This window comes from Myotis daubentonii, chromosome 11 (genome assembly GCF_963259705.1).
Source record: "Myotis daubentonii chromosome 11, mMyoDau2.1, whole genome shotgun sequence".
NCBI lineage: Eukaryota > Metazoa > Chordata > Mammalia > Chiroptera > Vespertilionidae > Myotis > Myotis daubentonii.
This window is the reverse complement of record NC_081850.1, coordinates 64,803,765-64,923,312: the sequence shown is the minus strand read 5'-3', so window position 1 is coordinate 64,923,312 and position 119,548 is coordinate 64,803,765. Positions and strand designations below refer to the sequence as shown.

General features: G+C 39.5%; 2 protein-coding genes across 7 annotated transcripts in view; one reads left to right on the top strand and one right to left on the bottom strand.

The window, feature by feature from the left end:
* INIP (INTS3 and NABP interacting protein) overlaps positions 1 to 9,376 on the top strand; it is a 14,918-nt gene extending 5,542 nt beyond the window's left edge. For 2 of the 3 annotated variants that reach the window (XM_059657671.1, XM_059657669.1), the window contains 3 exons: positions 2,285 to 2,387; positions 5,201 to 5,291; positions 6,669 to 9,376. In XM_059657671.1, the coding sequence (XP_059513654.1) occupies positions 2,350 to 2,387; positions 5,201 to 5,291; positions 6,669 to 6,764 (225 nt within the window). In that variant the 5' untranslated portion in view covers positions 2,285 to 2,349 and the 3' untranslated portion in view covers positions 6,765 to 9,376. Of the gene's footprint in view, positions 1 to 1,881; positions 1,957 to 2,284; positions 2,388 to 5,200; positions 5,292 to 6,668 lie in introns of all 3 variants that reach the window. The other variant, XM_059657670.1, reaches the window with a different exon arrangement.
* Positions 9,377 to 25,314: 15,938 nt separating this feature from the next.
* Positions 25,315 to 115,138, bottom strand: KIAA1958 (KIAA1958 ortholog). Of its 4 annotated transcripts, XM_059657668.1 has the most exons (5): positions 114,884 to 115,138; positions 76,577 to 77,771; positions 51,904 to 51,987; positions 33,407 to 33,579; positions 25,315 to 26,394 (listed from the first exon to the last, which is right to left on the bottom strand). In XM_059657668.1, the coding sequence occupies exons 2-5, from the start codon at positions 77,745 to 77,747 to the stop codon at positions 25,588 to 25,590; spliced, it is 2,235 nt and encodes a 744-aa protein (XP_059513651.1). In that variant the 5' UTR covers positions 77,748 to 77,771; positions 114,884 to 115,138; the 3' UTR covers positions 25,315 to 25,587. The 4 variants fall into 4 exon arrangements, with proteins under 4 accessions (XP_059513651.1, XP_059513650.1, XP_059513648.1 ...); XM_059657667.1 differs by lacking the exon at positions 51,904 to 51,987; XM_059657665.1 differs by lacking the exons at positions 25,315 to 26,394; positions 33,407 to 33,579 and having other exon boundaries at positions 50,412 to 51,987.
* Between the last annotated feature and the right edge of the window lie 4,410 nt (positions 115,139 to 119,548).

The window sequence follows — 119,548 nt, the reverse complement described above, 5'->3', positions numbered from 1 at the left end:
TTTTTAAAAAAATGTTTTTGTTGATTTGAGAGAGAGAAACATTGATCAGTTGCCTCCTGCATGGTCCCCATCAGGGATTAAGCCTGAAACCGGGGCATGTGCCCTGAGCTGGCAGCCTCTTGGTGCAGGGACGATGCTCAACCAGCTGAGCCACACCGGCTAGGCCCAGTTTTCTTTCCCATTGAAAGCATTCTTCACTTTACAAAGAACTCACTTTTGGATCCCTTTAAATAACACATTCCAGTATATACCTATCCGTCCATAAATATCTTACTTTAATTTATATTACATGACTTTTAGGGAAGTTTCTAGTGTATGAAATCAATAATACTCATTTTCTGAATTTCCCATCGAATATATTATCAGATCATTTATACACATTTGTTTATTTGGATAACAGGCCAACCATGAGGTAGTAAATAGATTGACAATAACATAGCCTTCCTTAGTGGACTAAGAACACTGACAATCAAAGAAACTATATTAATTTAGAAATTATATATTAATTTTGAGCCTATAGTTACTAATTTTCACACCTGATTTCCATAGTAACAAGGAGTTAACTCTAGCATCCTGTGCTCTGATTGTCAAACATGTATGAATTTTTTTAAGGAGGTTATTCCTTCTTAACCAAGCCAAGAAAGACAGGTGGTTTTTATGAGAAGTTGGTGAATTATATACGGTTGTTGTTTTTGTAAGTAAAAAATGGTCAGATACAGGCAATTGAATAAATTTAACTTAATACATAAATTAAAAGTTTTCTTACTATATTTATGTAATATTCCCAGTTGTATAAAGATGAGTTGCTATTTATGGTTTGTGATGGCCAGTCTTATTAGAGGTCTAAATTTGTAAGAAGTTACTTAACCGTTAAAAATACTTTTTTGTGGCCTTTATTTCTATAGCACCTTCTTCTAATTTTTTTTTTTTAATATATTCCATTGATTTTCTACAGAAAGGAAGGGCGAGAGATAGAGAGTTAGAAACATTGATGAGAGAGAAACATCAATCAGCTGCCTTCTGCACATCTCCTACTGGGGATGTGCCCGCAACCGAGGTACATGCCCTTGACCGGAATCGAACCCGGGACCCTTCAGTCCGCAGGCCAACGCTCTATCCACTGAGCCAAACCGGTTTCGGCATAGCACCTTCTTTTTAAACCCCTTTGGCAGATTGCCTTGGCAATCAGTTGCTTTGGTATTAGTTGAAGTAAAGGTCTAAAGCTGTGGTTTGTAAACTACAGTAGTTCCCTCTTATTCATGAGGGGAATATTCCAAGACCCCCTGGATACCAGTAACCTCAGATAGTACTGCGCCCTATGTATAGTATGTTTTTCCTATACATAATACCTATGAGAAAGTTTACTTTAAAAATTAGGCCTAGTAACAAATTAACAACCATAATAAAATAGAATAGTTATAACCATACACTGTAATAAAAGTTATGTGGATGTGGTCTCTCTCAAAATATCTTACTGTACTGCACGTGCAGCACGGATACACTGGACAAAGGGATGATTCACATCCCAGGCGGGATGGAGTGGGATGGCACGAGATTTAACTGAAAATGCTGCAAACTCAGTGTATATATTTTGTATGTACATGTTGGAATTGAATTCAGGTTTTTAAAACATAGTTTGTTACTGCTTCTGGGCCAAGATCTTCTGGAAGATCAAGCCCATCGTTAAGTATCGATAAAGAACATACTCTTGTGTACCCTGTCAGTTATGCTCCATTTCTTTCTCAGAATTGCTTTCTAATCAGCTGCAATTCTTTTACTTATTCCTTGAAAGATTGTGTGTCATTTCTGAATGAAAGCAGTTGAGAAAAAGAAACATTGTTTTGATCTAAGTATGTCTAATGCTTTATTCTTCCATGAAAGAGACTTTCATAAAGAGGCCTAAAAGTGAGAACTAAGAAAATCTCCACTCCCAGAGATTGACTGCGCAGGATAGAGGTTAGTCCTTGCAGTATCGGGGCCTCAGAGATTTTGTTAAAAAACAAATGTTGTTATCCATACCTTGGTGATTAAAATTCCTTAGAATTGAGTCTTAAAAGTCCTTGGTCAGCATTATGCTTTGCATATATCCATGTATTAAGCTGTTATAGTTGCTGGGAAATAGCAGTCGGGAAACGGTAACCATCTAAAGAGACTACTTATTAGTGAGTTCATTATCATGTTAGAGAAGAGAATTTTGCTGCCTGGGTTTCAGGATGGCCTAAAATAGCTCTAAAATGTTTTTTATTTCTCTCTTTCTTCTCCCAACCTTCTTCTTTTTTTTTAGGTTTTCAAAACAAAAATAGAGTTGCAATCTTGGCAGAATTGGACAAAGAGAAAAGAAAATTACTAATGCAGAACCAATCTTCAACAAATCATCCTGGAGCTAGGTACCAAAGAATAATGTGTTTTTTAAGTTCAGTGATATAAAAAATATCTTGGACAAAATAATTCAAGTGGATTGGCAATGGTTTGTTTCTTTAATATTGGAATTTACATTATATTTTGTTCCCTAGCTAAATTTGAAAAAATTAGACTATTTAATTGATTCTATTTTAAATATTTTAATTCTAATTAGAATATTTAATTTTCACTACAGCCTGCTTTTATGAAAAGATAAGGGTTTTGTATGAGTTTTGTTTGTAACTTATTATTCCAGTGTCCCACTTTTTAAAAAATATATTTTTACTGATTTTAGAGAGGAAGGGAAAGGGAGAGAGAGATAGAAACATCAATGATGAGAGAGAATCATTGAATAGCTGCCCCCTGCATGTCCCACACTGGGGATCAAGCCTGCAACCCAGGCATGTGCCCCACCTGGGAATTGAACCGTGACCTCCTGGCTCATGGGTAGACGCTCAACCACTGAGCTATGCTGGTTGGGCTCCAGTGTCCCACTTTTTTAAGCATTCTTCAAAGTAGGTAAATTTAGATAGCTTACTGCCCTTTATTCAGTTCGTGCCATCTTAAATCTCTTCCCTCAGATCTATTATCCCATCCAGCCACTACCCTAACTGTCCCATCTTTTCCAGCCAGACCTCTTATAGAGTTGTTTATACTCATCTCTGCTTTCTTACTTATTTACACCCCAACCCACTACCAGGTGTCTCCTTCCCACTCCCTAGAATAGGTTTGAGCCTAATTCACTTGCAACCACCTTGTGGCTAAAGCTGCTAGACCAACCTTTTCTAGTTAGAGACCTTACATTATTTGATCACTCTCTCCTTCTTAAAAATACTCATTCTTTGGCTTCCATTCACCCAGTGTTATACTATCTTGCTTTCTTCTGCAGACATTTCTCCACTGCCTGTCTCTTGAATGCTGATGTTCCTCAGGGTTCTGTTCTAGGCCCAGTTTCTCAGTCTACATCTTTTCACCGGACAGTTGCATCCACTTACACAACCTGTTAATTACGTGGGGGTAACTTTTACACATTTGCATTTTTAGCCTAGTCCTTTCTCCCCAGCTCCAGGCTGCCTCCTGAACATCTCCACTGTGATGTCCTCCAGGCATTTTAAACTAGTAGTCACCAAACTGAACTCATCTTCCCTTCCTTTAACTAACTACTTAATATTCTTGTGTGTGTGTGTGTGAGTGTGCTTGTGTGTTTGTGTGTTTTGTTCCAGTGAGAGGTACAGATCTACTAGTTATCAAAGTCAGAAATTCGAATTTTAATTGTTTATCATTTAATTACTGTCTCCAAGCATTTACCATTCTCTTATGTTTACACTTTGAAATGTATTTCAAATCTGTCCACTTTTCATTGCCCTGGTCCTGGCACTGTCATTTCTTTCCTCATTACTATAACTGCTTTGTCACTGGATTTCCTGTAGTCTCAAATACATTTGTCAGTCATGTCGGTTAGGATATTTTAATCTGGAAATAGCAAAAAACCAACAGTTTCCATACACATTAGGGTACATGTTAATCAGGAATGTGAAGATAAGGTGGTTCAGAGCAGTTTAATGGTGGCACAACTCTGTCAGCAGTGATCCAGCTTTCTTTCATCTTTCCTTTCTGCCTTTCTCCATGAGTCCGCAGCTCCTTTATGGTCAAAATATGACTGCGATATCCTAGGCCTCACCTCTGCACCAAGCCACCTGGAGAGGCAAAGGCCAGGAGGTTCCTACCCTATGTTCCTTTTGTAAAAGTGAGAACTATAGTCTCAGGAGCCTCAACAGACTACCCATCAAATCTAGTTGCTCAAAATGGTGTACCTTTCTCTTGCCTAAGCCAGAAACCAGCAAAGGGGATGGCATTGTCGTACACCAGAGTTCTCCCCTGAGGGATGAGCCTGGCCTGCCCCGAAGCATGAAGTCAGTGATAATTGAACTAAGTTCAGTTCCATTAGCAAGAAGAGAACAGCTGTTGAGGTGACCGGCACTGTCTCCCATAGCAGTGGTCTTTCTGAACTGCCAGGTGGCGCTTCTGATCCTGTCGCTCCTCTGCTCATGGCATTCCTTGGAAGTCTCCCTTTACCGCTAGGATAAGGTCTACATTTCTTAAGTTCTTTCACAAAGCTCTTCATATCCTGGCACCTACCTTCCCCTCCAGCCTCATTTTTTGCCAACCCTCTTCACCCTTCCCCAACCCCAACCTCTAGTCCTACTAAACCAGCTGTGGGCAAACTACGGCCCGTTTGAAATGAATAAAACTAAAAAAAAGAAGACCGTACCCTTTTATGTAATGATGTTTACTTTGAATTTATATTAGTTCACACAAACACTCCATCCATGCTTTTGTTCCCTGTCCAGTTTAAGAACCCATTGTGGCCCTCGAGTCAAAAAGTTTGCCCACCCCTGTACTAAACTGAGTTCTCCAAACATGTCAAGCTCTTCTGCCCTGGGCCCTTTTGCATGCCATACCTTCTGCTCGAAACATTCAGGTCTTCAATTTTCATCATAAATGTAACTTACAGTAGACTGGAATTCCTCAAATCCGTTTGAAAGTAGGGGACCATAGCCCTAACCGGTTTGGCTCAGTGAAAGTAGGGGACCATAAATCATCAATAGAAAGGACATAACTTGAAGCCCCAGTAAATAACAGGCTTTCTTCGTGTATATTAATGTAGACAGTGGGAGAAGGAAAAACATATTTTGGAAGGTCTTTTTTTATCCCAACATATTATATAATGAAAAAATGTGATTCAGAAGGAAGGAAGCCTGTATGTGAAACAGCCACCTAACTAAGATTCCTGTTTCAGCATCGCACTTTCGAGACCCTCTCTTAATAAGGATTTCCGGGACCACGCTGAGCAGCAGCATATTGCCGCCCAGCAGAAGGCAGCGTTGCAGGTGAGCAAAGTGTAACTGCCATTCTTGTCTCACTGGGGATTCCTGGGTCTTAGAAGCCAGCACAATTCCTGTTTTGTATTTCAGTGGAGCAATAGCAATAAAAATGTTCCACACGTAATTGCAGTGGTTTGCTGATGTTCAATTGTGCCCAGAGGATTTGAAGGACCAAAACAGAAGTAATGAAACTATCTTTTATGGTGTCGACTCGGTCATGATTGATTCTGTGCTGTACCTGGCAAGGGATTGCTTGCACACGAGAGTTTAGGGTATTTGGATGGACAGAATGATCTTAAAAGCTGAACTGGCTAGTTTAACAGTACATATATATTTTTTCAAATTAGACCCTTTGATGGTCTTACTGGTTTATTATTGTTGTGTGAATTCTTTTTGTAATGTCTGCATGGCTGTTTTAAGCATCGTCTTACCATAGGAATGTGATAATCCATCAGTTTAAAAATATATTTTCTTCATAGTAATAAACAGTTTCAGTACTATTCTGATCTTGGATAATTTAAGATTCCCAGAGACATCATTATCTGTGCTTTTAAACCTCAGAATTTCAGAATTGGAAGGGACATTAGAGATCATCTCACTTTTTGTTGTTGTTGTTGTTAATCCTCACCTGAGGATATTTTTCCATTGATTGTTAGAGAGCGGAAGGGAAGGAGAGAGACAGAGAGAGAGAAACATCAATGTGAGGGAGACACATCGATTGGTTGCCTCCCACACGTGCCCTGACCGGGACCGGGGATCAAGCCTGCAACTGAGGTTTGTGCCTTTGACTGGAATCGAACCCAGGACCCTTCAGTCCACAGGCCATAGTGCTCTATCGACTGAGCTAAACAGGCGAAGGGGAGATAATCTCACTTTAGATGACCTAAAAACAGTCCTTTCTTTAGTGACAGAGGAAGTCACTGGTGGTTTTCTGTTATTTATATTCCAGCATTCATCTGCCTTTTCCCCCTTCTTCCAACTACTGCCCTTCTTTCTCAAGTTCCTGCTCTGTTGATCAAAAGCAGAGTACTTTGGGACCATTGTTGCTAGTTTCCCTCCATTTCAAGGAACAAAGTATATCATTTGTGTTTTTGACTCATTTATTGACTGAAAAGAATCATTGGGGAGAAAGTATGTATGATAGATGAGTACCTGGTGCAACTTGTTAATATGAATTCTTTTTTATTGCCCATCTCCTGGGTATTTTAACAAAATTAGCACAGGCACTGATTGTTAAAATAAATTTGGTCTCAAAAATAAAAACAAAGAAAAAGAAAAAAATTTGATCTCAAGCACTCTGAAAAGATAATTAATTTTAATGCCTTGGCTGAAGAATTATGACTCTTAATAGCTTACTTGCCTTTTTTTAAAACTCTTTCCCAGCATGCACATGCCCATTCATCTGGATACTTCATAACTCAAGACTCCGCATTTGGGAATCTTATTCTTCCTGTTTTACCTCGCCTGGACCCAGAATGAAGAAATTATTTGTAATGACATTGACTTTTTAATATCAAATGCCAAAGCTACTATCGTTCAGTGCTATACAAGCTGTGACTTTCAGAATCGGTGAACTTAATACTTTTTACTTCCTTAAAAGAAAGGTATGTGTAAGTGAAAGCAAAAAAAAAAAAAGAAAAAAGGTAACCAGGATGATGAGAGCTTTGGAAGCTGTATTATCTAAGGACTGATTATGCTACTGTGACTGTAACTTATTTGTAATGCAGTTTGATTTTAAGGCTAAATCAGACTCTGAATTAGATGGTCACATAAACTCACTCCCCACCCTTAAGCCCCCAAATAGTTGGACTGAGTACATCATGTCCACAAGAGACTTATAAAAGCCATTTATAGTACTTTAAAGAAATGAGGGTGCTTTTTAAAATGTGAACCAAAAGGTTTAAATAAGTTACATTCATATTTGCTGTGCATAGAATTGGTATCAGTGTACCTTTTGAGTTTATAGTCAACATGTCATCCTGAAATATTCTTTAACTCATAACTGTTCCTTATTTTCAGTTTTAAAAGAAAACCCAAGACTAAGTTTCTAAATGAAACATCATTTATAAACCTATGCCACTATAAATTAGGTGACAAAATACTATTAAAAATAAATATATGAAATGTGGTGGTTTTAAATTTTATACATGCTCTTAGTGTTACTACAATGGTGTACCTGCATGGTTTTATTGTTCGTTTTTGTTCTAATTAGAAACGTGTGCAAGCTGGGCCCCTTTTTAATTCCTTTAAGAAGTTGGGTTAAGCAGTTTGTCAATATGACACATCCTTAACAGAATCTGGAGTGCTTGTTTAAATATGCAGTCCCTACAGCCTTACCCTAGTCCTATAGAATCAGAAATCTCTTAATTCAAAATAAAGTCTGAAAACCATGGGTTGGAGAATTCAGTTTTCATGATACATGTTTATAAATTCATAGATCTGTAGGTCTCTGAAACTTAAAGATCATTTAGCTACAATCTACATTTTTTTTTTACTTCTAGTACTATTCAATTTATTTTATACTATATCACAGGTACAGTATTTTATATACTGCTTATAACTGACCTCATCTTGGCCTTGAGTCCCCATCCTCTCTAGTGGTAGGATAAAATTTAAACTTAAATTTCCAGTTTGGGTCAGTATTTAATCAAAGTTCATCTCCCTTTTCAAAAGGTTTCTTCTTCTTCCCTAGACATTTGCACCAACCACATAGCCCCATCTTGCCCAAACTAATTAAAGCAGAAGTGGACAAAAGAATTGGCTGTGCCATTTAGATGCTTTCTCGTGAAAATTTGAATTGATTTTCTTCATTTGGGTGAGTTGGCAGCTGTCCCCATTGTAATGGTCACCATTGCGGCAAAGGTGCCCTGACTCCTGCTGCTGAGCTCCCTGGGGGCTCGGGCTCCTGTCCTGCCTCAGGTCTCACCAGCTTCCTTTAATGGTCCTCACTTTTTTGAGTGTGACTAAGTTTCTGTTCTTTGTGAACACGACCTACATCCATGGTTCTAAATCTATCTACTTGATACTAGGGAGATAGAAAATTTGGATTGTAGTTTTTATACTATCAAAGCCTCTACCTAAGGTGTGACTTTTATAACTTAGGTCAGAGATCTTTTTTCCAGTGATATCTTTTCTAGTGTCCTACCCTTTTAAATAGATGTTGCCTAAATCATGCACTCCTGGCTAGTAAACACTTTCTCCCCTGCTCCTTTAAATCATTTTCAAATTCAACTCAATTCCATAGGCATTGATTAAAATCTACTCTATAAAACCCTGTGCTTCGTGGAGGGGGGCGGGTATGATGAGTGACACCTGCTCTTAAAGAGTTCCCAGTGGCAGAGCCTACTCTGGCGCAGCAGTAATGCTAACGGAAGTCGGAATGCAGTGAGTCGCGCGGGAGAGCATCCTGGAGCCTGCAGCAGTCTAGATAGGCCGAGAAGTACTGGCGTGATTTTACCTGGCAAGGAAGGGAAGAGCTGCTCCAGGTCAAGATTTCATAATCAGAGAAGCAGGAACTAAGGCACTTGCGAGGACGACAGGACGTGGGAAAGGGCAGCAGTGGACTCCGTCAGAAGCCCTGAGATAGTTTCATTATTGCTTCCCTTGGATTATGGGTGAATTGGCCTAACTCGCTTTATCTCTCTTTACATGTCACTCCATCTGCAATATAGGAAGAGAACACACTTTGTCTACTTCATTAGAGTGACAGAATGTAGTAATAGGAGGTTTTGTTCCTTGAATCTTGTTTCTATGTGTTTGTGTATGTGTCTTACTTATGGTGTTTATTTTATGTTCCATCAGTAGATAAGATCTCTGAAGACAAGAATTTTTGTTTCCCTCCCTCTTTGTTTACTACTGTATTCTGCTTAGAATAGCATTTGGTATACAGTAGATGGTCAGTACCTGCTTGTTGAAGAAAGGGAGAAAGGAAGGAAGGACTATATATGACCTGGGTGGTGATGTAAAGGGTATTGTTTTTTTTTACTGTGTGTCAAGGTAATAAAGTTTTGAAAGCCACTGCTACATAATACAGATGATAGTGCTTTGTATGATTCTGGAATAAAAACTGAAATGATACAGTTTCAAAGGCACATATTTTTTCCTGGACAATCTATAAGCGGTCTTAAGTTGTCTCAGTTCTTTGCTCTTAGTCATCTACTTAGCATTTATTCTTCCTTTGCCCCTACACCCTTCCCAGTACAGCCAACGTGCTTCAGGGGAAGCTGACCGCCCAGCAACAGGAGTGGGCCTTACGTGCTCCCGACCAGTCAGGGAATTCATTCCCTTTTGCTGGTCAGCACGTGGTATTTCACAGACCGCAGGAACTGGTTCAGCATTGCACGTGTTACCCACATTCAACCCAAATGAGACTCCAGGAGAGGATTATTGGGTTTATGGAAAAGACATGTTCTCACATTTCTGAGAATACTACCCAAAAGGTTTCTCTCTAGATGTGTAAAGGCAGTGCATGTATATACCTACGCTGCCCCGTTTACCATGGGGTTACGTGCCAATAAACTCATCATAAGTTGAAAAATAAAACTCATCATAAGTTGAAAAATCTAAGTAGAAAATGCATTTAACACAGCTAACCTACCAAATAGCATACCTTAGCCCAGCCTACCTTTAACATGCTCAGCCCACAACATCTAAAACACGCTGGCAATACAGTGCACTGCAGGGTATTGTTTCTTTGCCCTCGTGATCGTGTGCCTGACTGGAGCTGACTCCCATGACCGCCATGCTGCAAGGAAGCCCAAGCTAAGCATGTGGAGAGGCCATACGGTGGAGCACTGAGGTGCCAGACATGTGAGTGAAGCCACTTTGGACCTTCCTTCTCAGCCCAGCCACCAGCTGAATGCAGCCAAGCGAGTGACCCCAATTGATGCCATCTAGAGCAGGATTGCCCAGCTGAGCAGAATTTCCACCGAATTGTAAGAAATAATAAATTGTTGGTGTTTTAAACCTCTACATTTTGGAGTAGTTCATGATGCAGCAAAATATAATAACACTCTTGATCTCCAAACTCCCATATGTATTGTCAACATGACCTCTCTACTTGGAAGTCTAATGGGCATCCATGTCCAAAATCCGACTCTTGATCTCTCACCTTCCCAGCATGTTTTTTGCCCAGCATTTCCCACCCAGTAAAAGGCTACTTGCACAGCTGTAAACATGGCAGTCATTCTAGACGCCTTTCTCACACTCCTCTTTCAGTCTAGCAGCTCCATAATCCCACGAAATCTAACCAATTCCTCTGCTATCATTTTGCTCCAAGCCACCATCATATCATTGACCTAGACTACTGCAATAGCCTAACTGGTCTTCCTTTTCCACATTTGTCCCTGCCCTTCAAAATTGAGAATATTCAGTACAGCAGCCAGAGTGATACTTTAAGAATGTGAGACACATGGCCCTGGTTGGTGTGGCTCAGTTGGTTGAGCGCCATCCCATGCACCAAGAGGTTACCAGTTTGATTCCTGGTCAGGGGCACGTGCCTGGGTTGCTGGCTTGATCCCCAGTAGGGGGTGAGCAGGAGGTAGCTGATCAATGATTCTCTCGCATCATTGATGTTTCTCTCTCTCTCCCTCTCCCTTCCTCTCTGAAATCAATAAAAAGATTAAAAAAAAAAAAAAAAGAGGAATTTAGCTGCGACCCGTTCACATGCTTCTCCAGCAGTCTTTTGGAACTCTTCTCAGGCCACAGCTGTTACTACCATCGGGACTCTCCGGGAGATTCAGAGCCTCACAATGTAGCAACTACAGTGAAGCTGGCAGCCATAGTTCTGTTAAGAAAACAGGGGTGTGTGCCAGCCCCTCATGCTCATTACGGAGCTATTAATTCAAGTTCTCTTAGGAAAGCATCCAACAGTGAAAATACAGGCTCTGAGCAGCCACAAGCAGGAGCTCAGCCCTCCAACCAGGGAGAGACAGACCTTTAGAGAACTGAGTTCTCCCAGTTTAGCCACTTTGTGAGACAGATGCCAAGCTGCCCCCTTTGATCTGCTAGGCTCCTTGGGAATGGAGAGGGCCTGCAGGGGACAGTGGTCAGCCCGTAGGCTGTTCAACATTGCTAACTTCTGAGACTGCAGAATCCAAGAGGACTAGCTGTTCCTTCGAGAAGGAGCTCCCATGTACAGCATACCAGAAGAGAGCTAAAAGAATAAGACTTACAAAAGGAGGGGGTCGTGGTAGAGGAGCAAGTGGAAGGAAAAGGGCATCCCAGGCAGAGAGGGCGGGGGTGGTGTAATAGTAGGAGCCAGCAATCTACGTGGAGGGTTTGGAGCATTATTAGAGAGCCATTAAAGAGGAAGTATTAGAGTGAGGCTGTACTTAGATTTTCCTAGGAAGCAGTGGAGGGTGGGCTGCTGGAGGCAAGGCGGCCACTCGGGTTGCTGTTAAGTGATTGTAGGGCAAAATGATATGGAGCTGATCAAGTTGGTGGCAGAAGATTCAAGGATATGAAGGTAGGTAGAATTATCAGATAATGGAAGCTGATTAGGAAGGATGGAAGGGGGACAGGGGGATGGAGGTGGGAGGTCCTAGAATAACTGTCAGGTTTCTGGCTTCAGCAACAACGTGGATACAGGTGCCATTTCCTTAGGAAGAAATAAGGGGTGTGGACATGGGGTTGAAGAGTCTTTCTCAACTGGGGTTGCACTAGAGAAGTAAGCCCTAATGCCATAAGGCCTCCATTGTTTGGAACAATTAACACCTCTCCCCTGCACCTAGAATGGTATTAGTAGTTATGTCCTAGGGAGAATTGAGGAAAATGGGCACTTGTGTCATTCTCTGCATTGTGTGATTCAGGCAAAGAACCCCAGTGGAGAAAGGTTACATGTAGGTGTACCTATGCTAAGGCCATGGGAGGGGGTGAAACTGCCTTGAGAAAATGTATACAATTGAACCTATAAATGAGAGAATCAAGAGATGAGGAGCCTGAGAAAGAGAATCTAGAGATGCAATGGGAAAACTAGGAGTCAGGGACTACCTTACATTCTCATGGAAGCCGAGGAGATCATTTTAAAAAAGAGAATGGGTTAATGCTGTTTCCCTGTGGTTATTGTGCTCCTGGGGATGCTAGAGGTGATTACTGGAGCAACCCTTTTTAATGTTAATAGTTACATATATCTATTTATTGCAAGTAATATAGCAACTGTACAGTAATATAAACAATCACAGCTAACAGTTATTTGTGGACAGTTACTTTTTGTCAGCCATTGTTCTACATGCTTTATATGTATTGACTAGGGGCCCGGTGCACGAAATTCGTGCACTGGGTGTGTGTGTGGGGGGGGGGAGTGTCCCTCAGCCCAGCCTGCCCCCTCTCACATACTGGGAGCCCTCAGGCGTTGACCCCCATCACCCTCCAATCGCAGGATCGGCCCCTTGCCCAGGCCTGACGCCTCTGGCCTAGGCGTCCGGCTCGGGCAGCGGGGACCCGCAGCTGCAGCGGCCCCGCAATCGTGGGCTTCGCTTTAGGCCCAGGCAAGGGACCCCTAGCTCCTGGGACTGCCAGCTTCGACCATGCCCAGCTCCCATCGCTGGCTCCACCCCTACTTCCTGCTATCACTGGCCAGGGCGGCAAAGGCACCTGATTCTCTGATCATGGCTGGGGGGCAGGGCAAAGGCGGACATGTGGACATGGGGTTGAAGAGTCTTTCTCAACTGGGGTTGCCCTGCCCCCCAGCTCTTAGCTCCCCCCTGGGTTTCCGATCACTGTCAGTGGCAGGGGGCTTCTTCCTGCTTTCCTTTTTGCCTCCCTGCATTGTGCCTACATATGCAAATTAACCGCCATCTTGTTGGCAGTTAACCGCCAATCTTAGTTGGCAGTTAATTTGCATATAGCCCTGATTAGCCAATGAAAAGGGTAGCTCATACGCCAATTACCATTTTTCTCTTTTATTAGTGTTGATATCTTACCTAATCCTCACACACAGCCCTACAAGGTAGACACTGTTACCCCCATTCAATGATGAAGAAATCGAGGTACAGAGAGATCAAATAATTGCCCAAGGTCATAGAACTAGTAAGAGGCAGAGCTGGAATTTGAACCCAAGTGGTTTGTTTCAAGGAATCCTGCTTTTTTTTTTTAAGTATTTATTTTTTGCTCAAATTTAAGTTAAAAAAAGAATAAATTTAAAGAATAGGAGAAGTAGACTCAGATTTCACAAAAATTGTGGAGGAGACATAGGAATGACTGACAGTTGGGAAAGAATGCCCTGGCTGGAGAGTTCCACTGAGAAATAATGAGAGCAGAGACATACATGCTAGTGGGGTATCCATAGTCTACACATGCCTGAGAAGGTAGGGCAACAGGAAACATCTGGATCATACTCTTCCCTGCCTAGGGGAAGGCTAAACTGCATCCTTTGAAATCTGGGCCCCTATCATAGGGACAGACAACAGCAGCAAATACTGTCCTAATGATGAACCAGCAAAATGTATTTGTTATGGGGGGTGGGGCGGGATTGGATTCTTTACTCATGTCCTCACTGGGTTCTTTAAATTTGACCAAACTCTTCAACATTATTACCATCCTTAATTGTATTAGAAAAGTGCTAAATTACCCTCCATGATTGCATTTTGAACATTTCAACAGCTGAGCACATTGTAAATACTCCAGCAGGAATTTTTATTTCTCATCCTCATTTCTTTGGGATCCCGTGAGAAATACGAGACTCTTGTTTATTGCTGAAATATATCTTGTTTAGTGTCTTTCATGACCGTCCCTGGTGTGTTCCCAGCAAAACTGGTCATAAAAATGCTCCAAAGTAAAGGAAGAAATAAAACAGGGAAACTGAAAGAAAGAAAAGGAAAAGGAAATTTATTGGGGAGGAAGATGGGTGCGCCTTCTGGGGCTCCAGGTCTTAATCCGGGCGAGGGCAAGAAAACAGAGATGGAATAGGTTGAAACCACCCGAAAAGTACTGGTCATGAGAGACCCCCTCAAGCACTTGGAAATGATGGCTGGACACCTCGGTGAGAGTGGGCGAGCACCAGGCATTTACCCTACAGCATCCCTGGCTGGAGATCGCCTGGAGGTCCTCTCCTTTCGAGGTTTTGGTAGCACACAGTTTCTATAGCAACTTCTCGTGGAAAATATTTGTCCTCAAGGCCTACAAGGCTGTGTGCAAGCCCAGGCCCTCAGACCTCCTGGCTCAGAGCTCCAGTCTTCACAGTGCTTTGGGCAGTACTGGGTCACAGCTCAACCTGTATGTTGTAAATCCACCCCAAAGATTTCCACAGATCTACTTTCGGAATTAAAGGGAGAGAACAAAATGTGTTCCCATCTGGTAGGTACAAACGAAGTCATGTTAACAGTAAGAATTCAGATTTCACTAGTTCTTGCCATGACTGCTACAACCCAGCATTCTCACCTGAGAATCTACCTTTGGTTTTATCTGGGGGGGGTCTCATCTGTGTTTGTCAGGGTCAATAACCTCAGGTCCTCCCTTTCAGCTTGAAGATTCTTGTGATCTATGAGACTGGTGAGGAGGGTTATGGAATCTTTACTATGGGAGCGTGTGTGTGTGTGTGTGTGTATTTTTAAATTCTGCCTCAGAAAATTTCAAACATATGCAAAAGAACAGAGACTAGTATAACAAACTCCCACGTACCCACTGAATTGCTTTAACAGTTATCTACTCAATACCAATTTGTATCTACATCTACAGCTGCACTACTCTACCCCACTGGATTATTTTGAAGCAAATTCCTAAATATTTTAGAATATATCTTAGAAAGACATGTTCTAAAAACATGTCTTAAAAAATCTAGTGCAAAAGTTTTTAAATCTGGCTGTATGTATATAAGATGTTTCATGCATATATGCATTTTCCTGAAAAATTGGTCCGTAGCTTTCATCAACTTTTTAACTGGTTCGGGAGTCTAAAAGTTCTAAAAATTATTGCTCTAAGTAGAACAATGAGAAGAGAGGAGTCAATTTGCCTGAAGGTCAATAATTGTCAATAAAATTGTCACCACCATTATCATTCGGAAGTATTTCTCAGAAATTTCTTCGGAATGTTTTAGCTGTTGTAAATATAGAGCAGTACACGACTACTTTAAAAGCTCTTAGGATTAATCTACTCTGCAAAAGCGGAAAAGAATAATTTAGAGAGCAGGAAAACACGAATTAGAGTCATGTACACAATGGTCCATATACAATCAGTAAGCGAGTTTTCCAAATGGGCTCTCAGCTTGCCCAGTGAATACATCCAAGTCAGAAACCTGGAGGGAGAGTCAGTCAGAACTACTTCACCAAGAGCATTAGCTCAGAAACATTAAGAATACGGGGCACGGCTGGTGTTGCTCAGTGGTTAGCATCAATCCATGCACCAAGAGGCCAGTGGTTCGATTTCCCCATCAGGGCACATGCCAGAGTTTGCGGGACCGATTCCCAGCAGGGGGCGTGCAGGAGGCAGCCAACTGATGTTGAAGCATCGATGTTTCCATCTCCCTCTCTTCCCCTCCCTCTAAAAATCAATTTAAAAACACATTAAAAGGAAGAATTACGGGTATAGAACTGCTCAAGATGTCCTAACAGTTTGCAAATTACAAAGGAAAACACTGCTTCTAGGAATGTGATACTAAAATAATAAACACTCAGAAACCATACATACTGCTGATTAAGTTAAAATAACTAGGTCATTTTAATAAAACAGACATAAAATATACATTAACATTTTTTTTATTTTCAAAAATCTGAGTTAAACAGTCAAGCTGTAATGTACATAAACCGAACCAAACAATAACAACAACGTAAAAAACCCCAGAACCTTGCAAATTGTTAATGGACTCAACTAGACTATCAACTACTAGAAGCTGGATTAGAGGAACAAGAAAATCCCTTCCAACTCTGACACTGTGACAGGAAACAGACGCTACATGTGCTTCCCGGCTCGTGTGCTCCCAGGTCCACATGCGTGCGTGTGCATATGCGGCCTCACTGGGGGAAGAAAGAAAAAGTTGAAAATGGTACAATAAAATCATTCAAGTGACTGACCATTTCCTGTATCATTGAAAATGATGTTCCAGTGTGAAGAAATTACGGGTACCCTCCTCTACATTAAACACACACACACACACACACACACACCCCCCACAAAACATATCCAGAACAGTGCAAACGGTAGGACAGTTTTGTTGCTATCATGTGGAATATACAGCCACATGGGAAATATTAAATACAAGCAGTGTTTTTTCTCTGTAACTAAAACGAACAGACTTCTGTCAGTCACAGCCAGGCGGGGGAGACCTTGGGGAAGGTTCCATTTGGACTCTGTCCAGAAGAGATTCTCTCCATCCGGAGGAGTCTGCTGCACCATGCAAATGCACAGCCGCCGCTAACTCCTCTATGGCTAGACGGAGAGCACACAGGCTGGTGGTGCTGAAAATTTTAATTTAGGATTTAAATTGGCAAGTCCACTTGGGGCACAGATAAAACCTTTATTCTGACGGGAAGGATCTGAGCATTAAGGCCAATAATAATAAGACAGAGTGGACATTTCTCTGTGTTTTCGAGCCCTTCCAGTGCAAGCCCATGAAAAACAAAACAAAACAACCCAACTTCGGTTCCAACACTAACATTGTGGACCCCGGAAGTAATTAATTGGGTATGTCGTTGTTAGTTTTTGCTGAATTTAAACACAGTTCCATAAATCTTCAAGTACAGTAGAATTATTGCAGGGGATCACTTTGTGAATATGTAAATGTCCAGCCACTATGCTGTACACCTGAAACTAATATAAAATAATACTGAATGCCAACTGTAAATTGGAAAAAAAATTAAATTAAAAACAAAAACAACAAGAAGATCATTCAAGTACAGCTATGGAGAGCACCTCGCTCCCCCAGGCCAGCTTCCTGCTGTTGAAACTAAGCTTTGCTTGCATTTGTACTCTAAAACAAGTATGGTTTTGCCGAAAGCTGAGCTCTTTTGAAAGCAGATATATAGTCTGCAATTTTCTAATTTTGCACTTGTCGGCTGAGTTTCAGAAGAGTGGAGAAGCATGTGGGGTGGCCGTGGCCTCAGCCAGCTCCAGTCTAGGCCGTCAGACCCAAAGCAAACGTGGGGACGCCTTGCGTTTTCTCACTGGGAAGGAAGGGACCCTCCCAGGATAGAGGGTTTTAAATAGCAGTGGGGAAAACTGAGCAATTTAAATTCTGTTTGTAAAAGATGCGTCTGAATTTGCTATTGATACCAGAGTGATCATACATGGCCTCAGTAATAAAAATGAAGAAACACCAGGCTGATATATTGCTATTTTTAGGTACCTTTCCTTGTATTAGTTTAGCCTATTCATGTGAGGACCTGGGCACTTGTAGATATGTGGCTTCTAGCCACATTATCTATTCAACAGCATACATAGCCTTCTTTTAGCCGGTAATGATCTGACGTGTAATGCCCCAGGGTCCCTTGAAATGATAATATATGTATATATATTAACCAAGCTTTGTAGGTTTCAGTGTAATTTACCTTTAAAGAATAGTATTATATTGATGGTTTATATCCTGAATGCCTGTCATAACTAAAAATACTTTCTGTATCTTAACATATAAAATGTGTATCAAATTCCAAAGTCACAACTTTCCCCTTCAAAGTCCCCTATTATTTCCAGGCATTTGGTGCTATAGAGTAGAAGTCTGAAGCCAAAATGCTCTTTTGTTTTCTGATAGGCAAATTGTTACTTTCTGACTGGATGAGTGCAAGCGTTTTCATTCCCCATCCTTGGTAGTTTAAAATTATTGCCATGAGGTGCTTGCGTAGTGGTCTCATTCACTTTGCTTTTTGGGGTTTTTTTTGGCCTGGAATGCAGTTAGTCCTTTCAATCCACACACACAACTTTTCATTCTGTTCAGGAAAGATTTTATTTTTATGGTTGATGTTATTTCTTCTCAATATAGTCTTTCCCCCAGGAAAAGCAAGTATCAGTAATGTCAGCTAATGTTCTGTCTTCTCAATCCGGTTCCTTTCCCCCGGATTTTCGTCTTTCATTGCTTTGGAAGAACATTAGAAAGAAAATCTCCAGTTTGTCCTTCATAGTATTGAGTTTTGTGTGTTTTCTTTAAGCACCAGTATTATTGTCTGCTTCCAATGTAGATTTTAATGTTTTTAGCTTCCTTACAACCCTTTCTAATCAATTTTCTTTTTCATGTTATTTTATTGCCTTTTTCTCTGAACCCACTCCCATTTCAAGAGAACTATTGCTGCACTGAAGCAATTCTTCTGTTCTTTCAATTATGATAAAAAAGAAATATAACATGTTCGTTTCTTGCAGACCACTTTCATTTTCAAATGTTCTGAAAGCTATTCATTTCCCTTGTTTCACATTTTTAAAAATATGCATTTTGCCTTTTTTCTCTATATTCATCTTTAAATGTGGTCCTTTCTTCCCAGACCCAGTGTTTCTTGGTTACACCATCTGTCCACTTGAGAGTTTGTCAAACCCTGTTTTCTAATACAGAGACTGATGGTAAGGTCATGTGCAGATTCCCAAGTCCGGTTCCTAGTTCAGCACTTGACCAGGAACATCCTTTTTCTTCTGATTACCAGGCTTTCTGCCTCTTTGATCTACCAGCATACATGAAGAAATCACAATATTTGCATGTTCTGCTACCTATCGTTTCTGCTCTCACCTACAGGGTGTTTATCTGAGAATGCACTACACCTCTAACAGGTCCTCACTGCCTTCTGCTCATATTTCAGCTCTAAGATGTGGAGTCTTTGACTGAATGAAGAGGAGGTAGGGTGGAGAGGATAGAGAACCTTTTTGATTGTGCTTCCGGATTCCAGAATTGAGATTTGGCCTCCCCCTGGGTCTTGATGAGTGATTTTCTGGGAAGGCAGAAGCTCACTGGGGGCTCTAACAGCCTGATGTCCTTCTGACAGATGCAGTTCCTTTCATTAACTTTTAAAAAATCCAAATCTTGGCGGTTCTCTCTATGGAGCATAGCTGTACCCCTACTCCCAGGCGCCTTTCTCCTAAGTAATAAGGGCCCCCTCTTTTTGCCTCTGTAACTTGTTTTCTGAGCCCACTTCTTCTACAGCTCACTTCTACCTCTGTGACTTTCTAAATAAACTTTCTCTTATAGTTTGAATTTTAAAAAATCCAAATCTTCCCAGCTATGGTATAAAGGAAGAGAGTTCTGGATTGACTTTCTAGTTCTCATTCTACCACTTATTGTCTTGCTGACCCTGGATGGGCCCTTAAATAGCTCTGGGCTTTCATTTCTTTCCTAGTAAAATGAGGGAATTTGACTACACAATCTCAGAGTTACCTATATTCTACATGTCCTGATAAAGGTAAAAATAAAAACCAAATGACTAACTATGTATTTTGCTATGAGGGTGCCTTAATCTCAAAGATTATAAAAATCCTCTGACACCAATATTAAAAAGAAGAAACTTGAGCATATAATTGTGACATAGGTTAGGAAGACCTTTACACCTAAGCAGTGATACAAGGGTCAAAACAGGTGGTTTGTAAATTATGTGACTTTTCTTAGAATAAGTTGGCATAACCACCTGCACTTCTATGTAGATAAAGGGTAAAGAAGTATCTGTTGGATAAAGACAAGGTTCTCAGTAGGTAGGAAATGTTATTCTCCTTCATAATGCTTTCCAGGAACTACTGAATTGTACCATGTGACCAACTGATTAGTAAGACGGTACATATAAGGTGTGACATGGTATGGCTTAATAAAATATTTCTCAAACAAATACAAATTGTGTTTAGTTTTTTTAAAAGCTCTGTGATACATGGACTTCTGTGGGCCTGAAGAAGGTGTTTTGTCCCGTGGATTGAGCACTGGATTTGGAGTCAGAAGACCTGGGTTCAAACTTAAGTTCTCCAGCTTATTAACCTATGACGCTTTGGGAAATTTACTTCACTTCTCTAAGCCTTGGTTTCTCAATAAGTAAAATGGGGATCATTAGACCTACCTTGCATAGCACATGTGAGAATTAAATGAGAATGTGAGGCAGCTGTAAGAGAGCATCGTGTGGGTCAAATCTGAACCTTCTAGAAACTCTTTTGAACAAATGGCAGTATTAACTGTAGTTAAATACAAAGGAATCCAATCAGTTCTACTGATCTTAAAATACTTAGGAGCCCATTCTCTTCTCAGTGGGGGAAAGGGACCCAACTAGTTGCTATTAATAGTAATGGAAGCACTAATACGATGACCCATAATCCAGTGACCCTTTTTTTGGTTTTAATCAATATATCCTGGAATTCTTAACTCCCATATGAGCTGCATTTGATAAATAATAAAGCACTTTAATTGAGCATAAAAATCTGATTCTGATCAACAGCGAAACATGTGGAACTTCTCTGGATTCCTTGGACAGTAAGAACTAGAAGTTCTCAAAATCATCATAACAGGCAAACTTTGCCAGAAGGATGGGTAGCCTCCCTCAAAGGAATTGTGGGAAATCCTGTGATGTCAGAATATATAAATGCAGAGTATATAATCTCCAGAGATAAATTAGCTTATCATCCCAAAACCTCCTCTCCCCTAAGAAAGGGAGCTTGGCCTCAGGTCACCACCAACTTCTCCCTCTGCTCATGTTTTTGCTAAGGTGGTTATTCGATATGGGAAAATACAACAAAGATTTTTTACCTAAGATCACGGCCTAAACAGGTGAATGTTTCTCTTTTCATATAGAGCATTAGAAATCCACCCCAAAAGCAAAAGCATTTAAAGGCATTATGAATTTGAAACTTTTTTGTGTGTTTTGCTACTCCTCCCCCAAGGATAATTTTCCATTGATCTTTTTTAGACAGAGTGGGAGAGAAAGGGAAAGACAGAGAGAAACATCAACGTGAGAGAAACACATCGATGGGTTGCCTCCTGACCAGGGCCTGGGCTGGGGAGGTATGTACCCTTGACCAGAATCGAACCCGGGACCCTTCAGCCCACAGGCTGATACTCTATCCACTGAACCAAACCGGCTAGGGCTGCCTTTGAAACTTTTAATGTATTCTTCTGTTTAGGGATGTATGTTAACAGCTGTTAAATATGAATGGGCCTCAACTTAGACTAAATGGCAGCTCGTATGAAGAAAATGAGGTAGCCCTAACCGGTCTGGCTCAGTAGATAGAGCGTCAGCCTGCGGACTCAAGGGTCCCGGGTTCGATTCCGGTCAAGGGCATGTACCTTGGTTGCAGGCACGTCCCCAGTAGGGAGTGTGCAGGAGGCAGCTGATCGATTTTTCTGGCTCTCTATCCCTCTCCCTTCCTCTCTGTGAAAAATCAATAAAAAATATTTTTAAAAAAAGAAAATGAGGTAATTCTTCTTGGAGGTCTTCATTTTTGCATTTATTGATGCCTAAAGTTAACTGGTTACCAGCTCGAAACCTTTTAGCAATCCAGATTTCAATAAAAGCACAGTGATGCATGCTGGATAAGCATAATAAACATTGCTTACTTTATTTAAGTAGTAGCATGTGGTCAGTGTTAGCCTAAACCGAAAAACAATCAACAGTCTGCTGCCTAAAGATCGCAAAACAATTTTAGACATTGTGAAACATGAAAATTCAAGAAAACTGTTATTCCTAAAGAAAGCATTCCAGTCTAGTGAGAAGCACTCACTTAGAGATTCACTCTATGGCCTGGAGGAATTAGGAGTTTTGCTTCCTAGTGTTGCCCCTTCCTACTGATACGGTTTTGCAGGACTGCAGAAGGGGAACATTATTCACTTTGGGGATGATCCACTCCCATGAGCCGAGGAGAGAGAGACCAGCACTCGCCAAGTGAGTAGTGAAGGGGCTTCCAGTCTAGTCATCTTCCTACTACAAGAGGCTCCCGCTCCTCCGAGGGGATTCTTTTGTCCAGACCCTCCCTAAGAGCACGCTGAGGGAGTGGAGTGGTGCGTGATGCTTTTAATAAGGCTGAATCAAATCAAGATCAAGGTAACAATGTCCCCCATTTCTTCAAACACCATGTAGTCACTCAGGGAGAGGAGCACAGCCTATGCATAATCCAAGCCAGGCGGGAAAATGCCACATGACCAAGGCGACTGCTTCTTTCACAACTTTGGTTAACTTTGCAAACACACTAAACATGGAAAATCTGTCTTATAAAAAGCCTCTTAACATTTCTCCATTCTTCGCTTATTTTTGCTCATTATCTGAGGTATCAGGGCATGGCTGTGTTGGAGGTAGAATTGATGGGCATAAATGTGACCAGACTATAAGGCCTGGTTGCTTCTTCAAGTTCAACGGTTTGAAGGAGAGAATCTCCACAATGGAATAAATAAGCGGCGCAATGCAGATCAGTTGAATAATATTAATAGTTATTACTATTACCAAAAGCTGTAACTAAAATAGCTAATATTTATTGCATGCTTACCATGTGCCTAGTGCTGTGCTAAACGCTTTCTATTTCATTGAATCATACCCTTCAAGCTGACGCCCTATCATCTCTGGCGGTATAAACTTCCCAGGGGAGACCTGATGGATTCTGGGAGGAGGTGCCGAGTAAGCAGGGCTCACTTTGGAGCAGATGCAGAGGTGCTGAGGGCGAGAGCTCACCCAAGGGACTCCATCGGTCTCTTGTAACACCCACAGCACCACCATCCCTGACGCAGAGCCAGAGGCAACTGGTATCTAGGTGAACGTGCAAATTCCTGATATTCATTCCCACTTTTGAGCAACAACAAACATACAAACAAAAACAACTAAAGACAAGGAGGGTGGGGGGACACTCTTAACTTCCCCCACTTCCTTCCCTTGGGATTCCCCTTGTTGCCGGCTCAGGGGTAGAGCAGAAAATCACGGCGTCCCCGGTGGGTATGGTGTAGAGCGGGCTGGAAAGAGAACCACTGCCTTAGAACGAGCCACCCTGCCCCCTTCAGGGCCTCCGAGGACGGGCCCAGTCATGTAGATGGATAGGTGCTTTACCATTTTAGGTTTACCAAGTGTGTGTGTGCATACAAACAGTCACATCTCCACACAGTTACAAAGTAGACAAAGGACCCGGTACAATGGGTGGCACAGAACAGCACTTGATAAATGTGTTTTCTTTCTCACTCCTACTCCCCAAGGAGGCACATCATAACATAAACGGCATTCAAGATGCTCAGACAGTTCTTTCATTCCATCAGCTATCACTGACGATTCCACCTCCTGATTTTTTTTTTAAAATTATAATCACTCACTTCAGAACTCGGGGATTTACACGACATCAAATGGGTAATAAGTAACAAATATGAGGCAGAGATGGTTATTCAGCTGATGAAAAGCCACTGTCAACAGAAAGATTTCAACCTCTGGGTCAGTTATTGCTACTTCTGGGAATGTCAAATCTGACGAGATCCCAGGGATTCTAATGGCAATTTCTTCTTGAATCTATTTAAAATACAAATGGAGGTTTTATTTAATTAGGCTGCAGGCTCTGACCAATAATTCACACGGGTTCTATTTCTGTTTAAGTGCAGAACTGACAAGAAAAAAAAATGACCATCTGCTTTCCACAAACAAAATATCCTTTGGGTGCTTAGCAAGCGACAGGAAACTGTACCTAATGCTTTGTGTCTCTTTTTAATCAAAACCCTAAAATCACTATAGGAAACCATACTAGAACGGTATGCACTACCACGTCATAACACTGAGTTTTAAATGTTACCTGCTATTCAGATACAGATGGAGACATACCAAAATGAAACTACATTCAGGAAAGAGCAACTAGTTTTAACAACATTACAAATGTGCAGGAACTGAAGAGGGAACAACGTTAACCGTTAAGGCAGCATTGGTTGAGTCTTCTCTGGGAACGGAAGCATTACATATTTCAGAGACCAGTGAATGTTTTTTGAAAACAATTAATTAAAATAAATAATAAAATAATATTTTGAAAAAGAAATAGGGCTGGTTTTAGGACTCCTGCTATTCCAACTTATACTGGAATTTTAATTTTGAATTAGAAAGCATACACAAGGAATACAATGGTACAAAGCTGTAGCAGTCTTACATCAGATACAAAATAAAGACCCCAGGAAATTATTATTATTAATTAGCACTCTTTGGGCTCCTTTTCTACTTCTCATTCGGAGTAGTTGTTAGAAAATTCTGCTGATGTTTCCATCACAAGGAGTCAGGTTGGATTTTACCTGAGTGAAATGGTTTTAAACTAAAAATCTATCCTCATGCTTGGATTTTTACAACTCGGTCCTTACTGCTGGGTTTGCTTACCTGGTCGGCTGCCTATAGCACTATGTCCCCAACACTGGTGCCAACCTAAAATGATGATACCTACTGTGGCTGAAAAAGTCATACGTTGACCAAAATATATCAAAGCACAACACATTTCCCAATCTGTTCCCTTTGCAGCTCGTTTGGTTGGGTTTTCCTGGCTCAGCCTCAACATTACCTTTAGTTCTTTTACAGATCCAGTGCTATGTGCTGACAGAACAACGGTGTGACACAAAGAACAGATTAAAGGGGGGGGGAAAACAACTCTAAAAAATATTCAAGTGAAAAGAGCTTTCACGTGGTGCTGAGAAATAGGACATAGGCACTTCAGCTTCAGGAGGTTTTCACATTTTGATCACAGATTGCTTTTCCAAGCCACTTCTTTTACTACTGGCATAATAATATGGTACACACTGTCTAGTTTACTGGAAACCTTGCTTCCACAAGCAGCTTCTGGCGCATTCATCTTTTTCCACGAAACTGTCTTCGCCGATGCAAAGGGAAACTCCTCCCAGTGCTGAGAGCAAGGCCGAGTGCGTCTCCACCACCTTCCACCGAGCAAGGCTGCTTAATCTGCAGAACTCGGTTATCCATCAACACAATATAAAGAGGAGTGTCAAGTGCAATTTTTCTTCTGGAAATAGTGAATGTCTGCCTCTCTTTCTGGTTCTTTTTGTGAGTGTAATTCAACAAAGCATACATAGTCTTCAAAACATTCTAAAGCTAATAGGCTACTGGGATTTTTTGGGGGAAAAATCACTGAAGTCGTCTTCTTCTTCTTCTTCTTCTTCTTCTTCTTCTTCTTCTTCTTCTTCTTCTTCTTCCTCTTCTTTTTTTTAGAAAATCTGTGCTAAAAAGGCACTAGAAAAAATGAACGTCCTTGTTCCTGTGTATGTAGCAATTACACATTGTATTAGATTCCATAATTTAACAAAGGTGACACACATTTGGATGAAACATCCTAAGTATTCAGAATCATCTACTTTCAGTTAAAAAAAAAATCCAAAGTCAAAGAAACAGCAGATCACACTGACAGAGGCCAGTCCGGCCATGAGGTCACGGTCATCCCCGGCTGCCTCATGGCAGTGGCCGGACCCAGGGCAGGCTCACTGGCAGCAGCTGTGGGAGCCAAGCCTCCTGGAGACCTGAGTAAATGAGACGAAGGTGAAGTTCTCACAGTTTTCCAGCTTGACCTTCTTGGCTAAGTTTGGGACAATTCCCCGAAGAGACCGAAGTCCCATCCTCTGCTCCTCATACCACACACTGCCCATGTCGACAGCCTCCTTCCTGGCGGTAAGGTAGAAAGGGGACTTGGCCTCCATCTGGGTGGGAGGCCGGTGGATGTACATGTACTTGTAGAGCAGGCAGTAAGGACACTGTTTGTGCCCCCTGGAATGCTCGTGGTAGATCTTCCCGTGACATATTCGAGTGGAAGCACTCCGACTCTCCCGCTTGACACTATCCGTCCGGGCAAAATAGGGCTGGTTTTGTGGGTCTTTGAGCAGCTCGATGTCGCCGTACATCAGATCTGCATGCTCCTGCAGTGTCCGCATATTCAGGTATTGGCTGTTGTACTTGACCACAGTGGACAGGAGAGTGATAGGGCTGTCATCCCCTAGGCACCCCGCCTGCCACATCTCCTCCTCGTCGGAGAGGGAGAAGTAGATGATATTGCGAGAACGGGCCCCTGACATCCCTGCCTTACTCAGGACCCACAGCTTCTCCTTGAGTTTCTTGGTGGAAGAACTGAAGGTGCTGCTGGTGATGGAAAAGCCCACACCTGCATTCTTCAGGATGCGGTCCAGGCCCCGGCGGATGGCATGGAGCGAGGTGGCCAGGAAGTCCGAGCCGTCACTCTTCTTAACGGTGACGTAAAAGTTCTCAAGCAGCTCGTTCAACTTCACTGCAGGGATCTCAAATGAGACAAACACGGAGGTTACACATTTGAGGACACCCAAAGAGCCAGACCCCTCCTTCCTGCTCCTACTCCTCACCAGGGGCGGTACTGTAGACAAGACCTCTAAAGAATTGATGCATGACATAGTGGAAAGAACAGTGAACTTCAAGCTGAAAGATCTAGGTTCCATACTTGGCTCCACTTTACCTCTTTAAACCTCAGTGTTCCAAGCTGTAAAATGGGACATGATGATCAACACCTTCTCAAAGAATTACTACAATGCTTAAAGCAGTGGACTCGAAAGGGTTTATAAACAGTAATGAACACACACACATGATATCGTTACTATTGGCCTTTATAACTTTCACTATTCCTCTCTGGAAAGCCCTTTCTTCTCTTTTCTAGCAAATCCTTTCCTTCCCTCCCCTTCAATAAAATTCAACCATCCAGGGTGGGTGGGTGGGAAGAGATCAACCAAAGAACCGGTATGCGTATATGCATAACCCATGGACACAGACAATAGAGGGATGGAGGCCTGGGGTGGGGGCAGACTACAGGGGTCAATGGTAGAAAAAGGGACACATGTAATACTTTCAACAATAAAGATTTAAAACCCCCACAAACTTCTCTTTAATAGAAGCACTGGAGATTTAATAATTCATTTTTACAATAAAAGAAACATGTTAATATTGTTTTTTTAAAAAATGCAACCATCCTCTCTAAAGAATTGCTGAACTAAACTTGTCAAACTCTGAATCATTCCAACATTAATTTCCTTGATATCTGCACATAATATTTGGTACTGCTGGCCCTAAACATGGTGCTGTAGGGAGAGATGACTCATATGACCAGTTAATAATCCTTGAATTGTCACTTGAATTTATCAGGATAAGTTTGCAAGTGTCTCTGGATCAATGATCCACAGGGTTTCGATATCAATATTTGTTCCACTGATAAGAAAAATGGATTTGGTTTACATCTGATGACTTCAGGTATTCGCAAGAGATCAACTTTCATTATCAGTAGAAAAGGAAAAAACCCAAGGGAAGGTTTCTGATTGGCCCACTCTGGATCCAAACAACTGACCAAAAAATGGGCCACAGTACTAACATGATGGCTTCTGCAATAACCATGGGAATTATAGGAGAGAAATGGCTCCTAAATAAGAAGTTTGAGCAGAAAATCTTATTTATTACCTTCTCACTTAACAAAACAAATTCTGATAGCTTCCTGTTGCCCTTAGGATAAATTCCAAACTGTTGACCTTGTCTGCAAGTCTTCACAATCTGGCTCCACTCTGTGGTAGATTATCTGTAAAAATAGCCACAATAACTCGCCCCCTCCCTATTCCTATACCCCTTGGCAACGTGACTTTGCTGTTCCTCCCAGCAAGAGGTAGAATCTATTTTCCCGCCCTTGGAACCTGGGCTGGCTGTGACTTTTCTGGTCAATAAAATGTAACATGTGACGATGTGTGAATTTTAAGCCTAGGCCTTGAGAGATTCCGCTTTCATCTGCGTTTGTCCTACAGGTTCTTACACGTTCTGCTTTCATCATCTTAGTATGATGCTGCCTTGTGAGAAAGCCCTGTTAGACCATGAGAACATGTGAAGTGGAGACAAGCTGTCTGTCTTCTAATATCAGATGACTGCACCCACATGTGTACCCCAACTGAACCCACCAGAAGAACCACCCAGCTGAGCACAACCTGTAGAATCATGAGCAAGTAAAACGAGTGTTGTGTCATACCACTAAGTTTTGGGGTGGTTTGTTATGTGGCGATAGGTAGGTGGTACACACCGTATCTCTCCAGCCTTTGTGTTCTCTTTGTGTTCTATTTCTAGCCTCCCTGAACTTGGTGTCATTGATAGGAACCACAACGCCCTTTCCTGCATCTATTTCTTTGCACATGCTATCTCCTCTACCTAGAATGCATTTTCTACTAACGTTCTCTATTTGGGAAAATTTCAATGCATTATTTCAGATCTAGCTCAAATTCTGCTGTCTAGATAAAGGCTTCTCCAGCTTCCCTAAGCAAAGTTACTCTCTCACCTGGGATCCCACAGCAGTTAAATTTTATTATGGCTCTCTCCATATTGCACAAACTTTTATCTATTTATATGTCTATGTCTCAAAGTGGACTGAAAGTCCACTGCATCTTATACATGACTGGGTCTTCATTACCTACTGGAAGGCCTGAATGATATCACTGATGCCCAATGGACATGGGTTAAATCAATGAATTAACCTTGGAGTCAGGAGAACCAAGGTGACTTATCATGCAGAACATTTTTCTGACTTACACAGAATACCACAAGTTTCTTTCTTTTTTTAACTCTTTATTGATTAGATATGTGTCCTTATGCCCCATTGCCCCACCCCCCGCTCATGCCCTCGCCCCTTAGTGTCGGTGTCCATTGGTTATGCTTATATGCATGCATACAAGTCCTTTGAATACCACAAGTTTCAAAGTAAAATCACAGCAAAAGCAATTCTTGAAGAATTGTCAAATCACAAAATTTATATTATTGGCACACAAGAAACCATTCATTCTGGCCTGTGTTGGCTGCCTCCTTAGTTTTCTTGGACTGAGTTTTGGTTGGGAATCATTCTGCCAGATTACCAAGGTCTTCAATTTTTTATAAAGACATTGCAAGAACCACTGTGAACAAATTTACTATCTCAAAAAATTCACCCTGGATTATAAATTTGGCTCCCTTGATGTAAAAATGAAAAACAAAAAGAGTTCAGTCATGGGGCTGATGACTTCAGATGGTAAAGAACAAAAGAAGAAGAAAAAAACCCCACAAAAACCTGACATGTTAGGCAAATTCCAAAATTCTGGAACTACACAGCAAACCTTGAAACTTGACAGAGTTATAAGACAAGTAAAAAGCAAGAGTTACTTTTAGGAGAATGCCTCAAACTTCCCTTTGTGATAATCTTGTCTAGGGGGATGAAGTGGAGAAATGCCTATGAACTACATCACTCCAATGGTAAACAAAATGACTTTGCTTTTGCAGTTACCAAATTTTACTTAATTCAGAAAGATAGGTACTGAGCTTCAAAGTGCTCTATTTTCTGAGTGAGTTTAAGGAATATAGAAATCAATGACATAGTAACCTTGAGGAAGATGGATCAATGAGGATTGGGTCACACCTGTATTAAAAAAATACTAAAATACTCAGAGTAGATCAAAGAATGATCATAGAATGAGAATGACAGTGTATACTCTACTTATATAGATGATATTTTGAAGTCTCATTAGATTCCTTGCTTTCTTTCTTAAACAAATTTGAGGCTCATCAGCTGCCAAATCATGACCAAGAGGTGTTACCTACTTTGTCTTCTGCCAGTTACATCTATCTTTAAAGACACATCTAGACTAAAAGTATCTTGCATTGAGACCAAGAAAGTGAGATTAAAGAATATGGGCCAGGATGCCTCAGTTCTTTCTTTTAAATAATTATTGGATAAATTCTCTAAGATATTGACCTCTTTCTTAAGCATTTATTATTAAAAATATTTCAGTGACCCGTGTGAGTAGATTACAGAGGATTGAAATACATCTTCTTCTTCACCCATATTCTAGATAACACAGGGGAAATGAAGAAATACTAGTACCTAAAGAAGTGATGGTAGGTGCACTCTACTCAGCATTTTCATCACCTGGGATGCATATGTTATCTAAGCCATGGAGGGTATGGAGAAATGAAACTCTTTCCATGGACTCCTGCATGGAAATAGAAAGTGTCCCAGAAATAGACAGCTGTCTTCATAGCACTTCACTGACCTCTGGTCTAGAAAAGGTTAAGGTAAGTGAGGATGAAGAACCAAAAATGGGGGTCTCTGAGAACAGGTGAATTTAAAGGTGAAAGTTACATTTTATTTATTTTTTTAATTGTCATAATACACATATATATGTATTATGTATATGTTTTCAATCTTAAACATTTACAAGTGTAAAATTCAGTGGCATTAAGTACACTGACAATGTTGTATAACCGTCACCACTATTCATTTCCAGACCTTTTTTTTAATCATTACAAATAGAAATTGTACTCATTAAACAATAATCCCACTTTTCCTCCTCCCTCCAGCCCCGGGTAATCGCCATTCTACTTTCTGTCTCTATGAACTTACCTATTCCAGGTGCCTTACATAAATGGAATCATATATATCTGTCCTTTTGTGTCTGGCTTATTTCACTTAGCATAATGTTTTCAAGGTTCACCCACACTGTAGCATGTATCAGTACTTCATTCCTTTTTATTGCTAAATAAAATTCCATTGTATGGCTATGCCACATTTTGTTTATTCATTCATCTGACTTTTGGGTTGTTTCTACATTTTGGCTATTGTAAATAATGCTATAATGAATATTCATGTACAAGTTTTTGTATAATCTATGTTTTCCATATTTGGGGTATTTGCCTAGGAGTGGAATTGCTGGGTGACAGAGTAACTATATATTTAACTTTTGGGGAACTTCAAGACTGTTTCCAAAGAGGCTGCATTATTTTACATTCCCACCAGAAGTGTGTAAGGATTCAGTTTCTCTATATCCTCATCAACACGTTAGCTTCTGTTGCACCTTTTTAAAATTCCAGTCCTTCCTTCCTACTGGATGTGAAGTGGAATCTCATGTACTTTTGATTTGCATTGATCTCCCTGATGCCTAATGAAGCTGAGCATCTTTTCATGTGTTTCCTGGCCGTTTGCTTATCTTCTTTATAAAAACTGTTCAATGCCCTTGTCTGCTAACTCTAAAATCCGTGTCTGTATTTTGGTTGTTTCAGGCAGGAGGATAAATCTGGCTCTCCAAATTGGCCAGAAGTGGAAGATAGAACTGATTTCTCTCCTGGGCATGGGTCACATGTTCCCACTTCTTCCTATGAGTGGTAATATTTGATTGGATGCTAGAAATTGTTGAATTCTGGGTTTGTCATACTTTTCAATGGATGTTGGGACTTCTTTCTAGTATCCTCATGTCCTTGGCCTCCCTGGACCCTGATCCCTGTCTCCCCTCAACTCAACAAGATTTATTCCCAAGCTCTGCTTGGGTTCCCCTCCCTTCATTGCAGCTCAGAAACTGCCTCCAGGCAGAAAGCCTGAGACCTGGTAGCACTCATCTCATTTGTTACCTTTCTCTTAGGGATCAAGTCCTGTGCTACCTGTCACGTCTGAAAAGGGTTGTTTCATACACTGGGCCCAGTTTTCTAATTGTTACGGCAGGAGGATAAATCTAGATCTCTTCATTCCCTTCTGATTGCAGTGGAAATTTCAATTTATTTTCAAATCTGCTCATTTTGATTAGTTTGTTATTGCTTGTACATTTTTATACAGTATTTATTTTTGATCCACAGTTGGGAATCCACACATGCAGATTTCAACTCTGCAGGGGTCGGCACCCATAACCCCAATGTTGTTCAAGGGCCAACTGTAATTCTCTTCATTTCTATAAACATTTCATCCATTCTTAGCCTTTAATCTATTATCTAAAATCCTGGATATCTAAATCTATTGTTTGTTTTCCTTAAGTGGCTTGTGATTTTTTTTTTTAATGAGCACATATTTTGTTGGTTTTAATCTGTAAAAAACCTGAGCATCTACTTTGAAGGAACATTTCCCTTCAAAGATTATTACCATATAACTCTGTGAGGAGCCAGGGTATGCTACTCACCTAGAACTTCTCAAGCCCCTTTCAAGGTCCTTTCTTCAATCAAGGATTCTTCAGTTCACCTACCTGTCTCTTCTCTTCCTTAATAATGTTGTCAACATATGCCCTCAGGTACAGCCCTGCCTTTCAGATGTGCTTACTGCTCACTGCTCCACTCTCAGCTGTCCTTTCTGTTGGCCCTGTGATGGTGCCCTATTTTTCTGCAGGTACAGCACGAAGGCCCCCTGCTGTGTCTAGTGCACCGTGCTGTCAGAAGCAGAAACCTGGGTTTCCTATTCATCTCTTGTTGGTGCCCTACATCAGCGGCCACCAACCTTTCGGACTTCACGGACCACCAGTGGTCCGCGGACCACCGGTTGGCGACCGCTGCCCTACATCACCCAAACTTGGGGATGTCACCTGCCCTTGAACTTCAATTATAACCTCTACCTGCAAGACCTTTAAATCTATCCTTCTGGATTTAACATTTCCCCCATGTTGGAAATCCCAGATTCCCAACTGCTTATTGGACATGTCCATCTGGACATCTGTCTGATGTACACTAAATAGATCCAAATAAAAATACAACATCTTTGTCTTCTGTCTCTACCTGTCCAAGGATTTTTCCTTCCAGTCACAAACCCCAAACATTTCAAGTTGGAAGAGATTTTCAGAACTCATTTTACCTTTGGGGAAAAGAAAATGAGGACCAAAGATATTAACTACATTTTTGTTCATTTCCAATTAATTTCTCTAAGATTGCGCTTTCGTTATGTTTCTTCCCACTCAAAAACCTTCAATGGTTTCCCTTTTGCCTAAACCTTGACACTTAAGACTCTTATGGTGAGAGCCTTCTCCCTATTACAAAAGTCCCTTCCCCACTGCCCCTGCAATAATCCTTCAAATAAAATCTCTCCTTTCAAACAAAAGCAAAACAAAACTTCAGTGATTTCCCAACAGTCACAAGATTGTAGCTAGGGTTATCAAAATCTAGTTTTATAGACCATCATTTCCATGTATGAAGCCTCCAGATCTTACTCAGAAGACATCTGTCTTTATCCAATTCTATTGAAATTCTACGTCTCTACCATTAATACAGCTTAACGATCAATGCTTTTGCTAGTGTCACCATGTTGAAATTAATTTATTTAACTGATTTGGGGGGGGGCAATTCTGATCTATAAATTCATAGAACACTTACTAAATTCTGCTTTGTACTGCAGACATGTTTCTTTCTATTTTATGTTCTTTCAAAGTTTCTCCAGGCAGAAAGCATCTGTTTTGTGCTCCCCACCATGCTCAGCACAGTGCCTGGCACGTGGAAGCTCAGTGAAGTTGACTGAAAGAAGTAAGTTCAAGAGTTCCTTACCTTGGTGATGTCCGTGTGATCTTTGAGCCCATTGGTCATGCACCAGTAGCGCCACACATTCAGGGCATACCGCGTGGCTTTGGTAGTGTTTGGGCTTACTGCACTGGTACACAGATCATTCAAGTCATCGTTAATATTAAATACAGGAAATTTGTTGAGCTTAGTAGAATATGCTAGAAACAGAAAAAAATGGAAGGTATTAAAATAATGTGCCATTCCCTTCTTTAGAAAATTATATCTTGGGATCATGCTAAATAACAGAATACTCCTAAGAGATAACACTTTCAAAATATCAAATTTCTATCAAGTATACATATATTAGGATAAGTATAATAGAGAACAATATTTCTAGCATGAAATCAATGCAATAACCTTGCATTTAATCCCAACAATTATGTTATACACACTAATTGATGCACGAATGCAGGCATTCCAATAGAAAAAAGGGGGGGGGGAGAATGAATGCAGAGAAACAAGAATGTTCTATCTAAAAATTTCACTGGAAAAACAGCACTTCTATTAATAACAACAGCAAAAAGAAGACAAGTTCCTCTCTCCTTACCCTCAGCATATGAAGAGCTGTCATTTCCCTGTGATATATAGTCTCAAATGTCTTATGTGCCATCCTGGGCAGCCTTGAATTAAATGGTGTCAGCATATTTCTTTAATTCTTCTCACAAATTAATAAAGAGAGAGATATCTGAACCCTGACTCCACAACTCATCAGCTAGCTTGGAATCAGAATTCAAGGGCAAGGGAGAGAAATATTAGGGGAAAGTAGAGGGATACACTGGAAAAGCTCACATGGTTTCAGAAAAAGGTAGCAGATCTTAAATTGTAATCGCCAGATTACTTCAGATGAAAACTGGTTTTCTTCCATGTATCCACCTAAGTATTGGTTGCCAAAGAGATAAGTCCATAACCATTAGTGGGCCCTTCCTCATACTCTGTGATCTACTAAAACCAGGATTAAACTGTTCAAATCGTGACCTTTGGCTAAAAACAAACAAACAAACAAAGGTAGGCCACCTCAAAGTAAAAACAATGCCAACTAGTACTTTATATCTAATGGTTCTCTTTCTCTAGAATGTTTCTATATTCAAACAAGGAACTAAAGGCTCAGAAATAGCAAAATGAAGTTAATTCAGTTAGCAAGGTGATCTGCAAATTGGCTTACTTTGCCTAACTTGCCTCAACTTTCACGGCTCCCACTGAGGCATCTGCCTACACCCAGGACACTCACACCACACCTTCCCCACACTTAGCTTGCGACATCTCCCATGATCTTTGTACCAAACAAAAGTGGTCTTTTTTTCATTTCCAATTCAAGCTCACTTCTACGTAATCCTTCCCCACACTACTGAACTTCCTTATTCTCTCCTTCAGTATGTCTCACATTGGCTTTATTCCAGTGCTAGAAAAGCTATCAGTAGCAGCTGAGTCATGTAGGTATATTTCTCTCATCATCCGTATAAACCGAGATAACTTGTATTTTCTGGGACTCACTTGATATTAATGAAAGGATTCTAGTATAAAATGTATTATTGTAATATCTAGCACTAACTCAATGTTTACTAGATGCCAAGAGTTATGTAAATTATCTGTAAGCTCTAAGCAACCCTAATGCTATACCTATGTTACAAATAAGGAAATGAAACCTCATACACTTAATAGCTTCATACATCACTCATACAATATTTACTGAGATACACTCTCTGGGCCAGGCCCTGTGCTGTCCCAAGTCATGGAGTTAGCAAGTGAGAGTCGGGGTTTGGACCTGGTTCCCGCTGACTCCATGCTCTGGAATCAGATACTCCGGGGATAAAGCTCTCAGTGAAGAATGCAATTTAAATATTAGCCATGCATAAAAAGTATATGCTGCCCCCCGCCCCCCCCCCCGCATTTACTCAGATTCACCTTCAGCAAGAAAAACGAAGTCTGATTTATTTGGACAAACACTATGTAGATTTTTTAAAAACAACAAAAAATGGCATTCTTTGCAACACAGCCCAGTCCCCATCACTTCATTACAGTGTAAGTATAGAAGAGACACTGCAAGATAGGATAATACATTGAATTATTATGTTACGTGATGACGTGATCTTAATTTCATTTTAATCACAGAACAGACTGTACACTGAAAATGGAAACCTCTGTTCCTATGAAGTTTTGCCAATTGCCCATAATATTCTGTATTGGGAAAGGATCCCATTCAGCATCGTATATTGTGTTTAGTTATGTCTTGTTTCTCGGTCTTTCATTGGAACTTTTGCCATCTGCAACAGCATGGATGGACCTGGAGAGCATTATGCTAAGCGAAATAAGCCAGTCGGAGAAAGATAAATATCACATGATCTCATTCATATGTGAGGTATAATGATCAACACAATTTGATGAACGAAAATAGATCCAGAGACTAAGAAACACTGATCAGTGTCCAACCTCAGAGAGAAGGTGGGGGCGGGGGGTGGGGAAGGTAAGAGATCAACCAAAGGACTTGTATGCATGCACTGGCATAACCAATGGACACAGACACTGGGGCGGTGGGGGCTTGTCCTGCGTGGTGGGAGTGGTGGTGGTGGGGTCAATTGGGGAAAAAGGAGATATATGTAACACTTTAAATAATAAAAAAAGGAAAATGAAAATAATACAGGGAGGCCTTGCCCTGAAAGATATAAATATGTACTATAACACTGCAATAATTTAAAGTGTAAATTCTGGTAAAAAAATAAATCAATGCTACATAAGAGAGTCCAGGAAAGTTGTGTAAATAGGCAAATTGAGTATATAATAAAGGCTCCAGTTGAAATTGCTGGGAAAAGGGTGGACTCTTCAGTAGGTGCTTTGAGATAATCAGCTATTAAGTCAGAAAAAACAAAAGCAAATTTAGATTCCTATTTCATACCACAAGTAACACATTTCCAAATAGATAATTTTTTCAAAAAGCTATTTCCATAAGGAAGACAATTTTCATGATTTTGGGTATAAGGAAAGCCATTCTCAGTATGACACAGGCTAGAGATATAAAAAACAGATTAATAAATCAGATGACATAAAAATCCAAAAGTTCTGCCTTGAATACATCTCAAAAGATAATAACCAGACTCAGAGATAATACTTATAACACATAAAGTGGCAAAGTATATATGAAAAGCACCTACAAATCAATTAAAAAAAGACAACTCAAGAAAATGGGCCCAGGATATGAGAAGCAACTATTCACAGAAGAAATACAAATAACAAAAAGCACTAGTAATAATCAGATATTATAATCAAAATAAGATGCATTTATCAGACTGGGAAAACTACAAAAGGTCCATTTCTTAATGTTGAGTAGGCTATGGGGGAACTTGCAGTAGTATAGAAAAAATTTGGAAGGATACACATCACATTGGTTAATATCTCTCTGTGGGACTTCTAAGTTTTACAATATGAATATATATATTACTTTTTGCAAGTTATAAAAATCACTAGGACTTTGGAAATATACACGTAGAAAAAATAAAATGATCTTTTTAATGAAATAAATAAAATGTTCTTTTTAATAAAAGAGGAATTCCTCTTTTAGAAATTTATCCTAAAGGCATAATCAGAAATATGTATAAAAAGATATGCTCCCTGGTGTTCTTTAGGCATATTTATAAAAGTGAAAACTGGAAGCAAATTCAATTCAAAAAAAGCATTATAAAATAGATTTTGGTACAACTATGCAATGGAAAACTATGTAGCTATATAATAATCACATTTTCAAAGGCTAAAGATCTTTTACAATGGTACAAAGCAGTAAACACAGTTTGACTACAATTTTAATCTTCACCCGAGGATATGTTTTTCATTGATTCTAGAGAGAGGGGCAGGGAGAGGGAGAAACATCTATGTGGGAGAAACACTGATCAGTTGCCTCCGGTACGCATCCCAACCGGGGATAGAACCCTCAACCTGGATATGTGCCCTGTCGGTGAATAGAACCAGCAACCCTTTGGTGTGTGGGATGACACTATAATCAATTGAGCCATACTGGCCATGGCAACCACAATTTTTGAAAGTATAATTGACCCTTGAACAACATGGGTTTGAACTGGGTGGATCCACAAATAAATGGATTATCTTCAATAAATACATATAGTGTGGTAAATGCACTTTCTCTTCTTTATGATTTCCAAACAGCTTCTTTTCTGTAGCTTAGTTTCTTGTAAGAACACAGTATACATACATACACGTTACATACAAAATATATGTTAATTGACTGTTTATGTTATCAGTAGATTAACAGTAGGCTAGTAGTAGTTAAATTTTGAGGGGAATCAAAAGCTATATGCAGATTTTCAACTGCATGGAGGGTCAACACTCCTAACCTCTTCATTGTTCAAAGGTCAAGGGGCATTCATGCTTTAAAAGTTCTGAAATAAAACACCAGAGTGTTAAAAGTTGTTATTTATGGGTAATAAGATTCCTGTGACTTTAATTTCCTATTTTATTATATTTATTATTTGCTGAATTATTCACAATATTTACTTATTGCCTTAACATTTTAAAAACATTATAAATTTTAATTAAAAATACTTAAACCCCCCCACAATAGTTTGGTCTTAAAATATTTGCCACCAAATTCAATGAGATAACCAACATTTTCAGGTTATATATTTTAACCAACATTAAGTATGCTCCACATATTAGCCATTTTAGTCACTTGAAATCTTAGAAAAGATTATTCTAAATAAATAAATTTAAAATAAATAAAACTTCAAAATAGAAAACATTTCCTGACTTGTAGGTTAAATATTACTGAACTTGAATTCTAATATTCTTCCCCTATCAGAGAAATAAAATTTGTCACATTTTAAATGTATTACTTGTTTCTTAAAGTACTAGGAAAACATTAAAAATTAAATTACAACTATTTATAAGTATTTTTTTATTGTCTAAAGTTTTACATATGTCTCCTTTCTCCCCAATTGACTCCCTCCCTCCCACCCAGCCATTCCCACCCCAGGCAAGCCTCCACTGCCCCAGTGTCTGTGTCCATTGGTTACGCATGCATATAAGTCCTTTGGTTGCTCTCCAACCTCCCTCCCTGCCATTTGTCTCTGGATCTATTCTTGTTCATCAAATTATGTTGATCATTATATCCCACAGATGAGTGAGATCATGTGATATTTTCTCCGACTGGCTTATTTCGCTTAGCATAATGCTCTCCAGATCCATCCATGCTGTTGCAAATGGCAAAAGTTCCTTCTTTTTTATAGCGGCGTAGTATTCCACTGTGTAGATGTACCACAGTTTTCTAATCCATTCATCTGCTGATGGGCACTTAGGTTGTTTCCAAATCTTAGCTGTTGTAAATTGTGCTGCTATGAACATAGGGGTGCATATATCCTTTCTGATTGGTGTTTCTGGTTTCTTAGGATATAGTCCTAGAAGTGGGATTACTGGGTCAAATGGGAGTTCCATTTTTAATTTGAGAAAACTCATACTATCTTCCACAATGGCTGCACCAGTCTGCATTCCCACCAGCAGTGCACGACGGTTCCTTTTTCTCCACATCCTTGCCAGCACTTGTTGTTTGTTGATGATAGCCATTCTGACAGGTGTGAGATGGTATCTAATTGTTGTTTTGATTTGCATCTCTCAGATGATTAGTGACTTTGAGCATGTTTTCATGTCTCTAAGCCTTCTGTATGTCCTCTTTCAAAAAGTATCTATTTAGGTCCTCTGCCCATTTTTTGATTGGATCATTTATCTTCCTTTTGTTAAGTTGTATGAGTTCTCTGTAAATTTTGGAGATTAAACCTTTATCTGAAATATCATTGGCCAATATGTTCTCCCATGCAGTGGCTTGTTTTGTTGATGGTTTCTTTTGGTGTGCAGAAACTTATTTTGATGTAGTCCCATTTGTTTATTTTCTCGTTAGTCTCCATTGTCCTAGGAGCTGTGTCAGTAAAGATATTGCTATGACATGTCTACTATTTTGCTGTCTACGGAGACTTGTAGGATTTTTATGGTTTCTCGTCTTACATTTAAGTCCTTTAGCCATTATGAGTTTGTTTTTGTGTATAGTGTAAGTTGGTGATCTATAAAGTAATTTTAACATCATTAAAAATACTATCACACAAAAGAACAGTCATTTCTATTTGTAATATTCAGCTTTCTGAGTAAAGACTTTGGTGGATTATTCATATATATGAAAGAACTACACTTGCATTTCTGTGGAAACATTCTATTTTCTGGCCTTTTAATATTCTTTTCTCAATTAAATAATTTTAGTGACACAATCAAGAAGTCTGAAGTTAACAGTTATGATAATTTTGAATAACCATTCCTATTCTGTTCAAAGAACATTGTCAAATGCGCTAAATGCAACAAACAGCATATACAGAATTCTATCTGACCAAAGATTTTTCCTAAAGATGAGGAAGTCTGGAAGCTGACATCTACTTAGCTTGGTGTAACTCTGCACAGTTGGCTGACAAAGATCCACAGATAGAAAGAGAGAGTGAGTTTGAGTAGAACCTTTTGCTCCAAAACAGGATTTGGGGGACTGGGGTTCCGGGAAGCATATGGTTAATTCAGTTGCAGATGACTTCCTGAAGTGTCTTCCCTAACCCATGGGCTGTTTCCAAGCACTCGCATATGGAAATGCTTCTCCTTCCACAATTCTCCCTCCTCAGTGGTTAGAAACACTTGACATGGAATACTTGGCTTAGTGTGCACAGACTATCTGAGCTAATGCATAGTGACCAGGACAATTTTGTTTTTCATAATATGGTTTAAGTTGTTTTTAAACGGTTATAGCTACAAAAGTCAGCCAGCATTGGGAAAAAAAAAAAAACATTAAATGAATAAAGACTAGTCATCCCCAAATACAGACAAAATACTATGATTAAAAACATGCTCTCGTTATAGAGACATTAGCTGATTTTATTGGATTGTTTTTCTTATTTCCATAAGTTTAGGCTGTACCGACAAATACTGAAAACAACAGAATATTACACTATTACATTAGAGGCAAACATTATACACACAATGGAATAAGCCACTGGGACATAAAACTAGAATTTTATTTAGCACGCAAGTACACAGACAAATATGAAGCAAAAACAGTGAGCTGATAAAGATGAAAACATCTTAGTGTAAAAGATCAGTGAGCAGCAAAATAAAAATGAAACCAAGAGTATACACTTATTAACAAAAAAGTTCTATCATATTACAAATGCCAACTGGCAGAATATTAACCACGAGTATCACAGTCACACATTTTAACATATTAACAGAAATTTCTCTCCATTTCAATTCACCTTTCTCCTCTTTCTTTCACGAATTATAACTGTAGCAGCTTAAGAAGATAATTTTTAAATATTAGAGTAGGCACACATGTGCCTACTTTTTTTTCATGTCATATCTGTTAAAAGCCAAGTGGCCAGAAAATATATAAAAAATGATAATCTATCAAATAGGGCAGAAAGTAAATGCATCTTCTAAGAATAGATCTATTGTTCATAAAAATTTCCAAGTATTAATTGTGTGGTTGTATTTCTAAACAGATGCCTGGTATTAAATTATACTAAATTGATGTCTACCTTTATTCCAATTAACTTCTAAGGGGTAGAGTGAAAGGAATCTTAAAATCATTCTTGTAATTTGTAAGCAAGATGGAAGACCTTATTTAAGTTGAATACAGCATTCATTCTACTAAACCACCAAAGTTCATCATCTCAACAGAGAAATGAGTCATATACAGTGATTCTGCTGAATCCAAAATGCTTCCCGTCATTCTCTCACCAGGTGTCAGCCTACAGGGTTAGAGTTACATTTTCAGATGATAAATGAAAGAGGGACAAGATATTGCTCACCATGGGGCAAATCTATGTCCAACGTTAGCAGTAAAAAAAGTTTAATCATGTGGAAACATAGCCCCATACATTAGAAACTTAATAAATATGTATGTATTATTTGATTTAAAATTTGCCCTAGGCATAAGGGCCTCAGGACAGACATACAAAATGTACAGAAGACCCAAAGGGGGTAAATAAATCCAAGAGCAGGATTCAAATAAATGTGCCCACTGCTATCTACCCTTAATCGTCAGGATATATCATGCCATAATCTTTGGTGTCCAAAATATAAAAGGAAATCTAAGAACAAAGGTCTTGCCTGAAAATCCCCAATGCAGAAATCAAGGAACTTCTTTAGGGCCGAATCTAGAATTTAGAATATGCAGGATTGAATTTCCTTTTATTGCTTTTACTACCTCCCTTGAAGGGCAAATGTTTAAAGCATATTCTGGAGAAAAGGCTCACTATTAAAATCTACCTTTCTTTTCCTTTAAGCAAATAATTCGTTGTTAAATTCTCAGAATTTAAATCAGCAATTTCAGCGGCAATGTTTCCAAATACAGCATTGGCTGTCACCAAGTATCTGACAATCATACAGAAAGCCTCTGTACAGTTCAGGGGATTACCCCTTTAGTAAAGGAATCTTGTAATAAGCCATTGAGCAGACATAATGACACGCTGCACTGACAGGAATTTTGGCAAGCTGGTGTGAGAAGGGTCTTAAGGAACTAGCCTTCTTTCCTTACTAACATTTTACGACAGTTTCCCTTCCATTTTAAGAGTATAAATGTATGAAGAAGTACAATGATATTTCCTTGACTTTCAATAAGTAGTATAGTAGAAATAAACCATTTGCAGTATTTTCCTTTTTACTGTCAGTTTTTATGGAATTGCTGATAGAAAATGGAACTATTAGGAACCAACCAACGACAAGTGGGCACGAATGTGAGGCAACAATTATGTCAAAAGGTCCATGCAAATGCTGATTATAAAAGTTAATATTTGGGAACTCTGATGTTTCCATGGTCACTCACAAATAAAATTGAAAAACAAATATTCTCCTTAAATGCAATTCAAACAATAAGCTATGATACCCAACAAAAATAATGTATACACCTTAGAGTCCTCAGTTATTACATTGTTCAACCAAAAAAATCCAGATCAAGAGAAACTGTCATCCTAATGATTGTCAATAGAATACTGTCAATCTGCTGGATTTCTCTGTAAGGGACTCAAGTATCAGAAAGAAAAAGAAAAGATTTAAGTTGGGGGTGGGGGAGTACTGAAAAAGTTGAGAATTCTCGCTTTCTCTTTTTGCAAACATTTCCCTTTCAAAGAGTCGGGAACACTGTGGAAGAAAAGCTGACCTGGAATTACACACACAAAACATTCTGAAGTTGGCCCCACTTGACAACTACAATATATCCTTCTGTAGAGGCCACTAAGTGCTGGCTCAAAATATTAAACAGTTAAGTACGTACTTTCACAAGTCACACACACAATGTCGACTGGCACAGCCTGTTAGCACAGTTTTTCAGATTAACTACAATAAGTGATAGCAGCAATGGTTAACAATTCCACATAAACACCACAAACACACATGTGAAAGAGCACCCTACTACAACATGCAAAATCTCAACAAAGACGGCACTGAATATTACACAATGCATAGAAATTGTAACTGTTTTTTGGCAAGATTTTTTTTGTAACAAATATTTTATAAAACAAAAATTATTTTGTTATAAACGCTATTTAAAAAAGTTGTAATATAATGGATTATAGTTATAAAAGTTCAGTTTGATAAAGTTACTCTGAGTGGATTAATACTAAAATGGACCTACCTACTACTTCATCCAGTATAAATAATCATTATAAATTAATCCTAGTGGAAGTATACTAAGGTATTTGATTTATAAAATATAAGAATTATAGAAAGTAAACAGGCATAAAAATCATTTAAATACAGTATGCACAATTACTGTTCAGATTCTATATTGCTGATGTCTTCTTAATTCTACTAACCACAAATAAATAAATTATGCCAAACATTTTCAGAGCTCTTTGAAATGAATGTATAATGGTAAAAAATGCTAATTCCAGTGTAATACAAAGAACATTAGAACTCTAGCAAAATTCAACATTGCATTCAAAAGACAAAAATTTCATTGTACTTTTTAACATCCCAAAATTTCATCTTTTTTCTACAACTATGATTTAGTAAATATTAGTAAAATAAAAATTTGTAAAATGTTTTTTTTAATTTATGCTTGAATTTCCTTTTTGAAGAGTAAGCAGGTTAATATGAGAATTTACAAATACTTTGTATTTTCTACATCTTCCTGCTGTAAAGTTTCTTTCACAATTCCCATTCCCCCTCTTCCTACCTCTAAATAAATTCTAATTATGTTGATTAGAAACATTCTAATTATGTTGATAGAAATTTGATCATTTTGATTGAAGATATGTCCCAAACTTTCAAGATGATTTTTTAAACTTTTCATAGACTAAAAAAGGATATAGCAGACTGCCTTCCAAATCAGTAATATCGATGCTATATAGTTGGATATTCAAATGAATACCAAGTTTTTAAAAAAGTTACTTTTTAGTTTATAATTGTTATAGATTATAATCATTATAGAAGTCTTGTTACTAAATTATCATGTTTCCCCTCCATAAATGAAAGCTAATTATAAATGGGGTAGGCTAAGAGATGTTCGTTAAAAATACCAAGGCAAGTGATTACATTTAGAGATTATCCCATCAAATTTCAAAAGAAGTGGCTAAAATCAAGATATAATACTACACAACGAAAAGCAAAAATACACATGCAAAAAAAAAAAAAAAGCCTATTTGAAAACTGGCAGTTTGAAGGTACTTCTAATATAAATTTGTAGTTTTGAAAACAAGGATGTCCTTTCTTAACTCAGCGAAAATGTAGGGTTGTTTTTCTTCCCTAAACTCTATTTATGAACTGGAAGTCAGGATGCTTGGGTTCCCTTGGGTTCCAGTTGTGGCTCTGATTCTAACCAGGTGTGTGCACCTGGCATTCTGCTAACGGCTCTAGGGCTGTCTCCTTCTTCTGTAAAAGAAGAGGACTGGATTAATTTAGATGTTTCTAATACTCTGGCCTAATTAATTTTCTGATCAACGTACTACTCTGACTAATCAATACTCTTGAGTGTAATTCAACTAGGTCATGGTTTACATAAAAACTCAATTTACATGTATTAAAATGCAACCTTTTAAAAAATAATCAGGTCTTTTCCTCAGCTTTGGCAGACCCAATTGGTCAATTTACAAGTAGGATGGACCATAAGACATTTTTATTATCTTTCTTTTCTCTGTTTAGAAAAGTGAAATCAGAGTTGCTGGCAGTTGACCAATATCATCCCCTTTTCTGTTTTTATATTGTTAGAAATACACCGACAGGATGACATGAGCAGTGTATTTCTTCATCCCAGTTATATTCTATGGCAAGGATCTCTTAAAATCATACTAAGTTTCATCACTTTACAGAAGCTACACATCCGTATCCTCTCAGTCAGATCCCAGTGGGGAGAAGCAATGTTTGAATACCATGAATTAAGAAAAAACACACAACTGAGGATGTCCCTGCAAGTGGTGTTTCCAAATAGTAACTGTCTGTATCACACCATATGGTGAATGTGCACAGAGATGTCTTGCATATTTAAAAATGCATTAAAATAATTAAGAACTGGTTAATTCTTTAGCATTCATAACAATTATTTTTCATGATTGAACACTTTAAAAATATTTTACTGCAATAAATTATCATGCACTCCCCATGATATCTCCCCTAGGCCTGGAAAATTATTTCCTTTATTACATGATAGGGAGTTTTTATTTATAGATGATAAGTAGTATAGCTTTTATTTTGGCTAGAAAAATAAAGAAAACCAGTCAGAAAAAGGCTGATTAAAATCAATTAACATATATTGTCTCTAATATATTAAACTGTAGAGATAGTCAAACTAGAAAAGACTGTTTAAAATCAATTAATATATATTGTCTCTAGTATATTAAACTGTGGAGATAGTCAACCTAGAAAAAAATATGAATGGTTTCACAATCTCTAATTCTGAGAAACAAGATAGTATTTCCCCCCCCCCCCCAAAGCTTTGTTTTATAAACAATCGTGATTGATTAAAAAACAAAAAATAAGAAAAACAAAACATTTTACTGAGTATTTTTAATTTTCTGTCACCAAATTTATAGGCGAGACCAAACTCCCTGGCAGACTGGCAACCAATGTTCAATATCTTGAGGATGGCAATATCACTTTTGGGCTTAAGAGAGGTGCTCTTTATGTCTAGAACCTCCCCACTCCTCGTCTGAATTATAAGGAACTCTCTTGAAGTTGGGTTTCTGGTTTATTTGAGAAAAAAAACAAATAGTCACTTTTAAAGATGCAGTTACTTGTGCACGTACACACCCATCTCCATGACAAAGTTAAGTGTTCTATAGAGAGTGGCACCAATTTTTGCTCTCTACTTATGGCCAGGGCAAACAAACTCTGTTGAATGTCCAACCTCACACAAACTCCAGCGATGGGGCCTAAGCCATGTGCTACACACATGCCACGTGATGGCACTGTCCTCAACCATTCGGAGTTGAGTGAATATTGATGGCCTTATCATACAGAAACTTCATGTATAATTTATCGCTTCAGAGGGTCTACAGAAGCACAGCAAATCACTGTGCGAAGAAGCAGCTACAGCAGAAAAGGATTTTGTTTCAGATCCTGATGGTCTTAAGTATTCACTGTAACATGGGCAAACAGCTTGACTTCTCTCATTTCCTCATTCGGAGGCATGATACCTAGCCTCACAGGACCATTGTGAAAATTAAGCGGACCAACTTACATTTTAAGAACTTAATCAATGGTAGTCATTGACAACAATCTACAATACTTCCCTATACATGTGTGCACCTATGTAAACGGCTTGGCCTTCTTATTGATTTTAAAACAGGCTCTATGGAAGATTCTCCAAAAAATACTCAAAGCAACATTATGTCTTTTATAGCAAATCAACATATTCAATGGCTAAATAACATGAGTACAAAGTTTGGGAAGCTATGCAAAACAGTACTGGCATAGAGTTTGTATTTTTAAATTTTTGTTGGCTCTCAAAAATGAAATGACACTTTTATTACAGTATCTTTTATGAATTCTTTGAGAGCAGGGACTACTTATACATCTTCGTACCTCTGTGTCTAGATATTAGGTGCTCAAATTTTTGTTGATAGGACTGTAAATTTTCATCTCAGTGAGGTCATCTGATTTAATGGCATTTGAAATCTCAGCTTCAGGACGCAGACAAGTTAATGCTAACCATGATCTAACTGAAACACCAGAGAACCAATCTATGCTAGAAATTTTGCATATTATTCCTTTGTAGATCAGGAAGTGATTTAACATAGGGAAAGGTGAATTAACATAGGGAAAGTTTAAATTGGAAAAAAACAATATAACAAATAGTTTAAATAGCTGAAGTGTATTTATGAATCACATTCAGACCAGCCATACTAACCAAGAATCTTAAGGATAAGCTCTGTTGGATAAACATCCTGAATACTGTTAACGTCTTCAAATGTTATGGCTTCTAAAAAAATTGCTACAGCCCTGACCGATGTGGCTCAGTTGGTTGGAGCACCATCCTGTGCATCAGAAGGTCTTGGGTTCGATTCCCGGTGGGGGAACATACCCAGGTTGCAGGTTCAATCCCCTATCGGGGCATGTACAGAAGGGGACAGATCAATGTTTCTTTCTCAAATCAATGTCCCTCCCTCGCTGAGATTTATAATTTAAAAAAACAACAAAACTGCTACCATCTATTGTTTTTAATAGCCCGTCACTCACATGAATATAGAAAATTGAATTAGGCAGCTATGTCATCCAAACTGACAGGTGGGCTTGGCATATTTGTTAGAATCACGTGAGGAGGACTAGAAAATTTCTTACATGACATTACACTGACCTTAAAATGTATACGTTACAAACAAAGTTTTAGTGTTTTTATATGAACCATGGGATCACCTGCAAAGGCAGCATGCTCTATTGTAGTGAATACCTGCCGGACAGTTGCACTTTTGCTAAAGCACATAAATGATTTTGGCTGAAATGTCACAGTATGGATATAATTTTTTTTTTTTAAGTAACAGTAACAATAAAAACGGCACCTGGCAGTGTTATGTCCTCAGTATTATTTATACGAAAGCATAAAATGTAGAGGTAGTTGCAGATAATTTTTCACAATTTAACTCAGATTATGATGTGGATTTATGACTCGTATTCAGACCAGCCCTATAACCAAGATACTAATTCGGCTCTATGTCTACTAAGCCGTTCTTCTGAAAACAGTCTTCTAAATCTGCCACAATATTCCTATTTGGTTTCAGTTATCAAAGCAAAAATAAATTTAAAAAAACAAACTGACATTCTCCATTTAACTGTGTTCTAAATGCAAACACAATAGGATTAAACAGGAGAAAGGTTTTAATATTAATACCTCAATCAACACAAACAGAAATCTGAAATTTCCTAGTTCTGTTTTCTCAGTGCATACTGACCACCCCTTCTTCTCATGACAAACTTACTTTGCTGTCTAAAACAGATCAAGAATTTTTTTAAAAATATGTCAATGCAAAAATAAGATGTGCAATCACATTTTAACTGTTCTTTACAGAAAGCATTTCCTTAAATATGAGAAGCACCCTATGTAAAAATATCCATATTTTTTAAAAAGCTATTTTACAGTAGGCTGTCCTGTTGTATGTGTGGACCAGTTATAAATTAACTGTTTTTGTAAAGGGAACTGGGAGAAAGAGACCCACGGTTCAAAATGAACAGAAGAGGAGGGACTAGGGGACGGAGCATGCCACCGGGAAGGGTAATTCAGCACCCTTGGAGGCTGGGAAGACACTGTCCCCACATCTGACTCAAATCACTGGAAACTATGAGTTGGAACTAAGAAAGGTAAATAGAAAAACTCTGGCGTCAGATGACAGACAGTACCATTTCCTTAGCTATAATCTAACTGATTTGACTTGATCGTAACATAAAATGAAGCTAACTCACCTACCTTTCAAAGTTGTTGCAAGGATTAAGATAATAAACATACAAATAAATACGTATATGTTGAAAGGTCTGAGGAAATATTTACCAAAAATGTTAACAGTGATTATTTCTGGCTAGCAGACATACAGATATATATAAAATGCATATCTGTATTTCCTAACTTTCATACAATGAGTAACTATTTCTTGTGTAACTGATGCACACAAGTCACTCAGCACAGTGCTGGCACACATATTGGATTAAAATCGGTGCCTATCAGCATTATTAATACAAAAAATAAAGCAAGGTATCATCTGCCCTTCCTTCTTGTTTTTGGATGCCTCTCTACGGAGGAAAAGAAGTTGATTTCTGCCACACAAAGTCCATGACAGACTTCCCACTCCTGAGTCCATGGAAAGGTCACAGATTAGAGGAATGGATGGATCTTTATGTGCTTGTGACTTAGTGCTGGAAAGAGCTGCCCAGCAATGGGAAAGCTCAGCAAAGCAAATCAAAACAAAATTTGTCCTGGTCATATAATAAATTAATGCATAAAATACCAGCTATCTTCCCAGCTAACTGAATTTAGGAGGTTGCCTCAAAGAACAAACATTCCCAGATCCAACAAAGCAATTAAGATTTGCATTTTTTTTGTTATTAATTATATAGGATAGAAACCTAGTTCAACTTTATTGTCTGAATGGATTTTATTTTTGAAGTACCTAAACTAATTATTCACCATAGGCTTCAAGACTTGAAAATAAAGATCTTGGAAAAACTACCACAAAGAGCTGTTTAACCAAAATTATTATTATTATAATTGCAGGATACTGCAGATAAATACATTTGTATCTACTGTAGAAGAAATTTTGCACATTTTCAAGAATGCTTTGAATTCCGCTAAATCTGCTACCTAAAACGAGTGTCGATATTCCTTTGATCTCAGCTACAGAGTCCAATAATCCCCTAGGGAAAAGATAGTGAAGTTAATGCTTATAAATAAATAATTCAAGAGGGATTTGAGCTTTGAAGAGAATGAGGTTTTTTTTTGTTGTCTTAACTAGTGCTTCTAGATCTTCAGTAAGACTTTCCTACTCTCTACCTTCTCTTTATGCTTGATATAAAATATAATGCTTGGGAACATTTTCAAAGCTTCGGTAGTTTTAAATTGCTTATAAATCTGATCATCAAATTTCATTTACAGTAATTTCCTAGGGAACAAAAGAATTCCATCCAGGTTTAAGCATAATAGTAAAAATGAGCCATGTAACAGTCTATTTTGCTGCAATATGGGACTTTGCATATTATTTTAAAGTTATATATGTTCCAAAAAGAATGGCACCTTTATTCTCTCCTTCTACTTCCCTTGCCCCCCAAAGGAAAGAACTGTTAGCTAAGCTTCTAAGTTTTCATACATTGCAAAAAAAACGAGGCACAGAAACTAAAATTCTAATTAAGCAAAAAATATATATATATATATCTACACTAATAAAAGAGAAAAATGGTAATTGGCGTACGACGATACCCTTTTCATTGGCTAATCAGGGCTATATGCAAATTAACTACCAACTAAGATTGGCAGTTAACTGCCAACAAGATGGCGGTTAATTTGCATATGTAGGCACAATGCAGGGAGGCAAAAGGGAAAGCAGGAAGAAGCCCCCTGCCACTGACAGTGATCGGAAACCCAGGGGGGAGCTAAGAGCTGGGGGGCAGGGCAAAGGCGGCCCCATGATCGGAGAATCAGGTGCCTTTGCCACCCTGGTCAGTGATAGCAGGAAGTAGGGGTGGAGCCAGCGATGGGAGCTGGGCACGGTCGAAGCTGGCAGTCCCGGGAGCTAGGGGTCCCTTGCCTGGGCCTAAAGCGAAGCCCACGATCGTGAGGCCGCTGCAGCTGTGGGTCCCCGCTGCCCGGGCCGGACGCCTAGGCCAGAGGCGTCAGGCCTGGGCAAGGGGCCGATCCTGTGATTGGAGGGTGATGGGGGTCAATGCCTGAGGGCTCCCAGTATGTGAGAGGGGGCAGGCTGGGCTGAGGGATACTCCCCCCCACACACACCCAGTGCACGAATTTCGTGCACCGGGCCCCTAGTATATATATAATTTAATGTTGAGTTTATTATCAACACTTTCATATTCTGGATCTGACTGAATGCAATTTTGTGTAAGCAGTAAAGTTAGTGTTATCTCCTCCTGATTAATAGAGAATATTAAAAATTAAATAAATAAAGTCATTTATTAAGGAGACTAACAATGAGCCGTGAGGTGAGGAGGAAAAGCAGGAGTTGAGGACACAAGCGTCTAAGGATGACTCTGTTTCCTTTTTGACAGTTTTTTTGAAAAACGTAATCCCTTCTCTACTTTGTGTTGCCTGAGAGCCACTATGGTTTTATAAAATTCTGTAACAGTAATTACATGTAATCACCCACAGGGACATTTGTTTGAAGCCTATAAATACTATGTTCGTAATACTAAACTATCTCCCTTGCTTATTTGTAAAAAGAAAAATATATTATATATTCTTATAAAGTTAACACTGAGGGCAGAGGAAAAGGAACGAGAAGCAGTGTAGAGTCACAGTTTCTCCGAACACAGTAACCACACCGGGGTCTGGCTCAGGCCGCCTGGTCAAGCAGTGTCTGAGGAAGAGTCATAGGAGGCAGAGACGATGAAGTTGCTGCTGTTGGGGTGCCCGGCCACCGACTGGGCGGCCTGCTGGCTCAGACTGTTACAGATCAGCACCAGCTGGTTGCTCTGGGCCTCGGACAAGGTGCTGCAGCTCTGATACACACTGAAGTTGGTTTTCCTACCGGGGATGTTGCCCTTCTCGCACATGGTCTTCACCATCTTGGCCAGCTTGTTCTTGCCGAGCGCCTGGCAGTTGTACCAATGCAGAGCCGCCAAGTTCACGACCGGCTTGATGGACAAGTAGAAAGGGGCATCCTCGTAGCGCATGGCTGGCGGCCGCCGCTGGGCATACTCCTTGTAGTCCTGGATGGGGCACGTCTGCGGGGCGTGCTGGGTGGCATACACACGGGAGTCCGTCCCCCCTCTCTTGGTTTTGGCATTCAGGTCGCCGGTGTCTTGACCCATCCACTCTAAGTATTCCAGCCCCGTTTCTGTGACCCGGAGCCGGATATCACCCCACTTCAAGGTAGATCCATGGAAGCCTGTGCAATGCCCAAAAGCCTTTGTGTTGTTGAGCCAGACGAGGTTGAGCAGGCCCTCGGGGTTGTAGCGGCTTAGCAGTCCCCTTTTCCGCAGGATGAGCTCATCGGCAAAGGTGAGCTTCATGGACTTGTGTGGCTTATTTCCCTTTCCTTTGCAGCGGAGTTCAATCTGCTTCTGCTTCAGGGCCTCCTGGGAACGCTTGAATTCCTTATCCCTGGTGATACTGTAGCCATACCTGTGCTCTTTTAGGTACCGTTCGAGTCCACACTGGTAATTGGCCAAGCTGTTGGGTTCGTATTCGGACCCATCCTTCTGCCTGGCATCTACAAAGAAAGAGGCAAGGTAGGCATCCAGCTCCTTGCAAGGGATGACATAGATCTCTCTTGTTTCCGAAGGGTACTTGGAGATGAGGAACTCGCGGAAATTGCGGAGCGCAGTCTGCGTGCTCCGGATGGTTTTCTCATTCTGCTCTCTGCTGAGCTCAGCTGCTCTTTCATCCTGGTCTGCAACAAATTGGGGAGGGGAGGGATAGAGAGGGTGTTGATGAGTTCAGACAATGCACTTTCTACTCTGAAATAAAGTTTCCTTTTATAATGAAAAGGGAAAGAAGGGATCAATTTTACAGAGGTCACTGATAAATGTGACTTATATACCTGTTGCATTGTAATAGCCAAGTGTTATATTCACAAGTGATGTACCAGACAAAAGTATGGCCCTTTGCAATCAAAATGAGCATCTTGTATCATTAGCACATAGTTTAGTGCGTGAAGGTTTGTGGAAAGAGTGAGATCAGAGGCTGCCTTTGTTTTAGGAAACATGTGAGACATTTAGGAGAACTTGAATTGGTAAGGTTGCTCAGCGAAAGGAAATCTTTGTAATCACCACATACAACAGTAAAAATAAATTTTCTAATAAATAAAATTTTATTCATAAAACACACTCCTTTTTGTGTTACTGTACACATTTATAAACGATCATGTTATTTTAAAATGACAGTCCTAAGGTATAATTGCCAAAATCCTCATAACTTTATAAAATGAATTAAAATTCACTAAACTAGCAAATTAGACTTTATTTTATAGGCACATTTTTGAGATCACATTTCCAAAATTCAAATATACAAAGTATATTTTATGCTTCATTGGACTAAACTTTCAGTTATGCTAATTCCATTTGAAATTGTTTCTATATCAACAGTAAAGATGTGTATAAAAACGTGTCTCTTTCCATCAAAAAGATGGAAGCCACAGGCTACATGGAACCTTTATCACGCTGGCTTCCTTTACTGTTTACATGTAAAGCCAAAGAGGCCAGCACATCTGTTTATTTTGGCCGCCTTGTTCAAATATCGATCACAGCGGTCTTCAAACTTCAAATAAAGGCTTTCTAAGAAATAAACATTCACAGAAAACTTTGGGGAATAAAAGATCCAGCTCCTCAACTTTCCCATGGAATCTTTTCTAAAACGTATGTGTCTGAAATGAAGGCTGAGTTTGCACATGTTGCTATCTCAAATCTACCATGGTACATACACTGGGGCGTAAAAGACTTTGCGAGGCCAAACACAATTTATAAATTGGTGATTAAGTTCGTAATGTTTCTTGTCCTCTGTCTTATCCATATCCTAAATAGGTGAAATATACCACGAGAAACAGGGTGATTGGGCCTAAATTGTGTTCTGAATTCAGGACTTTTGAAAGGGGCTATTTATAGGCCAGTGAGGTTGATTCTTTTAATCCTATGAGATACTGATCCTATTTGCGGTCAATCTCATCTTCATTTTATATAATATTCAATATTTTCTACCTCCTTTTTACAAAAATACTCGAATTAAAACTAACATTGAAAACCTTAGGGTGTCCATTTAAGAATGAGTGGGTGGTATTCAGTTTCTCAAAGTTCTTTTCAAGGGTATGCGAATAAAATAAAATAATTTTTTAAAAATATATTTTATTGATTTCTTAGAGAGGAAGGGAGAGGGATAGAGAGTTAGAAACATTGATGAGAGAGAAACATCGATCAGCTGCCTCCTGCACACCCACTACTGGGGATATGCCCGCAACCACGGTACATGCCCTTGACTGAAATCGAACCTGGGACCCTTCCGTCCGTAGGCCAATGCTCTATCCACTGAGCCAAACCGGTTAGGGCCGAATAAAAGAATTTAAGTCTGTTGAACTTAAGCATCATTAGTTGGTATCCTCTAAGTAGAAGGGATGAGTGACCTTGGTTCTTTGAATGAGTGATCACTTATTTCTTGCTGTACCATACACAAGAACCTTAATATTTATTAAATCTTACTCTAGGCTTTTCAAAAGGAGAAGCCATCCATAAAATCTAGTATAGGTATCCCCCCTTTTTGAAAGTCTGCATGATGCCACTTCACTTCTGCGGAAGACCTAGCACCTGTTTTTTGCTAATGAAATCTGAAGAGGATTTTCACTGTTGCAAAAGTAGCATTCAGTGTTGGTTTTGCAATGAGCTGTTACAGAAGCAGCACAAACTCTGAACAGCTAGCGTAATCCCACCAAGCTTCTTCCCTGGGAACTATACTCAGCATCTCAGCATCCAGCTGCCACAGCACTGAACTGTGTCTGAGCATCTGCGCTATGTTTCTCGATTGATTTTGTGCATCCTTTAGCAAGATGTGTCCTAAGGTATAAGAAAGGCCAAGAGAGCTTGTCGGGTTGAAATGATGAGCATGAAACTGGGCACAAGTTAAGATCTTCAATCATGGTGAATGAAATAAGGACATATAAGTCAATGGTAAGTGTTTATTCACTCTACGCCATTTTGGTTTAAGACAATTTTTATTGGAATGCTCTATGGGAGAAATATGCACAGTGAAATGGGTCTGAAAAAACCCAAGGGTCTGTGACTTGAAGGGGGGCCGCAGGAGGAGCCCCAGCACTGGCTCAGGAACTCTTATGGAGACCCTGGGTAAGGTTTTTACAGACCAACTTCCTGTACTTATTTACATAGTCTTCATGGCCCATTAATCTAATTATTATCTCCCTTGTTAGGAGATGGGATGGGAAAACATAATTAGAGCAGTATCTTGTCTTCTCACTTAATTTGAGATTTAGGTTACATTTTTTTTTGATTTATGTTAGATTTAAATTCAGATCCATTTGCTTCTATTGCTATAGCACTCAACAGAAAATAAACTCAGCTATCACACTCCTTTTATGATTTTATGAAAGTAATACATCTGAAGCAATAAAACACATTTCTCGATGTTTAACTTATTTATTATTTTCATTTAAGAGTATTTGGTATTCTCACTAGCTAGAGAAAACAAATGATATTCAAATTCTCCTTATAAATCACTAAATGATAAATCCATCAGCTTACTAAATAAAAATATATTTTAAATTTGGAAAGTAAAAGAAAAGGTAAAAAGAAATCTGGTGAGTAGATTTACATTTATGAAGCTGCAGCTGGAATGAATATTTAATCCACATGTGTGGGTACCCACGGTGCCCCCTAGCATTTCAAGACCAGTGGGGTGTAGTCAAAGGTAAGTCCCTGATGGTTCTGAAGATTCCATCATAACTAGACGAGATGACTATTACACATAAAACTAATTTTAAAAAGACCATACATGGCTGTATAATTAGGAATAGAGTTTGTGGCTCTAGTCTAGATCATATAGGAATTCAGAAAGAAAAAAGATTGAAGTCAAATAGAGCTTGAGCGAGGTATTAAAGGATGGGTACCGTTTGGCTAATTAGGATAGGAAGGTAGGGCATTCCAGGAAGAAACTGCATGAGCAAAGGGAAAGAGATGAGAAGGAATCTGGCTTATGCTTATGAGGACTGTAAAACCTCTATCCTGGTTTGGGGATGGGAGAAGGGTTGGAGCGGGGAATAAAGCTAGACCAGTAGGATGACCACACGGAGAGTTGTACATAGTCATTATAAATATAACACCAGAAAGAGGAGACTGGATATTTTAAGTGCAAAGAACCTCTAAATGCCATGAAAAAGCTGATTTTGGGGAGAGAAAAATCAATACCCCAATTTTCTACCTTCGACATTCTTTATTCCCCTTATTTTGTTATTTTCTTCCACATACCTACTGCCATATGACATACTTTACATGTTTACTTGATAACCTGCTTAGCATATGTCTCTCCCGAGTGGGCTGTGAGCTCCGTAGGAGCCAGGACTACACAGCTTTATTCAAGGTCTGGAAAAGCACTCGAGAATGTAGCATTCATTAAAAATGTGTCGACTGAATTAACACAGAAGCTGACAGGAAAGTTACTGGGATAACTCTGTGTGTGTAATTACACAATTCACTTTAGACCATTTAGAAAGGATTAAACAACAATCAGTGGCATAAAATTAAACTTTGGGACTCACAAGCATGAGCTCAGTCACTTTGTTAAGGCTCTTCAGAGAGTTGCCTTGGTCAGGGCAGGTGATGTGGACATCTGTAGTAACGGTACAGAATGGCTTATGAGGCCCCTGGAAGCTTTTCGCTGGGCTAATTCTCCAGCAAATAAAGACTTATCAGCCATCGCACAAATTGCTCCAAGACAGTATCTTTATCTCACTCTTAGGACGAGGAAAAAAATAATAATACTTTAATAAAAGTCCATACTAGAATTAATATATCCATAAAATCAAGTGTACCTCCCTCCCCTCAATCCTGACCTCCACTTTAAAAAGAGATTATACTGCCTGGCTGGTGTGGCTCAGTGGCTGAGCACTGACCCATGAACAAGGAGGTCAGGGTTTGATTCTTGGTCGGGGCACATGCTGGACAGTGGGCTCCATCCTCAGTGGGGGGCCTGCAGGAGGCAGCCGATCAATGATTCTCATCAGCATTGATGTGTCTCTCTATCCTTCTCCCTTCCTCTCTCTGAAATCAATGAAAATATTTTTTAAACTATTCAAACAATAAATAAATAAAAACAGATTATACTGACATTATGGTGTCACCTATTAGGTACTTAACTTCTTCCATACATATATTCATTTGAAAGATGTTTTCTTATGACTCTTTCTAGGTTCAAAGAAAATAATCTTGGTATTAAAAAACACACACACAACAACCCTGGTTGGTCATCTCAGGAAATAGGCCAACTTCAATTTTATTTGTCTGGGGTTACAAGAATCGTATTTGCCAACATTCTTATTTCATTTTTTAGAACAGCAATAGTTCCTAACCTCTACAATTTATTAAAAAAATAATGAGCTAGATTTACTTTAAAAGTGAAAAACGAATTTATATATAAACCTTATAACTACCATAAAATACATTTTAAAATCAGTGTCTTCTTTCTCCTTTAAACACACAACTCCTTGCACATTCTTATGTTTTCTCCTAAACTTTAAAACACAGGCTAGCTTTCTAGGATTGTTAAGGTCGCTAATTGAAGCCAGACTTGCATGCTATTATAGCTATCTGACCAGCAAATTATTTTTATGCTCGATTAATCTTTTCCAACAGTGGGCATAAAACACATTTCCTACATCAACATTCAGGAGCATGAAAATGCAGAACAATAGTACCAGTTAGTGCAGTATGATTCTTGATAGTGCTTTTCACTGAAGCAGAAATCACTTAAACAAACATTAGTCATCTGCTCATTTCTCCTGGTTGTATGTTATGTGACTCTACAGCATCTGGAAAATTTTCTCCTTAATAGAAATTTAGCTATCAAATACAGCACAAAAATTACCAATAATATTAAACAAATAAAGAATAGGGGAACAACCACCACCACCACCCTTCTCTGCCCTGGCTGGTGTGGCTCAGTTGGTTGGGCTTCATCGTAGGCACCAAAAGGTTGCCGGTTGGATTCCTAGTCAGGGCACATGCCTGGATTGTGGGTTCAATCCCCGTGTAGGGGACATGCAGGAGGCAGCCAATTAATGTTTCCCAAGCTCGCTCTCTTTTAAAAAAATCAATTAAAAATAAACCCTTCTACTCCCCATGCATATTCAGTTACCTCTATTTATGAACTGAATTGCCGGGAGCCGGTCCATCCTTGCTGTTTCAAGGGACCTGGCATATATGGCATACTGTTCTTAATATGTTTGCTCCCCTTAGCGCTGTGTGTTTTAACCAAGGTCACCTCTCCGAGAAAGGTTGAATCCCCAGGTAGGGATTTTCCCCTGAAGTTAGGGAGGGAATAAAACCTCTTAACTAAGTGCCAGGCGGGTAATTAATCAATTTAACTACAAACAATCATGCTTAAGCTACATAATCTTTACTCCCTGGAATGGAGATAAGAAACGCCCTAACCTTTGTAATAGAAATTGACAGGATTAGAATCAACTGGTATAAATACAGATGCAACAAGACAACAACAGACAGAATTCAGAACACAGAACCTACACAGAACGTTCTCTAGAGACAGAAGAACTTTGCTGGAGAGAACATGGCAAAAGATCCTGGACAGAAACTGGCCTCAGAACCTAGAGACAGAACCTAGCAAGAGAACATGGCAAAAGATCCTGGACTGATCCTAACCAGAACTTGGAGATCCGAGGCAGAACCTCTCTGGAGACCCGGGCTAGAGATCCTGGCTAGGCTGCTGATCAACTGAACGCTGTCTCCGTGTCATTCCTTCTTCGCCGACTCCGTCCACACCTTTGGGAACCCCTGGACCCGCTGGGGCTGGACCCCAGCACTGAATCAGGTCAAGGAGCTGTGTTAGAAGGTGGAGCAAGATACTGCATGGGTAAAGGAGACTAGATACTGGACCTTGCAGATCCTCACAAGGAATTAATTTATGGCCTAGGGCAGTGATGGCGAACCTATGACACGCAAACTCATTTTTTTGGTTGATTTTTCTTTGTTAAATGGCATTTAAATATATAAAATAAATATCAAAAATATAAGTCTTTGTTTTACTATGGTTGCAAATATCAAAAAATGTTTATATGTGACACAGCACCAGAGTTAAATTAGGGTTTTTCAAAATGCTGACACGCCGAGCTCAAAAGGTTCGCCATCACTGGCCTACAGGGTGCAGAAAGGAATCTGCTTTTTTTTTTTAGTTGATTTCAGAGAGAGAAGAGTCTGCATTTTAAAAAACACACAACTGATTTCAGCCTAGCTGCCCTAGCAGGTTTGGCTCAGTGGATATAGCGTCGGCCTGAGGACCAAAGGGTTCCGGGTTCGATTCCGGTCAAGGGCACATACCTAGGTTACAGGCTCCTCTCTGGCCCGGGCCCTGGTCTGGGCTCATGCAGGAGGCAACCAATCAATGTGTCTCTCTCACATCAATATTACTCTCTGTCTTTCCCTCTTTCTAAAAATCAATGGAAAAATATCCTTGGGTGAGGATTAAAAAGAAAAGAAAAAAACTGATTTCAGAGAGGAGAGAGTCAGACCGATACATCCATCAGCTGCCTCCCGCACATGCTCAGATGGGGGATAGAATCCGAAACCTAGGTATGTGCCCTGACAAGGAATCGAACCCACCACCTTTTTTCGTGTATGGGACACAACAATGCTCCTACCAACCGAACCACACCTGCCAGGGCAGGAGTTTGCATTTTTAACAAGTTCTCAGAGGATTCTAATGTAGGTGTGGTCCAACAGTGTCGCACCTCCCCCTCCCCCTAGAATGCCTGGAAAACGACTCCTTCAAATAAGCCTCAGCCCCAGCGTCTGTTACAGCACTTGCCATCCCGAGGGAACAGCAGATTTTCTGATCTGAAAAAAATGTTTCCCCTGGCAGGACCGTTGCTTCATAAATAAATAAATAATAAGTGCTTAAGTGATTTCTGCTTCAGTGACAAATACTATAAAAAAATCATACTGGACTAAGTGGTATTATTATTTGACAAAATAACAAATGACTTAAACAATTACTTCCCTCGGAGACCCACCGGATTCGTACAATTGTTTTTGCAACTTTTCTGAAATTACTAAATTCAACACTGTTTCCCTAATTGCCAAAAACAGTTTTTCAAATCTAATCTTACTTGGTCCCTTTCAGGGTATTTGACATAGGTAGTATAGCAAATGGTTAATGGCTCTAGCTTTGCCAGGAAGAATGCAGTTCAAATCCCAGCTCTGCTGCTTAGCCAGCTATGTGAATCTGTATGAGTTTTTTAACTTATGCCTCAGTTTCTTCAACTGTAAAATGGGTATATGAAGTAATAATTGTACTCATAAGCATTGTATGAGTATGGCATAAGATGGCATAAGGAAAGCAAATCACGTAGCTCAGCATTGGGCACAAAAAGCATCTAGTTCAACTCTTTAAACATCCCACTGCTTAGAAATATGTTCCAGCTAGGCCAGTGTAGCTCAGTGGTTGAGCAATGGCCCATGAACCAGGAGGTCATGGTTCAGTTCCTAGTCAGGGCATATGGGTTTGATCTCCAGTGTAGGGCGTGCAGGAGGCAGCCGATCAATGATTCTCTCTCATCATTGATGTTTCTCTCTCTCTCTCTCTGAAATAAATTTAAATATATGTAAAGAAATGTGTTTCAACCCAGGAAACCAAAGTCTTTCCACTTCAACTGAGTTCTTCCTCTATTGATGCTTTAATGTGTAGCAAATATATACTAAGTCTTCCAATCTATAGAAGTCATCAATGTTAGGCATATCCTGCCACAGACATATATAAACAGCTGGAGTTAATATCTGTATCTAAAACAACTGTCAGGAGACCTTCCATTCCACATGACCTAGAATCCTGTGATTGGACAAGCTTACTGTGTCACTATAAGAAGAGACATGATGTGACTATATGAATTCAGTACGGGACTAAATAAGGGTAAAATCATGCAATTCCCTCCTCTAAGAATGCTGTGTTTTTTAAATTAAGTTAAGAAAAGGAGGGTTTCTCCCCAATTGCACCCTCTCCTCAAAAAAGAGCTGAAGCATCTCAGGTGGGGCTTAATGAGCCTTGTGGTCAATTCTACCAGCCAGGGACAGCTGTAGCCTAGCCCACAATTTGCACAGTGGTTCTCAACCTTGGCTGCACATTAGAATCACCTGGGAATCTTTTTAAAATCCTGATTTCTGGGCCCCATTCTCCGGAAATTCCGTTTCTTTGTTATTAATGTTGTGGCCCCACCCCATAACAAAGAAACAGAATTTCCGGAGGATGAGGCCCAGAAATCAGGATTTTAAAAAGATTCCCAGGTGATTCTAATGTGCAGCCAAGGTTGAGAACCACTGGAAAAGGAAAGAATTCAAACAGGCTTCACACATAAAGGAGATGCTTCATTCAGTGACAACTAAAAAGACACAAAAAGGCAAAAAGGAGGCCAGATGACAGGAGTGAATAAAAGCTAGATGAAGCTCCTTAAATCTCAAACTTAATTTCAAGTCATAGAAAAGAAATTAAGCATTCCAAAGGCAAAAAGAATAGAACAAGAGAGTAAATATTGTACTCCATTAATCACAATAAGAAGCACTTTCATCTTGGCCAAAATGTATTTTAAATCAACTTTCGATGTGGCTGCATTTTCAGGCTTAGCGGCATGAAACCCACATGACTGTAATTAATGTAATAAATCATGCTGTGGAATTTTCTACACAATCTGACAGTACTCATTGACACACTGCTTATTGGAGACTGTAGAGAGGTTTCTCCCCCACTTTATTATACAGCCAGAGACACTGAATCAAAAGTACCTTCTAGTATGTCTGAAATATCTGCTGCTGATATAATACATAAAATACATAGAGAACTGCTGCCATCAGACTTTGATATACAAAAACCTCACATACAATTTCCAAAAAGAAACTTGGTTTTTAATTCTCGCTTTTCTGCTTAGGGCAGTTATTTAAGATACATGGATTCATTACAGATGTGACATTTACACTTTCCAGTTTCAGTCATGAGGCCATAGAATTACACACATGGCTCACTTTTCAAGTTAATTCTATGATGATTCCATTACTATATAGCACAGGATGCTGTTAAACAGGCATTATTTCATCGGCCTATATGTGTTCTTTCATTGTTTTCCAACATCTAGACCCTTTCAGCAAAATTTTATTGAATAGTAAATCATTTTCAAAAGTAAAAATTAATTTTAAAGAAGTAAAAATTAGCCCTTGTACAGTTCAGGAATTCAGCAATAACCACATTTCACCTCAGTGAGTTTACATATCTTTAACTATGCTTTGCATAAATATCTTCTAATTTAGAAATGTCTGAAGTTTTAATAAACAGATGGTTGAAGGGTAACTATTCACAAGAGGAATATATATATTTCCCCTGATAAATAATTGTATTCATTTTATCATAAAGTACATGTTTATTATAAAAATTTTCCCCAAATAAAGGTATAAAGAAGAAAGCAAAACTGCCTAAAAATCCATCATCCATAGATAGCCTTTGGCTACATTTTGCTGTATAAATGATTTAAAATTTTATTTTAAAATATGACTCTTTAATCACCACAAGTCTAGTCTATTCCATCTTAACTATACACTTCAGTTTTGGGAATTTTTTTTCTTCTTCAAATTTGCTTTGTCTTATGTCCAAGAGGAAAATTATTGGTAACACAGTAATGCCTGGCTAAGTTACTATTTCTGACATATTCCTTTTGATCATCTAAAATTATAGATTTTAAGACTTGAATAAGAACTTGGCATTGGATTTACTATCTATTGGCGACACAGAAGTTCCTTTCTTAGCTACTGACAATTCCCTATGTCCACTCTTGCTCCCATTCAAACTGTTCTCCACACAGCAGCCTGAGTTTTCCCAAACGAAGCAGAGGAAATGAGTTATCCTTTTCTTTCTACGAAGATTCCTATTTGCATAGTTGTTTCGACGTTCAACAGAAATAGATTCAGCACATCAGCTTGGCAGACACTGTTTTAGGCACATCTGTACAAGTCTCCGCAACTGTTAAACACTTTCATTCTCTCCTTGGGGAGACAATTAGTCAATAAAAGCAGGTGGAGACTGGGACTAGAAAAGGAAGAATAAAAACTGTAAGTTTGGGCAATGACGTTTTTGGAGAAATAAAGAAAGTTGAGGGACTTTTAAGCGCTAGCCGGGAGGACGCTGAAACGTGTAAGACAGCGTCACCATAGCAAGTGAGCCAATTGGTTAAGGCTTGAACTTGGAAACCAGACTGCCTGGGTCAGAGTCTCAGCTCTCCCACGCTCTCACTGTGTGACCTCCAGCAAGGTCAACCATCTGAGCTATAGTTCTGTACCTGTAAAATGGAGCTAATTATAGTCCTAACTTCACAGAGTTGTGGGAACTCAGTTCCATAAGTAATTAAGTGAAATAATAAGCACTCTGCAAATATTGACTATTTTATTGCTGTTTGGCATGAAGCAATCAAAGAGCGCCAGCAGCATAGGACCTGGCCTGCTGAAGAGGAGTTTGGAAGTAAAATAATCATCAGCCTTTGTTAGCAGTTCATCAGTATGTCAGTCAGAACTGAGCATCTGAGAAGCACTTTTCATGAGTTTGCCAAAATTCTACGGCTTCTATGACAGAACAAACTCAAGCACAGTACATGAATTTAAGAGATGAAATGCTCTACCACAACAGCAATAGCTATAACAAACTTTCAATAAGAAACCATTTCGTCCCTTAAATTAAATTCGATGTACACAACTGCACATCTTAATTAGCGAGGATCAAAATGTGAAGGCATCTTTTACTGAAAATGCATAGTATGGTAAAAAACACAAAGGAATTCTTAATCAACTTGAAACAAAAGATGTATGGCACATAAAGCAAAGAAAAGCAGATAACATAAAAATGGAAATGCACAAAACTCTAATAAATTACCTCCTTCTTTTCTCAGTTAGGCTATTAATATTCATTAAATTCCACCCACAAAGAAGTAGCCTAATGGATAGAAGGATGTTGACTTCAGTGGGTAATAAACCATATTTTTTAAAAGTTCACACTAAAATAAAAACTAAGGTATCTTTCTATATAGATTAGCTTTGTATTACTCATTTATAAGTATAGGCAAAACAGGAAAATAAGGCTCTTTTCTTAACAATAAGATGGCTGCTTTCCATTATACAGAATAATAATTTAGCAGCAGTAATTATAACTGTACAAAGGTGCAGAAGAAACCAACACCAGATTTCTGCCCTGTGTTCTTAAATGTGAACCAACAATTAGACTAGGCATCAGGGGAAAACTGGCAACTTTAAAGAGAAGGATAAAGATAAAGGAACAGGAAAACAGAGGAAAAGACAGTTCAAAGACAAAAGATATGTATTTTTTTAATTCTCAAAGATTTGAGGGATTATTTAATGCATATAATCCTTTTAAAGCAGCGTTTTCAACCTTCCTAATGCCGCGACCCTTTAATACAGTTCCTCATGTTGTGCTGACCCCAATTTCATTGTTACAAATTGAACATAATTAAAGCATAGTGATTAATCACAAAAACAGTGTGTAATTATATGTGTTTTCCAATGGTCTTAGGTGACCCCTGTGAAAGGGTCGTTCGACCCCCAAAGGGGTCGCGACCCACAGGTTGAGAACCGCTGTTTTAAAGGAACAAGTAGCAAAGGAAAACTTTTTAAAAATCACATTATAGGCAAATAATTTTTAGCAATTTAAAGATTCAAAGTTTTCTTTAAAAAATTTTTTTTTATTGCTTTTTAGAGAGAGAGGAAGGGAGAGGGAGAAAGAGAAACATCGATGTGAGAGCAGAGCATTGATCGGTTGCCTCCTGCAGGCCCCAGACTGGGGATAAAGTTTCAAAGTTTTCTTTCCACATATCCATTCTTGGGAAATTATTAGATGGACTCCAGCAAAATGAGGAATAAACAGAGGAATACATAAAGTCTTGGGAACAGTGGATACAACCCAGAGGAAACCTTAGGGTGGAGAGTTACCAAACTGAAGCAGGAAGACTTAAGATCCCAAATGGTAATTTGGGGAGGACCACTCTGATATTCTGCCAAGAAATGCCACCAAAAATTTTTGGAAAACATACACAAAAACACTAAAAACAGAACAGTAGCATGTTTCATTGATTGTAAGGTGTACTTCTTCACATTTTAACATTTCTGAAATTTGCCTCAAAATCCTTGGGGATTATAGTTTAATTGGTCAGTTTGCTTTTTTTTTCTTTGTGGAACATAAAATAATAGTACGTCTTACAATCGATGACATTTCAGATGCAATGAAATACAGTAACAGTAATAATAATGCCGGGACACACTTATTGAGGACTCTGCACCAGAAACTGCTGTAAAGCCCTTTACATGGATTAAGTCATTTATCCCCAGAGGCTGTGAAATTCATCAGGATGGAAAGAAATTCCATCTTAGAACACTAAAAGCTACGAACAGTATTTATACTGTCTAAATAATATACATGATGTTTTCAGCTTTTAACGTTCAGATTCAACCTAAGCATAAAGTAAGAAAAGACAGTTATAGCCACAAAACAGAATGAAAATAATGATGATTGTGTGAAGACAAGATGGTAAGAAAAAGGGAGGGAAGAACAGTAGAAGGAAGGATAGGAACCCTGATATCTTCACCCTGGGGTTGAGAAAGCATATTTACTTCCCCTTTCGTTATTTTCAAATTTTCTGTTTCTATTAGTTGCTTGTATATTTTAATAGCATAAAAATCAAATATTGGAAGGGTAATAAAAATGAGTTAAATCTTCATAATTTGTAACAAGGACTGTAGTTATTTCTGAAATTGATAAATCAAGAAAAAAATCAAGAAACAGAATTTGTTTCAATTCTTCCACAATTTACTTAGAATTGTGGGAGAATTGAATAGAAAGGCTCAAAAGAGGTTTCCTCTGAAGAGTGGGATTATGAGATGATGAGACTGGGGTGAGACTATTATTGTTCAGCAATATTATTTTATTGATTGCCACATACATGTATTACCTTGATAAAAATAAAGAAAATTGAAAAAAGGCAGTAAATATTATTGTTGTCTAAAAAAAACCTACCCTATAGTTGTAAGGCAGCACTGAAGAATCAGGCTGATGTGCGTATATCTCAAGTCCATAAACCAACTAAGGGACATCAATCACTAAATCAGGTTTGTAAATCTGATCACTGTTCTCACCTAAAATAAAGCTTGAAATCATCTCGTGGCCATCAAAGCATCATTTGTCACTTTTGCCATGTTACATAAATACTTCTTCTGGGTCTAACACACTCTTGGGAACACAGGCCATTTGTTACAGAAATGAGATCTGGACGGAAAGAGGCTATTGCTGGGCCCGAAATACAGCAGATCACCTGTATTCTGCCCGTCTCTGCCGGGACCCAAGATGGTCAGGCAGCTCCGCCTGTGAAAAGAGAAACCGGGATGTGGGACATGGAGGCTAAGACCTCAGTGCTTTGACCCCGACCTATCTGCCCTGAGTCATACATTACTTCATCTTTTCAGACCACAGGGAATGAAGACCAAGGCTAGAAAATCAAAGTCAATGCCTCTTCAATTCTGAACGGCTTCCTGACTTCCTAGCAGTCCCAGTCAAACCCAATTTCATTGAAGGAAAATTACATTCTGAGGTTCATAGCTATTTGTTAGTCTGCTGTATTTAGGTAACATTTTTCATATTTGGAAATCTCAATTGTATTTAGGTGAATTTCTAAACGTATAAATAACAGAGCTTTTACTTCATTTGTGTAATAGAAAAATGCCTTTATTTTAAAGAAATAAACAGTTAATCAGGAAGACTTTCTTGTGAAATATTAAAACAAGTGACACTAAGAAAGGATGTGCAAGCAAGCATTGGAAGAAAAGCTGAAAAAACTGTTAATTTCTCAGAAAAGTATGCAATTGTACAACAGAGAGCAATTAGCTTGATTTTCTATTTTGCCCTTAAGAAAACTAGCAAACACCTTATTTTTAATTCTTAAAGATAGGTCACTAGTTGTTTGCAAAAACAAGCAATATTATAATTTTAATACGAGGCTCCTGTTATTTTTAGCTGAGTAGAAAGCTGTTTCAAATAAATTATGATGTAGAATGGGTTGCCTGTAGCCTCTGCATATTTAATTTTCAGCTAAGAAAGACTTGCCTTTCATTTATCATACTGGCTTAATTATTTATTTAACCACTTTCAGTCATTTATCACCCTTGAAACCAGCCTTAATAAATGTATTATCTAAAGGCAACCAATTTAGTCTTACAGTCGTTCACAGTTGAATAGCATCTTGGTTCCGTTTTTTTGATGTTGTTGTTTTAATCAGGGATGTTTTGAAAGGGTAAGTGTTAGGATCTCTCTATCCCATTAGAGTAGGCAGTATGAAAACAGGAACTATGTTTTTGCCCTTACATTGCTTTACTCCGATAGCCAACTTGAGCTTGGCAATTTCCAGTCTTCCAGTTGATATTTGTTGAATGACTGAATGGTCATGACATGCTTCAGCACTCTTAACACTGTTTTGTCCTACACACAGAGAACTGTGACCTCATTGTAGATATCTGTGTCCTGAAGACCTTTCAGTATTGCCTACAACAGTGATGTGCTTTTTGACAGAGAATACAAGGTGGCAACAGAGATCCCATGAGGCCAAATACTCAGAGGTCATCCAGGTCTGTACTCTCTAACTTCTGAATCAACCTGTCTCCTCCTCTTCAGTGCCTCTATTGTTGCCTCAATTGAGCACTTACTGCCATCTCCCATTTATTTATTTGTTTGTTTGTTTGTTTGTTTATTTATTTAATTTTTGTTCATCCTCACTCGAGGATATTTTTCCAGTGATTTTTAGGGAGAGTGGGAGAGGGAAAGACAGAGAGAAACATTGATGTGAGAGAAACACATGGATTGGTTGCCTCCTGCACAAGCCCTGACCAGGGCCCAGGCCAGGGAGGAGCCTGCAACCAAGGTATGTGCCCTTGACAGGAATCAAACCTGGAACCCTTTGGTCCACAGGCCGATGCTCTATCCACTGAGCCAAACCAGCTAGGGCATCTCCCATCTAGATTACAGTAATACCCTATTAAATGGCTCTTGTGTCCCAGTCTCTACTTTCCCACTGCTCTCAGTGTGATGATCTAAGATAACGAACTGTGTCCCTTAGCTCCCTCTGGGGCATTTGTGACATCACACACATAGCCTTTGTGAAAGGCTGTGCATGTGATGTCACAAATGCCCCCAGCCTGACTTTCCAGCCACTCTCCTAACTCCTTTGAAATTTACTCAAAGCCTCGCTTCCCTAAGTAGTCTGCACATGTGCATGCCAATGTCTTTGCTCAAGTTTTCCATCTATCTAAAATACCATTCCCTGTGTCCCATAACACTGAGTCAACTGCTCCTCAGAGAGAGAAATCAGGCTATACAGAATTAAAATGGCTATAAACAAGTACCTCTTAATAATAACCCTAAATGTAAATGGATTAAATGTTCTAATCAAAAGGTGTAGGGGAGCTGAATGGATACAAAAACATGACCCAACTATATGCTGTCTACAAGAGATAGACCTCAAAACAAAAGACACACACAGGATGAAAGTGAAGGGGTGGAAAAAAATTTTCCAAGCAAATGGAAAAGAAAAAAAAAAGCTGGAGTAGCAATACTCATATCAGACAAAATAGACTTTAAAAGCATCATGCTAAGCGGAATAAGCAAGTTGGAGAAAGATAAATATCATATGATCTCACTAATTTGTGGAATATAATGAACAACATAAACTGATGAAGAAAAATAGAGCCAGTGGGGGGAAAATATTCTAGAATATAATAGAAGTAATGCTGTTATTTGCAGATTTTTAATATTTCCTACAACATTTGTGCTATCATACTATGTTAGTACAGTTTTGGTAATATTGTTATACTTAAAATCCTTTTATTCTTGAAATATTCATGTTTATTGCAGGTAATATTATTATATGTAACATCACTTTTCTTGAATAATTGGTATCTATTGCATATAACATTATCATACTTAAAATCGTTTTTCTTGAGATATTAATATTTATTGCATGTAACATTATTATATTTAAAATCATTTTTTCTTGAAATATTAAGGTTCATTGCATGTAACATTATATTTAAAATCGTTTTTCTTGAAAAAAAAAACAAAAAAAGAAATAAAAGTAATCACATTTTAAAATACACAGAAAAGCATACAGAACAATATTAAAGCATGCTTACTATAGATTTGAAAGCTTTTTAAAAATTAATTTAATCCCATGTCAACCCTGTAGCATAGGTACATTATTTTCTTCATTTTACACATGAGGAAGCTAAGCTACAGGAGGTTAAGTAGCTTGCCAAAGTCACTCACAAAACGAGTAGCAGAGCTGAGATTTGAATCCAGACAATCGTTGTTTCCGGATTCCCATAATCAAGCCCTGTGCTTACATTGCCTCTTGTATAACACGAACTCATATTCCTGTCATTCAGATTTAACACAGTACTATTTTGTCATATTTATTTTACATGTTTTTAAAAGAAAATGTTATAGCCCAGCCAGTGTGGCTCAGTGGTTGAGCATCAACCTATGAACTAAGAGGTAGGTCCCTGGTTTGATTCCTGGTCAGAGCACATGCCCAGGATGCAGGCTCTATCCCCAGTATGGGGTGTGCAGGAGGTGGCCAATCAATGTCTCTCCCTCATCAATATTTCTATCTTTCTACATCCTCTCCCTTCTCTTTCTAAAAAAAAAAAAATAAATCAAAAAAAATTTTTAAAAGAAAATGTTACAGATACAGTTCAAGTTTCCTGTGCACCCATTCTTATACCACCTCCTCCCAAGGGTAACCACTATCATGTATCTGGGGTATTGCTTTTCACTCTATGTTTCATAATTAATTATATGTTGTGTGTGTGTGTGTGTTAACACACAGCAATATCTAATAATTTTTTTAAAAAAGACAGGATGTTGTAAATATTATCCTGCAGCTTTGTTTTCAAGATTTATCTACATTAATAAATGCAGATCTGGCTAATGCATATATTCCACTGAAAACAATATCACAATATCTACTGGTAGAGGTTGAGTAGATATCACAAAGTTGCAAGGTACACAACAGTACATTTTTCTTTTTGAGTACATCTCTAGAAATTGAATTCCTAGGTTGTATGATATGCACATCTTTAACTTCATTAGAAATTATTAATTGCTCTCCAAAGTGATTGTACCAATTTATAAGCCCACCAGCATGTCCTTATTTTCCCATACTTTCAACACTTAGGATAGTTAAAATTAATAAGTTTTGCCTTTCTGTCAGTTCTTCACTGTTGTTTTAATTTGCATCCCCCGGATTATAATTGAGGTTGAGCATTTTTCATATATTTATTAACTATATAGGTTTCCTCTTATTAGAAATGCTTCTTCATTTCCCTACTGGATTATTTGACCTTTTTCTTGCTTATTTGTGGCAGTTCTTTATATATTCTGTATTAGAATATTTTTGGTTATGCACACTGAAATAATCTCACAGACTGTTGCTTGTCTTTTAGTTTGTTTATGATACCCCTGTTTCAGCTGAGATTTTTATTTTAAGACTGCTAGCATTTTCAATTTTTTCCTTTATGGTTTGTGCTTTTTGTGTCATGTTTTAAAAAACTCATCCTGACACCAAAGCCATTTTGCAAGATTTCCATCGAACAGTTTTAGGTTTTACATATCCACATTTAGATCTTCCGATGAGATCTATTTCATGTCTGATGTGAGGTACGGGTCTAATTTGATCTTGTTCCACATGGGTGACCCACTGTCCAAAACCATTCACTGACTGGTCCATCCCTTTCCCTGATTTGTGATGACATCTCTTTCACACAAAGTTCCCATATATGCGTAGGTGTGTTTCTGGGTTATCAGTCTGCTCCGTTCCTATTAGTCTAGCTTTGTGTCAGACCATTCCACTTAAATGGCTACAGTTTTACATAAGGTGTGTATAAGTTATCTATTATATATTATATAAGTTATAATGGGTTTTCATTTTTGGTAAAACTACCTTTGTAAAAACCTAAATACTTTGAAAATACATGACAATACAATAAATTCTTTTTCTTTTTTAAAAATATTTTTAGTCAATTCTTTTTCAATAGAATGACTGCATTTAGCCACATATTCCCTTTCCATATCTCTCCCCCAGAGTAGAAAACAGGCTGAAAACTGCCAATTTTAAAGCTATTTTCTAAGAACTGCATTGCAGGAAGGAAGGAAGGAAGGAAGTGCTCAGAAGTCAGGGGCTGGAGATGATCACCCAGCTCCTTATATGCATCATGGTTACCAGCTTTCTACTGTACCTGGTAAAACCCAGCATAACTCCCACCACTCTGAGAATTGCCCTTCTATCTATTGAGGAGGAAGGGACTTGCGATACTTCGGGGCTCAAGTAAGAGGGTCACAACCGACCGGTGATCTTCAAGTAGAGAAATAATGAGACCTTGTGGTACTCAACAGGGGGTGGGAGGAAGCCTGGGAAGGCTATGGAAAGGCGTGCCGATCTGAAAAGGTTCGCAGTGTTCAGCAACATATTAGGGATCCATAACTTCATCAAGGTGTTCACTTACTGTCTCTTCCCATGGACACGCAGTCCCATATCTCAATGGGGAGAAGGACTGATTTCTTCACTGCCATGCAGGTGCGTGAGGGAATGAAACAAGGTTATTGCTTTTAGATCCCAGAAACTCCTAGGATCCGGTACATAACTTTCCCCAGGATATGTTCTCGTCGTCAATTATTTATCGTCACAATGGCCACCTATGTACTCTGTGGAAGACACTGGACTGAAGAGGAGAGTACTGTGTAGTTACACTAAGGCTTCCAGCTCCATCAAAGCCTCGTTGGTATTAACATAGCCATGAATAAATCAGGTAAGCATCTAGTCCATTCACTTCCTTCTACGAGGCCTAATGAAATAAAGCTCACTGCCCGTCACCAGACTTACCAAACTTCCCACATTTACCACCTCTCCCACTGGCAATGCAAGGAAATAATGCGAGGAGAAAATGAAGTGGGAGGTAAAGAAAAAGGAGGAAAAGAAATGAAACATATGAGGCAATACAAAATATCAAGGTCCAGATTCCTAATTTCCTCCTTATTTGGGCTCCCTCCCGGTGATTTTGCTGTCCAGTCCCTCTTGGCAATATAATATCATTCCACAAGGGATGGAATGAAAAAATGGTAAAGAAATAAAAAAGATCAGTTCAGGAAATAGTAGTATCATGAGAATTGACATGAAAAAAAGGTATACCTAAGGGAAAACTAATAACTCAAAATTGACCTTTAATAAATATTCAAGATGGGATTTCTCCTATTTCCCATTATGCCCTTAGAGCTCTGTTCTGAATGCAAAGGCACTAAGTACCTCCTCCTCGCATTCTAGGTTCAGAGAATATGTTACAAGGAACTGTCCTCTCAAAGGACACATTTCAGTAGAAACTCCCACTGGGAAAGGAGGGATGGTTTATGTGAGAAGAAGTTCTCTCCTCCATCCCATGGGTCGCCTGCACAATGTGTACAGCAAGATAACACCCGATAAGGGGCATCACGGTACCAGTGATTACTTTCCAAGGGGATGGCATATATTTTAGATGAAACTACAAACCTGGTGGCAAAAGGAAAATTATTTTCTTTTTCATGCAACTCTTAGGAGAAGTTAATATCGTTCCTAGGTTCCCAGGTGGTATTCCTCCAGATTCTTTGTTTAAAAGCATGGAAGCCCAGTCTAGCTAGCTTTAGGCAGAAAAATAATTTAATGAAGGCCATACAAAGCATTTCCTGGACCACCACTAAATCAGGCTTGGAGGTGTCTACAAATCATGCCCTGACCACACCACAGAGGTGCCTTGGTGGAGACGACCTAGCCACCAACACTCCAGCGTGGGCCTCACACACTGGAACTGTTGCTGGAATGCTGCTCCCGCTGCCTCTACAAACTGACTGTATTTGCCAAAACAGCCTCTTCCAGGTCCTTCTGCTTAGTCTGATGTGCCTAAGGCCACAGGACAGCCCTCACTGAAATATGAGCTTAGAAAGCAAGGTCCTGTTCCCCCCTCCCCCAGCCCCCCCCAAATGGGGAAGTGCAGATGCACAAAGGTGGGAATTCTCACACAGGACGTGTTCAAATTTACGGGGTACCCCCATGAAATAACAATGTGCCCCAGAGTGTGGCCCCTGCATTCCCCGGAGCACTGCTTCTCAACTCATGATGCAATAGAGATTTAAATTTATGACGGATGTCCAGATTAAAAACTTCCAAAATGAACAGAATCTAAGCTAATGGGAGATAGCCAATAATTCTTCTAATGATGTACGTCTTCTTTACTCATTACAATTTGCTAATATTTGGGTTGAGCAGCATGATAGAACTGATGTGAAAAATTAATGTTTATCCACAACCTGGTTAAAATATTGTAACTTTGTGAGTTTAGTTCCGAACAAAAATAAGAATGGTTTTCCAATAGGGGAAATGAATTTAAATGGCATCTGCGAAACTAAACAAAGTGGGACAATTTATCTTTGTTTCTGACTGACTCAAATTATTTATTTAAAAAATATTATTCAAAGATACACAGTATTTCTACAGTGACTTAATAAAGACTCAAGCCTATACAACAGCCACTTTAAAAGCAACTGATTCTGCTCTCCGAAAAGATCCCTCTTGCTGTTTGCAGTAACATTCCCACCCTCAGGAAATCAGTAATCTGCTTTCTGTCTCTATAGATTTACCTTTTCTGAACACTGCATTTAGATGGAATCATATGATATGTGGCTTTTTAAAGTCTGGCTTCTTTCACCCAATATAATGTTTTCAGGATTCCACCACATTGTAGCATGTATCCACACTTCATTCCTTTATATTGCTGAATAGTAGTCCATGGTATAGATATATGCTTTTGTTCATCCATTCACCAGCTGACAAATATTTGGATTGTTTCCAGTTTTTTACTATTATGAACACTGCTGCTGAGAAAATAAACATGCAAGTCTTTGTGAAGACACACACACACACACACACTCACACACACACACACACACACACACAATAAAAGTACCTGATTCTGCTTTCAGCTAGTTCTTTTAGAACCTCTCCTCCTTGCTTAGTCCCAAGTCCCAAGTAATGCTTTATATATTAACCTTGTAAGGTCCATCTGTACATATTTATTCACATATATTTGGATGCGCTGGATTCTAATTTTTTAAAAAAACCTATGTTTAGAATGAAGACTACTTACAAATAAATATATAAAAACAAATAAATAAAACATTGATAGTACAACCATTTACTATAAATATACAAAAACAATTAAGTAAAACTTTTATAGCACCAAGAACAATTTGGGCTCTGTGGAACAAGATAAATTATAAGTTAACTTTCTATCTCTTTTCCAATAGAAAAATGCCAGATATTTATCTGTCCCATTGATGTTTCCAATCCAAACAATATTTCTCTAAAGCTAATAACATCTTAGCAATATAATATCCTTCCACAGAACAATGGATCAAAATATCAGGATCATTCCTTAGGAAATTCCCATCACGTTCTTCATACCATTTTTTCTTGAAGGTTCAATTCCAAGCTAAACTAATCTTTCCTGTGAGAGTAGAGCCAAACCATAGTTTATGATTATATATGTTATGTGCTATCCTTGGCCCTGTTTGCCTTTTATAGCTCTCATAAGATTACATTTTCTTAGTTGTTGTTTTTTTCTCACAATTTCATTGTTTGGGGACACTGACCCACTTTGTAAAAGACAATTCTACTCTCCAATATAAATAGAGAACTCAGAAAATTCTGTCAGCCTGTCTCCTATTTTACAAAGGAGGAGGAGGAGGAGGAGGAAATAAGGCGGTGGTGGTGAGAAATAAATAAATCAGACTCACAACTATCTAAGTGAAAAAGTACTACTTATATTCTATATCTATCAAGAGTCAGATTTCCTACTACTAAGACTTTCTCAACCTATTAAGATAACATTGTGTCTAATGATATGAAGATCAGCAAAAAACCATATTGTTATTACATGCATTAAGTAAAACAAACAAACAAAAAGAAGGGAGGGACGGAGGAAGAGACAACTCATGGAACTGGGAGAAAATATTTACAAATCATCTATCTGATGACGGACTTATAATCAGAATGTATAAGCAGCTCTTACAACTCACCAATAAAAAAGACAATCTAATTAGAAAATGGGCAAAGAATCTGAATTTCTCAAAAGAAGATATACAAATGGCCAATAACCACATATAAAAAAGTTTAACAGCACTAGTCATTAGGGCAGTGCAAAGCAACACAGCAATGAGAAACTACTTAACACACCAAATAGAACAACTATAATATTTTTTAAATAGAACATAACCAGTCTTGGGGAACATGTGGAGAAATAGGAACCTTTTAGATTGCTGGTGAGACTGTAAAATGGTGTAGTCGCTTTGGGAAACAGTTTGGCAGCTCCTCAGAGGCACAGAGTCACCATATAACCCAGCAATTCCACTTCTAGGTAGTTGCCCAAGTGAGATGAAAATATATGTCCACACAAAATCTTGTACACAAATGTTATTAACAGCATTATTCACAATAGCCAAAAAATGTAAACAACCTAAATGTCCATCAACTGATAAAGAAAAAAAATATGGTATCCATACAATAAAATACTATTTGGCAATAAAAAGAAAATAAATGCTGACGTATGCTACAACATAGATTAATCTTTAAAAAAATTATGCTAAGTGCACATAAGCATAACCAATGGACACAGACACCAGGGGGGTGAGGGCATGAGCGGGGGGCGGGGGGGCAGGCAATGGGGGGATAAGGATACATATGTAATACCTTAATCAATAAAGAAAAAAAGGGGGAAAATATGCTAAGTGCAAGAAGGCCATCTCAAGAGATTACATAATATGACTCCATTTATATGAAATGTGCAAAATAGGCAAATCCATAGAGACAGAAAAGTTAGTGGAGGAAAGAAACATTGTCTGCTAGTGGGTGCGGGATTAGTTAGTGGTGATGGGTGCACAAGTCTGTGAATATACCAAAAACCACTGAATTATATACTTTAAAAGAGTGAATTTTATAGTATGTAAATTATAGTTCAATTATAGTTCAAGAAAGCTATTATTTTAAAATGAAAGAAAAATACATGGAAAAGCATAATTTTGAATCAAGATACAAATATTTTCAATGGTATATTTTATTATACCATGATTGTCTTAAAAAAAATCAAACATCAAAGGTTCCCTTTGGGGATCTTAAGGTTGACACTAACATTGGGAAAGCTTTTTGTAAAGCAACTTAATTCTAGGAAGTTATAGGATAAAGGCACAGGTACCTCAGGTTGCTAGGAAGCTTTTCACAAAATACATGACTTTCTTGAGAGGGACTACAATGAAACAAAATGTGGCACAAATTTCTGCTCCCTCTCTCCATTGCATGTCTGTCCATCCTTCTCCGTGTTTCTAATTCTGGTCTATTAGATTTGAATCATGAACCTCAAAGCATGACATCCAAACCCCCTTTATATAATAATAACCCAGATTAAGTAAGTACTGAATGTTAAAATTACAGAAATGAGATGTTCGAATTACAGCTAATTATTTCCCTCTCCTCTCAATCCATTCCTGTTAGACCCCACGTACTGCAGAAATACAAGCTATCTGATTTTTTTAAATTTTGAGAAGAGAGCAAATACTTGAGAAATGCTTGTTGTTATTTTGTTTGTTTGTTTAAAAAAAAAAAACAACTTGTTTTAAACTGCCACATCAACTAAAATAAATAGAAATGCCCAGTTGGTTCAGACAAATAAATAATAATGGTAAAGCATTAGGTCTATTGTCATTATATGCCTAACCCAACATCATTTTGGCTTCAAACAGCAACCAAATACCTTGGTACTAATAGGACAGCATACATTAAAAAATATATATATAACTACATAAAAATTCAACTTAAGATCAGATACAAACCTTAAGTCTAGCCACGTGTTTTCAACAGCACAATCCTATGGCTCTCCTCTCAGTCCTGAGGTACATCAACTGGGTGGATGGCCTTAATTCAGAATTTCCTTTATAGCATCACCTATGTATAACACATTTCACTATTTCTATCTTTCTGAGAATATTAAAGGCCCGAATTCTACCTAACGGGGCCTCTGCTTTAGAAGTGCTGACGGCGCAGAATTCTCTGATGTACGTGGATGAGGGACGCACTGTCACCTCACATGCCATACCTGGTATGCACTGTGCCATGGCCTCGGTGGTTATGGTTGGAGCGACTTGGGGCTGCTGCTGACTGGAGCTCACTTCTGGCTCTGTGTTCACGGAAGGAGAAAGGGCTACCTCGCAGGAGGAGACCTGGCTGGGCAGATGGGGCAGGAACTCTTCGGAAGCCACTTGCTCATCCTGTCCAGGCAGCTGCAGGGCAGACAAAGGGATGCTGATCTGTTTGTTAGGATGGGATGTGCTCACAGGCATCTGCATGGCCACTTGCTGGTTAGTGCCGTGGGTACCGGAGGGTCCTCTGTTTGGTGAAGCCAGAGATGCCCTGGTGGTCTTCTGGACGATTGGTCTGGACATCACAGAGGGGGATGCAGACACACAATGTGGGTCTAGCTCTGTGCTGATGGCAGAAGATACATGGGGAATTAGCTTAGCAGACCCTACACAAGAGGGGCCAGCATGAGTCTGAGGTTTGGGCTTTGCCATCTGTGTCAACGACAGGGCTGGTCCATCGACGCCTCCAGTCAGCTCTGCATTTGCCACAATGTAATAATCTTCAGGGATCTCTTGTTTGATCTTCTTGATGATGACATCATTGCTGCATTCATCAACCATCTGAGCCTGGGAGCTTGAATGGAGAGAAGACGGGAGTATTCCAGGCCTTTTTCGAGCAATGCTTTGAGGCCGTTGGGTTTGGGGTTCAAAGTCACTATCCTCATCTGTAACAGACGACTCACACACCATGTCAAAGAGGGTGTTTTCATCTTCATATTCTTCGACAGCGTCATCCAGTTCAGAGGGCTCACTGCAGTAAGAGAAGTCACAAGAGTCTCTGGTCCGATTACAGTCTAGCTTTGCTTTCACTGGTCTCCCAGGGTACCTTTCAACGGGGCTAGTTTGTGTCTCAGAGGGCACTCCAATTATGCTGGGACTATCCGAGTTAAAACTTCTGTTATCCTGGAAACAGACCCTCTCTTGGGAGCCAGCTCTGCAAGTAGCTGTCAGTGGCCAGTGATAAGCATGGCCAGCACTACAGCCCCACATTGCTGTCAGGTTCCCGTGAGAACCTTCCGAAAGCAAGTGTTTCAGGTTAGGAATGAGGCTGCAAATAGTCCCATGGCTGTGGGCCCAGCTGACCAATTTGGACAGATTCTCAGAAGAGGTATGAAGGCAATCCTCCATGTTACAGGATCAGCAGTGTCTTTCCTAAAGGGAAATAATCAAAACAAGAAGCCATTATTACCCAAGATATTCCCATATGTCAATTACTTCAATTTCCTGGAACTATGGTCATCGTGTAGCACAAAAAAGAAATGCACTTCAAAACGGTGTCTAGTTAACCCTGGCTAATGTGGCTCAGTTGGTTGGAGCATCGTCCTGTACACCAAAAGGTGTTGGGTCCAATTCCCAGTCAGGGCACATGCACAGGTTTCAGGTTCAATCCCCAGTTGGGGCACATACAGGAGGCAACACATAGATCTTTCTTTTCTTTTTTCTTTTCTTTCTTTCTTTCTTTCTTTCTTTCTTTCTTTCTTTCTTTCTTTCTTTCTTCTTTCTTTCCTTCCCTCCCTCCTCCCCTCTCTCTCTCTCTCCCTTTCTCTCTCTAAAATCAATTTAAAAAGAAAAAAACTGTTATCTAGTTAATATCACTGCATAGGGACAGTAAAATGGTGATGATCCACAACCCCTAGAGTACCTATCTAGGTGCTGGAGAAGGAAGGACAGAAGGAAGGGAGGGAGGGAGGGAGGGAGGGAGGGAGGAAGGAAGGAAGGAAGGAAGGAAGGAAGGAAGGAAGGAAGGAAGGAAGGAAGGAAGGAAGGAAGGGAGGGAGGGAGGGAGGGAGGGAAGGAGGGGGGAGGGAAGGAGGGGGGGAGGGGGGAGGAGGGGGAGGGGGGAGGAGGAGGAGGGGGGAGGGAGGGAGGAGGAGGGGGGAGGAGGGAGGGAGGGAGGAGGAGGGGGGAGGGAGGAGGAGGGGAGGAGGGAGGGAGGGAGGGAGGGAGGGAGGGAGGGAGGCTTTCCTTATTTTTAAATTAGTAATCCCCAAATCACCCATGCTGATAGCTTCTTGGCAATCATCTCTGTATTATATTTGAACATTAAGCACTACTGTTTCATGAAGATGTGTGTGTGTGTGTGTGTGTGTGTGTGTGTGTGTGTGTGTGTGTGATCAATTTCTGATTTCTAAACCTCTCATGCTAAAAGTGATTGCCTCTTATAATGACCTGGGTGACACCAGCCTGGTTCCCTTGGGCTGGCGATCTACTTTTACACTTGCATGTACATTAAGCCTCTAACACTGAGGATGGATTACTGTGAACACGGTGAAAGCAGGCTAGGCATTAGAAACAAGGGAACTACAAAGGCTTAAGCCCAAAGATCCTTACTCCTCTGTCAGGGTGCCAAACTTTTTGAAAGTTCAAAGTATGACAACTTAAAGAAGCACGTTCCAGGGGTTTCATGAGGAACATTCACTCACTTGAGGACCTGAGTGGTGAGCTAAATTCTCTAACAGATTATTGAGCAAACACGCTCTGCTCACACAAAGTACAAAAGTCCTCATTACCCAGATGCTCGTTAACTACAACCCTATAATCATGAAATTGTGAAGGGAAATAAAAGCTGTCATATTAAAAAATATTCACCAATGAGCTGACCAGTCTCCACTCAAACTCTCACCCCCCCCCCCATCCAAATACTAGTATTTATTCCTGGGAACCTGTTTATGTCACTCTCTCATTCTGATTTTTGGACGCTGCAAACACCTGAGCACATAAAAGCAGGATGAATGTAAATTGAAACTAAAAGTGCTTCCAAAAATGCAGGATTTAAAGAAATTGCTTAAACATGCTAGAGAACTACGTTAATCATGTGTAAAAGCCATTTTAACAAATTAATGTCTGACAGACTTAGACTAGTAAGCAAATGTGGAGGATTCTCAAAGATGAATGAGGCTTCAATAAATACTTGCGGCCCGGCCAATGTGGCTCAGTGGTTGAGTGCCAACCTATGAACCAGGAGGTCACGGTTCAATTCCAGGTCAGAGCATATGCCTGGGTTGTGGGCTTGATCCCCAGTGTGGGGTGTGCAGGAGGCAGCCAATCAATGATTCTTATCATCGATGTTTTTTTCTCCGCCCCGCCCCCGCTTCCTCTCTGAAATCAAAAAAATATATATTTTAAAAATAATAAATATTTGTGGACTGTCTAGATTAGTAGAATCAGGATATACAGAGTAATGAGGAAAAACAATGTTGAGTAAAGCAAGAAAATTGGGAAGTTCAGAGTGTACAGAGAACAGCAAACACTTTCATTTGCTTGAAAATAGAGGTTAAGGAAAGTAGCCAGATACGAATTAGGAAAAACAGGTTGGAAGAGCATGGACGGTTACAAAGGTCAAGCTAAAGAACTGAACTGGGAAGGAGAAATCAGGGGAAGGAAACAGATGATGTTTGTTACAGTCCCATCCACAACCACCATTCATGAGGTTGTATATTATCAAGCAGGAAATTACGTATTAGCCGGGCAAAAATGAGGCAGCACATCCTTTGATGTTTCTTTGGTCAACTGCTGTCCTGCCTGTCCTCTGCATATTGAAAGCCAGCGTGCAGGGGGAAAAAGCCAGTGTGCAGTGTCTGGAAATGTGTAAGTTGCCGAGCTTGCCATGCACATAAAGAAATTAATCATTTCCATAAACCGTGACTCTCTACACTGGTGGAATATGTGTCCAAATTTAAATATGCTAAACTGGGACTCACCAGCTATGAGCTACAAGGCCCTTCACCAATATTCATTTATGTATTTATGTATTCATTCATTCATTCAACACCACTAACTGAACATCAGTCCTCACTGAATGTCATTAATAGGTTCTTCAAGTTTAAGCAAAATGATGTATAATGAAACAAATTTTACTTTAGGCTAATTGATAGAAATAAGAGTTAAGTTCCTACATCTCATTGTCATAATGAAACAGTATTCAGTGCAACCTGCTCTATTCTGTTCCAAGCACTGCACTCAGTGCCAGAGACACAGCATTAAATAAGACAGATGTGATCCCCATTCCCACCGAGTTTGAAGTCCAGCTGGAAATGCCTACAATTAAACAAGCAATTGTAAAATCGTGCGGTATGACTGACGAAGTAATTGGGGCTTCAGGTTCTTGATCTAGAAAATAAAGGGGTTGGGTGATGGTCTCTGAGGATTCTCTAAGATCTAACATTCACTCAAGTCTAATAGTATAGAAAAATTTTAAAACTTTACAGGTTGCTAGACATTTTCCTCCACTTTGTAGTAAAGAAGGCCACAGATAAGAAAGGCTCCAAGAAATAAATGTAGTATACTATGGAAATGTGGGAAGGAGGATTTTAGTGCACAAAAACTGGGTACACAGAGGAAAATAAAACATCTTTATTAAGACAACAGAGACACAGATAAGGATGCACATCTACCACCTTTAACTAGTTAATAGGCAAAATAGCAACACAAACATTGGGAAAGAAATCTACATTCCAATGGCTTGATATATCAGCTGAAATCTCTTACAAATATTATGATAATCATCCATTGTGAGAATAAGCGAGTCATCTTTTCTGTCAAAGAACAGGGTAGACAGCCGCCATTTGGGGCTGCGTGACCTGGCAGCTGCCAGGATGGCCATGTGGCTTGCAGCTCCCCTGGGGGCCACCATCTTGAAACAGCAAAGGCCAGCCCCTCCCTTTGAATTAGCCAATCGGGAAAGGCTGTGCGCCTGAGCTCCAATCAAGAGCAAAGGACGGGTCACATGCGTCAGGGATTACAAAGCCCAGCAGCCCACCTGCTAGGTGTGCGTGCGCTTCCGACCATGTGTGCGCGCCGTTCTACGCAGAAGTAAAGAGGTTTGCCTTGCTCCCTGGCTCCCGAGTGTGTTTTATATTCTACCAGACCCCCTGACTTGGGGGGCTCACCTTATTTCTAACAATCCATAATAAGGTACTTTCATGACAGACATTTCATACACTTATTCATTAAAAAAGATTAAGTATCTTCTATGTACAATAAATTGTACTGGGTGCTGTAGCATAGTAACTATAAGTCAGAAATGGGTACTGATTTTGAGACGTTCACAGTTTAGTGGTAAAATTAACAAAGGAGTGAAGCATTTTACAGAATTCTTTGTGCAAACGTAAGAAAATTGGTCTCACATGCAAAATATCATATAACCAAGGGGTTCACAAGATATGAATCACTGAGTGCCTATTTACATTTAATAATTAATTGTTTACTCAGACTTGTATGGGTAGATGGCTCTTTCTTTTTAAAATTTTTACTGATTTATTGGGGTGACATTAGTTAATAAAGTTATATAGGTTTCAGGTGAACAATTCCATAATTCATTATCCGAACATCGTATTGTGTGGTCACCACCCAAAGTCAAGTGTCCTTCAGTTACCATTTATCTCCCCTTTTCCCTCTTCTATGTTCTCCCACCCCTTTTCCCTCTGGTAATCAACATACTATTGTTTGTCTATGAGTTGTTGTTGTTTTGCTTAGTCCCTTCACTTTTTTTACACAACCTTCTAACACCTCTCCCCTCTAACAGCTGTCAGTCTGTATCTATGAGTCTGTTTCTATTTTGTTTGCTAGCTTATTTTGTTCATTAGATTCTGTATATAAGTGAAATCACATGGTATTTGTCTCTCTCTGACTGGCTTATTTCACTTAGCATGATACTTTCCAGGTCCATTTATGCTTTTTTTACAGCCGAGTAGAATTCTATTGTGTAAATGTACCACCGCTTGTTTTATCCACTCATCTACTGATAGAAGAAAAGACGCAGATCCCTCCGAGGCCTGGAAAGCCTATTCTGAACTGACCCCATTCCAACTTTTCCCTTCTGTATCTAAACTAAAAGCTATTAATAAATATTACATAGCAGTCTTTTGTTGTATTCATATATAGTTATTTTGTATTTTACTGCTAAAACTTCCTTTTTAATCAGTATATTTGTCTTAAAGCAGAGCAGATGTGCTGTCTAATACCTATTAGGTAGGTAATATACTACAATTGATAATCCTTTCATCAAGTAAGTCTTTGAAGAAATGAGTGTGTGTGTCCACAAAAAGCACAAAAATATAAATAGAAGTCTTATTCCTAATAGCCCCAAACTGGAACCAACCCAAAATCAGAAGAATGGATTAAACATATGCTGTATAGTCATACCATGGCCAGCAATAAAAAAGAATATACTACTGATACATACGACAATGAATAAACTTCAGAAATATTATGCTCAGTGAAAGAAGCCAGGCACATCAGAATATTTTTTGTATATTCCATGTATATGAATTTCAAGTCCAGGCAAAACAATCTATAGTGATACTAGTCAGAATAGTGGTTATTCATAAAGGGTTAAGGAGCACAAGGGTGATGAAACTGATTTACATTTTACTTGGTGTTCATATGGTGTATACATATGTAAGAATTTATCAATCTATATACTTTAAAGATGTGTGCATTTTACCGCATGTAAATTATATATTAAAAAAAAAACAACAACACTCAAGGTAGAGAGGCAGTAAAGTAGAGTCTGGTTTCCAAAAGTAGGTGGTCCAACCCCAGAAATCACTCTTTTACTACACTATACAGTCTCAAGAATGAAAACCCAAGGGAGATGAACAGGAACTTGAACTAACAATGTCTGGCTGAATCCACTTCCTGACATACTAGTCTGATTTACTTGAGTATTTTTCTCCTTGGGTGTCATGCAGTGTCATCATGTCTAACAGGTACTATCATTTCCTTAGTGTCATTAATCGATCCTCTCTGGGTATTTAGAAAGCCCAGCAGTTTCAATATCCTCTCTTTCTTGTCTTGGTTTTCCCAGAATAGATGCTGTAATAATGGTTCATCTCATGTTGAGAAAGTGGACTTCAAATTAATTTGCCAAAATTTATTCACTAGGAGACAATTTGTAAATAGATCAATTCACTGATTATACCAAATTTATACTTTTTCATGTATTGAGGATTTCAATAAAATTTTAGTATTTGCTTCATAGCAGCATTTCAAGAACTATTTAATTTGTAAAAAGCAAAGATTTGTAGTTTAAATTTTCTTATGAATATATTCGTCATGAATATATTCAATAAATGTGAATATATTCTTTATGATGATTATATTCATGAATATATCCTCCTTATGAATATATTCATGAATATATTCTTCTCTGCCCTACAGGGAAAACATTTTAATGCAGTTTTAAATTAATGAATATCAATATATTCATGAACATTTTCATAAGTTTATATTCATATTCATGAGCCAAGTTCTTCACATTGGGTCACTTTTGAACCTGGTTTAAAATTTAATGAATATCAATATATTCATTAAGACTATATTCATATTTTCAACAGCAGATATTCATATTCATGCCCTGTACTATTGATCATATTTTGAACTCAATTTACATGCAGGAAATTCTGAGCTCAATTTAAAATGTAATGAATATCAATAGATTCATTAAGAATATATTCATAAGAATACAATCATATTCATTGTGTATATTCAAGAATATATGCACAAGGCAACTAACCCGTCCAATAATTTGAATCTTTGACAAAATGACCATTCCTTAAGATAGCGTTAAGAAGAATGTATTTGCTCTCACAGGGGAATTGGCATACTTTCTTCTAGGTGGGCTTTTATCTACAAGCACACATGAGCCCCAGGGTTTACCCAGTGCGACTCATTTGGGCATGCACCAGTGCTGTCCCAGTATTTCAGATCTCACAGGCTCCATTAACATCTCTCTGTTCTTATTTTACTCTTAACACAAAGATGTGGAACATATACAGAACTAACAGGTTTTTTTGCCCGAATTTAAGGATTTCTAGCAATCCCATCAGCTGATTATTACTCTACCTTTAGGTATCATTTTAGTTCTACATTTTAGATTTGTTTTTCATCTAACTTTTTTTTTCCATTTAATTATCTGATTTGACTGTTCTGTTCTTACTTAACTACTAGAGGCAGGGGGATTCCCTCAGCCCAGCCTGCACCCTCTCGCAGTCCGGGACCCCTTACTCCTTACTGCCCGCCTGCTCGCTGCTCCTTAGCACTGCCTCAGAGGCAGGAGAGGCTCCTGCCAACGTTGCTGCACTCGCCCAGCTTCTGGCTGAGCGGCGATCCCCCTGAGGGAGCACACTGACCACCAGGGGGCAGCTCCTGCGTTCAGCGTCTGCCCCCTGGTGGTCAGTGCGCGTCATAGTGACCAGTCGTTCCACTGTTTCGTCGATTCGCATATTACTCTTGCATATTACTCATATAGGATTTTAATGTTAGAAGGAAACACCCTTAATGCAATAAATACTTATAAAAATCATAAAATCTTAAAACTGGAGCAAAAGATTGCCATTAAAAAGAAGGATGCCTACTAATCATGAGCATTCAAAACGGTTCTAGTAAACGTGTTGTCCTATGCAATAAGGCAAGATAACAGACAAAAATATTAGAAAGGAGTCACAAAACCAGCATTATTTCCCGATGACAGGCCTATCTACCTAGAAAAAGAGTAATATTTTAAAAATGTAATTAATAAACATAACATGAAAATTCCAAATAGCTTAGAAACTTAATTTAAACAAAAAACAAAAGTAGAATATTTTCAGAAATTTGAATTGTTTAAGGCATTTTTCTCTTTAAGAGTGATTTTAAAATTTAATATGTAGCCCTGCCAATGTGGCTCAGTGGTTGAGCATCGACCTATGAACCAGGAGGTCACAGTTCCATTCCAGGTCAGGGCACATGCTCAGGTTGCGAGCTTGATCACCAGTGGGGAGAGTACAGGAGGCAGCCCCTCGATGATTCTCATCATTGAAGTTTCTCTCTCTCTCTCCCTCTCCTTTCTTCTCTGAAATCATAAAAATGTATTTTTTAAAAAATAATAAAAATGTAATATGTAATTATTACAATAATGCAATCACAGAAAAACGTTCTGATGGACTTTTCCTACTTTTTTATTAGTATCAAACACAGATAAAAGTTTCAGGGGTGGGGGACATCTGGCCCAAGATAAGGCCCATGAAATCATTTGGTCTGGCCCTGCCAAGGCATTAGGGGCGAGTTAATTAGATGTTTGACCAAAAGTAACAGCTTAATTTTTAAGTTGATAATTTTGAATGGCTCACAAATGATGTTATAAATATCTAAATGGCCTTTGACAGGAAAAAGGTTCCCCACCCCTGAACTAGTAAAATGGTCACCTATATAACTTCCACAGTTAATTATTGTTAATAAAATAAAACATTATAACATAAATTTTAAATATTTTTGTTTTTTCCTAATACCTTATCATTGTAAAATATTCAGATAATACAGTAAAAGCTACAACATGGATGGACCTTGAAAATATTATTCTAAGAGAAATAATCAAGTGGTAAAGGACCACACATTCCATTTATGTAAAATGGGTAGAACCAGCAAATCTATAGAGACAGAATGTATATTAGTGGTTGCTAATAATTGGGAGTGACGTTAGGGGAAAATTAGAAGTAAATGCTAATAAATACCAGGTTTCTTTTTAGGGTGATGAAAATGTTCTCAAATTGATTATGGTGGTCAGGTTGCAAAGCTCTGTAAATATGCTGAAACCACTAAATTGTATAGTTTTAGTGTATTTTTGGTATGTGAAATACACTTCAAGTTGACATTAAAAACAGTTGACTTTAAAGGAGTTCTAAGGTAATTTTGAATAAGGAAATCAAGATGCAGAAAAATGTACATACTATCCCATATTTTTGTAAAACAATGACAAAACTGCACACATAAATATCTATGTGCATGTAATTAATGAGCAGGGAATAAATACGGAAGGACACATTCTTGATTATCAACATGGGTTACCAAGGTAGGGGGTGCTAATATGGGGAGAGGGTGACTAGAGGGGGAGGAAGTGGTAGCAATGTAAGATGGGGACTGTTTAGACAAACTGCACTTAAAAAGAAACCCAAGATGTGTCATGTCTGCAACTTATTTCCAGATGGTTCAGTAAGAAAGTGTGTATGTGTAGACATGCATAATTTCATATATGCATATACGTATATATACACACATAAAGATAGATTGATAAATATAATCAAATGTTAATAGTTCAATTATATAATACAGTTATTTCTCCATTTTGAAACAGTGTTATGAACAGACAGCCAAGTTTTCTTACAATGATTTTTTTAAAATATATTTCATTGATTTTTTACAGAGAGGAAGGGAGCGAGATAGAGAGTCAGAAACATCGATGAGAGAGAAACATCGATCAGCTGCCTCTTGCACACTCCCCACCAGGGATGTGCCCGCAACCAAGGTACATGCCCTTGACCGGAATCGAAACTGGGACCCTTGAGTCCGCAGGCCGATGCTCCATCCACTGAGCCAAACCGATCAGGGCAAGTTTTCTTACAATGATTTTTAAGGGCTATTTTGAGGGCCAGTATTAAGAAAAGAGGCCTTACAGTTTTGCACAGTTCTTTTTCTATAAATAATATATTTGTATTGATTTTAGAGAGGAAGGAAGAGGGAGGGAAAGATAGAAACATCCATGATGAGAGAGAATCATTGATCGGCTGCCTCCTGCAAGTCCCCCACTGGGGTTCGAGCCCACAACCCGGGCATGTGCCCTTGACCGGAATCGAATCTGGGACCATTCAGTTCGCAGGCCGAGGCACTATCCACTGAGCCAAACCGGCTAGGGCTGCACAGTTCTTAATTATCATTTTAGTGTGCTGATGAATCCCATTATGAAGAATTCATGGGCAGCCTACTGAACGCTACACTAACTTACTTATCAAGGCATACAGTGGCACACAGCAGACTGAAGGAACTGATCCCATGAACACCATGAAATGAGACTACTAGAATGGAGGCCCAGTTTTGTGTTTGTGTGTGTTTGTGTGTGTGTGTTTCAATCTTTATTGTTGAAAGTATTATATATGTGCCCCTTTCCCCGCCATTGACCCCTTCTATCCCTACCCCACCTCCCACCCCAGGTATGAAGAATTCATGGGCAGCCTACTGAACGCTACACTAACTTACTTATCAAGGCACACAGTGGCACACAGCAGACTGAAGGAACTGATCCCATGAACACCATGAAATGAGACTACTAGAATGGAGGCCCAGTTTTGTGTTTGTGTGTGTGTGTTTCAATCTTTATTGTTGAAAGTATTATATATGTGCCCCTTTCCCCGCCATTGACCCCTTCTATCCCTACCCCACCTCCCACCCCAGGCCTCCACCACCCTATTGTATGTATCCATGGGTTATGCATATATGCATACAAGTTCTTTGATTGGTCACTTCCCACCCCCCACCTATGCTTCTATGTCTCTGGATCTATTTTGTTCATCAGTTTATTTTGTTCATTACATTCCACACATGAGTGAGATCATGTGATACTTGTCTTTCTCTGACTTCGCTTAGCATAATACTTGGAGGAGCCCTAGTTTTTGATGTTGCTTTCCTGATTCCAGAGCTGGGCTACCGAACGCTGTGGTAATCCCGCCACTGTTTTATACACACATCAGAACCTTCTAAAAACAGACTAACCCTCAGGAGGCAACCAGGGGAATGACCACTCCCATCCCTATTCCTCTGCATGTATTTCCCAATGACAGAAAGAACAGGAGGTTGGGCACTGGCCATTAGGGACAGGGTCATATTACAAACAAGGTCATTTTCCTCTGGCTTAAGAACAACAAGAAGTCCCTTTGAATGTATTTCTAAATGTTAAATTAGAAAGAAAAGCATAGTTTTTACTTTTTTAAAACAGGGCTTTACCAAAAGAAAATCAATTTAAATGCACCTGCCTTTAATTATGGTACCTTTGCAAATTTTGTGAAGACTGGAACATATAATCTATAAAATCTATAAACTATCATCTATAATCTATAAAATCTATAAACTATCATCTTCTGTCTAAGCCCCATCCTGAGGAAATCCAGAGACAGTAGCTAAAGCTACTCTGCCACGTCCAAGCCTCAATTCACACCTACACCTCACCGCTAAAAAAAAAAAAAAAATTCAAAGCAGCCAGGTAATGCTAGGTATTTTTAATCCAAGGAGGCTCCCCAAGGCATCTATTTAGGCCATCCGTCTCCTATGAGAGGAACTGAGGCTGTCCCACAAAATGTGGTCTGTCAGCAGCCCTGGCAAAGGCCAGGCTTTGCTCTGCAGCCTTCAGGGCCCTTGGTCTCCAACTCGGTGCCACAGAGCAGACATTAATGAAGTTACGGTTTCAACACATAACACTGAGAGCTAACCTTTGCACTTTCATCCATTTGTGCATATAAATGAAGTAAAAATCCATCTGATGAAGATTTTTTAGAATGAAAGAATGTATTAAAATTTTTATAAACTGTAAAGTGTTAATGTTATAAAAACATTATAACGTCTCACCAAATCACCGGTAGAGAAAAACAATCTGAGTTATGAAATAGTTTTTTAAAAGCTTTTTAATTCTCAGTATCTAGAATGGAATAAATAAGCACTCAATAGAAATCCTTGCAGAATGATTTTTTTCCTAAGTTAAAAAAAAATTCCCGCATTTCCTCATTAAACAAGTAATGCGCGCCAATTTTTTTTTTAATTGGAAAATTACAGAAAAGCTATGTCACACTAAGTAACAGATATTCACTGTTAACATTTTGGTCTTTCCCTTCTGGTCTTTTATTTGTACTTGGAATCAGTTAGTTCCCTTTTACTTTTCTTTTTTTGTTAATCCTCACCCAAGGATATTTTTTCCATTGACTCGTTGCCTCCCGACCAAGTATATGCCCTTGACTGGGAATCAAACCAAAGACCCTTCAGTGCACAGGCTGACCCTCTAACCACTGGGCAACACCAGCCAGGGCCAGTTGTAATCAAAGTATTACTATTTACATCCTGTTATCTTGACCATTCCCCATGTTGTACAATTACTTGCTATATGTTATTCCATCAGCTCTAAAAGAATAAGCTGAACATATAATATATATTGGAATTACTAACAGTTTCACAACAGTCTCTGAAATATTTAAAGATAAACATATAAAGAATTCCAGGCTTCTAAAAGCTAAACTTAATTTCTGGTAAACATACTGCTAATTATAACCAAAACCAAATATTATGGAGTCCTTTTTTTAGAATAAGCAATCTTACCACTCAGCATATATAATCACTGAAATACTTCCAGCATAATGGTATCTGTTCAGCTACTGGCAACCATAAATGTCCCTGAAAGCCAGAGAAATGTAAAACGTCTCTAATATGAATTGCAAAGTGAAATCTATATCTGAACAAATTGAAGTATAAAAACTGGCCATAAACACAATATTTATCCTGAGAAAAGTCATACTCATATACATTTTCCCTACGAGAAGTAGCAATATAAATCATCACAAAAATAAAACTAATCAATACTGAAAATATTTTAATCTACTTAATAACCTGAGTTCATATAAACACACATCAAATTATTTTCAAAATCACTGACAGGAAATGCTTAAATTTCCAAAAAAGACATTTGAGCACTCCTACAGAACCAGGAATTAAGGAAATGCTCAAAAGCAAACTGATGGCGTATGCCAAAGGAACCAAGGAGCCAACTCATAGAGCTCCCAATGGCCAAGGCCAGAACAATTTGAGCAACAAAATAAATAGAATAGAACTGGATTTTAAACTAAAGTATAAAATAAATATCCAAAATCCAGCTGGTGTGGCCCATTGGTTGAGCAGCAATTGATGAACCAGGAGGTCACAGTAGGATTCTTGGTAAGGGCACATGCCCAGTGGGGCGTGCAGGAGGCAGCTGATCAATGATTCTCTCTCATCACTGATATTTCTATCTCTCCCTCTCCCGTCCTCTCTCTGAAATCAACAAAAACATATTTTAAAAAATAAATATAATATCCATAAACCCATATTGATATAAATAAACGACTGACTAAATAAAAGTATAAGTGTCCAACAGGTAGGGTAGATACATAAACCTGAAGGTCAATCAGAGGAGAAGCTTTAGATAAAAAAGATACGCTAAATAACCAGAGATGTGGCAAATGCTGGAAAAGAATTCTAATAATATGCTATGACAGAGAATTATAGGGGAGACCTAATGAAGGTGGTCAGGGAAGGCCTTTCTGAACAGTTGATTGTTAAGCCAAGAACTGAGAGATTTGAAGGAGCGAGTCATGTGAAGGAGTTGGAGGGGGGAGGGCGGAGAGAAACTGCAGGCAAAGAGAACACTAAGTGTAAAAATGCTGAAGTAGAAAAGTGTCTTAATGCCTCGACAATACCATTTATACAGAAGTTGAGACGAAAAGGTTGGTAGGTAAACGTCAGTGCCTGAGTGAGATGATCGCAAACACCTCCCAGGCTTACAGAAGCACTGACCTCAACCTGTTTAGCACCTCCCAGAGATATACCAAGGGGATTCCATTCTTTAAACTTTGTAGAACAACATAGACATATATGGACTCCAAGGCCCCTGATAATCAATGATTCGGATGGCACTGGGAGAATTCATAGATGGGGACACATCAGAACAAAAAACTTAAAAGGAGCTTTCCAACTTCTCCCACTCCCAAGGTCCCTAATAACACCCATGAATCCCTTTGTCCTATTCCTTCTCTTCTGTGCTCACCCAGATTCAGTAAGTTGAGGGTCTATTTGCTTGTATTTTAGTTATGCAAGTGCAATAAGATTGCAAAACAAAGCAATAATAACGAAGGACACGATGTGGCTTGTCTCAGAAGAGGAGGTAAAACCGTGGAATCCTATGAGGACTGAAAATTACATAAAAAAGAAATATGTAATAAATTCCCCTTCATATAATAGGTACTCGGCAAAATTACTTTTACATATGAGTAATTGCAGCAATAAACACAAATAAAGCAGGAGTAATGGCATCATTAACAACAGCCAAATATTTCAGGCAATGAACAGACCACTGGTGGTGCCCAGAATAGGTCTACTTCAACATTACTGGGAATATACCATTACGAATAAATGAAAACCACAGGAAATGCTCATTTTCTCAAGATTTGTACGCTTATAAGGAGGTCAACTGCTGTGGATTCCAGGAGAGAATGTATTTCTAGCGTCTACGGTCCTGAGAGGATGGGCAATGAGTAACTGATTGGAACTGAGCAAAGGAGAAAAGGAAATGTGTCAAATGTCAACTCACAGCCGGCACAGCAAAACGTTCTCTAATTATTCAGTATATAGAACACCTACCCAAATGCCTTCATTGATGAAACCAACTCCTGACACACCAGTTAAAGAGTCAACATGTATTGAGCCTTATATACAATGTGCTATAATCCTCTGTGGAGAGAATTCTGGGGAAATAAAATGTAAAACACACGCAAGTCTCTTTACATAAAAAGACTGAGGTCCAAAGATGGTAAATAAATTGGTTTAGAATACAAATGCGAATGTTATCATAAAAACAATTCTATACATGAAGTAATTAGGCTCTCAGGCCACCCACACAAATCCCATTCTGCTAACCAGAAGTAAAGAATTAATACTGCTACATAACACAGACAATAGAATTATTATCTATAATAATAAAAGCATAATATGCTAATTAGACCGGACAGCCCAACGACCTTCTGGACAACGTTCCGGACAAAGCCGGGGCTGTGAGGGCTGAGCCCCTTGCACGAATTTTGTGCATTGGGCCTCTACTCTATATAATAAAAGGCTAATATGCAAATAGACTGGTTGTTATGATGCACACTGACCACCAGGGGGCAGACGCTCAATGCAGGATGCCCCTGGTGGTCAGTGTGCTCCCACAGAGGGAGTGCTGCTCAGCCAGAAGCCCAGAAGCCTGGCTCATGCTAGCAAGCGCAGTGGTGGCAGGAGCCTCTCCCACATCCACAGCAGTGCTCAAGATGTCCAACTGACGGCTTAGGCCCAGTTGGACAAACTCCCAAGGGCTCCTGGACTGCGAGAGGACACAGGCCAGCCTGAGGGACGACCCCCCCCCCCCCCGCCCTTCCTGGAGTGCACGAATTTCGTTCACCAGGCCTCTTGTTATTTCTATAAGAAAAGGCAATCCTAATTATCCAGATGCAAGCCCTGGTTCCTTTACAACCCTAAGGTGCCAGAGTAGCATCAGGGTCATTAAAGGCTTACTAATCCTTTTCTACTGTGGCAATTTAAACTTAAAATAATTAAAATTAAATATAATCGCCTGATCAGCGTGGCTTAGTGGTTGAGCATTGACCTATGAAACAGGAGGTTGCGGTTCAATTCTAGTCAGGGCACATGCCCGGGTTGTGGGCTCGATCCCCAGTAGGGGGCGTGCAGGAGGCAGCCAATCAACGATTCTCTCTCATCATTGATGTTTCTTTCTCTCTCTCCCTCTCCTTTCCTCTCTGAAATCAATACAAATATGTTAAATAAATTAAAAAAAGAAACTCCTCTCTGCTGAGTTGCTGCTGCCCAGTTCAGCTGTCTCCCTGGTTTTGCTGTATATTCAGCTCTCAACTCAGCTCACAGTCTGTTCTCTATAAATGGTAGCTATTATTGATTAGAAGTAGTACACTCCTCATCCACATCAGCTCTATCACTTGACCTCACCTCTGCTAATTTGCAGATTCACTAGCCCCATTCACTCACTAATTATGACATCTCAGAGCATATGCTACAGCTAGCCAATGCCCCCACCCCTCTCCAGTTGGTAGCTGGGCCCTCCTATAGCTGATATATCGGTGCCTGGTAATACTGAGACCAGTTCCATATAAGTCTAGAACTACCTAAGCTAAAATGACACTAGAGTACATGCTCATACACATACCTTCCAGAAAGATTTGTGCAAAGGTTTACTTTTGTTCACTTCTAATCATTTTCAGGAAAATATTTCACTACGAAATTCTAAACTATCTTCCCCAGAACTTTCAAAAAGCCTCTACAACAAGGTGAAGAAATTCCAGGCCAGAGAGCAGATCTGAAAAATAGCCTAAATTTCATGTCATCCAGGGCAAAGCTTTTAAAACCACATATCTACTGCTGCTTTAAAATCAACACATACACCTATGCAGGTATCTGAAAAGTCTCGGCATCCTGCCAGGCCCACTCTCCATCCTTAGCATCTGATTCTCATGTCACTTCTCAAATTAGAAGTCATGAGGACCAAAAAAAAAAAAAATCAATTTCTAACGGGCAGCTGTGATGAAGGTGGCTACAATGCTAGGTGGCTGTGTTGTGGATAGAAAAGAGATTACCCAATTGTTGTCACATAACCCTGTACCTTGCTAGCTCAGGCCACCCACACCTGTTAAGTTGGAGGTAGTCCCACCATCCACCTGACTCTCCAAGCAATTTGTACCACATGGTTTCAAATTTCCATTCTACCTGTTGTGACCAAGAGGCAGATGCAGGATGCTAGAGCCATACAATGGAATAAGCTCCTGGCTGGTTCCCTTGGCAGCTGTTCCACTCCAGGCGGAGCCCAGTTGTTCAGAATTACTATATGCATCTTGCCCAGCTTTAGACTCACACGGTTGGGTAGGGGGGATATTTGTTCCTGCAGTAACCAAGGATCAAGCCACATAAAAAGATCTGACAAGTGGAAATGAGGAAACTGGCCCCAACCTGGTCAAGCAGGGTTAGGGTCCAAGATCAAAACCAGCAATGTGAACGATTGCACGGGTCAAGCCAATCATATTCATGGTGTGGAACCAAGAAGGAAGGAATCCTGGCTCTTTCAAAGGTGCCAGGAGCTAAGATGGGTGTATGAAAAACATGGAATACATAGATATCAAATGTGATTCAAGTGAAAGGAAAGTAGACTTAGAGCTACTTTGAGGCAGTAGAGATACTATACCAGTGGTTCTCAACCTTCCTAATGCCAAGACCCTTTAATACAGTTCTTCATGTTGTGGTGACCCCCAACCATAAAATTATTTTCGTTGCTACTTCATAACTGTAATTTTGCTACTGTTATGAATCGTCATGTAAATATCTGATATGCAGAGTGTATTTTCATTGTTACAAATTGAACGTAATTAAAGAATAGTGATTAATCACAAAAAAATATGTAATTACATATGTGTTTTCCGATGGTCTTAGGCGACCCCTGTGAAAGAGTCGTTTGACCTCCAAAGGGGTTGCGACCCACAGGTTGAGAACCGCTGTACTATACTAAACAAACAGGATAAGGTTAAGACTTGGGTGGCTGTATTTGGGGAGCAAAATTAGGGATACAGCACTAAAAGAGAATAGCTTATCTGCAACATGAAATACTAGAAGACAACAAAGATGGTCTATAGTTTCTTAAGGAAAAACTCTTTAAAACCAGAAATCTATGTCCAGCAGTGATCATTCAAGTGTGCAGACAAAACAAAACAAAACACCCAACTTCATTTAAGGGCATGTAAGGTAAAAGCATCAGGCATATGCTGTTGCTTTATCAGACATGATAAATAATGCACAACTAATGCAAAATATCAATTTCATTCTGTCTCTAGTTACTTGAGACTATACCACATGCATTATCCTATCTGCAAATGAAGGTAGTACTTTTACTCAAAGCCATTGCTAAAGACTGAATTAAATTTCCTTGGAAGTAATACACATGTAGTATGTTTATCTACCTGTCTTTTCTGTTTTCCATCATAAGTACTTTTAAAATATAAAACCAATTTAATTTGCTGCTTCCTTTCTACTTATCAATCTAATCAATCAAGCCAAGTGTAAAATGGCAAAAATTGTTTGCACTTGCCATTTGCCCAAACACACAAAACTTAAGAACTCCTTGATCTTAAGATGACATAGCACTGAGGGGACTGAACCACCTCTCTTCTATTATACTGGTCCACTTCCTGCAATATTGTGTAATTAGGAACAAGAGACAGGTGATGTATGTATGTCAGCACTTACTGAAATACTAATTAAATGCTTTAATAATCCAATAACTACGTGAACATAATCCAATGGGGTCATATTATTCCCATGTAATTATTGTTTTACCAGAAACAAGTTAGTACAAAAATGTCTTTGAACTCCAAAAGGTACATGAGCATTTCTCACTGTTATTTCTTGTAGCAATAATATGTATCTGCTGGAAATGCCTCAAAGAACAGAAGGATTTGGAATTTATTTTCATGATCACTACACCTTACACAATATTTACTCATTCAACAAATGATCTCTGAGCAGCTATGGAAATGTTCAGAAGAGTCACAAGGATAATTCAAAACAAAAAGTGGCTGCCCAGGCCCCGGACAAGTGGCTCGGTTGGTTGGAACATCGTCCCATATACCAAAAATGTTGCAGGTTCAATTCCTGGTCAGGGCACATACCTAGGTTGTGGGTTCGATGCCTGGTCAGGGTCCACTCAGGAGGCAACCGATGGATGTTTCTCTCTCACATCAATGTTTCCCTCCCTTCCTCTCCCCTTTCTTCTCTATAAACATATCCTCGGGGAGGATTAAAAAAGAATCCTTAAAAGCCTAAAAGTCACCAATATTGGTCTTTGGTAAAGCTTTTGCTATTGTGAAATTACATATAAATACCAGAATGTGATATCCTCGTGATAATCAACACTTGAAAACTAGATCATGAAACTTACAAATGGGTCCTGAACAGTTTGGGATGCTATGAGCACAAATTCGGACATCATAAACACACACCTAATGTGTGTTAAATCTCAAGTTAGTAATGGTAATAGCATAGATTAGTAAAAGGCACGTGCTTTATAGAGCAATCAACAGAGAAATCACAAACTACAATCAGCAAAGAATGATGTATCTTATGCTTTCTTTGGCTGTCCATACTTTATTCTAAGAGTTTTATGATTTTAACCCTTCTTATATGTTGTTGTTGTTGATCCATTTTGAGTTAATTTTCCTATATATGGTATGAGGCAAGAGTCCAGCTTCATTCCTTTGTGTATAGAAATACAGTTTCGCCCTGGCTGGTTTGGCTCAGTGGATAGAGCGTCGGCCTATGGACTGAAGGGTCCCAGTTCGATTCCAGTCAAGGGCATGTACCTTGGTTGTGGGCACATCCCCGGTGGGGGGTGTGCAGGAGGCAGCTGATTGATGTTTCTCTCTCATCGATGTTTCTAACTCTCTATCCCTCTCCCTTCCTCTCTGTAAAAAATCAATAAAATATATTAAAAAAAAAAAAAGAAATACAGTTGTCCCATCTGTTGAAGAGACTATTCTTTTCCCATTGAATGAACTGGGCACCCTTGCCAAAAATCAATTAGCCACAGGCATATGGATGTATTTCTGGACCATTGGTCTAGATTTCTAGTCTTATGACAATATCACACTGTTCTGATTACCACAGCTTTGTAATAATTTCTGAAATCAGGAAGTGTGAGTTCTCCAACTTTGTTGTTTTTCGAAGTTGTTTTGGCTTCTCAGCGCCTCTGTTCATGTCTAACGAATTTAAGGTTCAGCTTCTTCATTTCTGTAAAAAAAAGTCTGTTGGAATTTTGATAGGAATAGCTCTGGGTGATACTGTCATATTAACAATATTAAGTCTTCCTACCCATGAACCTGGGATATATTTATTTAAGTTGTCTTGAATTTCCTTCAGCATGGTTTTATAATCTTTAGTATACCAGTCTTTTGCCTCCTTGGTTAAATTTATTGCTAGTTATTTTATTCTTTTAGATGCTATTGTAAATGGAATTGCTTTCTCAATTTCATCATTGCTTATGTGTAGAAATACAACTGACTTTTGTATCTTGCAAGTTTACTGAATTAGTTTATTAGCTCTAGTAGCTTTCTTGTAGATTCCTTGGGATTTTCTACACATAGGAGCATGTTACCCGCGAAGAGAGACAGTTTTACTTTTTCCTATGAAGTCTAGTCACCTTGGCCTGCTCAGACTCCCAGCCCCATCTTCTCAACTCAGGGAGCCTGGCAGCCTCCACCCCTTGCACTACAGCCTGGAAACCCTTTCCAGGGGGTAAACTGGGGCAATCATAGGGTTCATGTTATTTCTTTCGCATCTCTCGGAGATCACTGTACTTTCATTGCCTTAAAAATCACTGTTAAAGCCAAAACCGGTTTGGCTCAGTGGATAGAGCGTCGGCCTGCCGACTGAAAGGTCCCAGGTTCGATTCCGGTCAAGGGCATGTACCTGGGTTGCGGGCACATCCCCAGTAGGAGATGTGCAGGAGGCAGCTGATCGATGTTTCTCTCTCATCGATGTTTCTAGCTCTCTCTCTCTCTCTCCCTTCCTGTCTGTAAAAAATCAATAAAATATATTTTTTAAAAAAATCACTGTTAAATATATTTTTGTCTTGTTTATTCCTTGTTTCAGATGTTGTGATGGTTAATTTTATTTGTCAACTTGACTGGGCCACTGGGTACCCAGACAATTCGTCGACATTATTCTGGGTGAGTCTATGAGGGTGTTTCTGGATAAGATTAATACTTGAATCAGTAGACCGAGTAGAGCAGACTGCCCTCACTAATGTGGCCTCATCCAATCAATTGAAGACCTTAAGGCAGCGGTTCTCAACCTATGGGTCGCGACCCCTTTGGCGGTCGAACGACCCTTTCACAGGGGTCGCCTAAGACCAGCCTGCATATCAGATGTTTACATTACAATTCATAACAGTAGCAACATTACAGTTATGAAGTAGCAACGAAAATAATTCTATGGTTGGGTCACAACATGAGGAACTGTATTTAAAGGGCCAGAAGGTTGAGAACCACTGCCTTAAGAGAACAAAAAGGCTGAGTAAGCAGGAACTCCTCCTGCCCAACTGCTGAACTGAGTCATCAGTCTTCGGACTCACACTGAAACATCAGCTCCTCTTGGGTCTTGAGGCTGCTGGCCTTGACTAGAATTTACACCAGTGGCTCTCCTGGTTCTCAGGCCTTCAGACTCTGGAACTATATACATTGGCTCACCTAGGTCTCCAACTTATTGGCTGCAGAACTGGGGAGTTCTCAGCCTCCATACTTGTGTGACCCAATTCCTTATAATAAATCTCTTTGTGTGTGTGTGTGTGTGTGTGTGTGTGTGTGTGTGTGTGTGTAGATGTAGAATTGGTTCTGTTTCTCTGGAGAACCCCTAATCCAGGTGGAATGATAAATCAGTTCCCAGTTACTCCATAGTGACCAGAAATATAAATTTAATGCATTAAGACAATATTTTATTACAAGGCAAGTAATTACAACAACAGTCATGAATACTTCCTTTATTACTTTTCTACAAGATTCATATTTTTGTCACAGCCATGAGGCAAGGTTCTTTGCACTATGGGAACAAAATGTAGGATACAAAAGGGGAGGAAGCCTGTTGAAAAGAATGGAGGGACAGACTAGGAAACGGGACTCCCTATTTTATAAAAACATTTTTATACGTTTGTCTCTCATTTCATAATCTGAACAACTGTGAAGCTAAGCTATTAGGTACTTTTCGTTCCACTGTACAGATATTGGAACTGGTTCAGAGAAATTAAGTGACTTAACCAAGGCAAGATAACAATAAAGGCGGGACTCCAATTCAAAACTTTTGACTCAAAATTATTTTCTCTGATATACAATTCTAAAGTCAGGAAACACTTATTATAAAGACATGTGGCTGAGGTAAAGATACCTGAAATTTGGGATCAATCAGATCTGTATCAGAAATTCTTTCACTGACCTAGTCTTTAACCCACTGGGACCTAAGGATCAATTGATCCTTTCATGTTTTCACTATCCCAATGCCCTTTCTTTTTTTCTTTTCTTTCTCTTTTTCTCTCTTCCTTTCTTCCTTTCTTTCTTTTTTTCTTTCTTTCGGCTCTCCCATTTTAAGGTCATTTTCGAAAGTCAGAAAAGAGTACATGAACAATTTTTATATTCTGCCATTGATATATTTTGTAATCTTCCCTAATCCTAACATTGACCTTAGCAAGTAACTACACACTTGGCTGCTAGTACTTTTATTGTTCCTCTTTGCCCTTCTTTCTGCCCCATGGGTAACAGTGTGTCCCAGCAATACAGGACATTTGTGCACAAAGCAGCTTTATGTCCAGAGAAATGAAACATTCCAAAGGTTTTTCTTACCAAGTCCAGACACAGAGTGACCTGACCCCCTGGCATCTCATCTGCAGGCACATAGCTGGAGATGGTGGACAGATAACCTTCAACAGAAGCAAAACTCAGCCCTGGAGTTCAGGCTCCATTCTGAGTTTAAGAATTAAACATTTAGAACATTTATGATCTATAAAATGAATCTTCTAAAGGCTGAGCTCACAATTTTTGGCCAATAAGGTGCGAGAGTAAAATACAAAGAACACCTGATGAAAGCAGTATTCTTAGGGGCAGAAAGAGAATTTTGGGGACCAGCTATAATTTTAAGAAATACTAATCATGCTCTGTGTAACCGTGACTGTTTCGTTCTGATCAAAGCAAGCACATTCTAACCTGGCTGGGAGTTGCACGCAGGTCCTGGGAGCTCGCCTGGAAATGAGGCCCATCCTCCTCACAAGCGGGGGGGGGGGGGGGGCACCTGCCTATTATCATGGACAGATTAACATCGTTCCTTGCTTCTTTCTTTATGCAGCTTAGATTTCACGGTTTATCATTTAAAACAATCCCTTGTACACACTCGATTCACTCACCCCTTTCTTTCTTCAATATAACCTAGACTATTTTCACATTAAACTTACGACTGTTACTAGTAAACTCAAGCGGGTCCTCAGAACTACCTATTTACCTCCCTACTCCAGTAGTTCTCAAACTTTTTGTACATTAGAATAACCCAGAGGGTTTGTTAAAAATCCAGATTCTTTGCCCTCACCTCCAGAGTTTCTGATTCAGCAGATCTGGGATGAGACCCCGAAATTTGCATTTTTAACACATTCCCCGATGATATTGATGCTGTTGGTCCAGGGATCACAATTTGCTCGAATCCATTGACTGTCCATTGTTTTAACTGAAAATCTCTTCAAATCCCCGATTCCTTCTGCTCCATCCTCACTCTCACTGAGGAAATAGAAGCAATCAGATCATTTCCACATGCTCCCAAAGTCATATCTACATACTTCCTTTCTGACATCCCCTTCTTGGCCCTTCTGCCCCATCTGCAAATCCTCCTTATTCTTCCTCAAATGCATCAACATTGCACTCACTGCAGAAATTTTGCACTGGCTACTTGGAATGCTCTTCTCCCCAGGTATCTGTATGGTTGGCTCTTTCACTTCCTTCAGGTCTGGCTTAAGTGTCCTCTTATGAGAGAGGCCCTACCAGACCATCCCACAAACCTCCTCACGTGTGCCTGGTGCGCTCTATCCCCGCACCTTGAAATTACTTTTCTCCATGGCATCTATTCCCACCTGATAGTTTACTTACTTGTTTGTCTGTTTATCATCTATGTTGAGACTATAAGTGGATAGTTTACTTACTTGTTTGTTTATCATCTATGCTGAGGCTATGAGTGGAAGAGAGATAGAGGCAGCCACATTTTCTGGGATTAAGAAAGTTAGTGATAAGAGAATAGATAGCACTGTAATCCATTTATCTAAGAAATCTAGCTGTTGCAAGAAAGAGAAACATGAAGCAGCAGGCTCAAGCAGAGGTTTATAAGAATGCAAAGGAAAGGCTAAAGGAATAGAGGCCAGGACAGGTTTAAGGATGCTGAGAATTGAAAGGATGTATGGGAGGCAAGATTGCTTAAATATTTGGACATAATAGGTTCACTCAGCACAGAATTTTTGCTTTTGTTTGTAAAACAGGTATCTACTAACAGTGGTTCTCAACCTTCCTAATGCCGCGACCCTTTAATACAGTTCTTCATGTTGTGGTGACCCCCAATTTCATTTGTTACAAATTGAACATAATTAAAGCATAGTGATTAATCACAAAAACGATATGTAATTATATATGTGTTTTCCGATAGTCTTAGGCAACCCCTGTGAAAGAGTTGTTTGACCTCCAAAGGGGTCGCGACCCACAGATTGAGAACCACTGTACTCAGAGCTTATTATATGCAGGGCACTGTGGGATACAGGTCATATTCACTGTTACATCTAATTTAGTGGATCTCCACAACAACCCTAGGAAGTAGGAATTATCCAGGGCTTTCTGTACATAATCAGTGAGCACCTACTGACAGAACTGTCCACTACAAAAAAAAAAATACAGGCTTTTCCTCCCAGTTCCATCCTTCCTTTCTCCCTTGCCTTACCTATAATTGATCCTATAAGATCTCCAACTTCAGGGTTTCATGCAATCAAATATCAGATCTCAGGAGCAAATTTCTGTGAAAGGGACTGAACCACCTATTTACCACCTCAGGTGGTTAGGAAGCTGCCCACACAGGTAATCAACTGCTTATGCTTGGAGCATCCAGAGGTCAACCTGACCCACAGCAACCAACTGCTGTTGACGGACTCTATAGTGTTTCATAGCAATTCGCCCCCAGTTGAAATCTTAAAGCTATTCCAAATATTTTTTCATCACACCTGCTACTCCACATCCTTTCTTCCCATTCTTTTTAGTTACCCAATTTTATCCTCAGCCTCTCCACTTTTAGCAGAAAGCCTCCGTTCACCAAAACCATAGAAGGTACCCAATAGAAAATGTTTCAGTTCCCCATCCCACCATTTTGAACTTTTATCTCATTCTCAGAAATGTTCTTTTCCTCTATCCCATCACTATTCCTGCAAATGGTAATAACTGTAGGGCTTCCTTTATAACATGTGTATCCCCTTTTCTTGCCTTATCTTACTACAGCGACTGGGACCTCCAAAACCATGGTGATAACAGACATCCTTAACCTGCAGGCCTTCAGTGTTTTCCTCATTGGACGTACTTTCAGTGTTCCCCATTAAGAATGGGTTTGTCTTCTCACATTGCTTATTTTAAACTAGAGGCCCGGTGCATGAAATTTGTGCAGGGGGAGTAGGGGGTCCCCTCAGCCCAGCCTGCACCCTCTTCAATCTGGGACCCTTTAGGGGATGTCTGACTGCTGGCAATTGGATATCCCTCTCACAATCCTGGAATGCTGGCTCCTAATCGCTCACCTGCCTGCCTGCCCGGTTGCCCCTAACTGCCCCCTCCCTGCCTGGCTGGCCTCATCACCTCTCACTGCCTCTGCATGCCGGCCTGATCACACCTAACTGCACTCCTCCTGCTGGTCTGGTCGCCCTCAACTGCCCCCACTGCTGGCCTAGTTGCCCCTCACTGCCCCCCCTGCCAGCCTAATCACCCCCAACTGCCCCCCCCCCCCCCGCTGGCCTGGTCGCCCCCAACTGCATAACCTCTGCCAGCCTGGTCGCCCCTTGCAGCCTACTGTTCGGTTGTTTGGTCGTCCCTCACTAACCCTCCTGCCGGCCTGGTCGCCCCTTGCAGCCTGCTTGTTCAGGCATTTGGTCGTCCTCACGAATCCCCCTTCGGCCTGGTTGTAGGCAGCCATCTTGTGAGGATATGAGGGTTAATTTGCATCTTACCTATTTCTTATATAGGATGTCTCAGTGATGGAACAACCCCAAGGAGTCAGTCCCAAGCTCATCCCAAATGCCTTTTCTATGATAAAGTTTATCCATACACTATACTACACTATTCTGCTAATACAGAGAAGACCTTAGACATACCTACATTACCTTTTTTTAAAACCATATATTATCTTTCTAGGCATTTTAATCACAAGTCAGCTTTTGTTGAAATGCTTATTTTAGTGTCTTCTTTATCATCAAATAATTTTCTTTCTATAATGACTATAAATGCAGGCTATTGCTCCTTTTGTAAAAGTGCCAAATAGGTGAATGGCCTATAAAGGTGAAAGATTTTTAAACTGAACAATATGGTTCAATTCGTGGCCAGCAGGGCCAAATAATTTTATACAAATCTTACTAGAAAAAAAATCAGACAATCAGCTTTATGGTACAAACCAGCCAACAGAAAAACGATTTCAAAAACAATTCTCAAATGTTTAATAATGTATGTTTTTATGACATGACTTTCAGCTGTCGTTTCACCTTCCAGCTAGACTGAATCAGACTTTAACCACCCTTATGGCATTGTACATATGCAGGGAGCAAATGCAAACTACTGAAGCGAAGCAGTGTGTGTAAAAGGGTTCAATTAAATGGTGAAATGTTTCTTGTAAATTAAAGTCGTATTAAATAATCATCTTCCATGCAAATTATCTTTCATGGGGTGTTCCAACAATGTGCTTCATCATATGTAGCTGCTTTAATACATGCTTATTTGTAATGCTTGACATAATGAATTCTCTTTTTATTCCTGTAGAAATGAGAATGAAAATTTAAACATTTTAATTTTTCCTTACTAGACTGACTTTGTAAATGCACCAGTAATGAGACACTATTTCTGCATAACCTACAGTGCAGAGAAGGATTTAACCAGATGCACACTACTAGTACTGAGAAGGCTAACCCCTATTTTGTGAAACTACTGCTTGTAATTCTCTGTTATTTTTAGATAGTCCCTTGTTCTATAGGTCAATTCTGTTATTTTTAGACGGTCTCTTATTCTGTAAAATAACTTTATTTTTGTGGGTTTTTTAAAAACGTATTTTGATTTTTTACAGAGAGGAAAAGAGTGGGATAGAGAGTTAGAAACATCGATGAGAAAGAAACATCAATCAACTGCTTTCTGCACACCTCCTACTGAAGATGCACCCGCAACCAAGGTACATGTCCTTGACTGGAATCGAACCTGGGACCTATCAGTCCGCAGGCTGACACTCTATCCACTGAGCCAAACCAGTTAGGGCAGTGGTTCTCAACCTTCTGGCCCTTTAAATACAGTTTCTCATGTTGTGACCCAACCATAAAATTATTTTTGTTGCTACTTCATAACTGTAATGTTGCTACTGTTATGAATCGTAATGTAAACATCTGATATGCAGGATGGTCTTAGGGGACCCCTGTGAAAGGGTCATTCAACCGCCAAAGGGGTCGCGACCCACAGGTTGAGAACCGCTGAGTTAGGGCAATAACTTTGTTTTTTTAGCTTAAATCATAGAAAAGATAAACTTAACTGTCTGACTGTGCAAGCTAGCCATGTAATGTAAGGGGCTGATATGCTGATATTGATAATATTTTCATGCCAGGTGTTTGTTAGATATGATATGTACTCAAGATTACAAGTTGTCTGTATAGATATGATATGTACTAAAGGTTGCAAGCTGTCTGCAAAAATAATTTACACAAAGACCTAGAAGGATACAAAAAGGGAATACTCCTTCCTGTTTGCTCAGAATTTGAAAGACATCTTTCTCTGAGCCCACCGGTGTATAATAAAGTGGAACTCCATCACTGTAAGCGTTGCTTGGTTTTTCTCCAGTCTTCTGTAACAGTATGACAGTTTATATGAATTTCTTTTGGAAAAATACCATATTATCCTCTCCTCATAAAAAAGATAAATTTTCCCTGGAGGTCCATAAGCTCACTCACCTAAATTCTTACCTCAAACTTTTAAGGTTTCTAGTTTTAGAAGAATATCACATGCTAAAATGTAACTACACAAAATAGAGATTATTAGCACAATGCACCGGGGATCCACATATTTCCTAAAATGTATACAAAACTGTATGTTGTATGTGCAAATGTGCATTTTATGAGAATACAAAAATTTTATCTGATTCTCTCAGGGGCCAAAAATCCACAAAAAAAAGATTAAGAATTACCAAACAAAGACAAAAGATACACTATCTCAGTCATACTTTCATCTTATAGGTACAGAAAATTTGATTGATGTCCCAGTCTATATAAATTTAGTTCTCTTGGTGCTAATACTGAACATTTATCACACAGAACAAAAATTCCTACTCAAAAAAATCGAACTAAAACATTCAATCACAGTCATTTCTTAAAATCTAAGAGAAATTCTGCATATCCTTCCTGAGCATTCCAGATTATGTGCATATGATATATCAACCTAAGTCCTGAAAAGAGTAACTGTCAAAGGTGTTAAGGGGGAATTGAGTCATGCTACGCCTTGGACCAGAGCCTGGTGTATCAGCCCGGAGCTGGGAAAAACAGGCTAATTCAGTGTCACAATTTCATGTTTCGTGAAGATTTCTGTAAACACAGTTTCCTGCCCTTACACCCCCAAATGACATATACAGACTTTCAACAGTACATTTGTTGAACTCAACTTTCTCTGGTATCTAGCATTCAAATAACTTTCCCTTCTGATAGTTAACCTTAATAATCATTTCTCTTATGTCCTCATTTCATCTTCACAGCCCTATGAAGTTTACACAGTCGTCCCCTGGTATCCACAGGAGACTGGGTCCAGGATGCACGACAGATACCAAAATCTGCAGATGTTCAAGTCCTTTTACTTCCTGTTCCCTCTGCCTCAAATGCTCTTCATTCAGCTACCTATACAGCAAGCACTTTCATGTATTTTCAGTCCTTACCCAAAATTCATTTTCTTGGTAAGGCCTCTTTGCCTATCTAAATTGTCAAGCCCTGACCCTGAGATATTTCATATAACCCTTCCCTGCTTTTTCTCTTTTTATAATCTCAGCACTTACCCCTTTCACGTTATTTTATGTCTTGTTTAGTCTCCATCTCTTCTACTAAAATTAAAGTTCTATGAGGGTCGATTTTTTTTGTCTATTGTTTTCCCAGCAACTAGAAAAGTATTTAATGCATATCAAATGCCCAACAAATATTGGCTGAATGAATAATCTCTATAATCATTTTAAACGGCTATATCCTATTCCATCAGGTGCTTATACCAGGGTTTATGTAATAATTCCCTGCTGTGGGTATATTAGTTATTGCCAATCTTTCACTATTCCATAGAATGCTCTAATGCAGGGTCAGCAAGCATTTTCTGGTAAGGGTCAGATAGTAAATACTTCCTGCTTTGCAAGGCTTCTGTAACAAATAAACTCTGCCATTGTAGCACAAAAGAGCTACAAAGAATGGCTGTACCTAGATTTGGGTTGCAACAGGTTAGATTTAGCCTGTGGGCCCTGCTATCCACTTTGTTGAATATTTTTGTGTACCTTTTTCTACCTTTTCAATTACCAGAATTACTGGATAAATGGGTTTTATTTATGGCTCTTGGTAAACTGTCAAATTGCTTGGGTTCATCCAGATACCAGAAAAGGCTTCCTTTGGCAGATTTCCAAAAGTAGCTGAATTGCCACGTTTACTTTAATATTAAACTGCATGAGGGGAACATTTTCTCCCAAAAGATTAAAATATTAAGTTTTTCCCAGGAGATAAACTTTAGTTATAAAGAAATTCATTAATGTAGAGCTCTTTGTCTTCTAAAAGTAACAGATAAATGAAATGTATTATTGAACCAGAATTGCTATGGAAATGTTCACAACCTGAGTAATTTAGAAAAGAAGTAAACTCTCTGCAACAAATATACAGGGTGGGCAAAAGTAGGTCTACAATTGTTCATATGGAAAATAATATAATCATTAATAAATAATACAAGAATAAACTCTGCTTCGTGTACTCACAACTGTGAACCTACTTTTGCCCCACCCTCAATGTTGGCTTATAACTGTATTATGGAACAGATAAACAAGAGAAGCTGTTAATAATCAAATTATTGCATCTCTTACCTTTTTTTTAACCTACACAGATATATGTATGTATGTATGTATGTATATATATGTGTGTGTGTGTGTGTGCATATTCCCATATCCTATCTAATAAAAGAGAAACATGGTAATTAGCGTACAACCGCTACCCTTCCCATTGGCTAATCAGGGCAATATGCAAATTAACTGCCAGCCAAGATGGCGGCCGGCAGCCAGGCAGCTTGAAACTAACATGAGGCTTGCTTGCTTCAGTGACGGAGGACTCCAACGTTCCCCGCCTGCCTTGCCAGCCTCTGAACTTGCAGTTTGAAACATAGTTACAAATATAGAAGCTAAACAAAACCCCAGAAACCTGCTTTCAGCCCATCGGGATCTCAGAGCTGAAGTTGATACAGAGTTTTGATTATAGAACCCAAACAAACCAGATACCTGCTTTCAGCAGCAGAGGCCTCAGAGCTGGAGCCAGAGCTAAAGCTGGCCCAGAATAAAAAAAAGAAAAAGAAAAAAAGGAGCAGTTGGGAGCTTCAGTCACCCACCAGCCTGAAAACAGCCCTTAGCCCCTCACCCAGACTGGCCAGGCAGCCCAGTGGGGACCCCCACCCTGAAGGGAGTGTGACCAGCTACAAACAGCCATCATCCCTTCATCCAGGCTGGCCAGGCACCCCAGTGGGGACCCCCACGCTGAAGGGTGTGTGACCAGCTGCAAACAGCCATCATCCCCTCACCCAGGCTGGCCAGGCACCCCAGTGGGGACCCCCACCCTGATCCAGGACACCCTTCAGGGCAAACCAGCTGGCCCCCACCCGTGCACCAGGCCTCTATGCTATATAGTAAAAAGGTAATATGCCTCCCAGCACCGGGATCAGCAGAGCCGCGAGGCCTCCCAGCACCGGGATCAGCGGAGCTGAGAGGCCTCCCGGCACCAGATCAGTGTGACAGGGGGCAGCGCCCAAACCCCCTGAACGCCCTACGGCTGTGTGTGTGACAGGGTGCGGCGCCCCACCCCCGCCCCTCCACGGTCCCTGCTCTGTGTGTGACGGGGTAGAGCCATAACCTCCCCATCGGCCCTGCCCTGAGTGTGAGAGTGGCGGCACCCCAACCCCCTGATTGGCCCTGCTCTGTGGGTGATAGAGGGCAGCGCCCCAACCCCCCCTCCACGGGCCCTGCTCTGTGTGTGATGGGGTAGAGCCATAACCTCCCCATCGGCCCTGCCCTGAGTGTGAGAGTGGCGGCACCCCAACCCCCTGATCGGCCCTGCTCTGTGGGTGACAGGGGGAAGCTCCCCAACCCCCTGATGGGCCCTGCTCTGTGCATGACAGGGTACAGAGCCCCAACCTCCCTGATGGGCCCTGCTCTGTGAGTGACAGGGGGCAGTGCCCCAACCCCCTGATTGGCCCTGCTCTGTGCATGACAGGGGGTGGTGCCGCAACCTCCCCATCGACCCTGCCTTGAGTGTGACAGGTGGCGGTGCCCCAACCCCCCAATCGGCCCTACCCTGAGTGTGACTGAGGGTGGCATCGCAACCTCCCAATCTGCCCTGCTCTGAGCCCGACCAGGGGCTGCACCTAGGGATTGGGCCTGCCCTCTGCCACCCGGGAGCAGGCCTAAGCCAGCAGGTCGTTATCTCCCGAGGGGTCCCAGACTGCGAGAGGGCACAGGCCGGGCTGAGGGACCCCCCCCCAAGTACACAAATTTTTGTGCACCGGGCCTCTAGTATATATATATATATATGAAAAAATAGTTTTCCAAGATAAAAAAAAAAATCATACTTAAAAATAAACAAGGGCTTCTCAGCAAGCAGGACAGTAGCCTTGAATAATACAATGATAAAAAAAAATATTAAATAGTAAATATTTACCAGGGAAAACTGAAGGGACAGAATATTTGCAATTAGAAAATGTTAAGCAAGTGCTAGTTTTGCAGGAAACCAAGAGAGGATCCAAATAAGACATGTTCTATTCCTAAAATTAAAATTACTATTAAAAGGGTAAATAATCAGTGTGGCTGGTGTAGTTCAATGGTTGAGCGTGGACCCATGACCCAGGTCACGGTTTGATTCCTGGTCAGGGCACATGCCAGGGTTGTGGGATCGATTTCCCCAGTGTGGGGCGTGCAGGAGGCAGCCGATTGATGATTCTCTCTAATCATCGATGTTTCTATTTCTCTCTCCCTCTCTCTTTCTGAAATTAATAAAAACACATTTTTTTAAAAAAAAAAAGGGTAAATAATAAAAAAACAATCCATTTAAGCAAAGAAAAGTAATGGAGACAACTTTGGATAAGTCTCTAGAATTCAAGAAAAAAATTTTTTTTAAATACTTCAGCTAACAGTCTTTGTGATTAATAAACAGGAAACATTTTCAGGTATCAAGTGAAAAGATATTTGCAATGGGTATTAATGAAATTCTGATTCACGCTGGTTGTAGGTTCATCTCCATTCAGGGTGGGTACAGGAGGCAGCCAATCTATGTTTCTCTCATACTGATGTCTGTCTGTCTGTCGGTCTCCCTCCTTCCTCCCTCCCTCTCTCCGCATCTCTCTTTCTCTAAAATCAATAAAAACATTTTTAAAAAAGAAATTTTGATTCTTTGCAAGTTTTTTTAAAACAAACAGGTAATAATTACTAGCAACTGTACACATATTACTTCTTGCCCTGCATATGGAGTTACAGAGACCATAGTTCAAGAGAAGAGTAAAGTGACAGGGAAAGCTACTCTCTAAGAAAGACCTGCTCCTTGGTGCTGAGACCAAGTTGCCTGAACAGAAGGAAAAGTGCTAGATTAAAATGTGTAATTTTATGATAAGACTTTTAATGTGTTTAAAAGTTTATTAAGTGTTTTAATGTCTTCTTAAAGTTTTTTAAAGACACATTTCACACCAAGTTGCACAGTTTATCTTTTGAGACATATGTGATGATGTTTTTCTCTCAGTACAAAAGGACCAATTACTGCTGTCCTAGACCCCATCCCTTTGCTTCCTACATTATTTTAAGTGTGATAAAGTGTTTCTGAAATACATCTTCTTTGTCACTAAAGCCACTGGTATTACCAATATGAAAAAGTCAAAAAGCTTTCCAACTATTTAAAACTTTGCAAAACAAGCTTGAATACTGTTGCATAATACGCCTTTCTCCAGAAAAGTATTTTAAACTTTGTTGACCTTAAATACAAGATAAAATTCAAAAATTTGCGTTTTCAGTACTTTTGGATTCTTGACCTTTATTTGAATTTGAGACTAAGCATTACCAAACAACAGAATTTACACTGTAACTAGCCAACCACAGTCCTCATTATGGAATCTATGCAATGCACTTGTTACCTAGGAAACAGACCAGAGCACAGGCAGAGGGCAATTTCAGGATAGCAAAAGAATTCTCCCATCATGCTGGTAAATAAAGTCCATAAATCAACTAATCAAAAGCAAAGTCAAAAAGTATCATGTAAGAGTTAAACTTGATGGAACTTTTTTTAAAGAAAAAAAAAGAAACCTGTGGGGTTTCTTCTCCCAACTATGTAGACAGATCTCTTAAGCAAATTTTATGAACAGGTTTCTTTACAAACACAAACTGTCAGAAAATAAACTGTTCAAAATAAATGGCTTCTCTCCAATCTTCAGCTTCTCTATTTTTGACAGTATTAAGAGCAAAAGCTTCTTTAGAGCCAGCCTCATACATCTGGTAGCAGAATATTAATCCAAGAATAAATTCTACATTTTCTACAAGCAGCAAGAGTTTGCACTATTCTTAAACAACGCAGGACCATAAAGGCTGGAATAAAAGGTGACTGTCCACACCTCTCAGTCAGACCTGCTCCCCGACGAGGCTACAAAAAACTGCATGAAAAATGATTTGAAAGTCATAAATCTATTTTAAAAAATAAAATTGTTACTTTTTAGTTTTCCATTTGATTATTACTAATGATAATACTAGTCATTTGAGGGTTCCAGTTAACATAAAGTGGCCATTTTGAGTTTCTTTTAAAGGTCCTACATGAGAACTAACAAACAGGAAAAGGCTAGAGAAGTCTATGGAATTTTAAAGCCTATCAAATTTAACTATGGGCAGCTTAGTGTTGTTTTGAAAGAGAATCTGGTAAAAGTCAGTTTATACTGCTCAGTTACATTTGAAATCCAACTTTATACAAATTTAAAATTTCTTGAAGTAGCATTGATTTGTCACAGTATTAAAAGCAGCAAGGGAAAAAGTCAACCATGACAAGTGAAAAATAATTTATATGCCTTCCTAAACAACAACATTCCAGAAGAAAATCAGTTGACAACATGTAACATTCTCTGGAATGCGTGATTACAGTAGAATATTATTGTAAAATTATATAAAAATAAAAAAATTAACATCTACAAATTATAGTCTAAAAACAAAACAAAAACAAAAAATAGCCAGCCACATAAAGATTCTACACTGCCAATCCCAGAGAACTATTAAGCACAACTACAACTTTGCCAAGCAATTCTCAACACAGGCCACACTCTCTTACTGTTTAGCTTACACAGTGACTCTTTGTTAAACCTTATTGCTAAGACTGACAGCCCTGTAAATAAATGCATAAACAAGCAATTCAATTTGTTGGCTTATCCTTTTTAAAACTTCTAAGAGCTGGTGAAGAGTGTCTATCTATGAGCTAAAACTCTGGGCGTGTTTTAGAACTCTATTCCACCATTCAGGACACACCTGAACAAATTTTAATACCTATCCTCTTTGGGCCACCCTTAATGGAAAAGGAAGAAGAACCTTGCTCAAGGGCCCTACCTGCAACTTTAACACTGAGCTCTGTGCCTTTGTGCAGACTTTAAATTCATTTTTATCTAATCTAGACCGGAAGTCGGAGCAGGAACTAGTAAAATTTGATCAACTCACTGGCATGATTGTTGTGAGATGTCGCCTCTTCTAGGTTTTAAGTGTACAAAAATATACACTCCAGACATTTATAAAATTAGGCATGTAATGATATTCATCTGTTAATGTAAGTAGGGCAAGAATCTAGGGTAAATTTGTGTTCTAGAAAAAAGGCATCATTTTAGGTATACCTACCTGTCTCTTCTTTATAATGACAAAAATCAGCTTGCCTAATTAAAACTGAATTAAATTGTATATTGTTCTCTGATGAATTTCTACATCTTGATGAAAATTTAAGTATTTTTTTCCACCATGATTTCCCTTCAAGTCTAGATAATGCTTTTTAAAAAAATCATTTTTTAAGAAAGCTTCCATTTTCTACATAAAGTTGTACATATAACTGTCTGAGTGCCCTCAAACAGTTTTTATAATATGCTTGGTAACTGTAAGATTGTCAATACGGATTCTCACACAATAGGCAAAAATAAGTAGAAGTCTCCAGAAGTGAGCAGCAGATTGCAGTTAATACAAAGATATCACCTGCATTAAAAATCTGAATCTGTAAAAATTAATTTTCTGGGTGCTTATTCAACTTCATTTATTATTTGAGTATCCGAATACATAGCAACTGTTTATAAGAAACATAGCCAGAAAAATAATACAAATCAGAAATATCACAGTAGTTTTCTCAAAACACTGTATCCACTAAGTACAGGCAAAAGTAGGCTTACAGTTGTGAATACAGGAAGCAGTTAATAAAGCTATTGTAATAATCATAACCTGCATGTATTTTTCCATACCAACAACTGTAAACCTACTTTTGCCTGCCCCTGTATATAACCCAACTGATGGGTTATATTCAAAGAATACACAAATACATATAATGAAGCATAGTAATGATCTCTCCTTTGGGAAAACTGCTGTTTGAAACTGCTGTTTTGAAGTTCTCTGCTATTTCTTGCTAGTCCCTTGTTCCATAAGTCAACTCTGTTATTTTTAGATGGTCTCTTATTCTGTAAAAATAACTCTGCTTTTTAGCTTAAATAATAGAAAAGATAAAGTTAACTGTCTGACCTTGCAAGCTAGCCATCTAAAGGGGCTGATAGGCTAATACTGATAATAATTCCCATATTCTCATGCCAAGTGTTTGTTCATTATGTATCCAAGATTACAGGTGTCTGTATAGATATGACAGGTGTTTGTTAGATATGATATATACTCAAGATTACAAGGTGTCTACAAAAATATCTTACACAAAGACCTAGAAGGATATAAAAAGGGAATACTCCTTCCTCTGTTTGTTCAGAATTGGACAGAGGTATTCTGCTCTGAACCCCTGTGCAATAAAGATGACTCCTAACTAATTGCTCATTAAGGCGTCTTGTCTAGCTCGCTGATTGACAATACAATAAAATGGGGAAAACAATCGCAAGGGAGGGGGGAAGAAATCAGTGGTAACATTCACGCTCTCTCTCCATATATTGTAAAAGATCTCCTGTCTCCAATGAGAAAAAATTAAAGGTTATAGCTTGAATGGAAAGACAGATATTTACTGCACTCTAATTTAACCTCCACCATGGAAGCTGTCCCTGCCTGACTCGCTTGTTAACTGTTAATTTAATAGGTCGAAGATCCTGTCATGCTAATCCCAAGGAGTCTGGGAAACAACAAAACTTTACCCCAAAACTTTACCATACACAGATATAAAAAACTAAAAATCACAGTCACGTTCATCTTTTATTTCTTTTTTAAAAAATATATTTTATTTTATTTTATTTTTACCTAGAGGAAGGGAGAGGGATAGAGAGTTAGAAACATTGATGAGAGAGAAACATCGATCTGCTGCCTCCTGCACACCCCGTACTGGGGATGTGCCCGCAACCAAGATACATGCCCTTGGCCAGAATTGAACCTGGAACCCTTGAGTCCACAGGCCGATGCTCCATCTACTGAGCCAAACCAGTTAGGGCCATCTTTTATTTCTTGCCTTTAAGTGCCTATCTTAACAAGGAAGGAAGGAAGGGGGGGGGTGGGGGGGAGAGAAAGGAGGAAGTAAAGAAGGAAAGGAAGGAAAATAAAGAAGAAGAAAAGAAAGGAAAGGAAAGGGAAAGAAATAAAAGAAAAATAAAGAAAAGGAAAGAAAAATAAGAAAAAAAAAAAGAAGAAAGAAAAGAAAAGAGAAGAGAAAAGCAAGCTAGCAAGCCACCCGAAAACCACAACCATTCTCTGATTTGGGTTTGTTTTGGGCAGCCCAACCTCCTTCCATCCAGGGCAATACATTCTGGATGTATTTGATAACAAACACCAATCACTGTGCGCAGCCTCAGATGGGGAGGGGGGGGGTTTCGGAGAAAGCTCTGCTCCGTTAGAAACAATAAATAAGGGACCGGGCGAAGCACGTTCCTTCACACACGCCCCCAACGCACCTCAGCGCGCCTCCGGGGAGACACGCGAGTCGGGCAAAGCCCCTCTCCTCGGTCCAGCACCACCTCGAGACTTGGAAACTACGAGGGCAGCTCTGATCTTCCCTTCCCGCCCTCCTCTCCCGCAAACAGACCCAACACCGCGACTAGGCGAGCTAGACCCACGCAGCGCGCCCGCTGCCGCCACGGCCACAGGAGATGCTGGGCGGCGGGCCGGTGCCCGGGAGGCGGACCCGAGCGGCAGCCGCCGCGCTCGCTCCCGGAGCGTCCTCGGCCGCCGGGGGTCTCCGCCCCTCACGCCCCCAGCCCGTCGCGGGCGACGTCCGGCCGCCGGGTTCCCGGCCCTGACTCTCGACCTCCCCCACCTCCCCCCCCCCCCCGAGAGGAGACAAAAGGAGGGTTCAGCCGGGTCACCGCGCGGCCGCCGAGGGTGGAGGCAGAGGAGACCCCGGGCGGCCGCCCCCTACACAAAGGGACTCCCGGCCCGGGTCGGCGCGCTCGTCCCCGCCCCACGCGCGGGCTCTCACCTACCTGCAGGTGTCTGTGCGTCTGTCCATAGGAACGCGGGCGGCGGGGGGGCCTGCGGGAGCCGGGCTGCCCGGGCGGGACGGGTCGGAGGGGAGGGAGGGAGAGCGGCCGGAGCGCCGGGGAGCGCTGGCAAGTGGCGCGGGGAAGGCGCCGGGCGGGCGGCGGGCGAGCGCGGGGCGGGGTGCGGGGGCGCCAGCCTGGCTCCACCGACCAGCGCGCGCCGCTCCGTGCGCCCCGGGCTCCGCGCGCCAGGCTAGGAGCGCGGCGGGCGGGCGGGGGGCGGGGCGCGGGGCGCGGGCGGGGCGGGGCTGGCGAGCGGGGCGGGGGCTCGGACCCCGGGCTCCAGCCGGCACCGGAAACGCGCCGTGGTCGGCGAGACCCACAGGAAGTGTGTAACGACACCTCCCACGACGCGCGCCGAGCTCGCCGCTATCGCTGCCCCGGGGGTGGTGGCCCGACCTTCCTACTCCACACGCGCCCGCGGTCTCGGTCTCCGCACCCCGACTGGTGTGCAGTCCATATCCCTGATCTGTTCCGAGGTGGGCAGCACCCTCTCTTGCCTCACGCCTCTCCTTACAACTCCACCTAAACGCTCGGAGCAGACCTCATTACGAGACCGTGCTCCTTGCGTGGCAGGTGTGTGGCACCTGTTTTAACGCACTAGATAGTCATCTTTTACATCCTGACGTGTAAGAACACCTCTGACCAACAGACGTACAACCCACAGTCACCGATGCTCCGTGGAATTTCCTAATCCAACTGCAATACACGTATCCTTCCCATGGAGTGGGGCCGCTTAAAAACACCTAAAACGCACTAAGACTGGGGTACAATAACACCACGGATAGCGCTCCGCTCATGCTAATGCGTTACCAGGCACCCTCCACTCTTAGTTTACCCAGCAAACACTTTCAGGGCATTTACTGTATGCCCAGGGTTTACATTAAGTGCTTAGCGAGTATTAATTTAATCCTAAGAACTCTATGAAGTAGGTGTTAGCATTGCCATACAGGTGGGGCACATAAAAATTAAGAAATCTGCCCAAGATGACGTGGTAGCTGGAGGAACTGAGATTCATACTAGACAGTCTGACTGCAGAGTACATGCTCTGAACTCTGTCTATTTACAGCATTGAGCATCTAAAAAATAATAATGTTAACATTTAGAGCCTATCTGATTAGCCATAGGTGGGGCTCACATCTTGGCCTCATCCCAACTATGACAGAGAAACAAACCTCAGTCACTCTACCCTTGAGGTAGGTAGGGGAGAGAAGAATATGATTGAGGCAGAGAAAGAGATTACTGAGCAAAGGAGAAAGAATTATTAACACCTGACTCTATCAACATTCCTCCTGGTCTAGGCTGAATTAAAAAAAAAAATCTATGCAAACATTTTTGACAAAATGATGTCTGTTTAAAAAACACACCAGTTATTTACTACGTATTTCATATATGTAATCCTGTGGAGAAATTAGAACCAAAAGAATTTAAAGCAGGAACTTGAAGAGACATTTGCACACCCATGTTCACTGCAGCAGCATTCTCAATAGCCAAGAAGTGGAAGCAGCCCAAATGTCCATGCATGGATGGATGGATGGATGGATGGATAAACAAAATGTGGTATGTATATACAATAGAAAATGATTCAGCCATAAGAAAAGAAATGAAGTCACCTGCTAAAATGTAAATGAATCTTGAAGCTTTTTCACTAAGATCATGATCAAAGATGTACCCTCTCATTACTCCTTTTCAATATCATACTAGAAGTTCTAGCCAATGCAATAACACAAGAAAAGGAAATAAAAATTATAAAGAATGGGAAGGGAAAAATAAAAGTGTGTTCATAGAGGACATAATTGTCTCTGTAGAAAATTTGAAACAACTGACCAAAAAAAACGCAACCCTCCTGGAACTAATAAGTGATTGTAGCAAAGTGGTAGGATACAAGGTCAATATACAAAAGTCAATCACTTTCCTATATACCAGCAATGAACAAGTGAAATTTGAAATTTAGGACACATTGCCATTTACATTATCAACCAAAAAATGAAATTCTTAAATACAAATCTAACATGTACATGTTCTATACAAGGAAACCTATGAAGTTCAAATGAAAGATCAAAGAACAAATTAATAAATGAAGAGATATTTCACGTTAATGGATATGAAGACTCAATACTGTCAAGACATCTATTTGTCCCAAACTGTTATACAGATTCAGTGCAATGCCAATAAAAATCCAAGCAAGTGCCGAAACCGGTTTGGCTCAGTGGATAGAGCGTCAGCCTGCGGACTGAAAGGTCCCAGGTTCGATTCCGGTCAAGGGCATGTACCTGGGTTGTGGGCACATCCCCAGTGGGAGATGTGCAGGAGGCAGCTGATCGATGTTTCTCTCTCATCGATGTTTCTAACTCTCTATCCCTCTCCCTTCCTCTCTGTGAAAAATCAATAAAATATATTTTAAAAAAATCCAAGCAAGTTATTTTGTGCGGATCAACAAAATGATTCAAAAATTTATATGAAGAGGCAAAAAAAACAAAATAGCTAACTCAGTATTGAAGGAAAAGAGCAAAGTTGGAGGACTGACACTGCCTGACTTCAAGACTTAACTATAAAGCTATACTAACCAAGTAATGTGATGTTGGTGAAAATAATCAATAGATCAATGGGACAGAAGAGAGAGCCCAGAAGTAGACTGATATAGTCAACTGATCTTTGAAAAAGGAGCAAAAATACAGTATTTTCAACAAATGATACTGGAACAACTAGGTAGTCACATTAAAAAGAAGAAGAAGAATCTAAGCAAAGACTTTACTCCTTTCACAAGAATTAATTTACTCAAAATGGATTACAGATCTAAATGTAAAATAAAAAACTATAAAACATCTACAAAATAAGATAAAAGCTAGATGACCTTGGGTATGGCAATGACTTTTTAGATACAAAACAAGGCATGATTCATGAAAGAAATGATTGATAAGCTGAACATCATTACAGTGAAAAACTTCTGCTCTGCAAAAGACAATGTCAAAAGAATGAGAAGACAAGTCATGGACTAGGAGAAAAATATTTGCAAAAGATATATGTATAAAAAAAAGATATATGTATATCTGACAACTGTTTTACAAAATATACAAAGAATTCTTAAAACAACAAAAACAAAATCAACCTAATTATTTAAAATGGGCCAAATCCCTGAACAGATACTTCACCACAGAATATAGAAAGGCAAGTCATTATGTGAAAAGATGTTCAACATTTTATGTCATTAAGAAATTACAAATTAACAAGATACCACTACACACCTGTTAGGGTGGCCAAAATCCACAACACTGACAATGCCAAATGCTGACAAGGATGTGGAGCAACAGGAACACTCATTCATTGGTGGTGGGAATGCAAAATGGTACAGCGACTTTGGAAGACAGTTTGGCAATTTCTTACAAAACTGAACATGCTATTACCATACAGTGCATATATTTTCCTTTACACAATTTGCCACATTAGAAACTCAAAGTCCTTTTTGTGTTACTTCTTTAAAAATGTATTGTTCTTTTGTTAAGATGATATGTAAGCTCAAGTTCTAATTATCCCTTTGACTAACTCATGTCTGAATGTATGTGTGTGTGCGCAGTTCACGTTAATAAATCCAACTTTTTTTCTCTTGTTTATCTTTTGTTAGTCTAAGAACTTAAGATAGGTAAAGGGGAAAAACTTTTTTTTTCCTTCTACTTAAGGGGATTACGTGGTATTATGTAAGAGGATTTGTTGAAATACAGGATTACTAGCAACCAACTATCTTGAAAATAATGTCTAAATAATAAAGAATGGTATGGAGGGAAATTTCCCTCCATACAGTTATTATTATATATTTTTAAAATTTTTTAAATTGATTTTAGAGAGGGAGAGGGAAAGAAACATCAATGTGAGAAACATTGATCAGCTGCCTCCTGCACACCCCCTACTAGGGTTAGGCCCCACAACCCGGGTATGTGCCCTAACCAGGAATTGAACCGGTGACCTTTTGGTTCATGGGATGACGCACAGATTGATTAGTACTTCCTAATAATGAGCACAAAGGGGCTACAGATGACCTCATCCAACTCCCTCAGTTACTAACGTGAAAACTAGGGTCCTGTGGAAAGAACTTTTTCCCCCCAAGTTCATGTGTTTTATCAACCAGAATCCAGATATTTTGCCTCACAATATTTTTTACTTTTATAAAACAATATTTTCTACTTTTTATTTCCCAAAGCTTTGAGACCATTTGGAGAATGCAGAGAAAGGGGAGAAGTCTTAAGAAAACGTCAGTAGAAAAGAAGCCAGATGGCAACATCTCACATGACCAGGATCCTCCTGTGGCTAGAAATGACTGGGAGATGTCAATGGTGTTGTAAGGCTGCTACTCAAAGTCAATCCATCTGGGCTCCAGGGACGGGGAGGGGGAGCCTTCAAGTTCTACTCAAGGCCAATGACTGGGAAGTTTTTGTTGGGTAGGGCTTGTTAATGTTGGCCTTGGGCCAGTCCTTTCCCATTTCTGATCCTGTTTCCCCATTTAAAAATACACATTAAACCCCTTAACATTATGATTCTATATGAAATGTCAGAATTAGCTAAGTTGCTTAATAGCACAATAATATTAGAGAGCTGAATGTGAGAAAGTAAAAG

Bases quoted from the DNA above. Each gene is read 5' to 3' on its own strand.
- KIAA1958 (XM_059657668.1), bottom strand. From the start codon at position 77,747: ATGGAGGATTGCCTTCATACCTCTTCTGAGAATCTGTCCAAATTGGTC. The intron at 51,988-76,576 runs GTATGGCATGTG...AATTTGTTGCAG, and splicing joins CATGGCACAGTGCATACCAG to ACCAGGATGAAAGAGCAGCT. The intron at 33,580-51,903 runs GCGAGTTCCTCA...TTCTGTTTCTAG, and splicing joins GACTGCGCTCCGCAATTTCC to CATATTCTACTAAGCTCAAC.